The sequence below is a fragment of the Dromiciops gliroides genome, chromosome 6 (genome assembly GCF_019393635.1).
Source record: "Dromiciops gliroides isolate mDroGli1 chromosome 6, mDroGli1.pri, whole genome shotgun sequence".
Classification (NCBI taxonomy): domain Eukaryota; kingdom Metazoa; phylum Chordata; class Mammalia; order Microbiotheria; family Microbiotheriidae; genus Dromiciops; species Dromiciops gliroides.
In genome coordinates, this window is record NC_057866.1 from 105,219,925 (window position 1) to 105,337,328 (window position 117,404).

General features: G+C 38.2%; 1 protein-coding gene and 1 pseudogene across 1 annotated transcript; one reads left to right on the forward strand and one right to left on the reverse strand.

Annotated features, from left to right (window-relative positions):
- The first annotated feature begins 8,696 nt into the window (after positions 1-8,696).
- On the forward strand, positions 8,697-108,228 carry TSG101 (tumor susceptibility 101). The gene is made up of 10 exons (XM_043970586.1): positions 8,697-8,856; positions 15,507-15,591; positions 18,570-18,635; positions 20,848-21,011; positions 29,347-29,473; positions 63,410-63,476; positions 70,797-70,888; positions 92,381-92,583; positions 106,533-106,772; positions 107,986-108,228. The coding sequence occupies exons 1-10, from the start codon at positions 8,815-8,817 to the stop codon at positions 108,073-108,075; spliced, it is 1,176 nt and encodes a 391-aa protein (XP_043826521.1). The 5' UTR covers positions 8,697-8,814; the 3' UTR covers positions 108,076-108,228.
- On the reverse strand, positions 60,711-61,028 carry LOC122730953 (annotated as a pseudogene).
- Positions 108,229-117,404: the final 9,176 nt, after the last annotated feature.

The following is a 117,404-nucleotide window of genomic DNA, read 5'->3' on the forward strand; positions in this document are numbered from 1 at the left end:
AAAATGTTTTTGCACCTTAAGGGGTAAGCTAGAAAATTGACTTACATGATACCCCCTACACACATACACACATGGTATTTGGGTTTGTTTTTTTTAAAGCCTTTGCCCTCAAGTAGCTCACAATGTAATGAAGCAGCTATATCAATAACTAGGTTCATAAAAATTATAGAGAGTAGATGGGAGGTAATCTCAGAAAGGAAGGCCCTAGCTGCTTGCGGGGACCAGGAAAGTCCTCTTATAGAAGGTGAGCTTTGAGCTGAGGTTTGCAGGCAGGCAGGGAAACCAAAAGGCTGAGGTTAGGACGGAGGACATTATTTCAGGTATGGGAAACAGCAAATGCAAAAGCACAGGAGGTGGATGGAGGACTATGTGCTAGAAACGGCAAATGGGCCAGTGCGGTTTGATCATAGAGTGTGCAGGGAGAAACATGTAAGAAGGCTAGAAATAGAAGAGGGCCCAGGTTACATCAAGAGCTTTAAATGCTCCTTGTTCAGTCATTTATGACTATGTCCACATTTTGGGGTTTTCTTGGCAAAGATAATGAGAGAAATGATTATTCAATAAAAATTATTGGGGAGATTCAGGGTTTTTTTTCCCTTTCTATATGCTCAGTCTCTACTAGGTCAAGCCATGAACATCTGAAGGATAATGAGATTGGATTAACTTTCTCAATCTTATTCAAACCCTTGTTTGTCCTTCTCGAAGCAGACTAGCATAGGGGTGATGTCAAGACTTACAGTGAATTGGATTTAAGTAAGGGAGGGCTGTGCACCAAACTCACTCTCTCCAGAGCCATCTGGGTCCAGTGGCAAGGTACAACTGGAGATGACCCCTGGGGTTGGGGGTTGTGACTTGCCCAGGGTCACACAGCTAGTAAGTGTGTGAGGTGAGATTTGAACTCAGGTCCTCTCAACTTAAGGGCTAGTGCTTTATCCAATGCACCAGCTAACTGTCCCTATTCATTCAGACCCTACCCAAAAGGGGAAACCTATTGTTTTCTACTCAGGCTTGGGTGGGGAGTAGATCTTTGTCTAGATTGACCAAGGCTAGGGGTAGTCTGGAAACAAGAGTGATCAAAGCCCCAGCCCCTCACTAGAATAGGTCCTTCTCTCATAATATTGTTAACCAATTAGAATTGATTGCCACCTTCTGGAACACCTCTTCCAAGGGCATATAAGCCTCTGGATACATGAGGGGTCTTTGGCTAGCATAATCTATCTGCTAGCATAATTAATAAAAGGATCAATTACCCAGAAACTATGTCTCCAACTTTTTGTGAGTCACAGTGCTAGAATAGTTTGCCATTTCCTTCTCGAGCTCGTTTTACAGATGAGGAAACTGAGGAAAACAGGGCTAAGTAACTTGCCCAGAGTCACAAAGCTAGTAAACATCTAAAAGTAGATTTGAACTCAGGTCTTCTTGACTCCAGGATGGGTGATCTATCTACTGCACCATCTAGCTGCCCTTTAATGGTAGAAAATCTTATTTCTGGTCTTGGAGGAAATTGGAAGCCACTGGTGTTTATTGAGGCACTGGAGGGGGTGACATTGACATGGTCAGATGTCCTTTTGGAAAATCACTTCTGTGGCTGAGTATAGGATTATTTGGTATAGGAAGGTTCTTTAGGCAGAGAGACCAAATAGGAGGCTATTGTAATCGTGTGGGGTGGGGGGAGGCAGTCAGTAATGAAGGCTTGAACTAGGTTGGTGGCTATATGAATGGAAAGAAAACAATGATGTAAGAGATATGAAGGTAGAAATGACAAGATTTGGTAATGTATTGGATATGTGAGGCGGAAATAGTTTAAGATGACACCAACATTGCAAACCTGGGTTACCAAGAGGATGATGGTGCCCTCAACAGTAACAGTTTAAGTTAAAGTTCATGAGACCAATTCATCTTCCCTCTTGAGGCATCACATGTAGGCAATTTGAGAGTATTGTCCTCATCTGAGTTTGTGTTTTCCTCTTCCCTGTCAATACAGAAGCTCTCAATGGTGAGAGCTCTTTTTTGTTTCTTACTCATACTGCAGCTTTTTTTTTTTAAGTTCAGGTCTGCTCTAGGGGCACCAGGGTCCCTGTTTCAAGCTTCTTGTGCTGGTGTCTAGGGGCTGTGTTACTGACTTTCTACACTGAGGCCTCTATGGCTTGTGGATTTCTCACCGCCCTGGGCTTGCTGACTGTGCACTGGGATCAGTAGGCCTGGTTGCTCCTGTCCTGTGGTTGGCCCTCCAGCTGGTAACCTGCCCTCTCTGCTGGTACAGGTGGGTTTCGCCACTGTCCAGGGGTCTCAGTTGCTCGACTGTGGCCCACAGCTTCCTGCTGACTTGCCCTGACCCTCTCTGCGCTGTGCCTCCCTTTTGCCAGAGTGAGACCGACCTTTCCTGAAGTCTTCTAAATTATCTCTGGTTGGAAGACTGTCTCTCTCTGTCTCTTTGCAGGTTCTGTAGTTTCAGAATCTGTCCAGAGGCTTGATTTAATGTTCTTTTTTGAGGGAACAGAAGGAGAGCTCAAGCAACTCGATGGCTTCTCTCTGCCATCTTGGCTCCGCCCCACTAAGTTAAAGTTCAGAAGAAGATATAGTTTTGTTTTGTTTTGTGTGTGTGTTGGAGGGAGGATAACAAATTCTGTTTTGGACTTGTCGGATAAATGATGTATTGCTTGAAAAAGAAATTTATATTTTATGTAGTTTTAGATAGGATAAAAAGAAAAAAATCCATCCTAATACTTTTTGTTGCTCTTAAATATATATATAGGGGCAGCTAGGTGGCGCAGTGGATAGAGCACCGGCCCTGGAATCAGGAGTACCTGAGTTCAAATCCGGCCTCAGACACTTAACATACACTTACTAGCTGTGTGACCCTGGGCAAGTCACTTAACCCCAATTGCCTCACTAAAATATATATATATATATATATATATATATATTTCAAGATGGCTGTTAGTCACATCACAGGTTTATAAACATTACTGTTGTTTTAGAAATGACTTACTTGATATGAAAAACATTTTTTTCACATGTAGATGTTTTCAAGTTCCACCTATAAAAGGATATTATAGTATGGTAGAAAGAGTGCTACATTTTGAGCCTAGAGACTCTGGTTTTGAATCCCAGCTCTACTATTTAGGACTTGTAAAACCTTGGACAAATCACTTATGCTCTCTGGGCCTCCATTTCCTCACCATGAAAATGAAGGATTTAGACTAGATGAGTTCTAAGGTCTCTTAGAAATCTTAATCATAGGAAACAGTTGTCACCCCTACTCTGTGAATTTGCCATTTGTAAAACAACCCATTATTTTCACTCCATTTTCCCCAAATATATGTAATGAATTTATAGTTATTTTTTAAAATGTTGATTAGATTAAACATTGATTTTTACTATAGAAGCAAAAATGAATTATTTTCCTAATTGCAATGTGCTTTTTTCTTGAATGTGAGAAATACAGAATAAAATTATCTGGTCTTTAAATTTGCCAGGTAGTGATGCTTAATGAAAAACAGTGTTACATGAGAGACATTAATTTTGGTCACCTGTGATGCTGAACAAATAGCAGACTTTATGATTGTGTTATTGTGTTCAATATTTTGCTCAAAAGCCTAATTTTCACATAAGTAAAAGAAAACGGCTTCAGTCCTTGTCCTTTTTTTGATAGCATGGAAAGGGACTTACCTATGACAAGCTTGGCTTTAGGACTATATTCAAACTCTGCTTGTACATATAAGCAGCAATGTATACTATTCAACAATGGGTACTCAATCTGGATCTGGCTTATTTCAGCATCACCTTGGGTAAATCATAGCCTCTCTAAGGCTCAGTTTCCTCAGGTGCAAAACAAAAAGGTTGAGAGATGGAGTGGTTGCTACTACAAAAATAATGCTATAAATACAAAACAAAACAAAACAAAAGGTTGAACTAGATGGTTTCTTTCAGATCTACATACTGGGATCCTATGTAACTTTATGCTGGGGTCCCTGTGACAAGAAGGACCTTTGTAATATTTTGGAAGGTATCATCCCACTCAGAAATTCTACTGTCAGCTCAGAAGGCTGGGACCAATTAGCCATTTACAAAGCAGTTCCCATCTGACATTTGACAGTATAGCCAAATGAAGTGTGAGCATAGCAAACTGTCATTTATCAGCTAGTTTTGGTGCCTTGGCTTTCCTGATCTTCTTTGGATCATCTCTCTACTACATTTCTTCCTAGTCCTTTAGTGCACAGGAATTGAAGAGCAGAACAAAACTGTAAGCACTGCATATAGTAGGCAACTTAATGTTTGAATTATTTCATTCCTAGTGTAACAATTGGAGTGACGCCACCTGCTGGAGAGTTACTGTAGGAAAGCTCCACCATGAGGAGAAGGCATCTGAGGGCAAGCCATGTGGTTTGGAAGGTCAGTTCCCTGGCATCAGGAAGTGACATTTGCTCGTGGGTACTGTCTATCAAAGCTACCAGCCAATTAGCTTGGAGCTGTGTGTGGGAATGTTCTGCGTTTCACAGGAGACTTGTGGGATGAAGAAGGGGGAGACTCATTCTTTCTCTTTCTTGAGGATCTCAGTGGGGAGCGGAGCAGGAGACGCTGACTCCCTGAGATAGATAGCTGAATCTAGGCCTCTTTCTCTCTCTTCACCAAATTCTTACTCTCCTTAATAAATGCTTTAAAGTCTAAACTCTTGCTAAAGCTTATAATTTATTGGTGACCACTCATTAGATTTTTAGACAGTATAGCTAGATAGCAACTATTTTTAGACAGTATAGCTAGATAGCAACTTTACACTAGCTTCCAGTTTTGTATGTCCCTTGCCATAACTCTACTCCAGATCTGGTTTGAACCTTGGCTAAGATATCAACTACTGGGTTCCAAGTACCTTCTTTAGTTCCTTATGACAAAAAAAAAAAATGCTCTTTTTCCTCATCTTTCTACTAATAGAATGCAGTCATTGTTTTTTTTAAAACTATATAACATGTCTGAAAATATTCATTTTCAATAGATTTTTGAGGGTAATTGTGAGGTACAGTTTGGCCTGAATTTATTTAACAGTTAATAAAACTGAATGCTGAACTAATCTGTGTCCATATTTGAGCATTTGACATTCAGAGATCATTCATTATGAAATATGATGTGTGAAGATGTCCTCTACTCAAGGTTGTTATACATTAAACCATAATAAATTTCTCTCAGTAATCCAAATACAGTATTTTAATTGAAAAGAAACATGGTTTAGGTCATGTAAGACTACTAAGTAGTCTTTTCCCATTATTTAATACATTCATTATGATACTAGAATAATTTTTTTTTAAGTTCCAGAATATTGAGAGAAGATGGCCTACCTTTGTTTTCTTTGTTTCTTTTGTTTTTTAGTGAGGCAATGGGAGTTAAGTGACTTGCCTAGGGTCGAACAGCTAGTGTCAAGTTGTCTGTGGCCAAATTTAAACTCAGGTTCTCCTGACTCCACTCAGTGTTTTATTCACTTCACCACCTACCTGCCCCACTACCTTTGTTAAAAAAAAAAAGTTGTACTTGACAAACAATCTAATAAGAAGTCCAATCAGTCTTTTAAAAGAAAAAAAAAAGTAACTTAGTTGTGGCTGGCATGATGTCCCAGACATAGAAAACATAAACATCCATTTAAACACAAGCTTGTCTAATTTACATAATTCCTCAGTTTAGAACTGCTGAACAAAATTAAGAAGCTATTCATGACCAGAGGTCAATGATCAGTAAAACCAGTTAAATTGAGTAGATTCCTGGTACAAGATTAAGAAAATCTAATCATAAGAGAAATCTTTTGGTAACAAATAAGGTAGCAGACAACTATTATTCTTTGTACTTTGCTTTGGCTAGCATCTGTGTAAGAGAATCCTGGAACTTGACGAGTCTTTCATCCAAAGAATCCACTCATATTTACTTTCTGTGAGTGGGGCACTCTGCACACTTCTGAAAAAATATTTTCTTACCCTCTCACTAAGTTAAATGATTATATATTTGGGTCCTGTACTTAACCACTAATCATTTACTCTCTTCCTGTTTTGTTGGACCAAATCATATCAGCAGACTCAATTTTAAACACACTAAGTGGCCAGACCCACCAAAGAATCATCCTTAATGGTCAATGTATGTTGAAAGGTGGTGTCCAGTGAAATATCCCAGGCATTGGTCATTGGATCTGACTCCTTTAACATCCTTGTCACTGACTTGAAAAAAACATACATGAAAACCAATTTAAATAGAGTAACTATGTAAAATCAAAGAAAAGAAATATCTCATGATAAAGCCGGGAGGTATGGCTAATTCTTTGGATGACTGTCAGGATTCAAAAATACCTTGGCAGGCTAAAACAGATGCTTTTAAGCTTGGAAGCCTAAAAAATTAAGCTAAATCTAAATAAGGTCCAAATATAATAGAGATAAATGTAAAGGCTTATTCAGGTTAAAAAATCAACTTAACTACAAAATAGGGGAGACCTAGCTAAATTGTAATTTGTCTGAAAAAGATCTGGGAGTTTTAGAGGACTGGAAGTATGATATGAGTTGACAGTATGATATAGCAGCCAAGAACGTTGTTTAGTTAACTGTTTCCAACTCCTCGTGACCCCATTTGGGGTTTTCTTGGCAGAGACACTGAAGTGGTTTGCCATTTCCTTCTCCAGATCATTTTACAGATGAGGAAACTGAGGCAAACAGGGCTAAGTGACTTTCCCAAGGTTACACAGTTAAGAATTCGAGGCCTCATTTGAACTCAGGTCCTTCCTACCCCAGGTCTGGCACTCTATCCACTGAACCACCTAGTTGCCCAATGCAGTTGTAGGCTTTATTAAAAGGCATAATGTCTTGCAATGACTGCTAAGGAGGTTAATAGCTCCACCCTACTCTGCCCTGCAAAGAACAAATCTGGGGTATTGTGTTTAGTTCTAGAACTTGAAAAAAATTAATACTTTTTCCCAATTTTATGTAAAAACAATTTAAATATTTTTCTTTACAAATGTTGAGTTCCAAATTCTCTCCCTTGCCCCAACTCCCCTTCTCCCCCTTTCTTGAGGAAGTAAGCAATTTGACCTAAGCTATAGATGTGTAGTCATGCAAAACACATTTCCATTTAAGTCATGCTGTGAAGAAACACACACACACACACACACACACGAACAAAAACAAAGAAAGTAAAGAAAAAGTATCTTCAATCTGCATTCAGGCTCCACCAGTTTTCTCTGGAATGGACAGCACCTTTCAACATAAGTTCTAGGAACATTTTAGGAATGATATTGATAAGCTAGAGCCTCCAGAGGAGAACAAACCAATATGACACAGTATTGAAATCCTGTTTTAACACAAGGAAGTGGGAAGTTAGCATGGAAAATTGAAGACAGTGAAGCCACAAAAGCTCTTTAACTATTTGAAGGGATGTTATATAGAAGAAAGACTTGTTCTGCTTGGTTGCAGAAAGCAAAAGTAAGAGCAATAGGTGGCAGGTGCAAAAAGTTAAATTTAGGCTTGCTGTAAGGAAAGCCTTTCTGACAGTTTGAACTGTGCCGAGCAGAATTGTCCCCTTGCCTTAGGAAATAGTGGTTTCCTCTTCTTGGGAGATTTTTCTTGTTTTTTTTTTTTTTAAGTGAGGCAATTGGGGTTAAGTGACTTGCCCACGGTCACACAGCTAGTAAGTGTCAAGTGTCTGAGGTCGGATTTGAACTCTGGTCCTCCTGAATCCAGGGCCGGTGCTTTAACCACTGCGCCATCTAGCTGCCCCTCTTGGGAGATTTTTCTAAAGCAAAGGGCAACACATCTAGTAAGTAGTCTTCTGGCATTTGCTTACTTTTTATAATCCCAGGTGTATTTCTCAGGCTAATAGTCCTAACATGAAGATACTTACTAGCTACAGGGGCCACTGGTGGCCTCAAATGGTACCTTAATGCCTGTGTTCTCTTGTACCCTTCGGGGTACTTAGGCACTGACTTAGTACCGCCCTCAGGAATGACTTTCCCAGGTTAGGTCGGGAATTCTACTTATAAAACGGTTTGCTTGGGTGACTCCAGTAACAGACTTCAAGGATCTCTAATTTCAAAGGTGGAGATGCTCATTTCACCAAAAGGAGTTGAAAAAACATCTACGTGGGGTCACTGATACTAAGTCTTCCAAGACTTGGGTACAGTCTTTCCCCAAGTCCACACTTCAATCGAGTCTTTTTAATTGGGTAAAACACGGCAGAGCGGCGACGCGATTCGCCCAAAGGGAGAATAAGAGGAACGCACAACGGGGCTTTCCAGAACGTGCAGGCAATGGAGTACCAGGGTCATTCGGGCCTCCTCAGGCCCGAACCCGGAGTCAGAAGAGTCCGGGCTTCGCCTATGACTTCTCGAGTCTTGGAAGGCCGGCCTCCGTGTTGTGGTTTCCTCATCGGGAAAATAAGGTTAACGATGCCCGCACCACCCGCCTCCTGGGGCAGTAGCAAAGGTTTCTAAACCTCCGGTTCCCCGGGCCCCCGCCGCTGTCCCCCAGAACCGCTTTTCCGGCGGCCGGGCTTATGGCGGCGGGTCCGTGGCGCTGGGAAGAGGGAGCTCCTGGAGGGGGAAAAGCGATACCTCACCCCACGGCCTCTAACCTCCCAACCCTCGTGGCCCCGGAAGTGACGTGACAGAAACGGAAGGGCCCGCCCTGTTCGCCTACTTCCTGTTGATCAAAGGGGAGGCGGAGGCGGAGGAAGCCGAAGGGGGGTGAGGAGGGCGGGGTGGCTGAGGCTGGGTGAGTCGATTGTGTTGGGCGGCCTGGCGCAGCGCCCGAGCGGCTGAGCTTGTGGGCCGGGGGGCGCGAGGTGGCCGTCATGGCGGTGCCGGAGAGCCAGCTGAAGAAAATGCTGAGCAAGGTGAGCCCTCGGACCGCCTCCCCCGGCCATCTCCACCTACCTCTGGATACCGGGACAACGGCTCCTGACGCGCGCGCGCCCTCCCAGGGCCTCTCGGGGTGGGTGCGGGGCCTCGGGCTGCCGCCGCCGCCTCCGTGGGGTTCTGCGGGTGGCCTAGACACCGGGCCCCGGATCCCGGGCCCCAGGCCCCAGCGCCTGCTTCCTGGGCCGCGCTTGCCGCCTTTGCTTTTTCTGGGGCCGGGTTTCTCACAGACCTCCGGGCCCGGGGTCCTTGGGTCGCCAGGAGGCTTCCGGGCTCTTGCCCCTGCCCCCGGGGCACGGAAGACGCGCGGGTCCGGGCGGGGGCGCTCTCCTGGCTCTTCCCGAGGGCCCCTTGCCCGGAGCCTCCTGGGGTAAATCACCCCTAAAGTCGTAGGGCCGAGCCAGGGCCGATTAACCTTTCAGTTAAGCCGAGGTAAACCCCTGGTCGGGAACACTTGCTCGAAATTTGATTTTTCTACGGAAAGTACCTTCGTTTATAAATTCTTAATTTATCCCCCTTCGTTCCTTAATTCTTGTTCAGGTTTTCCTTTTAGATACACAGACAATTTAAAGTAGTTCTTTAGATTTTTTTCTCCCCTCAAATCAACTTCATAACTACTGTCAGAACACTGCAGATACACTTATTTTACTTACCAAACTGAGCGAAAATTTGTGAGGAGGCAATGAGAAGTGAATAATTTCCAATTTAACCTATTAACCATGGCTGTTTGGGAATTGGGGCAAGGGATGCCATGTACTGGAACCAAGGTCATTATCAAAACCATATCTCGATTTTTTTTTAATTTAAAAGACTCCGGTATTCTGGGTAGTTTTCCCCTCACCAACAGCCATTTTTATGAAGCACTTAAAAAAACCCTCTTAAACTATTTTGGGATTAAATGGGAAGTAGCTTGTAAAATTAAGTGATAGTTTAATCAAATTTTACCTCCAAATGAGGTTACTAAGCAGGTAAGTTATCTTATATACAGTTTAGGAAATGAAACCTAGTGCCTTTTTTCAGCTTTGAAGAACTTTGGAGACCCATCAGCTCCCACGGGATATAATAGTTGGCTCAACTTTATAAATCTGTAGAGAAGTCTTTAGGGGCTCTATTAGATTTGGGACTATTTGTGAACCTCCTGTGACTTGCCATAACTTATTTTTAAAGTTAGATGCTTTGTTGTTGTTCAGTTGTGTCCGACTCTTCACAACTCCATTCTTTGTAAAGATAGTGGAGTAGTTTGCCATTTCCTTCCACAGTTCATTTTACAGATGAGGAAACTGAGGCAAACGTGGTTTAGTGACTAGCCCAGGGTCTGACTGCTAGTAAATGTCGGAGATTTGAACTCAAGAAGGTGTCTTTCTGACTCCAGGGCTGGCCCCTCTCTATCCACTGCACCACTTAGCTGCTCTAGATGTTTCTAACATGGTTTGAATGCTGTGCAATTAGAATGCTTTATTCCATGATGTTATATATTAATTTTAATATGCTTTCAGTTTTCTGTTTTATGTAGTTTGCTAAAAACCATTTCCCCCACAAAATCTGCTTTATATTTTGAAAGCCTATATTTTTTCCAAAATAATCATTTATTTTTATCCTTTATTTTTCTATTTATTCTATTAATCTAATGTCTGTAAATACAACATAAGTATGAGTTGTTATTTGAAGTTCTATTGCAAGGACTATACTTTTCTTGGTTTGATTCTGTTCACTTAATATGAAACAAGTAATCTCTGTTTTGAATTTAGGACCTAGATGTGAGTACTATTCTCACCTTCTAAGGAAGGGGGAAACAGGAAGAGAGCATCACCTAGTGCCATTTAATAGAATATGGAACAAACTGACATTTAAAAAGTACTTTTCAAGCTCAGTTACAGAGTAATTTACTTTTACAGTAAGTACTTCCTAGCTTCAAGTTATGCATACACTTTAGCAACTACAAAATTCTGAGTAATAAGTCATAGCATAGCTCTAGGGCTGAAAGAGACCTCAGGCCATCTAAGTCAACCTCATTTTACAGATGAGAAAAGTCAGGTCAGCAAGAATTTATAATTACTAAATGCTTACTATGTGCAAGGCACTGAGGATACAGAGAAAAGCAAAAGACAGTCTCTACTCTTAAGGAATTCACAGTCTAATGGAGGAGATGACTTGTAAACCACTAAGTACAAACAAGTGATGGATTGGATCAATTGGAGATAATCTTAGAGAAGCCTATAGGTTTAAGGAGAACTGGGGAGAGCTTCTTTCAGGAAGGGGGACTTGAGCTGAGACTTGAAGGAAGTAGAAGGCTGGAAGCCGAAATGAGGAAGAGAATTCCAAGCATGGGAGAGAGCAAGTAAAAAAGCCCAGAGTCAGAAGATGGAGTATCTTCTTTGAGAAACAGCAAGGAGGCCAGTGTTACAACCTTAGATCAAAGAATACATGGGAAAAGCTTAAAGGTAAGACTGGAAAGATAGGAGGGGGCCAGGGCATGAAAAACTTTAAAAGCCAAAGGATTTTCTATTTGATCCTGGATGATTAGGGGGGCCCACTCATGGTTAGATTGAAGCATTTGACTGTCAGCTGAATGTAGCATAGACTGCAGTGGGAAGAGGCAGTGATGCAGGGGTACCAACCAGCATGCTGTTGAGGTAGTCAAGACTTGAGGTGATGAGGGCTTGGACCAGAGTGGTGATAGTGTTAGAGAAGAAAAGAGAGTTTTAAAAGGGAGGTTGTAAAGGTAGAGAAAACAGACACAGCACCTGATTGGAGGGGTGGGGCTGAGAGAGTGAGATGTAGAGGAGAATTTCTAGGTTGTGGGCCTAGGTTACTGGATGAAGGTGCAATTGTTTATTTTTCAATAAGAAAACTGAGGCCCAAGGAAGGTAAATGAATTGCCCGAGTCTGTACAGCCAATGTCATATTTGTACCTAGGTCTCATATTCCAGAGCCTGTTTTATGTGGTAGGGAATGGTAGAGTTATTTTTATTAGCTTTGTTGCAGCAACAAAAGAAAAAAATTGTTGATTGAATTAGGTTGGCAGAGAATTTCCACTATATGGTGTTTACATAACAATTGGACTGGGATGTAGGTTGTTTGAAATGATGAACTTTGGTACTATCTGCCAGTACTTCAGTCTCCTTGAATAAAATCCCAGGATATGTAGCTTGCTGCAACTCTGTTTTAGGCCTAAAAGGTACCCAACTGAAGCCCCTTTGTTTAGGTCAGGAGTCCCCAGTGGTTGATTTTCAAAGATGACCTAGGTCAGTAGCTATTGCCAACATAGCCTTCCTCCACATCAGGTTCTCTTGGACTTGAGGGTAAATTTACTTAGCATTCTTAACCATTTTAGGCTCTTTTCACTTGGAGAGTTGAAAAGTATAGAAGGACCCATAGTTTTAAGATGCTGTCTGTACCATAGGTGTCAAACAGAAATGCCACATACCAGAGAGCCATTAAATGCCCTTCCAGGGGCAGCTAGGTAGTGCAGTGGATAAAGCACCGGCCCTGGAGTGGGGAGGAGACCTCAGACACTTGACACTTACTGACTGTGTGACCCTGGGCAAGTCACTTAACCCCAGTTGCCTCACCAAACCAAAAAAACCAAAACAAAACAAATATAAATGCCCTTCCAGATAGGTTGGGCTTTACTATTGACTTTTGTTGTTCAGTTTTTCAATCATACCAACTTTTTGTGAATGCATCTGGGGTTTTCTTGGCAGAGATTCTGAAATGGTTTGCCATTTCCTTTTCCAGCTCAATTTACAGATGAGGAAACTGAAGCAAATAGGGTTAAGTATTTGCCTGGAGGTTACACATCTAGGAAGTGTCTGGAGTCAGATTTGAACTGGGGAGATGCTGCCTCCAGGGATAGTGCTTTATCCACTTGGCCACTTAGCTGTCCTATTATATTATATTATATTATATTATATTATATTATATTATATTATATTATGTTATGTTATGTTATGTTATGTTATGTTATGTTATGTTATGTTATATTGACTCGGGAAACCACAAATTAACCTTATATTGTATTTTTATTTCGTTTTAAAGCATTTCCCATTCTCATTTTAATCTGATTCTTGCTATGAATTTGACCTCTGGTTATACTACCCAGAAACTATAGAAATAAAAGTACATGCTGGTAATATTCCTAAACATTTCATAGTATTTTAAAATTTTTATAAACTTCACATTACATATATCAAACAATAAAATAACCAAGGGAATGCTTCCAGTAAAGTGGAAGATGGAAAGGCATGAATGACCTTTTTTTTTTTAAACAGTTGAGAGTACTGACAATGATGAGATCATAGATCTTAAAGTACAGAAACATAAAGTATTCAGGGCAGCTAGGTGGTGCAGTGGATAGAGCACTGGCCCCGGATTCAGGAGGACCTGAGTTCAAATATGGCCTCAGACACTTGATACTTATTAGCTGTGTGACCCTGGGCAAGTCACTTAACCCTCATTGCCCCACTAAAAAAAAAATGAAAATGAAAATAAAGTATTCATAGCTAGCTCATTTTAATTTTTGAAGCACCCTGGTGACATAGGGAGTTGTCACATGACAGGTGAAGTTCCTGGGGTACAGATTTAGCTAAGGTGATGCATTGAACCAGATGCAAAATCCATTTCCAGTATTTAGTGTTGTGCTTGGCACTTATTAGATGCTTAATAAATACTTGATTACATGACTTTCTGATCTGTATAGTCTATGCTGCTTCTGTCACTTTTCCTTGTTTCCTTGTTGAGATTACATTCAAATCAACAAAAAAGCATTTTAAACCAAAGCAGAATACAGGCAGAAGGTTGTAGGTGTACACAAAGAAAGCATTCAAAAGAGCTAGACCAGACACGTGAAAAGTTAATATTTAAATGAACCATATAAAAATAATTATGTCCAAGGTAATACACGATTAATTGTTAATTAAATGGCATGGATAAATGTTGTGAGCTCCAGGTGAACTCATTTTAGGCTGTGGAGTCTGATCTGGGAAGGCTTCATGGAAGAGGTAGGATTTGAGTTGGGCCTTGAAGGGTAATTTAATTGGAAGAGAGGAGTAGGACCTAGTGTTGTAAGTGGAGCAAGAGCAAAGCTCAGGAGAGTACAGTGAAAATTAGTAAATTAGTTTAATTGGAATGAATGGTTCCTGCAGGAAAGTAGGAGTTAAGGCTGGAAAGATAATGTTTGCTGAGAAATTGGGAAAGTCATAGGATTATATATTTAGAGTTGAAGGGGGCCTTGCAGCTCATCTAGTCCAACCTCCTTTTACAGGTGAGAAAACGGGGGCTCAGAGAGGTTGTGACAACATTAACCCAGATTTACCAATTACTGTACTTATTTTCCAAATGGCTGCACTTCTCTGGACTTGCCCATCATGTTCCAGGAACCTTTATCTGACAAGGTGACATTAGTGCTAGAATTCATACCTAGATTTCATAGCTCCCCCTCCCCACTTTTCAGCTTCATTTTGTGTGTTGTCTTCCCAGATTAGATTATAAACTCTTTAAAGGAGGGGGTTGTTTTTTTGCCTTTCTTTGTATCCCCAAAGTTAGCATAGGCCCTGGCACATATATGTAGCTCAATTGATTTTACTCCTTTTTGACCCTTCATCATCAGTCAGTTGCTAAGATTTGATTGTATCTCTACTTTGCTTCTCATGTCAATCCTGTTTCCTTTCACTTACATGAAACTAACTAAACTTGTACCCCCATTCAAACTCTCTTCTCATGTCATCCTGTTTCCTTTCACTTATATGAAACTAACTAAACTTGCACCCCCATTCAAACTCTCTTTACCACTTGCCCTTCAATATAATTGGTTTCCTTTGTAATCTTGTGCATTTTATTTTACGAATTTAAAAGCATTATTCTTAGAAAGGGTCCAGAGGCTTCACTGGGCTTACTGAAGGAAGCTGACTCTTCAAAAGGTTGAGAACTCTTGCTTTAGGATAAAACACAAATTCCTCTGTCTTCTAAAGCCATTCCCTGTCTGACTCTACCCTACCTTTCCAAGTTAATTGCATGTTATTCTCTTTAATGCATTGTACCTTTCAGATGAATTGATTTGTTTGCTGTTCCCAAACTCTTCGATTTCTCTCTTCTCTGTGCATTTACACAATTTATTCCTAAGTGTGAAACACACTCCCTTTTTACTTCTGCTTGTGAATACCTTGATTTCTTCAGACCTCTCTTCAATGCTATCTCCTGGGGTATTCTATCTGGACTTCTCCCTCATCTCCACCCCCACCTTCCCCACCCTGCTAGTGCTCTCTCCTTGATAGTTCATCTGTGTATGTATGTATATATTTTTAAAAATAATTTTCTTTGTGCCTGTTGTTCTCCCTTTTTGTCAGTTTTTTCATCATGTTCCCCACACAATAACTAACATAGCAGGCAAGCACTTAATAAATATTTGTGGAACTGAATTGTTGAACTACTTAGGGTCACCCAGGCTGAGCCCCAGCCCTCTGATTCCAAATGCAGAGTTCTTTCTCCTGAATGCTACCCTTGGAGGCAGTTCTAAGGAATTGAATTTTATCAACATTTTTGATAGAAAAGAGTGTTTTAGGGAAAACCTACAAGAGGTATAAGTGGGCTACATTTTCACATTAAACTCATATTATTTTTTGTCTTTTAGTATAAGTACCGAGACCTAACTGTACGGGAAACTGTCAGCGTTATTACACTGTACAAAGATCTCAAACCTGTATTGGATTCTTATGGTGAGTTGTTTGTTTTTTTAATTAAAAAAACTTTAGTGTTACTGATTGTTTATATGATTTCCTGTTTTCCATTTGTTTGTCAAGTTCAATCTAAAATTTAATTTTCCTCCCTTGTATGAGTAAAGGATGATGAGACAAAACATGCAGTTCTTCTACATTCTTGGGCTTATGGTTAAGGTTTAAAAGAGCTAATAATTTCACCTTTTAATTTTAAAAGTGTTTTCACATGCAACATAATATTTTAGAGCTGGGAATGCACTTAACGACATGTTCAGTCTGATTAATTTTACAGGTTAGAAAATTTACTTCATTGATCCTTGGGTGGATAGAATCTCAGATGAACATACTTTGACTTTTATTTAGTGAAACTAACAAGCTAGATATATGTTCTATAGAAAGCCAATCCTAAAGAGGGTTTGACCCCCAATAATTGTTTGAATTGATGGGGTATAAGTATCACCAAACACAAGCATACATGCACATAGAATGTTGGATTTGGAGGTAGCCAAGCTCCCTCCAGACTGTAATTCTTGGTACCTTTGTGAGCTTAAGCAAATCATTTAACCTCTCCCAGTTTTCACTTGTATCTATAAAATGTGGGAGTTGGATTGGTTAGCTTGTAAGGTCCTTTTAGCTCTGAGTATGTGGTTTGACTGCCTATCTCTGTCCTTTTATACTTTAAGTGCTGTCTCTTTTTGCCTGCTCTAGATCTATGCTTTGGGACTTTTTAGTGTCCTAATTGGTTGAGATGGAGAGCAACCTTGCCCATGGTTTCTTGGTCTTTTTTATACATTTTTCCTACATTGACTTTATAGAACACCTTATCTTTCCATCTCTCACTCAGAATGAACTGCTTTTCTTTCATACACATGTAATGTTGCAGGTTGGTGATATCCCTCACAAAATTTTAAAATATAATAAATATCTTAAATTTTGCTTTATAATTCATTTAATGATGTACATATATTTTGCCTAGTGTTCTCCAAAATGGAGCTTGCATTTGGAGTCACATCTAAAAGTTTTCCAGTGTCTTGACATCAACCTAACAATCTTTCCATTAGGTCTTAATTTGGCCATCTTACTACTTGGCTTTCTCAGCATCTTTTGTCTGGTTCATCATTTTCTTCCTACAAGAGCATTGGGGAACACCATACTTGGTTCTTGGTTTCTCTTCATTCTCTACACTCAGCTTAAATTCCACCTTATGCAGGAGGCTTTTCCTGATCTATCCATGTGTTATCCCTGAGTGTATCCCCTCCTCCCATCCTGTTCCTTCCTGCTGAGATTACCTTCCATTTACAAGGTGTATATCTTGTACGTAATAGTTTTTTGCATGTTCTTCCTCCACTTTCCCCCCATTAGAATGTTAATTCCTTAAGGGTAGGGTATTCGTGTTTTTTTCTATCTGTCCCCATTGCTCTTTACTAGATTATTACAATAGCTTCCTAATTGATCTACATCCCTCAAGTCTCTTGCTTTGCTACTGTCAAAGACATTTTCCATAAGTTCAAATCTCAACATGTTATTTCCCTACTCAATGACTTTCAGTTCCTTGCACCTAGGATGTGTAAAATACAAACTGATGTTTAGTTGTTAAAGCCCTTCACAACCCAGTCCCAAACTATCTTTCCTTTCTCATTGGTTATTATCCCCTTTCCTACACTCTTCAATCCAGCCAAATTGGCCTCTCTTGTCTCACTCATACCCCATCTCCAGTCTTTGTACCTTTGCACTGGTCACCCATCCCACACCCTACCCATGCCTAGGATGCTTGTCTTCCTTATCGCCACTTCATAGAATTAATCTCTTCCTTTAAGATTCAGGTCACACACCATATTCTGTATGAGACTTCCTGACACAACCCTTCTCCCCTATCTTTCAAAAAAACCCAATCTTTTGCTTAACTACTCTATATAGTCATTTGATATGTATGTATGTATATCTATTCTTCAGTTAGCAATAACTATTTCCCTCATTGCTTAAATAGTATTTTGTTTTGTAACTCTCTAATACCTTATCTCCCTGCTAGACTTTAAATTACCCCCTGCTTGGGATATATTTCTTCCTCATTTCTACCTTTTAAATTCCTTTTCTTCCTTTAATATTCAGTTCAGGTACTACTGCCTTGATCTTCCTACCCTAAGTTTTAAGTGTTCTCTTCCCCCTCAGATTTTCCTAATATACTCTTTGTCTAGTTCTTTTTTTGCCCTGTTGCAGGTATTTTAAAGTTGAAGATACTAAGGATTTGTGGGTAGATTTTTAAGGGGTTGGTGGTTGGGAGAATCTTTATTTCAATATAATTCCTTTCTAATCCTTTTTGTTTGTTCATTTCAAAATATTCCAAGGAGTCTAGGTGCCTCCCCTTCCCAATAGAATGTAACTTCCTCAAAGACAATTACTGTTTAAAATTTTTCTTTTCCTGGGTTTAGCATACACGGTGTTTTACTAATTCTTAACTGAAAGACAGTGAATTAATTAAATCAGAGTTAAAAGGACTTGTGTTTCATAGCAAAAACAAGAAACATTTTTGTGGTTTTCAAATACTTCATTTAGGGGCATGTTAACAGCTCATTTTTAAAAAATGAAATGTGTATTGAAAGTGAAGTTTACAGTAACAGTTCTTAGAATAAGCTTGTTGAAATATTATGGTAAGTTCAATGTGGCATTATTTTATTGTGATTATGTACAGTATTTTGGGGACTATATCTTAACCTTGTGTAACTGATAGATAAGTGTTCAGCATGCTTCCCATTCATTTTTTTTCAGGGAATTCAAAAGCAGTTTTTTTCTAATGTGTATTTTCACAAGCCGATCCTATTATGTGATTCAGCAAGTTATACTTTGTTAATATGTCATGCTTTGGGGATAGCATATTGTACATTAGAAAGTTTTTCAAAAATAGTATTAGTTTTAACTACATTATCTGAAAGCACCTGTCAAAAGTGTACATGATTAAAACCTTGTTTAATTTCTTTTAGTCTTTAATGATGGCAATTCTAGGGAGCTAATGAGCCTTACTGGAACAATTCCTGTGCCTTACAGAGGTGAGTATCGCAATTTGTGTTTCAAAATGTACTTTGTCTTATAACATAAGACATTTTGCTAAAAAAAAAATTGTATGTAAATATAATTATACTTTACCATTAACTGATTGACAGTTAATGATTTATCTTCATTTAGTAATGAGATCTCATGGATTTGCTGGTTTCTCAGCCTTCCTCAAATAGTGATCTGTAAATTTGAATTTCAGTGGATTTGGGGGTCTGATTCCTCTAGTCCTGTAATGTGAAAATGTTGGAAGGAACCTCCTAGCCAATGGAAGAACCCCATGATTGAGTGGTGCCCAGTGACAGAGGGCTTGCTAAGTGTCAACTTACCTCCAAATGCAGTAAACATTTATTTTTTTAAATTGTCAACAACGAGGCAGCTAGGTGGCACAGTGGCTAAAGCACCTGCCCTGGATTCAGGAGGACCTGAGTTTAAATCCGGCCTCAGACACTTGACACTTACTAGCTGTGTGACCCTGAGCAAGTCACTTAACCCTCATTGCCCCACAGAAAAAAACCAAACACACACACACACACACACACACACACACACACACACACACACACAATTGTCAACAACAAGCATTTATTAAGCATTTGCTATTTTGGAGGCACTTTGCTAGTGTGATAGGAATACAAAAGCAAGCAAAGAGAAAGAGTCCCTGCCCTCATGGAACTTACATTCCTTTGTTTTTGGCATTCTTTTTTTAAAATGTTCATTCCAAATTTTCTCCCAAACTTTAGCCCCTCCCCCACCCATTCATGTCAATGATATATGTGAAATCATGCAAAGCATTTCCAAACTTAGCACAGTATTTTGGACAAAGAAAGTGCTTGATAAATGCTTGACAGACTGACCGGCATGACACTGTAGCACCACCAATTTATTTTGTATATTTCATTTTCTTAGAGTACAGCTTACCTATACTTTTTTGGAAGAGGGGGGCGGGGCAATGAGGGTTAAGTGACTTGCCCAGGGTCACACAGCTAGTAAGTATCAAGTGTCTGAGGCCAGATTTGAACTCGGGTCCTTTTGAATCCACTTCACCACCTAGCTGCCCTCTTATCTATACTTCTTAATGGATTGTGATTTCCTGTCTGGAAGAGAAACAGGAATTATATAGCCCTTAACCTATGAGTGGTTTTAATAGTGATAGGATATTTAATTCTGCATTTATGCAACTGCACTTGGGATTGAATTTACTTCTTCGTAGAATGATGTGGCTTGTGTTCAACAAATTAATGCCATCACCTGTTTTAAAACATTTCTTTACGATTCGCTAGGAAAATACGACTAATGATATGTCAAGTCAGGAAAGCTTTAGCTCTTAATTCCAAATAACTTTACTGCTAGAAATGTCAGCTGCATTAGAGATAGTATTACATGTCTTTGTAAGCAAGTAATAATATCTAATAGAAAATTTGATTTAGATCCCATCATCTAGTTGTAGATTAGGTTTTAGAATTTACTAGTCAGTTGACTCAGTCTTTTGAATTGCCTTTTTTTTTGGTCTTTTCTTTGTTTTAGGAGGCAACATTGCCTAGTGGGAAGAGTGCTGCCTCTGAAGTCAGAGGAGCTGGGTCCAAATCCTGCTTCTTATACTAGCTTTGTGACCTTAAGCAAGTCACTTTAACTTCTTTAGGCTTCCGATTCTTCATCTGTAAAATGAGAGGTTGGACTGGATGGCTTCTGAGTTCCCTTTCAGCACTAGAGCTGTCATCCCATATTCTGTTCCCTTGTATGTTCCCTAACCTCTGTCCCATTTTTAAAAATGAAATGACAAGAGTTGCATAACCAAGAATGAATCGTATGAAAATGCAGTCATCTCCCTTTTATCCTGCTGAAGTGCTTTGCAAACTAAAAACTTGAGAAACACTTTTTAAATATAACTCTGAAACCCAGGAAGTATAGCGAGAAGAGGTAATATGAAATAGTGGAAAGTACTCTAGGTTTGGACTTCTTTAAGTTCAAATCTTAGCTCTCCTAATTATTACACCTCTATTACCTTTTACAAATTGTGAGGTCTTTAAGCCTCAGTTTTCTCTTTTAGTTGAAGGATTTGGAGTAGATGATCTGTAAAGATTCTCCAGCCTAACAAAATTCCACTATCTTCATATATTTGTTATAGTATGGCTTAGTGGTATTTTGTTGTAGTTACTTATATACCTCTAAAAATAGAGTAATTAAAGTCTTACCTTCTCTTTTTAGGTAACACATACAATATCCCAATATGCCTGTGGCTGCTGGACACATATCCGTATAATCCCCCTATCTGTTTTGTTAAGCCTACTAGTTCAATGACCATTAAAACAGGGAAGCATGTTGATGCAAATGGAAAGATCTATCTTCCTTATTTACATGAATGGAAGCATGTAAGTATATGATCTTTGGCCTATGTACTGATTCTAATTTTTAGTTGGGTTCTAATTTTTTTCTCTTCAGTAAACAACAGATTTTTAATGAGTGTCTGCTATGTTGAGGACACTTCAGAATGGAGAAAGAGGTATAAGACAATCTTTGACCTCAAGTAGTTTGTAATCTACATTAAAGGATAACCTACAGTAAAAGATCATATATAATAAATGCCAATGATAAGTGGTATATATAGACCTTTTTTCTGAAACATTGGGGGAGGGGCGAGGCAATGAGGGTTAAGTGACTTGCCCAGGGTCACACAGCTAGTAAGTGTCAATTGTCTGAGGCCAGATTTGAATTCAGGTCCTCCTGAATCCAGGGCCAGTGCTTTAGCCACTGTGCTACCTAGCTGCCCCTATGTTCATTGTAATTTGAGTAGGAACTTTAAAGTCTTTGATCTCATAGATCTGGGAATTCCCTTCAGGATTACCGTATCTCAACACATGAGTGGTTTTTTTTTTCAGCTTGTGCTACTCTTTCCCCTGAACTCTCATAATCACTAGGGGATCCACTCAAGATGCTAGGGGCCATCTTCCCTGTTATATTAATATTAATTTCATATGAAATATTTACATGACAAAAATTATGTGCAAAATATTTTAGAGCATGAAAATAGAATATTTTCCTCCAAATTTTTTCAAACTTTTTTTATCCCAGGAATATTCCATATTCCTTAGCTCATACACCACCACCTCCTCCCCCCCAAAGCATATTTTATACTTGAGTATAGAGAATTCACTATGGGTTCAGGTGAATAGGGAAAAGCTTCCTAGAGGAAGTCTAATTTGTTCTAGACTTTTAGAGATGGGTAGTTTTCAGATAGTATAAAAGGCATTTTAAACAGATTTAGAGAGACAAAGGCAAGAATGCATAAAATGTGGTTAGGGAATAGTTTTGGTCAGAGCAGTGAGATTGTATAGGGAAATGGTAGAAGCTAAGAATGATAAAACAGATTGAGGGCCAGATTAGCAATGAGCTTGGATGTCCAGTTAAGTAACTTAGACTTTGTCCTATGGGCATTGAGAAGGCATTAAAATTTTTTTTTTTAATTTTTTTTGTGAGGCAATTGGGGTTAAGTGACTTGCCCAGGGTCACACAGCTAATAAGTGTTAAGTGTCTGAGGCTGGATTTGAACTCAGGTACTCCTGACTCCAGGGCCGGTGCTCTATCCACTGTGCCATCTAGCTGCCCAAAAATTTTTAAGCAAAGGAATGGCATAATGAAAGTGGGAGGTTGTATACAGAAATGGATTGGAGAGGTCAGTGGAAACAAGAAAGTGGTTTTTTTTTTTACTATGCTCATTTTGAGCATATAGGTTCTAAAATTAGAAAGTTATGCTAAGTAACTTGATCTTTTGTTTTGTCCTTGAAATATTTTGTCTGATTAGAATCAAACTATTTGGGGCAGCTAGATGGTGCAGTGGATAGAGCACCGGCCCTGGAGTCAGGAGTACCTGAGTTCAAATCCGGCCTCAGACACTTAACACTTACTAGCTGTGTGACCCTGGGCAAGTCACTTAACCCCAATTGCCTCACTAAAAAAAATAAAATAAAATAGAATAGAATAGAATAGAATCAAACTATTGTAGTATCGTACATCTGGCTATATTTGTATTGCAAAATTTTCACTTCAGTAGTCCTTTACTTTCTCTTTTTTCTGGTAGTGTTTTATTTTATTTTCCAAATTACATGTAAATATTGTTTTCAACTTTGATTTTTGTAAGATTTTGAGTTCCAAATTTTTCTTCCTTCCTCCTTTCCCTCCCACCTCCCCAAGATAGCAAGAATCAGATATAGGTTTTTTATATTTTTTATATATATACATATACACACACACAATTGTGTTATACATATTTTCATATTAGTCATGTTGAAAAAGAAGAATCAACAAAAGGGGAAAATCACAAGAAAAAATAACAAAGTGAAAATGGTATACTTTGATCTTCACTCAGACTCCATTAATTCTTTTTCTGGTTGTGGAGAGCACTTTCCAGCATAAGTCTTTTGGAAGTGCCTTGGATCATTGTATCTATTGCAGTAAGACAGATGTGGTCACTATCAAGAGCTACCATCTTGTCACAGCAAAACCAATGTGTGGAGAGCTAAAGGTGCAGAAAGGAGCAAGAGCTACGCAGGAGTGAGGAGAAACCAAAGGCTTACAAACGGTTTTCTTTGGCCAATTTTCCATGTACTACACTTGGAACTTGGGGAGTGTATGTATAACTTCTTCAAGGGTCTCTTGATGGGGAAAAAAACAAAAACAAAAAAGTGAGGATACTACTGGTCTAGGTGCTGTTGGGAAAAACAATTATTTTGTTCAGATTAAAACTGTGTGAAATGATAAGTAACTACCATCATCACTATAATTAATTTTCATTGTAAAAGCTGTATAGAATGCAGAGAAAAAAATTAACCTGCCTGTTTGGGCAGTGGGTGGCCCAGATAAGAGCTAACCCCATACACTAAGGTTAATTTTTGTGGTTGAGAGTAATGACAGAACAAATGAATGAAAACTGAGAACTAAGGAGAGAGTTGTCCAAGCCCTCCCCCCCTCCCCCCACTTTGATAGTCCTTTACTTTCTCTTTTTTCCCCCTTGGTATTATTTTATTTTCCAATTACATGTAAAGATTGTTTTCAACATTCATTTTTGTAAGATTTTGAGTTCCAAATTTTCCTCCCTGCCTTTTTTCCCCTCCCCAAGATGGTGTAGCGAGTAAAACTCTATGTGGTTGCCTTATTTCTGTCCCAAGTTTGGGGGAAATTAGCCGGGGTTTCTAATATATTTGTTACTTATAAATTAGAAGCTTTAGCATCAGTTTGGGTCATTAAGCATTTATTAAAGCATACCAAGTATTAGTAAAAAGATAACAACTGACTCAGAAAGTTAAGGAGCCTATCTAACCACCACCTTGGAGTCTCAGGCCAAAAAAGAGGAAGTTCCCCTGTCTGTGAAAACAGAAGTTACCTCTGGGTCTAGACGAGAGGTGGCCCCTACACACCACTCCAAGCTAATTGGCCAGTATCACCCAAATCCATTGGTTCACTGGATTTGAGGGTGGCCCGGAGCAGTATGTGCCAAAGTTAGAGGTTCAGAGAACACACCCCCTGAGGACCAGGCTCTCAGGTAGGTGTGGTTTCAATCAACAAAGTCAATCCAGTCAATCCCATTATTATCCTCTAGTGTCCCAAAATCCATTATTTTCTAACAAAGGCAAGCAATCAGATACAGATTGTGTGTGTGTGTGTGTGTGTGTGAGTGAGTGAGTGAGTACACACATACAGACAGTCGTGTTATACATATTTCCATATTAGTCATGTTGCAAAAGAAGAATCAGAACAAAAGGGAAGAACCACAAGAAAGAAAAAATAACAATAAAGTGAAAATAATATACTTTGATCTTCATTTAGACTCCATCTCTTGAAGTTTGTCTAGCTTCATGTTCATTGTTTCCATGATACTATCTTTCCATCTCATCCTCTATTATCCCCCTTTCCTTCCAATCTTTCCCAACATCAGACTTTTCCAATGAGTCCCATTTTCTCATTATGTGGCTTCAGCATTTGACTTTCCATTGAATAGCCTGAATTATAAGTATTGACTGATTTGACCCTTTTGCTGTCCAAGGGACTCTCAGAAGTCTCTAGCACCATAATTTAAAAGCATTGATTCTGGAATGCTCAGCTTTCCTTATGGTTCAGCTGTGGGAAAAAACCATAGCTTTGACTATATGGGACCTTCATTAGTAAGGTGACATCGCTTCTTTTCAGTATGCTGTCCAGATTTGTCATCTTTCTTTCCAAGGAGCAAGTGTCTTAATTTCAACGTTGCAGTTGCTGTCTACAGTGATCTTTTAACCCAAGAATATAAAATCTCAGCTTCCATTTCTTAGTGTTTACTAACAAACAGGATCTTAATGCCATGAATGCAGTTGAAATCATTAATCATTCTCTTTGTCACCTTTGTACTTTTTTTTTTAGAGTTCTCAAAGTATTTTTTTTTAATTTTTAAAATTTTTAAATTTTTTTACATATAAGGTATTTTATTTTTTCCGTTACATGTAAAGATAGTTCTCAACTTTTGTTTATACAAGTTTTACAATTTCAGATTTTTCTCCCTCCCTCCCCCCTTCCCTAGACAGCAGGTAATCTGATATAGGTTATCTCTCTCTCTCTCTCTCTCTCTCTCTCTCTCTCTCTCTCTCTCTCTCTCTCTCTATATATATATATATATATATATATATATATATATATATATATATACCTATACATAGGGATATAGATATATCTATACACACACACACATATATATATATACACATAATAAAATTAATCCTATTTCTGCATTAGTCCTGTTATAAGAGAAAAAATCAGAGCAATGATGAGAAACCTCAAAATAGAAAAAAAAACCAACAGCACCAAAAACAAAAGAAATAGTATGGTTCAATCAGCATCTACTCCACAGTTCTTTTTTTTTTTTTTCTGGACTTGGAGATCCTCTTCCATCACTAGTCCCCTGGAACTCTTCTGTACCTAGTCCATAACAGTAGATCAACACACAGCGTTGATGATACTGTGTACAATGTTCTTCTGGTTCTGCTCATCTCACTCATTATCAGCCCACTCAAGACCCTCCAGGTTCCTCTGAACTCCTCCTGTTCATCATTTCTTACAGCACAACAGTATTCCATTGTATTCATATACCACAACTTGTTCAGCCATTCCCCAATTGATGGGCATCCCCTCAGCTTCCAATTCCTTGCCACCACATAAAGAGCAGCTATAAATATTTTTGTATATGTGGTTCCTTTTTTATGATCTCTTTGGGAAAAAGACCCAAAAGTGGTATTGCTGGGTCAAAGGGTATGCACAGCTTTATCTCCCAGTAATGAACTCTTAGCTGCATATATATCCGAAAGGTAATTTCTTCATCATTCCTTTAATTTGTTTATGATGTTCCCTTTTACATCATTGACACAAATCCATCGGAAGCCTATTTTTCCATATGATGTGAAATTTTGGAGGAGTGGAACAGGGTGTCAAACAGTGAGTTCTTATATTCCAGTAGATAGGATCTAACCCTAGGCTACCAGATTCATTTGCTTCTATGTGTTGTGTAATTAAATCTGTTCTGATAAAGCTTTCTATTTTTAAACCTAATACCAAATTGTTTTGCTAATTACTGCAATGTAGTGTAGTTTTAGATACAGTACTTTTGGGCCCCCTTAATTCCTTGAGATCCTTGATTTTTATTTTTGCCTCTAGATAAATTTTGAATTTTTTTCAAGTTCTATAAAGTAATCTTTTGATACTTTAATAGGTATGACACTAAATAAGTAAATTAATTTAGATATTATGATCATTTTTTGTTTTTTTGCGGGGCAATGAGGGTTAAGTGACTTGACCAGGATCACACAGCTAGTAAGTGTCAAGTGTCTGAGGCCTGATTTGAACTCAGGTCCTCCTGAATCCAGGACCGGTGCTTTAGCCACTGCATCACCTAGCTGCCCCTTATTATGGTCATTTTTATTATGTCAGCTTGGCCTACCCATGAACAATTAACATTCTCCAGTTATTTAGGTCTGTATTATCTTTAAATAGTGTTTTGTAGTTGTGTTCATATAGTGCCTGTTTGTATCTTGGGAGATAGATATCTCAGTATTTTGTACATTCTATATTAATTTTAAATGGATTTTTTTCTGTCTTTAAATAAGAATTTAAATACTTCTCCATTTTAAATAATGTGCAGTTTCTCTTTTGAAACTTGAGAAATAACAGTACAAATCAAAAAAGTGGTTGGTTTTGTGCATTTAAAAAGAGTTCTGTGTAATTCTATTTTGGGATATTTATGTATTTCATAGAGCTTGTGCACACCTGAATATTTATTTTGGGGAAAAAGCTTTGAGGTTTTTCTTCAAAACTAGCTGCGCATTGAAAGTGATAGCTTTAGTCATAAACCATTTATAAATCTTAATGTTTTCCCTTTTACAGTTCAGTCCAAGCCATGATCAGTTTTCTGTCATACTTGAGTAACTCTTAGGAAAAACATAATGATGACTGGCTATAAACATGAAGAAGAATTTTTAGTTTGGGAAATAAAAATCTTAAATTTTGGTCAAGTTATGTGGTACTACTGTTTGAAACCATTCTAGAAATTTTTCTGCAGAGTAATACAGCTTTCATTAGCTACAAAGCTTGATTACAGATATTTCAAAGATATAGACAGGAACATTAGACATTTCTCTTTAGTATCTTAAGGTTTGAGAGAAAATAATTTGGTATAAAAGGATCAAAAATCGTTCCGTTCCACAGGTATTCAGCAGTCTCATTTTAGAACAGTGCCTCATCAGTAGCTGTGTAAAATGTCCTTTAAATACCTTTAAGTGCTTTAAATGCTAGGAAAGAGAAAACTGGGGGGAAGTTTTTTACAGCAAGTTTCTCTGCTAGTGTCCTCATTTCTCAAATATATAGAGAACTTAGTCAAATATATAAGAATATAAGTCATTCTCCAGCTGATAGTCAAAGTATACGAAAAGGTAGTTTTCAAAGAAATCAAACTATCTGTACTCGTGTGAAAAAATGCTCTAAATCAAAATTGATTAAAGAAATGCAAATTAAAACAACTTTAAAGTACCATCTCACTTACCAGATTGGCTGATATGGCTGAAAAGGAAAATGACAAATAGTGACGGAGATGTGGGAAAATTGGGACGCTAATTTACACTGTTGGTGGAGTTGTTAACTGATCTACCCGTTCTGCAGAGCAGTTTGAAACTATGGCCAAAAGGCTATAAAACTGTTTGACCCATCCATCACACTGCTAGGTCTATATCCCAAAGAGATTTTTTTTTTAAAGAACCTAAATGTACAAAAATACTTACAGTAGCTCTTTTTGTGGTGGCAAAGAATTGGAAATTGAAGGGCTGCCCATCAACTGGGGAATGGCTAAATAAGTTGTGGTATATGATTGTGATGGAATACTATTGTGCTATAAGAAATGAGAAGCAGGATGCTTTTAGAAAAACTTGGAAAGACTTATGTGAACTGATGAAATGTGAAGTGAGCAAAACCAGTAGAACACTGTACGCAATAACAGCAATATTGTACAAGGATAAGCTATAAAGAATGTAGCTATTCTCAGCAGTATAATAATCTAAGACAATTCCAAAGGACTCATGTTTTGGGTGTTTTTTTTGGTCTTTTTTTTTAACAACTGGAAATATGTTTTATGTAACTGCAGATATACAACCTATATCAAATTGCTTGTTTTCTTAATGAAGGGGAAAGGAAAGGAGGGAGTGAGTTTGGAACTCAAAATTTTAAAAAATGAATGTTAAAAATTACATGTAACTGGGAAAAGATAAAATATTTGAAAAAAATACCTCTAATACTACAGAAACCAATTTTGCCATTTGAAAAAACTCCATACTTTTTTTCTTTTGTATTGCGACAAAAGGTGAAAAAGTTAAAACTGTTTAACTTTATCTCAGTACTGGTTTGTTTGGTGTTATACATACTGCATTCAGTATACTATTAGTTATTAAATAAAGTCAAGTAAATATACTTGAAAACCCAGGTGAATTCCAAATAGGGCTTGAAATATTTATCAATACATTGATTTTCTACCCTCAGTGAACTTAAAGTCTTAAAAGGAACCCACGGTTAAGAAACAGCATAAACATATACAAATAAATAAAACAAATACAAGAATGAATGGAGTTATAGTCCAAAATCATATTAGTGAATTAGATAGTTACTTGAGGAGTATTTGCTAAATGAGGTAGAAATTATCATTTAAAGGAGGGATAGCCTTCAATTTTATATGAGAAAGAAGAGATTATTTCTGAAAATTTTGGATAACCTCAATAAAGATTTAAAAGGGAGGGAATTAGGATGGTTATGCAGACCCATAAGAACAGTAGTATTTCTCTATTGAACTTTTAAATTTAATTTTTTTTCTTTTCTATTGGTACATTGAAGTGGCATATTAAAAAGAATGGAATTTACAAGATTGGGGTCATGTAAATAAAACTGGCCAGGAGAGAGGCAATATGGTAAAAAGGGCACCATAGTTAGTTTTGATAGATTTTTGCTTTGTGACCATGGGTAAAATCTTATCTTCAGTTCCTTCATAGGGTTAACAGTTCTTGTCCTGATTGCTTTCTCTGGCTATCATAAGGCAGACACTTGCTTGAACTTTTAAAAACTTTATAAATGTGAGCTATTTTTATTGTCATTGATGAAAAGCTGTTGAATATTTTGTATTTAATAAAATTTACTCGTTTTTTTCTTTAGCCACACTCTGACTTATTGGGTCTGATTCAAGTAATGATTGTGGTGTTTGGAGAGGAGCCTCCAGTGTTTTCACGTCCTACTGTTTCAGCATCCTATCCACCATACCAAGCAACAGGACCACCAAATAGTAAGTTGAATCTGGATTTAATTTTTTAAATATATATCAATATTATAAAAACAAATATTGTGTTTTAATCTCTTTCTGACCTTGCATTTGCATTAAAGCTTATTAAGTTAGTCTGTTGAAACATTCTGAAGCTTCATTCCTTCCCCATTCTAACCCAGAGGCTGTCATTTGCACTTCTGTTTGTGGGTAAAAATCTAAACATTAGTGTGTTAGCTTCTAAAAGGGAGGAAGCTGGAGTAGATAGAATTTCTCTAATTATACTTATCTGGAATAAGAGTTTGTAGGATGCTCTTGCCATCTAGATTGCTAGAGTCATAAAGTAATTAATTTTACAACATCAGATAAATTATCCACATAGTAAAACATATAAATTAAGAAAGCTAAATACCTTTAGATAATATCAATAGATGGAGAAAAAGCTATCTAGAAAAGCCAGCTGCTTCAACCAAAAAACTAATGGAATTTAGTAAAGTCCTGAATACAAGATTCACCTACCAAAAAAATCACATGCATTCTTATAGTAAAGACAAAAAAAATTTTTTAAAGAAGCTTCCTTTACAATAGTGACCAAATCCAGCAGATATTGAGAAATTAAGAATAAATAGAACCTGTATAAAGGACAACTCTAAACAGGTAATGGTTAAAATAATTGTATGGATGTTTTAGTGATTATGGATCACATTAACATAGCAAAAAATGACAATACTCTGCCAAGTTAATTTATGTATCTCATATGATGTCAATTAAAATATTATGTGGTTTCTTTATAGAACTAAACATTGGACTTTCCCCCTTTAAATATACCGTTTTGAAAATTCCATTCTAGATTTTGTACTAAGCTGCCATATTGAAAATATAGCATTGCAGGGACAGCTAGGTGGTGCAGTAGATAGAGCACTGGCCCCTGGATTCAGGAGGACCTGAGTTCAAATATGGCCTCAGACATTTAACACTTACTAGCTGTCTGACCCTGGGCAAGTCACTTAACCCCAATTGCCTCACCAAAAAAAAAGAAAAAAAGAAAAGAAAATATAGCATTGCAAATAGTATACTTTTGTGTTTAAATTTTCTTGTGTGTTTTTGTACTCTGAATACTCCCAAAAGGGCTTTGATAGGTTAGGATGATGGGCTGAATCTAATTAGATGAAATTTTCAATAAAGTGAATTTTCAGTTCAATTTTAAAAATCATTTAAAGTGTATGTGTGTGGGGGGGCAACTGGGGTTAAGTGACTTGCCTAGGGTCACACATCTAGTGAGCGTCAGTGTCTGAGGTCAGATTTGGACTCAGAACCTCCTGAATCCAGGGCTGGTGCTCTATCCACTGCACCACCTATCTGCCCCAAAAATCATTTAAATTTAAAAATTAACTGGGATTACATTAAGATTCAGAAAATTAATAGTATGGATCCAGAGTAAGGAGAAAAGTAGCTAGCCCTCATTTGATATGAAAAAGATGTAATGTTAGTGGTCAAGAAATTCTAAGTGAGTTAGCATTGTGATATGACAGATTAAAAAGATAGCATTCTTAGATTGCATGAATAGAAATATAATGTCCAAAACAAGGGCGGTTATGATCCAAATGTACTTCACAGTGGTTAGACTCACATCTGGAGTTTTGTGTTCAAATATATGTACATACATATCACGCTTTAGGAACCACAATGAATGACAGGCATGGAATACATTCAGAGGATGGTGATGTTTGGTGTTAGGAATGGAAACTGCTGTGTTAAGATGAGTTGAAGGAACTAGGAATTTATCCTGTAGAAGAGAGGACCTGAGGGTGGAAGTGAAAGAGGCAGGGATTATTATCCCCACTTCTGGTTGAGAATTACAAAGGTAAATTTTTATTTTCATATGAGAGAAATATATTTTAATACTTTAGTATTAAAGACAGCACTCAGACTCTCTGTTGTTTCATGTTGTCAGCAAATATACTTTTCTGGGTAATAACTTTTAGGTTACCTTTGACACTTGTCCTCATTAATAACATGCTATAACTTATATTTGTCATACATTTCTATTACCTTTTGTTTCATCTGCAAGGAGATTGAGTTGCATGTCTCATGATTTGTAGTTGTAGAACAACACCCAAAGAACAGATGGATTTTTAAAAATTTAAATAGAATTTTATTTTCCAAAATATATATAAAAACAAATTTTAACATCAATTTTTTAAAACTTTGTGTTCCAACTTCTCTTCCTCTCTCCATTCCCACCCCCCACCCACAAGAACTCAAGCAATTCAAAATAAGTTATACATGAGTAGTCATGGAAAACATTCCCATATTATCTAGGTTGTGAGAGAAAATAGTCAAAAAAAACCCAAAACTTCAGATAAAGGAATTGTCAAAGAAGAAAAAAAATTTTTTTTAATGTGTTCCCATCTGTTTTCAGATACTATCAGTTCTTTCTCTGTAGATGGGTTGCAATTTTCATAAATCCTTCAGGGTTATATGGGATCATTGCCTTGCTGAAAATAACTACTTGCTTCCCAGCAGATCATCTTACACCATTGCTGTTATTTTGTATATGGTACATTTCACTCTGCTTCAGTTCATGTAGGTCTTTTGTTCATCATAACCTGTATATAGTACCTTAAGCTTGACAGAGAATTTTCTTCACAATAGCCTAGCAAAGTAGGTACCATATGTTTTGCCATTACAATCAATCATCATAACTATTTCCCTCCATCCTATTCCCTTCCCATGATGTTTACTCTATTTTCTATCTTCTTTGTACCTATTCCTCCTCAAAAGTGTTTTACTTCTGACTATCCTCTCCCCCACTCTGTACTCTTTTTTTTTTTTTTTTTTTGCGGGGCAATGGGGGTTAAGTGACTTGCCCAGGGTCACACAGCTAGTAAGTGTCAAGTGTCTGAGGCCGGATTTGAACTCAGGAACTCCTGAATCCAGGGCCGGTGCTTTATCCACTGCGCCACCTAACTGCCCCTGTACTCTCTTTTTTTACCCTTCCTTCCTTCCTTATCCTCTTCCCCTCCTACTTTCCTGTAGGGTTAAATAGATTGCTCCTCCCAACTGGGTATGAATGTTATTTTCTCCATGAGCCCACTCTGATGAGATTAAGGTTTTTGAGCTAATTCTGTGTTCTAAATTTTTCTTCTTCCCTCCCTCTTCAGTCTATGAGATCAAGCAATTCAATATGTCATACTTGTGCAGTAATGCAGAACATCTTTACCTTCCTCAAAAGTGTTTTGCTTTTTACTGCTCTCTTCCCCAATCTGCCCTTCCCTTCTCCCCCCACCCCCCATCTCCCTCCCCTCCCTCAGGGCAAAAATATACTACCATACCTACTTGAGTAGGTATGTTAGTCCTTCTTTGAGCCAATTTGAACAGATGCATTTTTATGTAAGGGAGCAATACCCCCCCCTTTTTTTTTTGCAGGGCACAGAGGGTTAAGTGACTTGTCCAGGATCACACAGCTAGTGTCAAATGTCTGAGGCTGGATTTGAACTCAGGTCCTCTTGAATCCAGGGCCGGTGCTTTATCCACTACACCACCTAGCTGCCCCCAACGGCACCCCTTTTTAAAAAGCTTTGTAATTTTCCAAGTGATCTTGTCTACTCTTGGTTTCCTGGTTACTTCTGGGCCCAGGTCATCATACCTCGATTATGTGTCCAAGATAGTTGTTGGCCTAATTAAATGAATTTAAAGAAATGGTTTAGACAATGACCAAATTATTAGAATGAATGCATATTACCTCCCAGTTGGACTATTTTAAAAGGTGCAAATACTCTGCATTTATAAGTTTTATTGTCTTTATTGTAATCAGTCATTTCTTTGTATTGTTTCTCTTTAGAGCAAATTTAATTTTTTGATGCTTATCTCTTTGATTTCTTTTAGTCTGTTATGTGAAGTGTTCTCCTAACCCCATAGTGGGCATATGGCAATTTGTTGGTAGCATTCTCTGTACATCCTTACTATGTTAATCCAAATGACTTCTCTCTCTCTCTCACACACACACACACACACACACACACACACACACACACACACACTTCATAATAGTCCGTATAACATTATATACAAAGGAGATTTTAGTTTCACTTGAGAGTGACAGAAGAAAAAATATGTTTCCAGTTGTTGATAAGAAATCCTTTATAATATTTCATTGTGAAAGACAGTAAAAAGGAATTACTATGCTCAATGACCATTTTAAAGCTTTGACAGCTTGGGGGCCTGGTCTTCTGTTAGGGAGGCACCATGATAAAATGGAAAGAACAGGCCTGGAATTTGAATCCCCCAAGTTCCTTTCTAAAATTCAATGATGCAGTAATTCCAGATTCACCAAGAATAGTCAGAAGATGAGTGGTAATGGGGATGAACTGCTAATTTGGCATGCTCTGCAACCTTGTGCTAAATTCTTATTCTCTTGTCCTCATTCCTTTGGAGTCAAGATTGGTCATTGAATTGTTGGTCTAATTTCTTATGTCTTTTAGTTATTGTAGATATTGGTTTTACCCGGATCAAATGAGTTATCATATTTATATAAAGTGTTTTCCAATGTTTACTAGCATTGTAAATATTAGTTGTTGTTATTATTGTTTTAGCAAACCATTTTGCTTTCCCTTTCGTGTTAGTCTTGTGGAAAAGATGGAGTGACATGTACTAGATAATTGAATAGCTAGATTTTTTTTTCAGAATGGGTAGAATGGCTGGATCTGATATCTGCCTGAAAGGAAGTCTATTGTGGAATGCCATAGTTCTCTGTTCTTGGCCCTTTGCTATTTAACATTTTTATGGTTGACTTGGATAAAGACATAGAGGGCATTTGTATCAAATTTGCAGATAAGCTGGGAGAGATAATAGTTAATGCATTAAATGACAGAATCAAGATTCATAAAACCTCAACAGACCAGAACATTAGACTGAATTTAACAAAGTGTAATTTAATGGGAATAAATGTAAAACTCTATAGTTGGGTTCTTGAAATTAACTTCAAAAATACAAGCCAGGGAAGCCCTGATTAGAAGGCAGTTTGTCTGCAAATAAAATGAATATTTTAGTGGACTTAAAGATCCTATCAATTAGCAGTGTGACATAGCAGCCCAAAAAATGACTTTTGTGGCCTGCACTGGTGCTATTTATGTTTTTTTGTCATGGTCAGATTACATCTAGAATATTCTATTCAGTTCTAGGCACCCCATTTTACTAAGTTGGAAAGTATCCAAAAGTATGGTGACCAGTACAGGAAAGATAATGCCATATGAAGACTGGTAGAAGGAACTAGGAATGTTTACCTTGGCTCAGTCAGTCAACAAGTATTTTTAAGTACCTACTATGTATTAGAATTAAATAGATCATATGAATAAGAATGAGGTAATCTTTACTGTCAAGGAGCTTATACTCTATGGGGGAAACTTCAAACATATAGAGGCATATACTGGAACAACATACAGAGTAAATTAAAGAGCAGTGAGGGAGGGAAGGCACCAGCTGAAAGTGGGACCATGAAAGGCTTTGTGTAGAAGGTGGTACTTGAACTGCATCTTTAGAAGAGAAGTGTTTCAGCATTTGAATGGCTATCCTATGGGAGAGAGGGCCCTTGGACTTACTCTCCTTGGCCTTAGAAGAATGAGGTTCAGTGGGTAGCATTTTGCAAAGAAGCAAATTTGGGCTTGAAGTAAGGGGAAATTTGCTGGCAATTAGAGCTATTTAAAAGTAGAATGAGCTGTTTAGAAGGTAATAGGTCGGGGCAGCTAGATGGCGCAGTGGTTAAAGCACCAACCCTGAATTCGGGAGTACCTGAGTTCAAATCCGGCCTCAGACACTTGACATTTACTAGCTGTGTGACCCTGGGCAAGTCACTTAACCCCCATTGCCTACAAAAAGAAAAAACAAACCAACCAACCAAAAAAAAAAAGGAAGGTAATGGGTCCTGAGGTCACAGCCAAAATAGTAGAATATCAGGAAGAGGCATAATGAGCTATACCCCAAGCCACTCCCCCAAAACAAAGAAACAAAAACTCCAAACAAATTTAGAAATGCACCCAACCAAATACTGACAGGGAAATCAAAAGAAAAGTAAGTTGTTTCACCCTAGCTTGACATAGGAAGTCAGAAAAGTCTGGGGAGACAGTCTGGCCATGAGTGGGTGAAATGAAGGTTCCAGCACAGGGAGAAGCTGTTTACTGGAGCGAGAGTAGATCCCACACTCATACTGGGACACAGAGACCCCATGCAAAGAAGATTGCAGGCCTTAGGCAGAAGCAAATTCGGAAGTAAACATCAAGAATATGGTTCCCACCTTAGGAGCAGAGTGTGGAGTCTCAGTTTGAGCTTTTTACTCCCACAGAATTCCCAAACCACCACAGCCCTTGTGCCTTGTCTTGTTTTTGTGTGACCCTAGCTAAGAATGTTTTTTACATTTTTTTTAGTGAAATTTTATTGTGTTTTAAAATGTACAAAAAATTCTTTGGTCCATGGATTTGGCCCTTGGGCTATGCTTTCCTATCCTTGTTCTAACCCACTCTGAACCATGCAGAAAAATAACAAGGAGGCAAATTCCAGACCAGAGAATAGCCTACAGCTTTGTCACCTAAACCAATAGAGCTTCACTGTTTTCCGATAATGGATGAGTCCAGCCATAGTAGTGTGCTGTTGTTCACACCCAAACCCAAATCAGGAGTTTTCAGAGCTCAGATTGGGGGAGCGGGGGGGGGGGGGTGTTGGGGCAGCAGTCAGACTTTGTCCTACATCCTACCTCTTTGGAAGCGCTAACAACTTGCAAGTCCCTAGCCTGAACTGTCCATTAGGTCCTGAAGTAACACAGCACTCAATATTCCAAAAAAGCAACAGGATAAGCCCAGAAATTTCCTCCAGAAGCATACAGAGGCTGACCTTAACATCAATTCTGAAGTCAGAATGTAGGCTGAAAGAACAACCAGACAAAAAAAGAATCCTACACAAAAAACAATTATGACGGGGCAGCTAGGTGGCGCAGTGGATAGAGCACTGGCCCTGGAGTCAGGAGTACCTGAGTTCAAATCCGGCCTCAGACACTTAACACTTACTAGCTGTGTGACCCTGGGCAAGTTACTTAACCCCAATTGCCTCACTAAAAAAAAAACAAAAAACAAAAAAAACCAATTATGACAACAGGGATGCTCAAGACAAAAACTCAAAAGATAATGATTCCAAAACATCTATAAGCAAAGTCTCAGGGAAAAAAAATATAGCTTAGGCACAAATTCAAATAGAATTACTGGAAGATATCAAGCAAGAGTTTTTAAATGTTTTAGTAAAGGAAAGGAAATTAAAGCTATGAAAGGGAGAATTGGAAAGGCAATTAATAGCTTGGCAGAAGAGATTAAAAAACCTTCACCTGAGCAACAAATTCCCTGAAAATTAGAATGAACAAATTAGAAGCTAATGACACGAGGGCGGAGCCAAGATGGCGGAGGAAAGACATTAAGCTCACAGGGCTCCTGATACAATAACCCCCAAAATAACGATAAAAGAACCCTTGGGGTAGAAAAACACACAAAAATACAGACTGAGAGTTTTCTCCAGCTATAGATAGATTTCAGGGGGCTGTGCTGGGCTACGAATAAAGCCTAACCCCGTAATCAGACCGACACACCAGACACCAGCCAGAGGAATTTGCCCCAGTGCCTCTAAATCGGCTGCAGCACCGGCATCTTCTGGAACCGAGCACGCGGTTGGACTGAATGGGTGGGGGGGGGTGGGGGGGGGTAAGTGCAGGGGTACCAGTGGATTGGGGGGAAGGATCTGACTGTCCCACCCCAGCGGGCAACCAGAAAGAAACCCTGAGTGGCAGGAGACCCAGGTGGGGGAGGGGAGTAGGGGAGCAGTCTCATCGGAAGCTGAGAACCACACCACAGAAAGCTTTGCTGGTTGGTTTCTTAGTAAATAGGCATAGGGTTATCTCCAGACCTGAGAACAGGCCAGGTGAGATTAAAACCTGCCCCACCCCCACACCCCAAACCAAAACACCTGGGACCCTCTGAAGCTGAGAACAGGAGCGGAGCCGAGAAGCAGCCCCACCCCCCTACCCCCCAGTGGAGAGTTTAAAATCAAATAAAAGCGAGGCCAGGCAGGCTGAGAAGAAGCCCAACCATCCCCCAGGCCACACTGGAGCTTGAACAGTGTGTCCTAGAAGCAGCGCCACACTTTAAGGAGTTAAAAGACAAGAAATAGTAAGCCAGGATAAGTAGACAGAGAAAGCAGAAGACCACTGAAAACTTCTTTGGGGGTAAGGTAGACCACAATACAACCTCAGAAGAAGAAGATAATAACAGGGTCAAAGCTCCAACATCCAAAGCTTCCAAGAAAAATATGAACTGGTCTCAGGCCATGGAAGCTCTCAAAAGGGACTTTGAAGATAAAGTAGGAGAAATAGAAGGAAGATGTAGAGAAAGGGAGGAAAGAATGGAAAGGGAAATGAGAGCAATACAGGAGACTCATGAGAAAAAAGTCAACAGTTTGAAAAGCCAAATGGAAAAGGAGATTAAAAAACTGTCTGGTGAAAATAACTGCCTAAGAATTAGGATTGAACAAATGGAAGCCTAGTGACTTTATGAGAAACCAAGACACAGTAAAGCAAATCCAATTGAATGAAAAAATAGAGGGCAGTGTGAAATATCTCCTTGGAAAAATAGCTGACCTAGAAAATAAATCTAGGAGAGATAATTTGAAAATCATTGGACTACCTGAAAACCATGACCAAAACAAGAGCTTAGACACCATCCTCTAAGAGATTGTGAGGGAAAATTGCCCTGATATTCTAGAAGCAGAAGCTAAAATAGAAATTGAAAGAATCCACTGATCACCTCCTGAAAGAGATCCCAAAAGGAAAACCTCCAGGAATATTATAGCCAAATTTCAGAACTCCCAGGTCAAGGAGAAAATACTGCAAGCAGCTAGAAAAAAGGAATTCAAATACTCCAATAAGGATAAAGCAAGATCTAGCAGCTTCTACATTAAAGGACCAAAGGGCATGGAATATGATATTCCAGAGGGCAAAGGAACTGGGACTTCAGCCAAAAATCACGTACCCAGCCAAACTCAGTATAATTTTTCAGAGGCAAAAATGGGATTTCAATGAGAAAGAGGTCTTTCAAGCATTTGTGATGAAAAGACCTGAACTGAATAGAAAATTCGACTTTCAAATACAAGATCCTGGAGAAGCATAAAACGGTAAACAGGAAAAAGACTTTATGAGGGATATTAAAAGATCAAACTGTTTACATTCCTACATGGGAAGATAATACTTTGAAATCATAAGAACTATCTCAGTAAGAAATTCAGGGGCAGCCGGGTGGTGCAGTGGATGGAGCACTGGCCCTGGACTCAGGAGAACCTGGGTTCAGGTGTGACCTCGGACACTTGACAATTGATGGTTGTGTGACCCTGGGCAAGTTGCTTGGCCCCAGTTGCCTCACCAAAAAACAAAACAAAATTTCACAAGAAATTCACAGAAGACAGGGCTGAACTGAATATGAAGGGATGATATCTGGAAAGCATTTATGTTTTGTTATTTGTAGGGCAGACGGGGAGGTGTGTCTTATGTATGGGGCTGGATTTGGGCTTGGGGGGCATCCTGGGTCAAGGGCTGGTGCTTTTTCCACTGTGCCACCATGCTAATCCATGATGACATCATTAAAATAGGGTTGAGGTGTAGGAGGAACAACCTGGGGGAGGGAGAAGGGGAGAGAGGATCTGGGGAGAGGTATTTCACATGAAAGAAACAAGAAAGCTTATGGAGGAGAGTAGAAGAGGGGGAAGGAGTTGGGGAGTGAGTGAACCTTAATATCATCAGAATTAGCTCAAAGAAAGACTAACATACATACTCAAGTAGGTATAGTTATATAATTTTGCCCGGGGGGGGGGGGGGAGGGAGAAAACGGAGGGGGGGAGCAGAAGGGAAGGAGGAAAGGGCAGATTGAGGGAGAGAGCAGTAAAAAGCAAAACACTTTCAAGGAAGATGAAGATGTTCTGCATTACTGCACCAGTATGACATATTGAAATGCTTGATCTCATAGGGAGGGTTGAGGAGGGAGGGAGGAAGAAAAATTTAGAACACAGAATTAGCTCAGGGACCCTGATCTCATTGGAGTGGGCTCATGGAGGGAATAGCTTTCATTCCCAATTGGGAAGAGCAATCTATTTAACCCTGCAGGAAAATAGGAGGGGAAGAGGAGAAGGAAGGAAGGGTGAAAAAAGGGAGTGCAGAGCTAGGGAGAGGATAGTCAGAAGTAAGGCACCTCTGAGGAGGAATAGGTAAAAAGAAGATAGAGTAAATGTCATGGGAAGGGAGTGGGATGGAGGGAAATAGTTATGATGATTGATTATAATGGCAAAAATGTATGGTACCTACTTTGCTGGGCTTCTGTGAAGAAGATTCTCTGTCAAGCATAAGGTACTATATAGAGGTTGTGATGAACAGGATGCTATTGGGAAAACCTGGAGAGACCTACATGAGCTGAAGCAGAGTGAAATGTACTGTATACAAAATAACAGCAATAGTGGGGGATGATCTGCTGGGAAGCATGTGGTTGTTTTCATCAAGGCAATGATCCAATATAACCCTGAGGGACTTATGAAGATTGCAGCCCATCTGCAGAGAAAGAACTGATAGTATCTGAAAACAAATGGAAACACATTAAAAAAATTTTTTTTTTCATTTCCTCTTTGACAATTTCTTAATCCAAAGTTTTGGGTTTTTTGACTGTTTTCTCTCACAACTAGCTAATATGGGAATTTTTCCATGACTACTCATGTATAACTTATTTTGAATTGATTGAGTTCTTGTGGGTGGGGGGTGGGAATGGAGGGGGGAAGAGAAGTTGGAACACAAAGTTTTTTAAAAATTGATGTTAAAATTTTGTTTTTACGTATATTTTGGACAATAAAATTCTATTCAGAATTTTTTTTAAAAGCTAATGACTCTACAAGACAATGAAAAAGATTAAAACAAAATCAAAATGCTGGTAAAAAAAATAGAAGGAAATGTAAGTATATCATAGCTAAAATAACTGACCTGGAAAAAAATCGAGGAGGAAAATAATGAAGAATCATTGAATTTTGAATGCCATGACAAAAAGAAGAGCCTAGGGGAAACAGTTTTTACACCCAGTGTTTCTGATAAAGACCTCATTTCTAAAATATATAGGAAACAAAATCAAATTTATTTATTTCCCAAGTTTAGAAAACAGTATATTTCACAGACTTATTGCTAATATAATTGAATGCATGTAATCAATCAACAAATATTTATTCAACATGTACTGTTCCTACTGAATCTACATGTATTGCTCTGTCTAGCAGAAGTCCTGGCCCAGCTTTTCCAGGTACTATGGAAAATATAAAGAAATGTCTCTTAGAAGCTTCAATGGCTAAATCAAATTTATAAAAATACAAGTCATCCCTCAATTGAGAAATGGTCAAAGGATATGAACTTCTAGGAACATCATAGCCAAAATCTAAAAGCTTTCAGGTCAAAGAATTTTGCAAGTGGTCAGAAGGAAAAAAAATTCAAGTTTGGAAGAGCCGTAATCAGGATGACACAAGATTTAGCAGCCATCATCTTGAGGGAGCAGAGAGCTTGGAATACCATATATTTAGAAGGCACATGATATATATTATATGCTTATAGTTTGCTGATGGGGAAAAAAAATAAGTGGATTCTGGGAAAATGGCAGAATAAGTCAGGAAATTACCTGGCTCTCCCAAATTCCTTCCCAAAATAATTTAAAATAAGGTCTCAAATGAATGTTAGAATGGCAGAGATGCTTAAAAGTGGGGGTAAAGCATTGTTTAGCCTAAGACAACTTGATATGATTTCCTGTGGTGGTGGTAGTCTAGCCTGATTAAAGTACAGATACTGGAGAATCAATAAACAAGAAGTCCAGGGAGCAACAGCAATTGTTTTGGCAACAGACTCAGCTTCAGGAACTTTTACCTCATGAACAGTGTGGGTGTCAGATGCTTGATATGGGGAAGATTGCAGGGTCTTTCTCTGGCACTGAATACTAAACAGACATGGTCCCAGACTATGTCTGTGGGTGGGGAGGAGTGAGTATATGCTGGTGAGTGTGGTTGCAGAGGGGTAGTCAGGGACTCTGCTGGTTTCCCTCCCTATTTCCTGGTGTACTCCCTTCCTACCTCTTTCCATTCTTCTCATAAAGACATAATAGAACCACTACCAGGATATGTCTAATTAGACTCCCTCTGTTGCTACCACTGATAATGATGATGGGGTTCAGTGGAGATAAACATATTACTCATGAGAGAGTAGAGTCCCTTGTTTTGGTACCTGGGTGAGTTGAAGCTTGCAGCCTTAGGAGGGAATGCAGGAAGTAAGAGCATTTGGAGTGACAACTTGGTCGGGGGCCCTGGTCAAGGCCCAGGGACAGAGAGGAGTAAAATAGAAATTGAAAAAATCCACTAAAAGAGATCGTGAGATGAAAACTCACAGGAACATATTGTGAAAGAAAACAGACAGAAAAAAAACCTCAACAAAAATAAAGTTTAAAAAAAAGTATGCTTCAATCTGTATTCAGACACCATCAGTTCTTTCTCTGAGGATGGATAGCATTTTTCATCATAAGTCCTTCAGAGGTGTTGTGGATCATTGTATTGCTGAGAATAACTTAATTCATTCACAGCTGATCATCTTACAATATTACTGTTACCTTATACATAGTACATTTCACTTTACATCAGCTCATGTAAGTTTTTCCAGGTTTTTCTGAGAGAATCTTGCTCATCATTTCGTATAGCACAGTAGTATCCCATCATGATCACATACCACATTTTGTTCATTCCTTCCCCAATTCATAGGCATTCCCTCAATTTCCAATTCTTTGCCACCAGAAAAGAGCTGCTATAAATATTTTTGTACATGTAGGTCCTTTTTCTTTTTGTTTTTTATCTCTTTTTGGATACAGATGTGGTCATGGTTTTGTTAGGTCAAAGAGTATGCATGGTTTTATAGCCCTTTGGGCATAGTTCCAAATTACTCTACAGAATGGTTGAATCAGTTTGCAACTCCACCAACAGTGCATTAATGTCTCATTTTTCCCACATCCCCTCCAATATTTGTAATTTTCCTCTAATGTTTTATTAGCCAAGCTAATAAGTATGAGATAGTACCCTAGAATTATTTTGACTTGCACCTCTTCAGTCAATAGTGAATTAGAGCATTTTTTCATATAGCTATATTTATACTTCATCTGAAAACTTCATATCTTGATCATTTATCAATTGGGGAATGGCTCTTATTTTTATAAATTTGCCTCAGTTCTCTCTATATATAGTTTGAGAAATGAGCACAGGAACATTATTGCCCAAGTTTCAAAGCTCCCAGGTCAAGGAGAAAATGCTACAAGCAACTAAGAAGTTATTTAAATATTGTGGAGGATGACACAAAGTGTAGCAGCTTCTACATTAAAAGAACAAAGAGCAATGAATATAGTATTCTGAAGAGCTGGGTTTGCAACCAAAAATAACTTAACTAGCAAAGCTGACTGTAATTCTTAAAAATATATATATATATTTTATGAATTAAAGGACTTTCAGGTAAAGGAAGGAGGTTTAGCAGTACTGGATCTTAAACTGTTATAAGTGTGAATGCATAAGAGTACTATGTAGTATTGTCTAAGAAATAGAACACTATGTGGTTAAAATTTCTGGGAAAACTGGAAAGTAGATGGGCATAAATTGCATATAGACTGTAACGATTGTAATGATGCCACATGCTGGAGACTTACTGTAGGAAAGCTCTGCCATGAGGAGGAAGCCACGCAGCTTTTTGGCATCAGGAAGTGATGTTTGCTTGTGGGAGGAAGAAGGGGCAAAGCTGCTTCTCTCGCTCTTTTTTGTCAGGATTCTGGTGGAGAGTGGAGCTAGAAATGTGCTCTCCCTTTAATAGATAGATGAATCTGGGCCTTTTTTGCTCTCTCTTCACCAAATTCTTATTCTCCTTAATAAATGCTTAAAAGTCTAAACTCTTGCTAAAGCTTATAATTTATTTTGGCGACCACTCATTAGATATTTTAGACAGACTAGCTAGAATTTTAGCCCCTTACAAGACCAATCTTACACTGTTTACCAAAATAAGGTCAACATGACCTAGACATAAAGGGAGATAAAAGAAAATTAGAACATGGAACATATTACCTATTAGATTTATGGATAGAAGAATTTATGAATAAACGAGATAGAAGGCATTGTGAGATGTAAAATGGATAGTTTTAATTTCATTAAATTAAAAAGGTTTTGGTAGCCAAGATTAGAAGGAAAGCGGAAAATTGGGGGAGGAGGATTTATAGACAGTTTCTCAGATAAAGGTCCTATACCTCAAATATACAAAGAATTTTGTCAACTTTATAAGAATGAGTCATTCCCCAGTTGATAAATGGACAAAGGATATAAACAGGCAGTTTTTGGATGAAGAAATCAAAGTTATGTATGGAGGAGTTGCTCTAAATCAGCATTAATTAGAAAAATGCAAATTTAGACAACTTTGAGATGTCATCTCACACCTTTCTCATTGACTAAAATGATAGAAGAGGAAAATGGCAGATGTTGGTGGGGATGTGGGAAAATTGGGAAACTAATACACTATTGGTGGAACTGTGGACTGCTCCAATCATTTTGGAGAACAATCTGGAATTATGCCCAAAGAGTTACAAAACTATTTGTATGGGGCAGCTAGATGGCGCAGTGGATAGAGCACCGGCCCTGGATTCAGGAGTGCCTGAGTTCAAATCCGGCCTCAGACACTTAACACTTACTAGCTGTGTGACCCTGGGCAAGTCACTTAACCCCAATTGCCCCTCAAAAAAACAAAAAAAACCTATTTGTACTCTTTGACTCAGCAATACCCCTTTTAGGTCTGTTTCCCAAGGTGATCAGAGGAAAAGAAGAATCAGTATGTTCATAATATTTATAGTCCCTCTCTTTGTGATGAAAAAACATGGAAATTGAGATGATACCCATCAGCTGGGGAATGGTTGAAAAAATTGTGGTATATAATTATGATGGAATACTATTGTGCCATAAGAAATGATGAGCAGGTCGACATGCATGAAATAATGAAGAGTGAAATGAGCAAAGCCAAGAGAACATCATTTATAGTAACAACAATATCATTGGAAGAATAACTGAATGACTAAGTTAATTTTAAGTATTATAAAACTCAATTCAACTACAAAAGAACTATGAAGAAAGATGATATCTACTTCTAAACAAAGAACTGATAAATAGAAGTACATATAGTATTGTTTTATGTGAGTATCATGTCAAATGATGGACTTCTCTAGTGTGGGGTCAGGAAGGAAGGAGAGAGGGAAACTAAAATGAAATCTAAAATAAAATTTTGAGAGAAGGAAATATATATATATAATTTAGAAAGGAAATGAAGTAAGTTTCCTCTTACTTGGGGTTCATCAAGCAAAGTATTATAACTCCTTGTAGAATGAGTTGGAGAGGTGATGCTTCTTGAGATATACTTTGTGCCAAATGGTCTCTGAGCTTCCTTCCAACTCGTGATTCTAAATATGTAATGTTTTGTTATGTCACAGACTCTTAAGACCAGACTTTTATTAAGAAGGAAATGGTATATTATACCTACTTGTATTTTTATTAAATTTTCAGGAAAACCTGAATAACTGCCTTATGTATAATTAATGTAATAGTTCATGATTTATTTATTTATTTTTATTTATTTAGAATAAGGTGGTAGTTTATTTAGGGGCAAGGGAAGGGAAGGGTGGGGGGAGGGAAACCATGAAATGACACTTACTATAAAACTTTTTTTTTTTGGCGTGGCAATGAGAGTTGTGACTTGCCCAGGGTCAGACAGTTAGTAAGTGTCAAGTGTCTGAGGCCGCATTTGAACTCAGGTCTTCCTGAATCCAGGGCCAATGCTTTATCCACTGCGCCACCTAGCTGCCCCCCTACTATAAAACTTTTAATCATGAACTATTGGAGATTGATACTTCTGAGCCATGTGCTTTGTGTCTGTCTCCCCATGAGAAGTCCAAGGATTTCTTTCATGGTTTCCCTCCCCCCACCCTTCCCTTCCCTTGCTGCTTGAACTAGATTAAAATGTAACTGGCAGATGTTTAACAAAATAACTAAAAATAAAATAGAGTAAACCTACAATGTTAATTTGATGTTTTCTAAGTCAATATGTGTTCCACAAGGATCCCTTTCTATATGTTATAGGATCACACTCTAGAAATCATACTAGCATGAATTTTTTTTTTTTTTAGTGAGGCAGTTGGGGCCAAGTGACTTGCCCAGGGTCACACAGCTAGTAAGTGTCAAGTGTCTGAGGCCGGATCCGAACTCAGGTCCTCCTGACTCCAGGGCCGGTGCTCTATCCACTGTGCCACCTAGCTGCCCCACTAGCATGAAATATTAATAATTGATTTGTAATCATCTATTTAGCTATATTAGTTGAAAATTCAGTAACATTTAATTGGCATCTCTTATGATACTCATAGTCATGGTATTTATTCTGTTATCTACATTAGTTTGTATATCTGGCAGCCAATAATGTTTTTTCACATTTTAAAATAGTTTTGTATTTAAAAATGTGAAAAACCATTCTTAGCAGCAAAATTTGATTCTCTTCTCTTGCCTATTCCTGATCTGTGCCATTTTTTTCAACCTCCACACAGCTTTCTTTTTTTTTTTTTATAATAAGTTATGGGCAGGCAGTGAAATTTATTCAAATACATTTTGGGGGGGGTAGGGCAATGGGGGTTAAATGACTTGCCCAGGGTCACACAGCTAGTAAGTGTCAAGTGTCGGAGGCCGGATTTGAACTCGGGTCCTCCTGAATCCAAGGCCTGTGCTTTATCCACTGTGCCACCTTAGCTGCCCAACATAACCACTTTTTAGTTTTCATTAAATTGTTGTTTTCATTTATTTAAAAGATATAGGCTTGTCTTATTCCAATGTCCAATCATGTCATGACATTTACTGTGGGTTATTAAAGGTGGTACCAGTAGGATTTGTGCTCTGATAGGTCCTAAAGATGCTACACTTGGTATACAAGACTTAGTTGCCCAAAGGGTTGTGGGTCATGGAGGTCATGCTAAGTTAACACTTGTTAGGGCTCAGGGAATATTGGATTTCTCTACTACTGGTTTGTTGTATGTTTACCTTTTTTTTTTTTTTTTTGTATTCTTGTCCTAGGCCATAGATAAAGCTGAAATTGCTTTATCTTTGGCACATAATCCCTCCTTTGGGGAGATTTGAGAGGTCATGAGGAGTGTAGAAAATTCCTAGTAGTCCATATTGTTGGTCACATAACCTGTAACCCTGCCTGTAGATGTTCTAAATTCAACATCCAAAATGAAATTCCTTATTTGCCCCTTTTCCCTAACTTCCATATTACTGTTGAGGTCACCACCATCCTCCTAGTCACCTAGGCTCACAACCACTTTGTTATCTTTAACTCCTTACTATCTCTCCCCCATATCTAATGTTACCAAGCACTTTTTTTTTTTTTAGTGAGGCAATTAGGGTTAAGTGACTTGCTCAGGGTCACACAGCTAGTAAGTGTTATGTCTGAGGCTGGATTTGAACTCAGGTACTCCTGACTCCAGGGCCAGTGATCTATCCACTGCACCCCCTAGCTGCCCCTACCAAGCACTTTTGATTCTGTCTTCATATCTCGAATATATGCCCCTTTTCCTGACAGTGCCACCACCCTGATGCAATCTTCATCATCTCATCCTTTTATTATTGCAATAATGGTTATCAGTCTTCTTGCTACAACTCTTTCTACTCAGTTGTCAAGTATTTTATGACACTGTTCTCTTTACATTCTACTACGTGTCTGACCATTCCTTCTCCTGTCTGTGGTGGGTCCTTACAGTTGTCCCTTTGTGTAAGTAGCCTGGAACTCTCTTTATCTCTACCTCTTGACTTCCTTCAAGTTCTAGCTAAAATCCTACCTCCTTCAAGAAGCCTTTCTAGATCCCTTATTGCTAGCGCCTTCCCTTGAGTGATTTTTTCCAGTTTATCTTGTCTTGTAGACAGTTCTTTTCATTTTTATCTCCCATTAGACTGAGTTCCTGGAGAGTAGGGACTGTCTTTTGCCTTTCTTTGTATTCTCAATGCTTAGCACAGTGCCTGGCACATCGTTATTTAAGAAATACTTGTTGACTTAATAATTGTAGTACAAAAGAGCATAAGAGTAATGATTGATGTGTTATCAGATTAGATGAGGGAGTGCTTATTTTTCATTGTGGTGAATGACAAGGTGGCATTTAGCTGAGTATGGAAGGATGGATTAGCTATTTCTGAGTCATATTGTAAAAAGTGTTAAAAGTACCTTTTTATTGGAATCACTTGGCTTAGATCCTTAGTCACAGTATCATAGTATATATCAAGTACAGTAAACCAATTAAAAGACCATATTAAGCTTTCATTCCTAACTGGCAAGAGAAAATTGAGTCTTTTGTGGAAAAATCCATAAAAGTTAAAAGTTTAATAACATCACACTGTCCATGACTAAGTAGAGACTCTACATTGTAGGAAATGGCAAATCTTAAAGGAGAAACTGAGGGACACAAAGAAACTTATTGGAGAATATTTCCTGCCAGATAACGTGTCAGACCAATCCAAACTATCATAAAGTTGGTAGTGTTGTCCAGATTTTGAAATGGAAGAAACTATTACAAATAGAATGGAGGATGAGAACAATTGGTAATTATGTGAATTAAAAACTGGAGTACATAAAGCTTGAAACTTACAGTACTGACACATTGAGTAGCAAAATGAGGGAGTGTATTAGGTGCAGCGTATCCCCTGGAGGTCTCTTGTGAAGTACTAGAGAGCAGTGTTGGCTCAAAAAGCAAAACTACTCTCAAAGTATTGGGAGAGGAAAATGAGGTTCATCAAATAGCTTGAGTTAACATCATTAAAAACACTATCCAGTTCCCCCTTTTCCCCCTCTTCATCATCAGACTTTTAACTGGAGGAAGGAATCTTGGTATTTACCTTTATACTTGTGTCTGGTTTTTGATAGAAAGCAGAATAGTCGAGTAATGAATGAACAGTGCTTCTTATCTCAAAAGTTATGCTTTCTAGGGTAAATGGACCCTGTTAAAGAGGATGTTAAAGTACTATCAGACTACCTAGAAACTATGATGTGAATAATATTACATAAAACTAATATTTCTGTTATAAAAAGATATTTTCAAATGGCATATTTCTTTTTCTGAGACTTAGTTACAAATGGTTAAAAAATACACAAGCAAAGGAATATATTCTGGGCCAGTCAGTGCATCAAGAATTTATTGACTCCCTACTATGTGCCAAACAATGGAATAGAGAGAGACAAAAATGAAACAGTCCTGTGTGACCCTGGGCAAGTCCCTTAACCCCAATTGCCTCACTAAAAAAAAAAATGAAACAGCCCTTGTTTTCAGGAAACTTACATTTTCTATGGGGAGGTGTAATTTGGTGGTGTGCAGTTTCATTGGCACAAAATAAAATTAAATTTGTTGATTTATATAATATTCAAAATTTTTTTCCTCTTTAAAAAAATATTTTATATGTCCTTTTTGCTGCTGTAAAAAATCAGTATTTTTTTTTTACATTTTAGCATTGCGTTAACAAGATTTTGCACATTTAATTATTTATGAAAACATTCTTATCACATTGGATATTAAGTATTTCTTTGAGCTGCCCATTTTCTCATTCTTTCCTTGACTGTTGCTTTATATTGGTTTTTAGTGGCATTTAGGTCTGTCTGGTTCCCAGACCATTGAAGCATATTTATCTTCATATCTTTGATAAATACTTACCTTTCATGACATGTGCCATGGTGCAAGTTCATGTAGAAGTACTGGGCAATTTCTGTAATTCTGGGACAGTTGTAAGCCTACTTTTCGATTACTACTTTTTCGATAACTGAAATTGATATATTAGTGAGAAGAATTTTTAAAGTATAAATGCCTATTTGAAGTAAGATTTCATTATGAGTTTTAGTTAAAGAATAATCATTGAATTGGTAAACTAGTATAGATAGCTGGTTATTAAATAGCTTCCCTATTTTTATGTGGTTAAGTCTTTTGATATGGAAGGGGAATGAAGAGACCAGGAAGGTTTTAGACTGATCTTAGAAGAGTTATTTCTGAGCTTACTTTCCTCATCTCTAGTGATAAGTATGCCTACCCAAATAAGACTGTTGTACGTTAGTGTATCTCAAGAATATATATAATAAACCTACAAAGAGGTAACTTAAATATATAAACCTAGTAAACCTAAGGAGAGTCAGTATGACTTAAGGACAGAAAAATGGCCTAAAAATCAGGAAGACCTAAGCTGAATGTTTATTTTGCCCTTTATTATGGTCCCGTACAAGTCATTTTATCTCTTAGTGTCCTGGGCAATTCTCTGAGACTATATATAAGTTGTAGGGAATGTTGCTTCTTCATTGGGAGAGGAAGTTTTCCTACATAAAGGAAATTACTTACCCAGTCAGGAAAAAAGGGGTAGTTATACATCCGCAAAGGTGTCAGTGATAATAGTGTTTCAGGGCAGCAGTATTCTCACCAGTGTGAGGATTGTCCTCCCCGTAGGATCTTTTGCCCATAAGTTCACCATTGGGAAGCTTTCTGGCTTTTCTCCTGACGTTGTGACTACAACAATACAACACATAGTTCACCAATTTTCCTTTCAGGTTATTTTGTATTCAGCTAGTCTTTTTGATCATACATGTCTTTGATGACATCGTTTGCACTCTTGCATATCCAGTAATCTTCTGATAATTTAGTTCAACAAACTATTTCTTAACGAAGGAATGAAAAAGCACTTGTTAAGCATTTACTATGTGCAAATATTGTGCTTGAGGGGTAGTGATACAAATAGAAAAGCAAGACCATCTGTTTTAGAGGCGACAAGACTTGCAGGAGATCTCATTTGTAGATCAGATGGAAAGACCTTGGTCATTAGGGTACAGTATCAAAGCAGAACGTGGTGATGTGTTTATTTAATGTTATTTGTACTTGTTATTCAGTCATTTTCTGTCATGTCTGACTTCACGCCCCATTGGGGTTTTCTTGGCAGACATACTGAAGTGCTTTGCCATTTCCTTCTCCAGCTTGTTTTACAGATGAGGAAGCTGAGGCAGAGTTAAATGACTTGCCCAGGGTCAGACGGCTAGTCAGTGTGTGAGGCCAGATTGGAACTCAGGAAGATTAATTTTCCTGACTCCAAGCCTAGCGATCTATCCACTGTGCCACACCTGACTATCGCATTATTTGCACTATTCAAACTTTATCCATTTTTTATATTGAGGCAATTGACAGTTCTTAGGGTTTTTGGTGGCAGGACTTATCTGGATCTTCAGTTGCTGAGGTGACAGGGGCTATGATCCCTACAAAAGAAATTGTCATGTCAGAGCTACTCAAGGATTGATTCCCTGGATGATGTCTTCAGATGCTGGGCTAAAAATAGGGCCAGTGGATGGAAGGGGAGGGTGATGATAACACTATTCCCTGAAGAGAGGTGATTTTGACCCAGACAGTGGCAGGCGGTCTTACTTGCTTAGCACGTGCTGCCTCTTATCTCTCCTTCACGATGCCTTGTTTCTTCAGCCAGCTGCTTTAACTTTTGCCTTGTTTGTGGCAGTTGGTGAACAATTGAAGTTGATGTCTTATAGATACTCCCCTAGCTGATGATTACAGGGGCTTGGCTAGAAACGGGGCCAACTGTCTGGGGGTGATGCTAATAACTATGCTAGACGCTGGGGATATAAATTTAAAAACAAAACTACTTGCCTTAAAGAAGCTTACATTCTGGATTTGATGGGCAGGGCAATGTGTATATAGATAAGAAATTTATATTATATGCAGATTATTTGGGGGCACTGCTTATAACTAGGAGAATCAGGAGAGGCTCTTAAAGAATTAAAGGAGGTAGCAGAGGAAAGGCAGTAACCTCTGAAACTCAAAACATAATTGCTCCAAAAAATATCCAAATAATGCCATAGGACAATTCCTGGAGCAGCAAAACCCACAAAAGAACATGCAGAGATCATTTTCCAACCAAAGACAGGTTGGAAGGAGGGAGCTGCTGTGCTAAGGCAGGAGTGGATCCCAACTCCATAGTCACACTGACAGATCCAGTCCCAGGAAGGCCTCGCCAGAGAAAGAGACCCCAAGAGCCTCTGAATCAGCTGCAGCGCCAGTGTCATCTGGGACTAAGCTCATAGTCTGGTGAGAGGACTGAGCAGTTGTCAGGGGGGAGATTACAGGGGTCTATGCTGGTGCTGAGGGGGAACTTTGGTTTTTCACCCCTGCTGGGAACCAGGAAGTGGGCTCGAGTAGCAGTGGTCCAAGTGGAAGAGGGGCATAGGCTCATTGAAGCTAACAACCACAGCACACAAAGTTTTGCTGTCTGGTTAATTAGCAATTTGGCCTGGGGTTATCTACGGACCAGGGAACAGACGAGGCTAGTGAAGAGCCTGCCCCTCCTTAAATCATACCACCCGGGGCCCCCTGAAGCTTGGGACAGTGCAGCCTGGAAACAGTGCCCCACTTTAAGGAGTTAAAAGTCAAGTAAAAGACAGGCAAGATGAACAGACAGAGAAAGGTAAGGACCATAGAAAGTTTCTTTAGTGACAAGGAAGATCGAGGTGTACCCTTAGAAGAGTTTAGCAACATCAGGACTCCTCCTATATCCAAAGCTTCCAAGAAAAATATGAATAGGTCTTAGGCCATAGAGGTGTTCAGAAAGCACTGAAGATAAAGAGAGGTAGAGGGGGGAAAATGGAAGGAGAAATGAGAGTGATGCAGGAGGGTCATGGAAAAAAAGGCAGCAGCCTGAAAAGCCAAATTGGCCAAATGGAAAAGGGGGTACAAAAGCTCTCTGAAGAAAATCATGGCTTAAAAATTAGGATTGAGCAAATAGAAGCTAATGACTTTATAAGAAATCAAGACACAATAAAACAAATCCAAATGAATAAAAAAAAAGGGCAAAAACAGATAGATCCAGGAGAGACAATTTGAAAATTATTGGAATACCTGAAAACCATGATCAGGGAAAGAGCTTAGACATCATCTTTCCAAAGAATTAAAGTACTGTGGAGCCCCAGTCAGGATAGCACAAGATCTAGCAGCTTCTACATTAAAGGACCGGAGGACATGGAATATGATATTCCAGAGGGCAAAGGAATTGGAATTACAACCAAGAATTACCTATCTAGCAAAACTGATTATAATCTTTCAGAGGAAAAAATGGGACTTCAATGAAAAAGAGGACTTTCAGGTATTTGTGATGAAAAGTCCTGAACTGAATGGGAAAATTTGACTTTCAAATACAAGTCCCTAGAAAAACATAAAAAGGTAAACAGGAAAAAGAAATTAAGAGGGATGTTAAAAGGTTAAACTATTTACATTTCTACATGGGAAGATGATACTTCTAACTCATAAGAACTTTCTCAGTATTAGGGCAGATGCTAGATCTTGCTTTATCCTTATTGGAGCTCCACAGTATTTGAATTCCTTTTTTCTAGCTGCTTGCAGTATTTTCTCCTTGACCTGGGAGTTCTGGAATTTGGCTATAATATTCCTGGAGGTTTTCCTTTTGGGATCTCTTTCAGGAGGTGATCAGTGGATTCTTTCAATTTCTATTTTAGCTTCTGCTTCTAGAATATCAGGGCAATTTTTCCTCACAATCTCTTAGAGGATGGTGTCTAAGCTTTTGTTTTGGTCATGGTTTTCAGGTAGTCCAATGATTTTCAAATTATCTCTCCTAGATTTATTTTCTAGGTCAGCTATTTTTCCAAGGAGATATTTCACACTGCCCTCTATTTTTTCATTCAATTGGATTTGCTTTACTGTGTCTTGGTTTCTCATAAGGTTACTAGCTTCCTTTTGTTCAATCCTAATTCTTAGGCAGTTATTTTCATCAGACAGTTTTTTAATCTCCTTTTCCATTTAGCTTTTCAAACTGTTGACTTTTTTCTCATGAGTCTCCTGTATTGCTCTCATTTCCCTTTCCATTCTTTCCTCCCTTTCTCTACATCTTCATTCTATTTCTCCTACTTTATCTTCAAAGTCCCTCTTGAGAGCTTCCATGGCCTGAAACCAGTTTATATTTTTCTTGGAAGCTTTGGATGTTGGAGCTTTGACCCTGTTATTATCTTCTTCTTCTGAGGTTGTATTGTGGTCTACCTTACCCCCAAAGAAGTTTTCAGTGGTCTTCTGCTTTCTCTGTCTACTCATCCTGGCTTACTATTTCTTGTCTTTTAACTCCTTAAAGTGTGGTGCTGCTTCCAGGACACATTGTTCAAGCTCCAGTGTGGCCTGGGGGATGGTTGGGCTTCTTCTCAGCCTGCCTGGCCTCGCTTTTATTTGATTTTAAACTCTCCACTGGGGGGTAGGGGGGTGGGGCTGCTTCTCGGCTCCGCTCCTGTTCTCAGCTTCAGAGGGTCCCAGGTGTTTTGGTTTGGGGTGTGGGGGTGGGGCAGGTTTTAATCTCACCTGGCCTGTTCTCAGGTCTGGAGATAACCCTATGCCTATTTACTAAGAAACCAACCAGCAAAGCTTTCTGTGGTGTGGTTCTCAGCTTCCGATGAGACTGCTCCCCTACTCCCCTCCCCCACCTGGGTCTCCTGCCACTCAGGGTTTCTTTCTGGTTGCCTGCTGGGGTGGGACAGTCAGATCCTTCCCCCCAATCCACCGGTACCCCTGCACTTACCACCCCCCCACCCCCCCAGCCAGCTGCTCAGCCTGACCACGTGCTCAGTTCCAGAAGACACCGGTGCTGTAGCCAATTCAGAGGCACTAGGGCAAATTCCTTCAGAGGGTGTCTGGTGTGTCTGCCTGATTGCAGGGGTAGGCTTCATTCGTGGCCCAGCACGGCCCCCAAAATCTATCTATAGCTGGAGAAAACTCTCAGCCTGTATTCTTGTGTGTTTTTCTGCCCCAAGGGTTCTTTTATTGCTATTTTTGGAGCGATTGTATCAGGAGCCCTTTGCGTTTAATGTCTTTCCTCCGCTGTCTTGGCCAAGAGCGGAGGTCCAGGACAGATGATAGAAATAAATTTAGACAGAGGGCACAGGTGGGAATTGATTATGAAGGGATGATATCTGCAAAGTATTTATTTTTTGTTTATCTCTTTTTGGGGGTAGTTGGAGTTGGGTTAGATGCCTGTGGTTGTATATTGGATGACTGTCTTGTGTCTGAGGCCAGATTTGGGCTCGGGTCCTCCAGGTCCAGGGTGGGTGCTTTGTAGGGTAAAATTAAGGGGTGAGAGGAATGCACTGGGGGAAGGGGAAGGGAAGAGGTAGAATGGGGATGAAATCCCACATGAAAGAAACAGGACAGGGTTTATGTAGTGGGGGGATTGATGGGGGAGGAACAGGGCAGTAAATGAACTTCACATTTATCAGAATGGGCTCTGAGACCTTAATCTCATCAAAGTTGACTCAAGGAGGGATTAACATACACATTCAATCTGGTGGAGTAATCTATTTAGCCCTGCAGGAAAATAGATGGGGAAGGGGATAAGGAGGGAGGGCAGATTGGGGGAGGGGGCAGTCAGAAGCATATCCCTTTTGAGGAGGGATAAGGTGAAAGAAGATAGATAATAGAGTAAATATCATGGGGAAGGGAATAGGATAGAGGGAAACAGTTAACAATAGTAATTGTGAAAAAGAGAAAAGGGGAAAAAATTGTACAAAAAATATTTATAGCAACTCTTTGCGGTGGCTAAGAATTGGAAATCAAAGGAATGTCCATTAATTGGGGAATGACTGAACAAGCTGTAGTATATGATTGTAATGGAATATTATTGTGATATAAGAAATGACAAGCAGAATGATTTCAGAAAAACCTGGACTCGTGAACTGATTTATAGTGAAGTGAGCAGAACCAGGAGGACATTGTGCACAGTGACAGCACAATGATCTAAGACAATCCCAAAAGGCTAATGATGAAGCATACTATCCACCTCCAGGGAAAGAACTATGTTCATTAACTTCTGTATATTGTGTATGCAATGTATAATAGTGACTCTTACTCAATCTCAAATGGTTTTGACAGTTACTATTTTATTATATACTTTGAGATATGGTACTGCTACCTTTCCTTTCCACTTTTTTCTTTGATTTCCTTTTTGTTTTTCTACATTAGGTTTTTTTTGTTGTTGTTATTTTCTAGCTCTGTAAAGTAATCCTTTGGTGGTTTGATTCGTTTGACACTGAATAAATAAATTAATTTAGTTTTGTCATTTTGTTATATTAGCTTGGCCTACCCATCAGCAGTTAATATTTCTCTAGTTATTCATGTAAAGAGTGTTTTGTAATTGTGTTCATTTGGGTTGTTGGCAGGTAGACTCTCAAGTATTTTATACTGTATGGAGTTGTTTTAAATACAATTTCTCTTTCTACCCTTCTGCGCCCCCCCCCCCCATTTTGTGGGGTGCAGTGAGGATTAAGTGACTTGCCCAGAGTCACACATCTAGTAAGTGTCAAGTGTCTGAGACTGGATTTGAACTCAGGACCTCCTGAATCCAGGGCCAGTGCTTTATCCACTGAACCACCCTTTCTGCCTCTTTCTGCTGGATTTTTTGGTAATAAATAAAAAGGCTGATGAGATGTATGGGTTTATTTTTGTACTGCAACTTTGTTGAAGTTAATAATTGTTGTTTTAGTTAGTTTTTTCATTGATTCCTTAGAGTTCTCTAAGTCATCATATCATCTACAAATAGTGATAATTTTGTTTCCCCTTTGCCTATGGGTATCCAGTTTATTTTTGTCTTATTGCTATAGCTAGCATTTCTAACACTATATTAAATAGTAATGGTAATAATAATGATAATCCTCAAATCTATATCATATCCCAACCTCTCCTCTGACCTCTAGTCTTGTATCTGTAACTTTCTTAAAGACATCTCAAACTCAACATGTCCAAAATTGAGCTCATCTTTCTCTTAAACATTCTCTCCACCTCCTAACTTCTGTATTCCTATCAAGGACACCACCATCCTCCTAGGCTCCCAGCCTAGGTGTCATCCTCTCCATCCAATCTGTTATCCTGGCCTGTGGGTTTTACTTTGCAACATCTCTTGAATCTTCTCTGACACTGCCACCACTTTGGTGCAGGTCCTCATCACTTCATGCATGAATTACTGCAACAGCCTGCTAGTGGGCCTGCCAGCCACCAAAATGATTTTTCTAAAGTGCATTCCAATAAACGACAGTGGCTCCATGTTTCCTCCAGAATCAAATAAAAAATCCTCAGTTATTTATTTTTTAGCTTTTTGTTTTCATTTCCAGAATTTCTCCTCTGTTCTGCCCTTCCTCCATCCATTGACAAAGCAAGACATAATGATACATTTTATACATATTGTTAAGGGCTAAAATTCTAGCTAAACTGTCTAAAATATCTAATGAGTGGTCGCCAATAAATTATAAGCTTTAGCAAGAGTCAGACTTTTAAGCATTTATTAAGGAGAATAAGAATTTGGTAAAGAGAGAGAAAGGCCTAGATTCCTATCTATTAAAGGGAGAGCACATTTCTAGCTCCGCTCTCCACCAGAGTCCAAAGGAAAGAGCCCCAGAGTCAGTGCCAGTCTCTTCCTTCCTCCTCCCACTAGTCCGCGTCACTTCCTCCCAAAGAAAAGACTCCTGGTCTTGCCCTCAAAGACCTTCGCTTCATGGGCAGAACTCTTCTACAGTAAGTCTCCAGCAGGTGGCGTCTTTCCAATCGTTACAATATGAAGGCACACAAAACATATATCTACATTGGCCATGGTATGAAGGGGGGGGTAAGAAAAATAAACAGTGAAATTTTCTTCAGTCGTTCAGAGTCCTTCATAATTAGCACCCCACCTCCAGTCTTCTTATACTTTACTCCACACAATGAACTATTCCATCCAGTATCACATGCCTCTCGGCTGTTCCATGAACAAGACATGTTGTCACTCAACTCCTTTTTCCTCTGGCCATCTACCATGACCGAAACACTCTTCCTCCTAATCTCCTACAGGCTTCCTTTAAGTCCCAACTAAAATTTCTCCTTCTACAGAAAATCCTGTCCTCCTTAATTCTAGTGCCTTCCTTTTAATTATTTCCGTTTTAACGTGTATATAACTTGCTTATACATATTTGCTTGTTGTCTCCTCCATGAAATTGTATGTTCCTTAAGGGCAGAAACAGTTTTATATCTCCAGATCATAATACATTGCCTGCCACATAGTAAATGTTTAATGACTGATAATGAACATCTTTGCTTTACTCTTTTTTTTTTTTTAATTTTATTTATTTATTTGCAGGCAATGAGGGTTAAGTGACTTACCCAGGGTCACACAGCTAGGAAGTATTAAGTGTCTGGGGTCAGATTTGAACTCAGGTCCTCCTGAATCCAGGGCCAGTGCTTTGTCCACTGTGCCACCTAGCTGCCCCCCTTTGCTTTATTCTTGATCTTACTGTAAAAACTGCTAGCCTATCCCAATTACAAATAATGCTGGCTCTTGGGTTTTATTAAAGGTAGATTGAATGTAGTGTGACAAGGAAAGCTCTATTTATTCCTGTGCTTTCTAGTGGTTTTGGTTTTTAGCAAGAATGGGTTACGTATCTTGCCAAAATCTTTTTCTGCACCTATTGATATAGTCGTATGAATTTTTGTTTTGTTGTGAATATGATGCTTTATCGTTTTCATAATATTAAACCAACCCTGCATTCCTGGTATAAATCCAGCCTGGTCTTGTATAATCTTTATGATATATTGTTCTCTGTCTCCTTGCTGATAATTTACTTAAATTTCTATCTCTGTTTTGACTTCACCAGGTTTAGGTACTAAGGCTTATATTTGTGTTATAGGAATTTGATAGGACTTTTTCTTTTCCTATTTTTAAAATGTCTTGTATTAGAATTGGTTTTTTTTTTTTTTTAATATTTGGTAACATTTGCTGGTAGAGTTATCTGGTGCTGTGATTTTTATCTTTAGGAGTTCAGTTTCTTTTTCTTAAATCGGGTTAGTTAAGTACTCTTTCTTGTTCTCTAAATCTGGGCAATTTATATTTTTGTAAATATCCATCCATTTAATTTACCCTGTCAGTTTTATTGTCATATAATTGGGCAAAATAACTCCTAATAATTTTTTTTATTTGTTCATTAGTTGGGAATTCATTGTTTTTATTTATCTAGCTTATTGCTTTGTTCTTGTTGATTTTTTAACAGCGCCTAATTCTTATTCCCTAATCCAGTAGGGGTTGTGGTTTTTGCTGTTCTTGTTGTTGTTGTGTTTTGTTTTGTTGGTTTTTGATTTTTCAGGGTTTCTTTTTTTTGTTATTTAATTAAGAGTTTTTAATTTGTTGACTTTGTGTGTTATGTGTGTGTGTGACATGTCCAATTTGTTAATCTGCTCTTTTCTTTTTTATTCTCTTATTCTCCATGCCTCTTTATTCTAATCTTCTAGGTAAGAGAATAATGGGGTTCTTTAATCCATAGGAATATAGTATATATAATTTTCATACTTTTTTGATAACTCAGGAAAACGAAAATATTGCTTGTTTTGTTGACTAAAACCAGTAGCCTTTCAAACAAAAGAACTTAACAAAATTTTAAATTAAAAAAAAAATTACAAAGCCATCATCAGATAAAGAAATACTCTTAGGAATAAAAAATTATATTTCTTAGCAGCATGATATATTGGTGAGACAGTTAGATTCTGCTTCATGAGGCTTGGTTTAATTCTTACCTTTGACACTTTATGACCCTGGAGAAAGCCCCTAACCTTTCTGTGCCTCCATTTCCTTATCTGTAGAATAAGGATAATATCCCTTTGCTTAATTTACATGTCTTATGAAAAAAGCATGAAGGGACACATTTATATTTGTAAATCTTAAGATGCTTTGTAAATTTGAACTATAATCATTATTAAACAAAATTTTCTCTAAAGCAGCATGATAGACCTTTATTTTTCTTAAGTTAAATCCTCATTATAGTGTCTACTTCTCCAGAATGGCTGTGAAAACCTCACTCTTGGAGACAGCAAAGTATATTTACTCTAAAGTTTGTTTAAATGCTGTTCTGATGATAAATGATGTATGCCAGTTTACTCCTCTCAGTCACTAACAGGACAGCCATTAGGTGATGAATTATTTGGCCATGGCAACATAAAAGAATTCAAAGTGGCCCTCAATTCTATGCAACCCCTCTCTGATTCCTTAGAGACAGTGAGTGGTACTGAAGGAGAAAGGAGAGAACTGAGAATCAGTTTTTAGACTGCATAAAAAAAAGATTAGTTTCATATTAATTTCTATTTAGTATATACCCCAAACTATGAAATGTATGTCACATCTATATTTTTATAATTCTAAATAAAATTGCAGTTCATAAAGAAGTTACAGTTAAATGAAAGGATAGTGGATAGACAGTGAATACATACTCCTAGAAGTGAACAAGGAAGTTTATAGAGTTGGTTTCCCCTAAAAGCAGCAAAAAGCCTGTTTAAAGAAACTTGGCCATCTTACTTTGCAGGAGAGTATATTGCAGTACTTGTCTTGAACAGAAGGAAAAAGATTCATTAAAATAATGATAGTTTTTGTACCAGTATCTGTTATGGAAGAAGGAACAGGAATTTTTCAAAATACTGGATAGGTTCCTCTAGTCCAAGGCAAGGTTCTACTACCTGTCTGATTATTTCTGGTCATCACAGGACAGTGAATTTTCACATAGAAAAATATATTTCAAGATTAAGAAATGAAAGAGACCAAAAACTTGTATCTCACTCAGAAGATTCACACCTATATTTCATTCATACTGAATTCCAGAAGAGGATAGAAGATGCATGGTGGAAACAACAAATAGCATCACAAAAAAATTAAATTTGCTGTGTTTAAATAGTAAATGGCTAGTTACCAATGTAAAATTCCTTTCAGAATTAGTTTTGTACATTCATTGGTTAAAGCAAAGTTCAAAAATCAAATTAGAGAAAGAAGATCGTATTTATTTATAGTTCGAATCCAACTTATTTAAACAAATTGTTGGTGCAAAAAAGAAAAAATAAGAAATGGGTAAAAATTAAGATATTGTTTTCCTGTCACTATCACTTAGAGAGAAGTTCAGGCAGCATAAAACAGGAATGAAGAATGCTTAAAGAACCTGGAAATAATAACTAATGTTTCTGTTGCTTTTATTTTATTTTATTTCTGTTTGTCCAATCTTTATTGGGTAATTCATTGGGTGACTTGGGAAAGGCAGGCAGGGTCCAGTTTAGTCCTTCTTAGCAGCAGCCTTCCTCGTGGCCGCCAGAATGTTGCTGAGTTCCTCTCTCTTCCTCTTGGCTCGGATGTGAGTTCCCACCCTTTTTTAAATAAACTTTAGGGCTCCCTTATCCTTGGAGACCTTTAACAATTCCATGGCCCACCTCTCATAAGGGGCAAACCCACACACCTTCCCGATCATATCTCTCACAAACTCGGTGTATTTGGTCAGGCGTCTACAGCGGCGCCAGTGTCGCAGCTTCGAAATGGTCTTGGTAACTTTGGGGCCCTCGTTGAGGCCCACGGCCATGGGGTTGCAGATAGCCATGGCTGCAGCGGGATTGTAGCCTCAACCACAGTCACAGTTTCTGTTGCTTTTAAAGTTTATAATAGCTTTACATGCATTATCTCTTTTGATCCTTTAGTCTTCCAAAAGCTCCCTCTTCTTCCCACTCCTTTCCTCTCAGGATCTGTTCCCATACTCTCTCCTCCTTCATTCCACCATCAGAGAAAGAGATGGTCTTTCTTCTCAAGGCCATCTATGTCCCTGGACTTTTGATCCTATCTTTCTTTATAATCCTTATTATGCTCTACTACTTATAAACACAAAAAACAAAAACAAACACAAAAAGAGCCTCATTTGACCCTACCATTCATCCTCATCAAGCTATTATCCTCTACTTCCTTACATCCTACTCACTACTTAACCCGTAGCTGGTCTGACTTCTAGTCCCATTATAGTCAAAACTGTTCTCCTTTTAGTTATCAGTGATCTGTTAAATCTAGTGGCTTTTTCCCCTCAACCATTCTTGACCCCTCTGGCCTTTGACATTTACCTTACTTTCCTAAATAACCTTCTTTGATGGTTTTTGTGACTCTCTTTTCTTCCAGTTCTACTACCTGATTATTTCTTCTGTGGTGAATCACATCCTCATCCTATTCCCTTTTCAAAGGTGACTTGGGGGGCAGCTAGGTGGCACAATGGATAAGGTACTAGCCTTGGATTCAGGAGGACCTGAGTTCAAACCCAGCCTCAGACACTTACTAGCTGTGTGACCCTGGGCAAGTCACTTAAACCCCATTGCCCTGCAAAAAAAAAAAAAAGGTGACTTGGGATTTTCTCCCTGCTTATCTCTCTCTCCTGGCTTCTAACTAAAATCCTACCTTCTACTTTAATTTTTTCCCTGTCCCCCTTAATGCTGGTGCCTGTTTTTTTGTTCTTTATCTCCAATTCATCTTCTCTATTTTTTGTTAGCATGTGATTTTTTTTTTTCATATTTTCTCATCTATTAAAATTAGCACCTTATTGCCTGACTGACTGGTGTACCTCTTGTAAGATACTGATGGAAATTATGAGTAGTATCACCTCACCAAAATTAAAAAGAGTGGTTGAGAAATCAAATTGGGAAAATTCTGTGCAAGATGTACATCATTGTAGGACCCTTTATAGGTAAAACTGAGAGGAAGACAGCAAGTAAACACAAAATAGAATAGAATTTTCCAATAGCACTACATTTGAAATCTAATTAGCCTTAGAAAAACTATGCGTTTTATGAGGAAGGATAAATAGCATATAATTTAAAGTTCAGAAAAGCATCAAGTCCTAATCAAATTAGGTACAGAAAAAAAAAATCCATGAAAGGACAATATCGTTATTCCCAAAAGATAGCCAGGAAGATAGAATCCATGTGTGATCATTGCTGAGAAAATAACACAGATAAATAAGACATTTTCTACCACAATGACCTTACAGTCTAGTAAGGAGCATATTTGCTATTCATCTGTGAATGGTGTATATTTCCTGTATTTGACATCCTGTGAATTATGGTAAAGATATTGAGAGAAATCCCCAGGGCTATTGAAATTGAATTTTTAAAACCTGAAAATTGGACTCCCCAAAGCATAATTTCTAATCTACCTTGAGGCTGATCTGCCCCTTGCCTTTAGGTTTATCACTGTCCGGAATTTTGCCAATGCCAGTGGGTATATCTTTAGAGCTTCTAAAAATATACTTTCAACTTGTTTTGTAACTTTAATTATATGTAATAGCAGTAGACTATTTCTTTAGTTGAAATGATAGAAGTAAATGATGTATATCATTTCTTTGTAGCATGATACACAAATCATAGTAATAATGAAAAACTGCTGTTTTACCCATTCCATAATTGTATATAAAAGTATCTGGTAGTGTGTGTGTGTATAAAAGTATTTTGTAGCTTACACAGTTTTACAAAAATAAGAGGTATTATAAAATCAGGCCAATTTTAAAATATCTAACTGCTAACCAGAAGAGGGCAGTACAGCCTTTCTTTAAACTGAGCCAGCTTCAGTTTTGAGTAGTCTTCAGAAGGACAAGAGTCCTTTAGAGTAAAAGCTAACTATAAAGTTGTGTGGCTCAGGACTCTTCTCTTGCATGGCCTGGAAATGGTGATCTGTAGTAATACGAAAATTCATGCCATACTAGAAATCACTTTTTAAATGTTTTATGACTATCAGAACTGATTTTAATTTGTAAGTACTAATAGCTTGAATGAAAGGATTGATTTTTCTTTATTATTATGAGTTTTGTTTTGTGAGTTGGTGTGTGTGTGGTGGTGGTTTTTTTAATTGTGTATGCAATTTTGTTTTGGTTGGGGAGTAATATATATATGTGTTGTTCAGATACTATTCAATGTTCATTTTGATATTAAGTATTTAAATTGTGTTTAGCTTCCTATATGCCAGGTATGCCAAGTGGAATGACTCCATACCCGCCTGGACACCCTCCCAATCCCAGGTAATGAGAGATCAATATTTTTGATTGGTGCTATTTGAAATCCCACTGCCACTTAAATTTTGTCAAAGTAATAATGACTAGTAAATATATGCTAAGTCAGTAAAGGTTTGTTATGGACCTAAACCTAATTGTTGCATGTTACCTAGATTTAATTAAAATGGAGCCTTTTCTCTCCTTGGAGAAAAGGAAAGGAAAGATGGAGTCATAATGATTGTTGGGTTTTTTTAATACTTAGAAAAGATTCAGCCTGTTTTTCTTTTAATAATAAATTGGAATACTATACATTTAAAATGTTTTCTAAGAATGCAAGTCTGTAGTTTCTAAGAGTTATTTAATTTTTTAAAACTTGTAAATTCTTACAATCCTTGCTAATGGTTTACATGCAAAAATTTTAGGGACTTTCCTTTGATAATTATTTAGCATTCATTATATTATCTAAATATACAATGAAATTCAAGGCATAGATATTAAAATTTGTATCTGTTAGATCTATTGAATAAAAGAATCCTTAGTCTCAGCTTACTCTTTCTTCTTTTGTCTGAATTGCTGAGCCATTGGCCCATCCCATCAGGTTTTCTGACTTTTGAGTTTTAATCCCATGGATAATCCACCTTTTGTTCATTATCCTGCTTCCTGACCCATCTTGTTTTTTTCTCTCCACATTATAACTCCATTCCATAGAGGTCATAGGATTTAGAGCTGGAAGAGACCAAGATCATCTAGTCCAGCTCACTTTAAGGAGGAGAAAACTGAGGCCCAGAGAGGTTAAGCAAATTGCCTATGGTCATTCAGGTAGGAAGTAGCAGAGTAAGGATTTAAACCCAGATCCACTTATAAATCCAGTACTTTTTCTTCTATAGCATGCTACCTGTTCACTTCCTGTAACCTCCACTTTCTGTGGGATGTTTCATGTCATATGATCTTGCAGACAGGTTTTGTACATTGTCCTGTAGTACTATCAGTCACTTTTGATAAGGTGTCATGGATAAATAAAATCCACAAATAATGTCTAGAATGACGCTTGAGATTAGCTTCCTCTTGTATCAAATCTCTACCAAAGGTCAGTTTGGATCAGATTCTGACCTTTTCACACTAATAGACAGCAAAACCATAGTGTGGTAGTCCATAAACAGATAATCAACATTTTAAATTTGTGGTTAAAACATCTTGACCTATATTTCCTAGTTCCTCTTTTCAGTGGAAATATGCAAAGGTCTTTGAGGAGATTGTAGACCTCTGAAGAGAGTTTTCTCAATTCATTTATTTCTCAGCATCATTACTCATTCTTCCTTCCTTCCTTGCCTTGCTAAGGCAAATCCCTGTTAACTATGTCCTTGATCCTATTTCCTCCAAGACCTTGAACACAACTTTCAACCCCTTCAAAAAAAATCATGGTCTCCTCAACCCTAAAACATTTGGTGAATTAATCCATATTCTATTTGGGCAGTATGCCATCTCTCATTTCTTTTCTTTTTTTTTTTAAGTTTGTTTGTTTATTTTTGTGAGGCAACTGTGGTTAAGTGACTTGCCCAGGGTCACACAGCTAGTAAGTATCAAGTGTCTGAGGCCAGCTTTGAACTCAGGTCCTCCTGAATCCATGGCCAGTGCTCTATCCACTGCGCCACCTAGCTGCCCCTTCTCATTTCTTTTTAATGACCAAACTTCTTGAACAACTAGTTGTCCAAATGGTTCGATTGACTTTTTCTTTTTGACTTTGACTTTTATTTTCCTTTTATATAGTTTCCATCCCTACAACTATAACTGAAATTACCTCTTAAATTCACAGGCAATTTCTTAATCAGTGACCTAGTGTAGTTTATTGTCTCTCCTCATCTCCTTTAACCTCTTGAGTAGAAAGTGTGTGAAAGGGGCAGCTAGGTGACGGAGTGGATAAAGCACCGACCCTGGATTCAGGAGTTCCTGAGTTCAAATCCGGCCCCAGACACTTGACACTTAACACTTACTAGCTGTATGACCCTGGACAAGTTACTTAACCCCAATTGCCTCACTAAAAAAACAAAACAAAACAAAAAAAGAAAGTGTGTGAAAAACAGATTTTCCTTTAAGACCTGAATTTTGGATTTCTGTGACACCTTGTTTGATCTTGGGCAAATTGAGTAACTTTTCTGAGCCTTGGCTTTATCTATAAATCGAGAGGATTGTACTGAAGGATCTCTAAGGGTCTTTATAGCTCTTAACTCCTTTGCTTCTATGATCCTTCTTCTGACTTCACTATTTTGATCAGTGATACCACCATTCATTCAGTTTTTATTGCTTCTCATATGCATATATTATAAGTATTGATGATTTCCCCACAATATCTCTTGCATTTGCCTCCTCTTCTGTTCTCATTCCCATCACCTAATAGATTTACCTTCACCTGGACTATGACTGTACCATCTTTATATATACAGATATTCCCATCTCCATCTCTCTCCCTTTCCAATCCAGATTATCCTTCAGTATTTCTATTAGACCTATCTTCTTTATGTGCCAATTTGGTCGTGTCGTTCCTCTGTTTAAATCCCTCATTGACTCCCTGTGGCCTACCAGATGAAGTTCACACTTCTTTTTCTATTATTCAAGACCTTCCACAGTCTGGAACCACTCTACTTTTCTAGCCTTATGTCATATTCCTCCCTTCTGTATAAGCAAGATTAGACTTGTTTTGCTTGACCCTAGAAGGCAAAAGTAGTACTGTGGATAGAAGTTACAGAGAGGGGATTTTGGCAAGAAAATTTTAGTAACAGTGATCCAAAGAATAGTCTTGGCTGCCTTGAAGTAGTGAGTATCTATTTTTTGCAGGGGGGCGCTGTCCAGAAAGATGCTAAATGATCACTTGTAGGGAATGTAGTTGTAGAGGACATTTCTGGTTCAGATATGGGTCAGACTTAATAGCTATCTGGAAACCTTTGTTTCTGTGATTTTAAAGAGTTTTTTGTTGTTGATTTTAGTTCTTTATGGGCCAATTTATAATATGGCTAATTTCATCAGCCAAGCATTTTGTCCTGATTAAATGAAATAGTATACCTTTTGTGCTCTGTGATGGTCAATTCATATCTTAAATAATATAGAGATTGTCATTAGTAGCTAATATGGTAAAGAGTCTGTAAACTATCATTAAAAATGTATATAGAGAAATATATAAGTGTGTGTGTGTGTGTGTGTGTGTGTGTGTGTGTGTACGTGTGTATGTATACACAGAGACATACACTTTACTATGGGCCTAGTAAGAAAACTAAATTTTGTGTAAGTACAAACCTAAGTTCGTTAAAGGGTCTTCATCAGCCCCTATAGCCATCATCGAAAGGAAAAAGTCTTTTTTAAGAGGGGGTCCACCTTCTACATCACCACTAGCAGCTGCTGACCAACTGCTACCAACAATCAGATAGGCATAGGCATAGAAGCCTAAGACATGGCAGCACCCCCCCCCCCCCCCGACCACCCAAATTCAGTTATTATTCTAGAGAAGGGCCTAGGCATAACTATCAGCTGCCACACCTAGGGCAGGTCAGCCAATTTAGCTGAAGTAGCAAGGCAGCCAGAGAAAGGAGAGGGAGGGAATATGTGCCAGACCAAGTCAAGTCATTCCTACCACCTTGACCACTGTCTCCCATCGGATCCTGATGGAGACCAGGACTCTGAATCCAAGAGCCAGGATAATCCACAGCTACTAAAGACCAAGAAAATAAATTTTTTGCCTTCAAGAACTTAGCACTATCAAATGGTTCAGCATCAGAAACTCCTATCATTTTATCATTACTATGTCTGCTCGGCAACTGCACCCAAAGGACCATAGGACATTTCCATCCATATGTGTTATCTTTTCCTTTTGATCAGTGGAGAGCTCCTTGAGAGCAAGGACTGTATTAGTTTTCTATTTGTATCACTAGCATTTACCACAATCCATTGCCACATAGCAAACCCTTAATAAATGCTTTAGATTTATTTACTTAGTCACAGGTTTCTAAAGTTCAAAAGTGTGCAGTTAGATACTATTTATTAGATGTTGACTCTGTTAGGGGCATTGAGGGAGGTTAAAAGATAGCAAAGTCAGTCCATTCCTTTGTCTAGCTTACAGTTGAATAGAAAAATATCTGGACTGTTGTGTTCAAGAGAGGTGATAGACTTTTGTGCTGTTCAAAAGAACACAACAATAAAGAATTATTTTATCTCATTTATAAAAAAGGAATTTTTAACATTCCAGCAATGGGATGAGCTGCCCCATGATGTAGTAGTTTCCCTTTCATGGGAAGTATGCAAGTAGAGTTTGGAAAATAATCTCTTAGGGATTCTGGAGAAAGAGGATTCTTTGAAAAGTACATTGGTTTATATTAGTGTTGTCAAATATAAGGATCCCCACTTGCTGCATATTGACTTAGAAAAGCACCTATTAACATTATCTTTCTTTGGTTTTATTACTTATTTTTTAGAATATTTACCATTTACTTTGGGGGGGGGGCATTGAGGGTTAAGTGACTTGCCCAGGGTCATACAGCTAGTAAGTGTCAAGTGTCTGTAGCTGGATTTTAACTCAGGTCCTCCTGAATCCAGGGCTGGTGCTTTATCTATCTAGCCACCTAGCTGCCCCTTTCCATTTACATTTTTTTTAAGTAGGCATAGTTTAGTTTATTCACTGTTTATGAAAAAAACATCTTATGTGGTTGCCACAGCAGCTGCCTGGGTCTTCACAAGATGGTCGGTGAATTCCTAATAGGGAGACTTAGTAAACACAGTCTCCTTCCACAGGTCTGTATATTTTGGAGATGGTATTTAATCAAGTTCTGCCACACTGGAGAATATTGCCTTCTGTCCACAATTGAAACTTCTGTTTTAAGATTTTCTCTACCATCCTTTCCAACATTAAGAGTGAATATATCTATCCACAGGCTATCTATTAACTTTGTGCCGTGTGCTAAGCTAAATGCTGGGGATGCAAAGAAAAAGGAAACAGTCCCTGCCCTAAAGGAACAAAACTACATATGCAAAAAAGATTGGACCCCACCAGTATCTAGGGGAACTAGAAAGGCAACATATAGAAGGCAGAACCTTTAGGAATTTATTTATGTTCTCAAAGAACTTACGTTCTTTTAAGGGAGATAATTTTTATATATTATGATTATATAAAATAAAGTGCATAGTAATTTAGGGAGGCCAGTGGCATTTGAGGAGATTTGAAAAGATTTATTGTGGAATTTAGTGCTTGAACTGAGACTTGAAGGAAGAATGGGATTCTGTGCGTCAAGTATCAAGGGAATGCAAAAAAAAAAAAAGTGCAAAGCCTAGGGGCATGAGATAATAAGCCAAGTATGAGGAACAAAATAAAGCCAGTTTAATTGGAATTCAAGATGAGAAATAACACATAATGGGGTTGTAAAGGTAGGTTGGAATTAGGTTGTAAAGGACATTAAAGCCAAACAGGAATTTATTTTCATTCTAAAGACAATAAAGAGCCACTGCAATTTATTGAGTAGAGGAATGACATGGCAGCTATGAGGAAAATGGATCAGATTAGGGAGGAACTTGAGGCATTTTGATCTCAGGAGGCCTTTGCAAAATTCTTAGCAAGAGATGATTTGAGCCAGTCAGAACCAAGGTGTAGTGGCTATGTGTAAACAGTGAGAAGGGAGATAATGAATTTGAGGTGCATCATGGAAGTCGAATTGACAATTTTGGGCAATTGGATATGTGCAGTAAGGGAGGGTTACAAATTGATGCTAACTCAAGAGTGGAAAGGTAGGAAGGGGCCAGGTTATAAAGGGCTTTAAAAATCAAACATGATTTTATATTTGATCTTGCAGGCAATACACCATTTATATGCCATCAAGTCCTTGGAGGTTGATGATTGGGGTTGAGGGGGTGACATGGATTGGGGAGTGATTTGAGGCAGGAAAACCAACGAGCCTCCTGGTGTGAGGCTATGAGGGCCTGAACCACTACAGTGGTGGCAATGTTAGAGATAAAAAGGGCATCTGTGAGAGATGTTAAAAAGATGGAGATGATAGATTTGGCAACTGATTGGATTTGGAGAGTGAGAGACATTGAGCCTGTGTGTCTGAGAGGAATGGTGGTACTTTTAACAGTAATATGGAATTAGGGGAAAGATAATGAGTTCCATTTGAAAATGTTAAGTCTGAGGTGTCTTGTAGGCAGTTGGAAATTCAAGATTGAAGCCTGGAGGTCAGGAAAGAGTTTTAGAACAGATTAAAATTGAGCTTAAAACTTCTTCAGTGATTTTTTTTTTAAGGAGTTAAAAATAACTAGTAGAACTTATCCATAAGTGTGAGGGAAAAATCCATCCTCTTCTCAATAATTCGCAGGAACTCAGCAGCAGCAGCAGCGAGGCAACAAAGGCTCTTTATTTTCTCCTCATGAGAAGGAGGCACCCTAGTGTGCAGCTAGTGGGTGCCCAGAAAGGGGGCTCGAAGGCCCTGTTTTATACCCTAGTCTCTAACGCAAATGGACCCTCCCCTTTTTCATCACTGGTGGGGTTACAATCTATGGGCAAAAACTAGCTAAGCGGAAAGCAGTATTCCCACCCCTCTTCCTTGTATGGGCATAACTCAGGAATGGACCTTATATGGACACAACTCTGGAGGACCTTATTGAGACCAGGGCTCCTTGAACCATGTGACCTTACTAACTTGAGGGGGAGGAGGGGATCTGAGACCTTTGTCCTACAAATAGGTCAGGGGGAGTATGACTAACTGTTATATCCACATTGAGAGGAGACAACAACCCATTTCTCACAATAAGTCAGGAGACTTATGGTCAGTTTTCTTTAGAATTTTTTTTCGAAAGCTTATTTGCCATGTTTAGAAACCAGATTTTATGGATACATGGTTAAAGCATTTCATCTTTGCTATTGTGAAAGTGAACCCAAAGTAGCCAGGGGCTAAATCAAATTATTAAAGACCTAATTTAGGAATATAGCCAGCATGGAGCTTATTTTCCTTTTATTGATGGCTTTTGTTTTAACACTCATTTAAAAATATATCACTTTCCCTTCCCTAACCCAGTAGATCTATAGCAAAGTTTGAAAAAGAAGTTAAAAGGTAATTTTGCAAAATTAGCTAATGTATCTAATTATGTCTGTCAATATATGCAGCATTCCACAGCTATTGTACCCCATCTCTGTAATTAAAGGATTGAATATTAACATAGAATTTTTATAAGATGATACAAATGGTAAAATAGAGCTTTATAACTTTGTGAGTTTACTCATTACTAAATTCAAACTTATGGAAAATTGACCTATGTTTTTGTAAATTGCTAAAACTATGTTGTCATATTTACTCTTATACTTTTTTCCTTTTAAAGTGGTTTCCCAGGTTATCCTTACCCACCAGGCGGACAGTACCCTCCAACCACAAGTTCACAATACCCTTCCCAACCTCCTGTGACCACTGTTGGTGAGTAGCCTTGAAAATCTGTATTTTTGTTTTCTATTATAAATGGCAATTTCATGTGTGGGTGTGTCAAGAATATTTTAGGTTTTTAAACTAGCCTTTTTAGTAGAGAGTTTCAGTGGTAAATGATCTTTCTCCAAAGTAATTTATTCCCATGTGGATCAGCCCACTTTTAGTGCCTAAATGAAATGTTATAAATATAAATGTTATAAATATCCCCATTCTTTTTTGTGTTAGGTGTTTTGGGAACTCAAATACTGAGTTTGTTGGTAATGAGTACTACTAGTAAGGAAAGAGTATATTTAAAAATACAAAGGTGGCTTGGTTAATATGGGTGAGTCTGGTAAGAATTACTTAAACAATGAGAGATTTAACTTGTAGAGTTTTGTGTGGTATTTTTTTACAATCCATTTTATAGCCTGATATGATAAAAACTGCTTGCAACATAACTTTTCTTTCATTCAGAATATTAGTATAATGGGTTTTCATGCCTTTATAGCTTTTGACTATGTTAAAACTTGTAACTATATCCAGACCTATTCTTCTGTATTATTTGTAACACAAATGTGCCTTAGGCTTTAAAATTCTAATGACTTGGTGTCTTTTTCTCACCCCTTTTAAATGTAATCTTGGCCCTGCTTTACTTATTTGTTGTTTTGTAGTGAAATATAAAAGGGATTGAAAGGAATTACAAGGTAAATGTGAATTCCAATTGCATCTTCACCACTGATTCATTGACCTTAGCAATACTCTTGTTCCTTTTCTGGGTTTTTCAGTACATTAAGGGCCTGCAGTTTCTCAGTGTGAGTACTCCCTATCCCAACATAAGTCACAACCCTTCTCTAATTTTGTAGATGGTCTCTTGAGAGTTTTGGTGGACAGATAATTTATCGCCTTGCAGCTTACCTGAAGATGAGTCTCTCTGTACTTAGATGGACTGGTCCTCATACAGCAGACATACAGTCCATCACTAAGCACTTTCTGGTGTATATTCTGATAGATAAAATAGCCTTTGAGAACCCAAGGTCATCTGTGGCATGATAAGTCATTCAATTTAGGATATTGATCAAAGGAATTGATCTGTCTAATGAAATGGTAGTAATTAGTAAAATGTTGATCATTGCCATTCCTCTCTATTTTTCAAATATCATTACAATATTATATTATAGCACTCATCATTTGGGGAAGAAAAGTTCCATGTTAACCAAAGGGCTGGTGATTGGGAGGTAAATTTGATTTGAGCGAAGCAATGTTTCAGAAATGGATTAAAGCAATTGAAGCAGTAATTTTATTTTCTAAGGGTAGTAGGTGTTCAATATTTTTAAGGCTAAAACCAATTTAACCATTTCGTGAGACTTGGGCATGGTGGTGTGTATATCTGTAGTCCCTGCTACTAGGAAAACTAAGGTGAATTGCTTCCTTCAGGAGATGAAGTGGGGCTAAAGTTGATTGCTGTCTGTGCTAAGTGCAGCACTGGTCTGGCAAACCTGTGGGGCCTACCAGGCTGCCTAAGGAGGGAAGAACTGGCCCAGACCAAAAACATGCCAGTCGCGGTGGGGCCAGGTCTATAAGTTGCTGCTGCACTTTCACAATGGGCGAGATAGGGAAACCCAATTTCAAAAACAAACTAAAACCCCCCACCCTATTTTGAATGGAATTTAGGGTGTCTTATAATACATTTATTCTTTTTCCTTTTTTTCTGGTGTTTGTTTACTCGGGAATTTTGTTAGTGATATTTTTGTGATATGCCAAATAAAGAATAGCAGAACTCTGGAAGTATATTTTGAATACTAACATTCACATGTAGCTGATTCATTACTGTATGTGCTTGATGCCATGAGAATCATCTGTCCTTTTTAGTTGTTGAAGCTCCCCATAAGTCATGTTTGATGGTATATAGATAGATGATGTGGTTGAAGATATCAGAGGGCATATCTGCTTTTGAAGGACCTTGTTCTGAGGTGCCTGTGACTGCTGCTGAGACTAGTGGTAAACTTGTTGCACGAAAAGACCTCTTCTTTTTACTGTCTAAAATTGAGCTGTTAAGCCTACTGCAGGGAACGCAGTCTGTTATCTGAGACAATAATGAAAAGAGCTGGCCACGGAAGTAGGCTTTCAGAGTCAATTTATGGGTTCATTGTATGACCCAGTTCAAGTGAAGTTTTTAAAAAGCATTCATAGAAGACCAAGTGGTTATTTCTTCTCATTGCTTTTACATTGACTCAGCAATAATTTCCCACAAGTTGAATTCACCCATTTACAGTACCAGCTCTTGACTTTCTGGTACAGTAAAGAGTTGGCTTGGCCATGAATGCAGATGTCTGGTAAAGGAAAGAGTTATCACACTTGGTATGCTGAGCCTGACTGGGCAGTTGGAATAACACTTTAATAAATTTGTTTTGTTCTTTAGGGGATGGGGAAACTTATCATCTATGAATAATCTTTTCCCCCCAAAGCCATTGTAAGACCAAGTATGTTTTAGGACATCATCCTTGCAGGTGACTACCAAAAATGTATTCCACTGGAAGATCAACCATAAAGGATGTGGAACTTGGATTACTTTCCTTAGATTTTCTATCCAGTGCAGGCATTGTTTACCAGCAAAGGCATCTGAAGGAAGGTAAACTTTTCTTGATACCTGTGGATGAAACGTAAATAAAATTTAAGTTTATGCTTCTCCAGATTATGTAATCTATTTTTTTTTTAAACAAATGGGATTCTTAATAAATAAAAAGGATTGGGAATACAGCTTTGCCAAAATATAGAAGAAAATAAAATTATAAACTTAGCACTACTAGACCACGATCACATTAAAAAGATTTGAGTTCAGGAGAAAACATTAATACTTGTTTGTGTTCTCTTAATAGCAGATGCCAGAAGAAAGCAGAAGCAGGTATGGATTTGTGGTCATTCGTATGTTTTCTGGGCAGAAAAACGGGCACTCAAGAGAAGCTTTGGTCCACAGCTGGGCATTCGAGTGGAGGATGCCAAACTCCACTGGCTAGGAAAGAGTGGCATGATGTGGGATCAATTAATATCCACCTTGATTCATGCACGGCGGCATCTGCCAGATCCTGATGTGCTGGTGATACACCTGGGTGGCAATGATCTGGGAGCATTAAGATTGTTGGATATTATGATCCGAATTAAGAAAGATTTAGGATTTATCAAGCAAATGTTCAAGAACGTCATTATAGTGTGGTCCAACATTGTACCCCGGAAAGCATGGAACCAAGAAAAACCTCAGAAGGTTATGTATAAATGTATGAAGAGGGTCAATCTAGAAATGAGCAACTTTATGAAGACCATCGGAGGATGCATTATCAAGCATGACACCCTTGTACCATCGTCTCCAGGTTTATTCCATCTAGATGGTGTCCTTTTATCAGAGAGTGGTACCGATGTCTTCAACCTGGATTTGCTTAGTGTTTTGGAAACTCTGATTTAACTGAGGGGATTTTGGGGTGGGGGGTGGGAGGGGGAGGGAAGAAAGGCTAAAAGGAGTGTTTCTGGCCTGGGAACCTGACCCAAAGTAGGAAAATGTTTGGACACCTCAGGAGGAATTCTCACTAAAACAAGGGTAACTTTTGCCCTTGGAGAGACTAGTATGTCTACATCATATTTAAAGGGACAGTTTTTTGGACTGATTTAATTCCCTGAAGGGATAGTGGTGCTTCTGGCCAAAATGGCAGAAAGCCTTGATTTCTCCTTTGTTATAGTGGAATGCTGTACCCAAATGGAAAGTTGTGTTTTCTAACAGGACCTGTTTGATATGATTTTTAAAAAAAAATTTCATTTCATTTCTTTTCTTTTTGGTGTATGAAGTAATGCTTGTAATTTATTTAAAGAGATACTGTCAAATAGGTTAGGCCTCATATTTTTACATACAGATCTTTTTGGTATGTCCTGAGTTAACAAATAACTACCTGGTGTTGCAAGTCTGTTTTGAGTGTCCTGAAACATGGTGTCTCCTTTTTATAATTTCTCTTGGACACTAAAAAAAAGTTTGTTTCTCTACTATTTGTCCTCTATTCCAGTTGCATAATCCCCCTGCTTCTGACATAATCTTAGTGTACTTCGGGGCTGGGTTTTGTTTTGTTATTCACCAGTATGACAGTAATGGCATCATTTAAGCTCTGGCAATAGAGTATTGAGTAGGCCCATTTGTTTTTGGATCACCCCTATACCATTTGTGTCTCCCATAGTGATGTTTTTTCATGTGTGTCCCACCCATCACAGATGTGATTTCTCTAGTTAATAGGCCCACGTTTTTGGTTTATTTTTTGAAACCACATTACGCCACTGACGATTTCCTGCATAGTGATCTTGATACCCAGTATTTTGATTTTTGCTTTCCAAGGGAAATTTTTAGGGCCCAAATCAAATTTTACTTTCTGACTATTAAAATCATTTAATTTAGCCACAAGCGTTTAGTGCTGTGCTAACCAAAATCATACTTGTGAAATGAATTGTATATTTTTTAATGTACTAAAAGGTTTGAACAAAATAAAACTAATTTTAAAAAGAATTTAAAGTATAGCCCTTGAAAACTCTTTCTATCGTCTAGATTTTATTGTAAAATAATTTGCTGTATTTTATTTGTTAATTTGCCCACTGTTTATTGATTGGTGGAAAATGAACAAAAAACTACCTTCTTAGTTTAAGAAGGAGTAGCATTATGAACAGTGCTGCCCTAATACAGTTGTTGATATGTTCAGACTTTTATGAAAAATTCCTTCTGTTCCTTCTTACTAAGGGAGCAAAAGAGGAAATAATTTGAACATAGCTGTACATGTCTTTTATTTTTAACCACCTTCTCATCTCTAGAAAACGAGAGGCAACATGAGCTAATGGGAGAGCACTGGATTTGGAGTTCAAAGACCCGGCTTCCCAACTTGGCTCTGTCAAGTCCTGCTTGTGTGGCCTAGGGGGTGTCCCTCAGCCTCTCTGGGTTTCCATTTCCTTTTTTTGTCAAACAAGGAGCGTGGAATAAATGATCTTTAAAGACACTTCCAGCTCCAGCTGTACGTCCTGTGATCCTATGAAGGGAAAATTGGTCATGCAGGAAATCTGGCAAATAAGAGTGGAGGGCAGGTGTCAAAGAGATTGGGAATTCTGTGGTCCCATCTTCAGTTGAAAGAATAGAAGCATTCTACCCTTCATTCTGGTCCAATTTCAGAAGGTTGTATAGGTAACTACAATTTGGTATCTATTTCTACACTTCAGACTGTTGTAATAGCCGGCCTATAATATAGATACAGTGTGATTTTTGTGGTGATGCTGCTTGTTCGTAGTGAGAACATTGCAAGAGTGTTTGTTTCTGATTAGTTTTTTGTGTAGTGTTTTGGAGAATCCTAGCATTAAGTAGTCATCTGGAGAAATAAGTTTTTAGTAAGATGATACTCAATTGGTGGCACCTATGTTTAATACATGATAGGGTACTTTGGATACACTGTATTTAAAATGGTATTTCCAGACACAGCTGGGCCTTGGCAGAGTCCATACATCGTACCACATTTGGACATATTTATGTGAAGCAGTGTTTGGATATGATTTGTATAACTGTAATCTAAAATTAAGAGCTGTGGCCTTTACAGTTTGGTTATTGTGTGGTTTGTTGATATATACATGGCATGGAATGACATGGACTTCTGCAGTAAGATGTTGTAAATGGGAATTCTAGCCCATTGAAGTGGACACTTTCAAAACTCCATTTTGAAAATACTTTCTAAATATACCTAGATTTTGAAGTGTTGTAATGTAATTTTCAATTAGCTTTCTAAAATCACTTATAAAGGCAAGTAAACTAGTAAATGTAGATGGGTAATATTTACAAGAATTTGAGAAAGTGATTTTTTTCATTGTTAAAACCTTGTCAGGGTATGAAGGACTATAATGTTACAGTTGAATACTTACTGAAGAGAATACAAAGAAACTGAACATGTATAGAAATAATTGCCTGTTTTATTACCTTCTCTAGAGGATAACAGCTAGTAAACATTATAAGGTTTTCTTGTCTTTGTTTTGTCAAATGGCTGTTCTTCCTTCTCCAACATTCTTGGATATAATGAGTTTGGCTTACAGAAACTGTCCTTCCAGGATGTGCTACCCCACACATGCCGGGGGTAGACTAATACACACACTGTATGTGTGTGTGTGTGTATGTCTGTGAGCTTCTCTACAGTCTTTCAGACTTCCTTTGGGAATACCTGCCTCATCATCAGGGTAAGTAGCACTTTCCTGTAATCTGGGGGAGTCAATGATTCAAAAGGGAGTGGAGATACAGATGCTTATGAGTTGGCTTAATTGTTTAAGCTCTTTCTCTTTATTTTAACAAAGATGCTAGTTTTACAAAATGAAAGTGACTACTTCATAGTCAATGCTTAAAATGTCTTCCTTAAAATTTTATTTTTTTTTTTCATATTTTCAATAATGAAGGAAAATGGGTGACCCTCTGATAATGTTGGTTCTCTAATATTGAAATTAAGGTAGATGAGGTGCCAGTCTCTAAGTTAAGATCAATTTATTGGTAAGGCCAACAGTTATCAATAAAAGGGGTCTCTTAGCTCCCCAGCAAGCCAAAAGACCTCGAATGACATTTTGTAGACAAAAGAAGGAGCATTCAAAAATAAGAAGGCAGCCTCAAAGAGGAAGAAAACAATATGAATTGGTTACAAAGTCAGAAATACCAGACATGAAGGACAGACAAAATAATTAAATAAACATCAGGAATGCAGGGCTAACATTAAAACCCCTCCTTCCATCCTGTCACTAGGAAATTGCTGATTGATTGAGTCCACCTGTATCCTACAAGAATAATCAATGATGTGTACTGTGTAAACATATAATTTAATTGTACAAGGATAACTAGTGGTCTCAGAGAGGTAATAGATTTCCTCTAATCGGTCAAGGACAACTGGTTGTATAGAGATATTGGGTTTGTTTCCAGTAAAAGTGACTTATAGGTCAGCTGAACATTTAAACTTTACTGGCCATTGTAAAACTGGCCATTGTAGGAAAACTGAACTTTTAAACTTCTGAACTTAAGTTAAAAAGTAATGTGACTTTAAGTAGTTATACAAAATGATGGTGGTATTACAGAATAGATTTAATTACAAAATGAAGTCACAATCAGTTTGATTTTCTCAGTGTCCCATCATTATTTAAATAGAAACCCATTTGTTTCTGAATCATGAGGTAAATTATTGTCTCTTATTTCCTAGAAAAATTGATTTCTGTAAGGAGAATCATTCCTTAAGACTGGGACCATTTTTTTAGAGGACGATTATCTCAAGTTTTGTTTTTGTTTTTAACTTTTTTTCTTGTTAAGGCATCTAAAAGTTTTCATTGTTTTTTATATGTCTTTTTTACTTTGGTATCTAATAATTTTCTTCACTAGGGTATACATCTTCATTTTGCTACTTTGAGTGCTTTTAATGCCACACTTGCCCAATGTTTCTATATCTGTTGTGGATATGATCTGTTATTGATCCTTGTTTGCAGAGTGTTAACTTGTTGACCTTTTTTTTTTACTTAAATGCCTCAAATTTTGTCTGTTATATTTGTAGAGAAATACTTTTAATGCTTAAAGAATACGGACGGATCCAGGAGTATTCACTACTCACTCTAAAATCAGTACTTTGATTTCTTTGAGGGGATAGTCCATGTATATTCCTTGGGTCCAATAAATACTAGTTTTCTTCAATGAAGAATCTGAGAGAATCTACCACTCTTAAAGGTTTTTTGTTCTGGGCTCAAAGAGGTCCCTGGACAGCTGTCATCCTCTTGCCTTCTACTTCACTTCCTCCCCAATCCCCCCCAATAATGAATTAAAAGGTAACTGTAATCCTGTTTCTAAGCAGACAGTAATTGCTTGCTTATTTGGGGTTATCTTTGGCTCTTTAGATTGCTATTCAATTTTGATATCAGCTAACAGTTGAGTTTTAAATACTCAGTTGTTTTAAGGAAATAAGTAGGTTCGTTTCAGATCAAGCATTTTTATCAATGCCCCCGCTATGAGCCAGGCCCTGAGTTAGGAGTTGGGGATGCAAAAATGAAAATAGTTGCTGTCCTCCAATAGCTTGTACACAGATATGTATGTGTGTTTTTAATGTGTAAAAAATAATTTAGTCAGAGGGAACATTAACAACTATGAAAATAAGCTTTTGGTGGCAGATGGCAGGCACACTTGAAAAAAGTGTTGAAGGAATCTAGAGGTTCCAAGAAGAGAAAAGAGAGAAAATTCCTGGCTTAGGACATGGTCTGTGCAAAGACAGAGGCTGGAAGAGGGAAGAATCACACGTAGGGAGACCCTCAAATAGGCCGGTTTGGCAATCCATTGATGGATTAGGAGTGTAGGTGGTAAGCAGTCTGGAAAGATGGTTGTGAGCCAGGTCTTGAGAGACTTTAATACATTTTTTTGTTTTAGTGAGACAATTGGGGTTAAGTGACTTGCCCAAGGTCACACAGCTAGTGTCAAGTGTCTGAGGTCAAATTTGAACTCAGGTCCTCCTGACTGCAGGGCCAGTGCTCTATCCAGTGCACCACCTAGCTGCAAATAAAGAACAAATAGAGGAGTTTGTATTTTATGCTAAAGACCTTATAGAACCACTGAATCTTCTTGAGTAGAAATGTGACATAGTGACACTGGGGTTTTCAGAATGTCTATTTGGCAGCTGTATAAAAATGGGAATGGCAAGAGTAAAGGCTAAGGGCAAGGAGACCACAGCCTTAGTCCAAGTGAGACATGACCAGGGCTGTAACAGATGAGAGAAATGATAGATAGTACTTGCCCCATTTGAATAGGGGAGAAGCAAGTGGGGGGTTGAGAATCAGTCGACCAGCACTTGTTAAGCACCTGTTATGCCTGGCAGCATGCTAGGTATGAAAAACTCATGGTCACAAGGAGATTATGTTTTATTGGGGGAGACATATATGCCTCTATAGATAGAAGTTGAACATAAAGTTATTTGGTGGGGGAGGGGAGGATGCTGGCAGCTGGGAGGATCTGGTTGATGATTCACAATGTGGACCCTTGAGTTGCTGGGAGGAATGTATAGTAGTAGCCTTTTTACTTTTGTTAGGGAGAAGTGAGGGATTGGGAAATTGCTATTTAGTTATTTTGTATTTTTCTTTGGGGCAATCGTTTTGTGGATGCAGAGTTGTCTTTTTGATACAAAATCTGTTATTGTAGATAATTAGCGATTGTTGGTAAAAGTGATTCTGAAGTGCCTATATATGGCCACGTGGAGCAGATGTAGATATGGTTAGGTGTATACATTCAGCCAACAAATATTTATTAAGCACTGGGTGCTAGAGATACATGACAAGCATGAAATAGTCCCTGCCCTCCAGAAGTTTACATTTTATAGCAGAAATAACATGTACACATAAATATATGTGAAATAAATATATACAAGGACATTTGGGGATACTAAAAGTGGAGAGAGCAGGAAAGATTTTGTGTAGGAGAGGCACATTTGCGCTGAACTTTGAAGGAAGAAATAGATTCTAAGAGGCAGAGATGGGAAAGCAACATTCCAGCCTGCTGTGCAAAGGCAAAAAGATGGCAGATAATGGAGCATGATGGGTCAAGAACAAGAAGACCTCAGGTTGCAGGAAGCTTCCTGCATGATGAGACTGGAAAGGTAGATTGGAGCCAGGTTGTAAAGGGGGCTTGGAATACCCAACAGGAGTTTACATTTGGTGCTAGAGGTAGTAGGGATTTTTTTGACCAGGAAAGTGATGTGACCATATTTATCCCTAGGAATAAATAAACTGTGTAGGGGCAGCTAGGTGGCACAGTGGATAAAGCACAGGCCCTGGATTCAGGAGGACCTGAGTTCAAATCCAGCCTCAGACATTTGACATTTACTAGCTGTGTGACCCTGGGCAAGCCGCTTAATCCTCATTGCCCCACAAAAAAACAAGCAAAAAACAAACAAAAAAAAGAATATTGCCGTGTAGAGGATTGATGAGAACACAGGGCAAGGAGAGCAATTAAGAAACTATTGTAGGAAAAGGTGATTAGGATCTGAACTAGGGTGTTTGCCAGATGAATAGAAAAATAATAGGCAGGATGCCAAGAACGTTTTGTAGTTATAATCTACAGTGCTTGGCAACTAATTGAATGTATAGGCTGAGAGAACAAGAGGAATTGAAAATTCCTCTGAGGCTGTGTATCTGGTGCCTAGCAGGATTGTGAGCCCTCCACATTGCTAGACTTGTCTCTTCATTGATTGACATTATAAAAATTCCATGTGGCCTATCCTGTAGGAGTCAACAAATTTAGTGGTTGGATCCTAGCTTGACCTTTAAGTGAAGTTTTGATGCTAGGCAAGTTTCTCACAGTCTTCTGGTACAGTTTGTCTTTCTGCTGGTTACTAAGAAGGAATGGTAGAAGGTCACTCCTGAAACCTAACCCTGCAGGGGAAAAGGTCAGTCATTGGACTGCGGCACTGTGCCATCATTCTTCTTAAAGTCAAACTAACTATGTCCATAGTGGCACATTTTTAAGGGGCTTTTTCTTTTTCTTTTTTTTTCTTTTTCCCCTAAAGGGGCTTTTCTTAAAATGAAATGTTTTACTGAATTATTTTTCTTATCTGGAATAATCTTTTTAAATGGCAGGTTCTTTATTTTAAACTCTTTCTGAACTGTACTTTTTCTTTAGGTACATTAGAGAGCTTTTCACATACATTGTATGTGAATTTTTAATAATTTTTATATGCCATGTATAAAACTAACAAAATTTATCTAGTTTTTGGTTTATCCATCTTTCTCTAACGAACTCTGACCTTGATGGGCTAAATGGCTGCTACCTCAGCTTGATTTACTGTATTTCTTTTTAGTGGTATGATGACTCTGGTTTTGGATTGCTATGTTAGATAATAGTATGATGCTAATAAAGTAGGATTTTGTTTACAATAAAGGAAATGGGCAAATTTCAGGATTTGCATGTGGATTTTTAAAAATTAGCATAGACCATTTAGGAACAAACATTTTTGTTGGTCTAAACTAGGGGTTAGCCAACTGGTAGGGCCAGAACTGCCCTGCCACCTATTTCTGTACAGTTGCAAGCCAAGAATATTTACATTTTTCACAAATAATAAAAAATCATTTAAAACTCTAAAGACCATTCTTAGTTGCTTTACCCCCCTGGTCTGTAGCATAGACTAACAGTGCTGCACAGAGATTGGGTTAGAAACTAAACCTTTATTTCTTATTTATTAGTATAAGAATGCCAAGTGGCTTTGTGACCTGGGGAAGGGGAGAGACGTTCATCCTGATGTGAGGGCATGATGGGGAATTCAGAGAAATCCCAAAATAGTGCTAGTGAAGAGAAATGGAGAGATGTCTGAGCTGAGCTCTCCTTAAATGGAGGTCCTGCCCTCTAATCAGAAAGGCAGAGAGGAATGATGAGGTGGAATTCCAAGGCTGATGTAAGGCAGGATGGTGAAGTCAGCCCAATAATGAGCCTTATGGGAATCCAAGTAAGAAATGAGGCAACCTGGATCCAGTGTTAAATATCCTTGGAAAGTGGTCATGCAGCCTTTCCTTAAAAATTGCTAGTGAGGGGGGCTCTGCTCCTCCTTAAGGACGCTCAGGCCTTTTCCAATTAACTGTTGTCTAGACATGTCTTTCCCATCATGCAGTCAGTGTTTTTTAAAAAGTCTTAAATATAGGATTTTACGTCTATACATAATAAGTTACATCAGCTATATTTGGACCTTTGCTCCTGATTTTTAAAATCTTTTTCAATACTGCTTTTGTCCAAGATGTTAGCTATAAATGTCACCTGCAAATTTCATTTTCATGCCATGTGTCATCTTCATTCATGTCATTAATGAAAATTTCACTGATGTAAAACTAGAGGCAGTGTGATACAAAGAAAAGTGTGCTGGATTTGAAAATAGAATATTTACTACTTCACCTGAGTGACTTGGGGAAAATTATTTTTATCACTCTGAACCTGTGTTTCCTTAGCTATAAAAATGAGGGGGATTGCACTAGATGACCTCTGAGATCCCTTCCGGCTTAAAATCTAAGGTGCTGTCATTCTGTGGTTCTTTATTGAATAGAATGTGGCCAAGAACAAATTCCTGGAGCATTCTGCCCAAGGTTTCCCTCCAAGATGTCATCTATCCATTTATCTTCATTCTTTGTGTATGGTCTTTCAATTATTTCACAGTCCACCTAACTGTACCAGGTTCTCACCACATCCTTTCCAAAGAATCCACGCTATAGGTTATTGATAGTGTCTTAGATTTAAAGGTAGAAGGGGCCTCAGAGGTCATCTATTACAGTGGTGCCAAACTCAAGTAAATAGGATCCTGGCTTTGTACAAACTGGCTTAGAAAACCACACATTAACATTATGTATGTTGTACTCCATTTTTTTTCTTATTTTGTTAAACTTTTTCAAATTATATTTTGATCTGGTTGGGCAGTTTTGTTGGAAGAGAGTCAGAGTTTGGCACTTCTGGGCTAGCCCATCTACTTCATTTTATAGAGAAGAAAACTCAAGTTGAAATCGATTAAGGCACTTACCCAAGGTCACACAGGATACTAGAAACCCAGATGATCTGATTCTACTAAATCCAGCACTTTTTCTACAGTATGCAAAAGATCCCTTCTGCGTACATAAATTGATAAAGTATTTTTAGAGCATATATCTTTTCTGACAGACAGGAATCCTACTTTTAAGACTTCACAATAGTTGTCTAAATAAAATGCCTCTACTACATCAACAAAAGACTTCATGATACTTTATTGATTACTCCCCTTGAATACCATGATGAATACTATAATAATTATAGCTTACTTTTATATATCACTTCAGAGTTTATAAAGCACTTTTGAGTGGGAAAATCATTCATTAAGTCCTGCTAGTGTAATTTATGATGATAAACAGGTTTTGAGTTCCTTGGATTCAATTAAAACATTGTATTGAAATGATAATTATATATTTTAATGTGATAAATATTTACTTTTGAAGAATGGAGAAAGATTGTGATTTGATAATTGAAGCATTTTTCTTGCATGTATTCTGTGGTACAATTGAATGTGGATAAACCATTGACCAAGATAAAATGTTCCTTCAAGTGAATTCTGAAGAGTGTTATTATTTCACCCTAGACCCTAAAAATGAAATGATAATGAAAGTCAATAAGGAAATGACAATACAGAATGTTCACTTGAAGCTTTTTTCAAAGTTGTGTGTTAAGTGAGTCAAGGAATGATAAATAAAATATGGAGCTACTTTTGTTGTGTAGCTACTAGTAATAGAACAAGCTTTTTAGGAACAATTCCTTTTTCCCCCTCTTTGTTGGTCAAGATAACTTTCTCATTATTGGAAAACTTCCTTTGAGGAAGCTCTATATGGGATCTCTATAAATTACTAAATTACACCTATAGTACATAGATAAATATCTTCAATTAATGACCAAACAAAATTATTTTAAAAGAGAGATTAGAATCTTTAAAAGAGAAAGACTGTCTTAAAGACAGATTATGAATACAGATTATAGAGTCTCTAAATGTGTTGGCACGTTTATCCAACTCTATGATTAATATTTTATACAATTCCTTCTCATTTTGCATTTATTTTTAAGAACCTTTTGATCCTATGATGAAAAATTAATATAACTCCTAACCCTAATTTTAGCTTTTTAACAAAAATATATTTTGTGCCTGGTATGAAATTAAAACAGAATAAAAGTAGTCAGGCATAAGGTCCTTAAGGTCAAGGACATTGGCTTTTTTTGGGGTGTGGAGTGGGGCAATTGGGGTTAAGTAACTTGCCCAGAGTCACACAGCTAGTAAGTGTCAGGTCCTCCTGAATCCAGGGCTGGTGCTTTATCCACTGTGCCCCCAGCTGACTGGACATTGTCTTTTTTAAAGGCAATCAGCTAATAAATGTCTGAGGCTGGATTTGAATTCAGGTCCTCCTGACTCCAGGGTTAGAACTCTATTCACTCTGACACCTTGCTGCCCCAAGGATATGGTGGCCCCCATAATCTCTCAGTTGTGAGCCTTACATATGTTAGGGACTCAGTAAAAAAGTTTGTTAAATCCCAGTGGAAATCCTCTCTTCCCCCACCTTCAGCCCCCTTTCCCAAGGTCCCCTATAAGTTTATATTTTTAGATACTTTACAGCAGTTATTTTGAACCCATCCTACATTTGGTGAAAGTAGCACCCTATGATTTGTCTGGAAGTTATACACAAGGGAAGAAGCAGGTGTCATGAAAAGAAGAGTTGCTTTGGAAGTCAGATGAAACCTGACTTAAAATGCTGGAAGTGACAATAGTTTTATAACCTTAGGCAAGTTATTTAATCTTTGAACCATTAAAATGAATATAATAATATTTAAAATAGTTATCTCATAGAGTTACTGTTAAGAAAATGCTCTGAGATCTAAATGCTGGTAGATTTTAAGTATACAATTTTCACTCAAACTTATTTCAAAATGATGATCTTTCAGAGTATAACTTTCAGAAAGAACCAGCTTTCTGCTCATGTACCATAATTCATCTTTCAACTCGATCGAATTCATTTATTAAATAGGGCCTACAGCATGCAGAGCACTCTGTGAAGCACTGGGGAGAAGGAAAATAGAGTCCCTGCCCTTGAAGAGCTCTCAGCCTAATTAGGGGACTATCATATTTACAGATAACTATATTGCAAAATAATACATACTGCAAATATGAGAGGTTCAGACAAAGTTCTGTATGCTGTCAGGAGGTAAAGATCATTATTTTGGGGTAGCTAGATGGCGCAGTGGTTAAAGCACCGGCCCTGGATTCAGGAGTACCTGAGTTCAAATCCGGCCTCAGACACTTGACACTTACTAGCTGTGGGACCCTGGGCAAGTCACTTAACCCCCATTGCCTGCAAAAAAAAAAATCATTATTTTGTGGGGGAGGGGGACATAAGAAAATTGAAGTTCAATAAAGACTTACTAAGCACCTTCTATGTGCAAGTTGCTGGGAATGCAAAGACAAAAATGAAACTGCCTCAACTCTCAAGGAATTTACATTCTGCTTCAAGAATACAGCATGTACACAGATAGTAAAAACAAGGGAATTTGAGGAAGGAGCAGTAACAACTGTGGGGGAGAGATCAGGAAAGTCTACAAGTAGGAGATGGCACCTGAACTGAGTCTTTGAAGGCAGCTAAGGATTCTAAGAGGCAACGATGAGGAGAGAGGACATTCCAAGCATGGGGGCAGCCTGTTGTGCAAAGGCCCGGAGATGGGAAATGGCATGCTGAGTTTGAGGAACAGCTTATTGGAAATGAAAGGTGAGAGAGGAGTGATAGTAAAAGATAACACCAAGGTTCAAGGACCATGACAAGACCGGGTAAGTGGTGGTACTGCTGATGGAAATAGTAAAGTCAGGTAACAAGTATTTGTTAAGTGTTACTGTATGCCAGGCATTATGCTATGTGCTGGTGATACAACAAAAGGCAAAATCAAAAAGCGTTTTTTGTCAGGGATGGGGAGGGGTAAGGGAGAGAGAATAATGTTAATTTCACACATGCTGGATGTCAGGTATGAGATGGTCAGGTGATCACTGGAGTGAGGGGGATGGGGTCAGTTCGTGAAGTGAAACATTGGAAGTAGATCGCTTTTATTAAATTTAGTTCAGATAAAGTAGGCAGTAGCTAGGAGGTATAGAAACACCAAGGATAGATTAGGGAGACTTGTCTTGGAGTAGAGACTGAAACCATATTTTTCCATTTAGGACCATGGCCTCATTTTTAAAATTAAAGAGCAATGTGGAAGTGATAAAGAATGTGTGTGTTTGGTTTTTACACAGAGAAAGTAGAGAGTTGTTTTATTTTTCTTTTTAGTAGAGAGTAGAGAGGATTTGGGGGTAGAATAATAAATGAAAGGCTCAACTCAGTGGGATTTAAAAAATTAAAAACAGTAAAACTGTTAAAGTAAGATAATCATTTAAAATCTACTTCAGTTCTCTTCTGGTGGGAAAGGAGAACAGTAGAAACAGAATATAATGGGGTGGGACAGGAAGCACTAGAATGAAGTTCATTAAAGTACTTGTCGCACATAGCAAATCTGTTACCAAAGTGAGTGAAGGTACTATCACTCCTTTAACACATTCAGGCCTACTATGTAGTATCACTGTCTCTTGGAAAATTAATAGCTCTTCAATTAGAACTCCTTTTCCCTCAAACTTTCAGAGACTCCCAATCACAAATTGATTGGCTTAGTATTAAGGATATGAGAGGAGAGGTTATCATTCTCTAAGCTATTATATTGAGTAATTTTATTGAAGGCCATATCTCCTACCCTTTCTCCAGGTATAGTTAAGCCTTTTCCTCCCTATTCTTATACTGCCCTGTACTAGTATTATGTCATTCAGTGTCTCAAATGGTTGAACTAATGTATGGTAAAATATTATGTATTTATTTCCCTATCCTCTGTTCATAGATATTCCACATTTATGTGCTTTTTATGCTCGATATTCTGCATGTGTTTATATTTTATATATATACATATACATGTGTGTATACGTATATATGTTTTATTTGTATGTAATAAAAAACTCATTATGGTCTAGATGACAGGCATCTCTCAAAGATTATGGCTAACTGGACTGTTGGCCCTAGGGATACAAAAAAACAAAACATTCTCTTATTTCAAGGAGATAATTCTGCTAGGGAGAGAACAGTGGATATTACAAAGTATAATAAAAAGAAAGGAAGGAGAGAACATTTTGAAGAAAGATTGGGAATCTGAAAAATAGACTCTAAGGTGATAAAGGTGAGTGGCTACAAGAATGCTGCTGCCATCAACAAATTGGGAGTTTTAGAAGGTTAAGTTTAATGAGGAAGATGATGAGTTCTCTTTTGGACCTGTTGAGGTACATTCAGGAATGCATGTAGATGGAAATATTCAGCAGGCAGTTAAAGATGTAGGAGAGATGAGGACCAGATCTGTACATCTGGGAATCATTTTTATAGAAATAGTAATTGACTATCTAGGGTCTTGAGATACCTTAAGGTAACCATAACTGTACCTTCTTGACTTCCAGAATTCATCTAGTAACTAGCAGTTATAGATGAAATAGAAAAGTTGACTTCCAAAGCAGAAGGCTAGAGAATGAACGAAGTGAGATGATTCTGAGAAGAGGGGTTTTTTTGCTAGTGTATTAGAGAATTTTGAAGGTGGTTGTCATGTCTTTCTTTTCTATCTCCTGGTATTTTTCCGCCTGGAGAAAAGGAGATGGTGGGGGGGGGTATAGGGGGGAGCTGATGATATTTTCAAGTATTTGAAGGGGTTTCATTTTAAAATAGTTATTAGAGGGGCAGCTAGGTGGCGCAGTGGATAGAGCACCGGCCCTGAATTCAGGAGTACCTGAGTTCAAATCCGGCCTCAGACATTTAACACTTACTAGCTATGTGACCCTGGGCAAGTCACTTAACCCTAATTGCCTCACCAAAAAACAAAAAACCCAAAAAATAAATAAAATAGTTATTAGATTTGTTCTGATCATCACTTAGACACCAGAAGTAGGAACAGTGGATAGGAGTTTAAGGAAAGGCAGATTGATTTAATAAAAGAATAAAAAATTAGAGTGGATTAGACTGCCTTGGGAGATACTGGATTTCCCCTTGACTTGAAATCTTAACGCAAAGGCTGATTTGACCACTGTACATTGCTGAGAGAAGGATTCTTATTCTGGTTTGGGTTATACTAAGCCTTTGAGAGGCCTTCCAGCTATGAGATTTCTCTTTTTTGATCTATGGTTAATCAGAGAGTTTTCTGGACATAGTTAAAGTAAGGGTATTGAGATTTTCTAGACAGGTTGAATTGGTTTTGGTCAAAGACTTGCTGATAGAAAAGTGAATTGAATATAAGAAGAAGCAAATGGATGATAGTTTTTCAAGGTTGACTGGAGAGCCATTCAGGGCCCATAATCAGAAGAGTTGGATTTTAAAAGGACTGAGTTACATAGAGAATGTAAGAGATATAATATATTTGGAATAAAATTTTAGAAGAGAGATTTGAACAGTAAAGAGGTCCCCGAGAAGGCAAGGGCAATTACAACAGATTTTGTATTGGGAATAAAGAACCACCTGAGAATATTAAGTTGGAGATAGAAGCAGCCAGGATTGAAGTTGTGGGTGTGTGTCTTTATAATGAGTAGGGTACCAGATTTAGTGTCAGAACCACTCACAGGGTTTGAATTCTACCTATGATACTGATGGGCCTGTATGACCTACAACGAGTGACTTAACTTCTCTAGGCCTCAGTTTCTTTATCTGTAAAATGAGAGTATACTAGGTGACCTCTGAGGTCTCACAGCTTAGTATGATGCATATACTTTTAAAGAATGCCTTGAAATTTTGAGAGAGAAGTGGATCTCTTTACAACATCAAGAATGCCAAAAAAAAAAAATTAAAAAGCATATTCCAATAAGAAATTAGATCTGGAAGGGACTGAGCCTTAGTTATAACTGGGAGCAAACTAGAAAAGCCTGTGGGTTCTAGTGAAATAATTAAGACATCTGTGCTTATTGTACATGTATTTATGAGAAGGGTTTGGAGAATTGGGCCTGAGTGATGGAGGTCAGGCAAGCAGTTCAAGTATGTTCTGGAGGGAGTTGAGTAGCTCTTGATTTGAGAGGAGGAGAAGATAATTTCATGTTAGAAAGAACAGTAGTTCATGCTAATGGTCTTCTTGAAAGAAGTTTAAGGAAAAATGGATGAGTAGTTTGAAGAAATTTAGGGAAAGAATTGATGGTGCTAAAGAATATGTGAGTTGTGGACAAATTAACCAATTAGAAGTCTGATGACATTGATACTACTGTGAGGAATTCTTTTTCCTTCATAGCAAAAGAAGTACACATACTTGGGATAATTAAGTGGACATTCTTGGAATTAGGTGTTTGATGGTAAACAAGAGGGAATGTCAGAAAGGGCAGTGAAAGTGGGACATGAAGTGGGCATTCAGCAAGAGAAAATATATTAAGAATACAGTAGGATAACAGCAATATTTTTCAGAGAACAACTGAACGACTCTTGTTCTGAGTAGTATAAAATACTCAAATCAATGACAAAAGACCCATGAAAGAAGATACTATCCACCTCCAGAAAAAGAACTGATAAATTATGCATGGTATGGTTTTTCAAATATGTGTGTGTGAATATATCTGTGTCAAATAGTGGCCTTCTCTAGTGTGAGGTGGCAGGGGAGGGAGGGAAAATGCAACAGAAACAGACTTTTAAAGTCTTTGGCACAGTCACATGGTCCAGCATTAGAAATGGATGTGATTATCATGAAAAATGACATCAAAGGATGAATATATATTCATATGATATGTATGAATAAATATATGTGTGTGTTTATTTTAAAGAATGCCGTAGGTTCAGTAAAGTAAAGAGGAGTTTTAGGAGTGAGATGGTAGCTGAACTTGTGATCTAAAAGGGGAATATAAGACCTAGAAATTTAAGATAGAATTGTATCTGATGTGGACCAGTGACTAGTGATAAAATCAAATGCCTTTGGAAATTGGGATAAGAAGATCTATTAAACTAAGAACACCAAGGGTGTAGTACTTAAGCATAATTGTGGAGATTTAGGTGCCCTTTTTATTAATTTGGACTGGGGGTACTTCTAGGCACAAGGTGTCTAGCAAATTAAAAGTTGTAAAAAAAAAAATTAAGATACTTTGGAAATACCTAAAATGAATCTGCTTATATGTATGTGAAATTAGATGCTGTAAACCTTCATACAGGGCAATCATCAACAAAAGGTATTAACCAGCTGTGTGAACCTCACGAGATGGCTACAGTTCTGGCACTCCCCCAGAGCGGGAGAAAAGCAATGAACACTGACACTCCTAGTTTTGGCACTGTTGGCTTTACTATTTGCAAACGGGAATATGGTTGAAGTAAGAGCAAACCGCAGGAAAACTTGGACCACGTGTAAAACACTTTCTGCCCTTAGGGAGACTAGCAGCTAGAACAGGAAGGTGAAAACCCAGAGCTCAGATGCCAAGAACAAATGTATTTTAAGAAAAATAATTCTTATTGTGGAGAAAATGTGAAACAAGGAGACATCATCTACAGAGAATAAGCCAGGAGCAAGACTCTAAATGCTTCTTTCTGCCCATGGTACATGTGAACCAAAAAGCTTCCCATCACCATTTTTTACAAAGTACAGGAGAACTTGGCAGCCTGGTAAGAACCAGCTTCTATGTGACAGTGACTTGGTTGATCCACAGACCTGAGAGAATGATGACAAAACCAGAATCTTATGATCAAAGTGGGGGCAATAAGGAACATGGATGGAGTTGGCTGAAATTACTTTGGATGACTTTAATCTCTCCTTAGAGAAGATATAAATTGATCATTGGAAAGTATATACTTAATTGGGGCAGTGTATAGTGACAGCTTTGGTAAATTTTTGCAATTTGGACCAAGGTAGTCTGCCAACGAAGTAAAATTGAACCTTATAAGTGATAAGAATTTTTTAATCAAAGTGAACATGTTAAATATTAGTCTTCCAATGAGTAGTCATTTCATTGTATTCATGTGAGGGCAGTAGCCTTTTTTTCCATATGTAATCTACCAAATTTGATATATCAGAATGCCATTTAAAAGCCAAGTTTTATATTGCTGACTTGACTCAGTGAAGACAGTTGAAGAATATTGATGCTTATGAAAAGCTGTTGGTTCAGAGGAGGGACACTTTATTGGGGACATATTCTGGGAATGAAATTTTTTAAATGTATTATTGATTCAAAATATGTAAGGAAATCTCTATTAAAAATAACAATTTAAAAGAAGGGCTATATGGACAGAGAACTCTGAAGACTCAAATTGGAAATAAACATAAATTTACCAGCTTCTCTTGGATTCTTGGGTGTCATTTTCTTTTGTTCAGCTATTCATTCCTGTATTTATGTGACTTTTCAGCAAAGATCAAGATAGCCTTAGGGGGAAAAAAGTGGGGTACTTTGTAGCCACATAAACTAAACTAAGCATATTTAAAGGGCCCCTGGAAATTTTATGTATTTTTGGCATTCTGGCTTCTATATCAGGTAGATGTAACCTCCAGTTGAGAATTAAGCATACATATATGTCTAGCTTGGGTTATTTAGTTTTCAAGTTTCTTGGAATAAAATCTGCCCTTTTCCAAATACTGAAATGCATGAAATTAGTGAAACAACTGCATACCTTCTTAAAGAAATGGTAACTACTTATTTGGGGGTACTGGAGGGGTTCATATTAAATGTTAATATTATCATTGTCAATAATAAATCACTGTTTAGTGTAGGTATTTTGGAGCTACTGGTGTTCATCTATCATTTGAGATTTCTGCAGTTTCTGAAGAAATTGTAACATTTGCCTTTATTCTTTCCTTTCCTTTCTTCAGAATGCTGAGGTTCATATTCTGTCCTGAAAGGTTCCTAAGAAAGGAATAGCTGGTGTGAGGAAATAAGCCAATAGAGTTTTCATTTTATCCTACAGGTCCCAGCAGGGATGGCACAATCAGTGAGGATACCATCCGAGCATCTCTCATTTCAGCAGTTAGTGACAAGCTGAGATGGCGAATGAAAGAGGAAATAGATCGTGCCCATGCAGAGCTCAATGCCTTAAAGCGTACAGAGGAGGACCTGAAAAAAGGTCACCAGAAGCTGGAAGAGATGGTAACCCGCTTGGATCAGGAAGTGGTGAGTAGCTCAGAAAAATTTTGACTTCGGCAGTTAGTGTTCTCTAGAAACTATGACCTTGCATCCATGAAGACTGTCATTTCATACTATATTTATGTACAGGTGCTTATGGGAATATAGCCAGAAAGCAGGAAACAGAGCTTAAGTGACTTGCCCAAGGTCATGCACACAGTGTTTTGAATGAGACTGGATTTTTTTAAAGAACACAGAGGTTTTAAAGAATTGTTGCTTGGTTTCTTCCTCTTATGTTAATCTCAGCATGGTATGGTGAAAAAAGATACTCCCTTCAAATCAGTCGACTTAGTTTGTATGCTGCCACCTAATGGATTGAACAGACTCTTTAGCTCTGAAACTGAATACCCAAGGATGTTAGATGTTATTAATAACCTAGCTGAACTCATTCTTCAGTAATTACCAAACTCCTACTCCAGTGGTTCTGAAATCTGTTGTTGTTCTATCTTCCATTGCCTTCACCCTTACTCACATCTCCCTCAGCCCAGTCCCTGCCAAGGTTCCTTCCACTCATTGTGCTCTTTGGAAAACTTGCTCTGTGCATAATAAAATTTTCATTTTAAAACTTTTCCTTTCCCATTTCTTTGATCATCTCACACTTGTTGAGACCTCTTTCCCTATACTGATGGTGAAGGTTTCTTGGCCACCCATTGCAATACTGTGCTTTTATTCGTACCCTCTTTCTCACTGGTTGGAGTGGGGGGTGGGGTAAAAAATTCTTTCTCCTCATTGCTTTTTCCAGGCTTTTCCTCTACAATCATTCAGTAACTTCTTTGAGGTTCATTCAGTCCATATTTACAACTCAATCAAGTTTCTGGTAACTTATCTACTAACCTCCAGAACATTTCCTTCTTTGTTCAATGAGATCAGTTCTGGCTCACAGTCTTTCTTTCCTCCCCTACTCTCTAACCTCCCAAACACCCTAACCTCCAGTTTCTCAACTTATTCATTTCCTGTAACCTACTTTCCCACCCCACTTTAGCTACACACAGAGATTATTATCATTTTAATCTTGCCATCATCCTCAAGCATTCTCCTTCCATGTTCTCTGAAATTTCCTTATCGAATTACAATTTGTAGTAATTCCTCCAATCTTTCTCCTAGGACTTTCAACCATCACACCCTGCACAAACTTTCCTCCCTCCCCCATGTTGACCCCTTGGTTAACCAGCTCAACTCTACAATATGTTTTTCTCTCAAGTCCCTGTATCTTGTTGAAGGTCTTACCCTGCCAAGCCTCAGCTTTTTAGTATTCCCACCATATGCTACCTTCACTCCTGCTTGGGCTGAAGTGGAAAAAAATCACAAAACTCTGCTGCCTGGGTCCACTATAAATTTATGCTATATAATCTCAGCTGGCCCTTCAGTGTGGCAAGACTATCTTTTTACAGCTCCCTAATCTACTTGCTAGCTCATTCACCACAGTAGCTTTTCAGTCTCACATCTGTAGCTGCCTGTTGAACATCTGAAATTAGATATACTGTAGATATCTTAATATGTCTAAAGTGGAAATGATCCCCCACCTCCCCAAAAAGGCGCCTCTCTTCCTAATAGAATTTCCTCCTATGGTACCATCATTGTCCCAGTTACCCAGGCTCCCAAGCTGTGTGTCATCTTTTACTTCTTACCCCCTCTCTCCCCACCTCCATAATCATTTGCCAAGTCCTTTCATTTTGGAAGAGACATAGGGACACACTAAAGAATAAATTCAAACTGAGGCCCCTGGAACCTGGCTCAAAATTCTGGTGGCCAAGAAGGAGAGTGGAAAAACCTACCTGCACCGCCGGGAAGGCAGGCCTGCCTGTGGGGCCACAAGCAGGACAGGCGGGATCGGGTGCCTGGCCGGGTACACTCAGACAGGAAGTGGTTCAGGGGGGACGAACTACACACACTATAAAGGCCTCAGAGTAAAAAGCCGGTCACACAGCACCTATACCCCTGCACAAGAAGCCCAAAACAGGGACCCTGGTGCCCCCAGAGCAGACCTCAACTTAAAAAATAAAAAAAAGAATAAATTCAGTTAGAGGAGCATGGTAAGGATAGCAGAGTGAAAAACATCATGCACCCTGAGAAGAAAAGATGCACAATTGAGAAGTCCCTAAAAGAAGGGCAGGCAGGATTCCATGCCTTTAATGTCAGAAGTATTACAGATCACCCTCCAGTTTCTTGAACCAGTATAAAAGTGTAAATTCATGATGTAGTAAGAAGTATAAATTCAGTTGCAACTTCCTTTAAAGTACTGTTTTAGAATCTGTCAAATATGTCACATAAAGACTGTCAGTGTTTTATAAGCCTATTATATTGGCATAGATAATTTTCAATACAGTTTCACTTAGAACAGGGGTTCTATTTACAGATATGATGGGTGTACTGTAGTGTAACTTACTCTCTCTTTGTCTACTGACTCCTTCCCCTTTGCCTACAAACATACTCAGATACACCCAGTTATAAAAACACCTTTCCATAACTTTTCTAACCCATCCTGTTGCTACTCTCTATTCTCTTTTTTACAACCAAACTTACTGAAAGAAATTGCCTTTCTTTGAAATTTTCTCAAAGATCATTGAAACTACTGATTGCCAGATTCAATGTTTTTTTCTCCATCTTTTTCTTTGACCTCTCATTAGCATTTGATAGTTAACTATTAACTTTACTGAATATTTTCTTATCCCTTAATTTCAGAGGCACCATACTTGATCCTAATTCTTTTCTGTCACTTTTGATTCATCCTCTTCGTAGCCTCTTGAGGTCGAGTTGTCCTAGGTTCTGTCCTTGGCCCTCTTATCCCTTTCTATATTCTCTCTTTTGGCCAGATTTCATTTCTAAAAATTCAGTATTCATTGCTACGGAAATGACTCTTGAATTTCCAGCCATGCTCTTTCTTGCCCAAGTTCTGTTCCTTATAAGACTGCTCCACCTGGATGTATCACCAGCATCACAAATTAAAGTCCTAAAACAAAATTAATTCTTCTAAGCCAGTTCTTTAGTTATTCATATCACCACCACTAACTCAGTTGCCCATGTTTCTTGAACCTTGGTTTTAGATTTGTTTTCCTTCTTTTCCAGTTGTACCCAACTAGTTGTTAAATTCTGTTATTTCTATAACATATAGAACATGTTTCTACAATATATACCTTCCATAATTTTCTAAAAAGTCTTCTGGTTTATAAAATATTTTTTCTTTAATAACCCTTCCTCCTACCTTTTCTCACAGCCATCATTCTAATATAGGCTCCCCAGATCTACTCAGTGTAATATTGCAGTAATCTCCAAAAAGGCTCTCCTGCCTCCGTCTTCTCCAAGCATTTGCCACATTCTTGCCAGACTGGTATTTTTGTGTAAAACTAACTAGCCATGGGGGCAGCTAGGTGGTGCAGTAGGTAAAGCACCCGCCCTGGATTCAGGAGGACCTGAGTTCAAATCCAGCCTCGGGCACTTGACACTAGCTGTGTAACCTCGGGCAAGTCACTTAACCTTCATTGCCCTGCCCAACAAAAAAAAAAGAAAGAAATAACAGAGGGAAGGCACTCTAGGCAAAAAAAAAAAAAACCAAAAAACAACTAACTAGCCATGCTACTCCTCCTGCACAGAATCATTCTCTAGCTTCTTGTTGCAGTCCAAGTAAAGTTCCGTGTCTGTCACAGCATGTCCCCATCTAGCCTTGTCTTTTCTTGTTCCCTTCAGTAGTTCAAGTCATACAGAAGTACTACTGGCCATTGCCTCATCTGTCCTTGCCCTGGTCCATGCCTTTACCTGGTATGCCTGCCTTGTCTCTCTCCACAGCTTAGTATGACGCTTCCCTTGTCTTCCCTCACTCCCAACCCTCCACTCTCCCAGTACCACAGTTGGTACTTTCTTTGCATTTCTGGTGGGTTTTGTTTTTGTTTTTTGAAGCAATTGGGGTTAAGTGACTTGGCCAGGGTCACACAGCTAGTAAGTGTCAAGGGTCTGAGTATTTCTGGTGTTCTTATGCATTATTACATATTACAGTTATTTGTGTGATAATTCCCTAATAGATTGTAAACTCCACGAGTGAGGGATCTTGTTTTATTTAAACTTGGTATCTCCCTCATGCCCCATAATACTGTGTTTGCTCTCTATGCTTAATAAAAAGGGTGGTTGACATGGACGATTGGGGTGTCTAATACATATGTGCACCTACTTTTTAAAGTACTTACAATGTCATGCTTTGATCCATAACAAATATCTTGCTTCGTTACTTTAAGAACCTGTGATTTTGTTGTGAAATGATAAATTATCTCCAGCTGATTCTTCTGACATAAGTTGTTCAGAATACTTTAAGCATTGGCTTGCTCAGTGACTCAAATTTGACCCAGCTCAAATGTGACTCTTTGTTAAGCAGTCATAAACCACTGTTCTGTTACCTTACTTGATGACTCCCTAATTACACAACTAGGAAGAACCTTAGAATAACCAGTATATTTGCCCATTCTGTAGAGTGAATGAAGACCTGAATGAGACTGCAAAGGTCACATTTCTTGGTAGCCTATTTGACTGGGGGGGGGTGGGGGGGATTTGGGTCATATACTTTAAAAAAGCAGAATGCTCTTTACATGTATAGTAAAATTCTCAAATGTGTCTTTTCTCCTGATCAGACTGTTTTCAGTAAAAATCACATAGCTGTCGCTAGAGCACAGAATTTGGGTTCACGTTTTTCATATGCCTAAAAGCCCACAGTCTGCTGGATGAGAATAACATGCAAACAAATACAAGTTTTATGCTAGGGGTATAGAAAGTTGTTTCCAAAGGAAGGCACTTGGCTGGGGGAGGTGGTAGGAACAGACACTGAAGAAAGTGGGATTTTTGAATTGAGTCTTGAGGGAAGCCAGTAGACAGAAATGAGGAGAAGAAAGCAATCCAGTCATGGAGGAAAACCAGGGGAAAACGCTTAGATAAGGAACACAAGAAGGCCAGTGTTGTTGAAGCACTGGATACATAAAGATGAGTGAAATGTAAGACCAGAAAGCTGTTTTGAAGAAAAAATCATACCATAATATACATTTTAGACACAAGTCTGCTAGGAACATTTTTTTTTATTAACTTAGCATTACCTTCCCCAGCTACTCCCCAAATCATTGGATAGCTCTACTTTAAGACAATTTGAGGTAACAGGATTCTTGAACGAGAAAAAAGTGATGTTAAGATATCACTTGGGCTTAATTTTAATCTTCAAATGGAAATTACTCAGCTTCCTTCTTTTACTACTCCACTCAAAGTTTGAAATGGTAATGCTTTCCAACTTAAAAAGAAAACACATAACTTGGGTGCATCACAGGCCAGTTGCTTCCAAGTGATAGGGATGGCAAAGTTCTTAACAAAGTTAGTATTTTTTGTTCAAAGTGGACATATCAAACTCAGTATGTCCATAAGAGAACTCATTTATCTTTCCCCCCAAACCTTCCCTGCCTCCTTCCCTGTTAACTGTAATAGGTAACAACCCCCTCCCCAATCCCTTAAACCCACAAGCTAGGAATCATCCTGAACTCTTCACTATCTCTTACCCCCACATCCATTTATTTGCAACAACTCTCATATACACCCCCTTCTCTCCTGAAACTTTCCCCACCCTGGTTCAGGCCCTCATCATCTTACACCCCAATTATTGAATAGTCTGCTGGAAGATCAGCCTGCTTTTTCTCTCCCCACTCCAGCCCAGCCTCCATTCATCTCAATTATTTTCCTGAAATGCTGGACCAGATCATTACATGCGTGCACGTGCATGTACACACACATGTGTACACACACACACACACTCTCTCTCTCTCTCACTCTTTCTTTTCTTTCTCTCCTCCCCCCACCCCTTCCCCCCTACCTTTGCTGTCCTCTCACCTAATTCAACATAGAGTCTTCTATACAGTCACACTGGCCTCCTGGCTGTTGCACAAACAAGGCTTCAGGAATTTTTTCTGCCTGCGGCCCATATCTGGAATGCTCTTCCTCCTCCATTCCGATTACTGGCTTTTCTGGCTTCTTTTAAGTCTTGACTAAAATTCTACCTTCTACAGGAAGCCTTCCAACCCCTCTTAATTCTAGTAGCTCCCTCTGTGAATTACTTTCAATTTATTCTATATATAGTTTGCTATGTATATATTTATACATTATGGGTGATCCCCATTAGATTGTAAGCTCCTTGAGGGCAGGGACTGTCTTTTTTTTTTTTTTTTTAAGTGAGGCAATGGGGGTTAAGTGACTTGCCCAGGGTCACACAGCTAGTAAGTGTTAAGTGTCTGAGGCCGGATTTGAACTCAGGTCCTCCTGACTCCAGGGCCGGTGCTCTATCCACTGCGCCACCTAGCTGCCCCAGGGACTGTCTTTTGCCTCTTCTTTTTAACCCCAAAGTTTCATACAGTGCCTGGCATTAGCAGGCACATAATGTTTATTGATTGATAGATTGACTTTCTTAGGAAAGTTTTTTGTGCTATACCTGTTCTCCAACCTTCTTAAGAGAACAAGTTTTGAAAGGATTTTTTAGATTACAGAAATATTTATTTCTTCATGTTTCTAGATAAATGTTAAATTAAAAGTTGGTTTTTAATATGCTTCCACAGTTGTAAGGAGTAAAGTTGTAAAGTCTTTAAATGCAAGGGCATTTTATATTTGATCCTAGAAGTATTTAGGGAACCTCAAGAGTTTACTGGGGAAGGAAGTCTTGTTTAGACCTTTAAAAAATTTGGTTAGCTGATTGGAGAATGAAGTGGGGAGAGACTTAAGGTCATGGCAGTAGTCCTGCTAAGAGATAATGAGAGTCTGTACTACAGTTGCAGCTGTGTGACTGCAGAAAGGAGATATTGGAAAGATTAAAAAGACTTGGCAACAGATTGGATATGTAGAGAGTGTGAGAGAGTAGTGGAGAGAATGACACTAAGGTTGTAGGCCTGGGTGAATGGGAAGATGGTACCTGGGACATTAATGGACAAGTTAAGTCGACCCTGAAGGGTTTGGGGAGAAGGGTAAGGGGTACTGTTTTCAACTGTTTGAGATAACTACTGACCTCAAACTAGATGTCCTGTGTAGGTAACATGAGACTTCACAATTCCCCCCACCCCACCTAGTCAATCCAGGGGCACTGATTTCCCTACAGTTCATCAAATAAGATATTCTATCTCTGCATGAAATGACCCCCACCTCCTAACTTCACTGGCTTCCTTCAAGTCCCAGCTAAAATCTCAAGAAATCTTTGCCAACTCTTCCATTGATTATTTCGTGTTTATCCTGTATATACCTTATTTGTACACGGTTGCTTAAATAGTTGTCTCCCCTGTTTGATTATGAACTCTTGGTGGGTGGGAACTATCTTGCCTTTTTTTGTATTCCCAGCCTTACCTGAAATATAGTAGAAACTTAATAAATGTTTGACTGTGCCTGGAACTTGAGAAAGATTACAGTTGGATAAGTAGTTCATCATCAGCACAGAGATCCCTTGGAAGCACATTGGATAACCAAGTGAGATATATTAGTGGTACCCAAGGATTTAGGTTTTTGTTTCTTCCATGAACCCCTTCAACAAAAAAGAAGTGCAGCAAACCACTAGAGTAGTTTAATACGCTTACGTTACAATAACTATAGTTATAGTGATAACTCTTAAATCTTTATTCTACCCATATTATGAAATTGTGAAAACTCTAAATATAAAATTGTTTTAAAATTGGTTATTTTAAAATTGTGAATAATCTATCAAAACTTCATGCTTCAAATCCTGCCTCAGCCATGTACCAACCAGTTTTCTGATCTTGGATAAATCACTTAACTCCTCAGCTTCAATTTCTTATCTCTTAAAATGGACATTCCAATAGCACCTATGTCTTAGGATTCTTGTGAGGATCAAACATGATAACATGTAAAGTGCTTGGCAAACTGTAAGAAGCTATATAAGGACTTCTGGAGCCAAGATGACAGAATGAGGAAGGAACCTCTGAAACCCTCCCACAACCAGATAATGGTCTCTGAATTATTGTAGGAGCAAGGAAGCAGCTTCCCAGACCAGCCGGAAAGGTCTGTCTTGGTGGGGGAGGACAGGAGTGAGATCTAAAGCTGCAGTAACAGCAGCAGGGAGCTAAGCTTGGGGCAGTCCCCAGTGAGGCTGCAGCCTCTTACAGACTAGCAGCCCCATAGGCAAATGAGCAGTCTGGGCCAGTATAGCAAGACCCAACCCCAGCCCACCCTAGCAGCCACACCTCAGCACAGACCACCAGGGAGGCCTTGATCCCACCACTGACCAGTAGTGAAGCCCCAGCACAAAAATTTGGCATAGTGTAGTTCTGGAGTCCAACTCTCACATAAAAATACCGTCACAAAAAAAAAGGTCATGATAATAAGCAAAAAAGAAAGAAAGAAAAGGCTTGACTATAGAAAGTTACTATGATGATAGGGAGGATTAAGGTATGAATTTAGAGGAGGACAGTAGTACCAAAATGGCTACATGTGAAGCTTCAAAAAAATAAATAATAATTTGGTCTCAGGTCCAAAAAGAATTCTTAAAAGAGCTTAAAAAAGGATTTTTAAAAGCAAATTAGAGAGGGGCGGCTAGGTGGCGCAGTGGATAGAGCACCGGCCCTGGAGTCAGGAGTTCCTGAGTTCAAATCCAGCCTCAGACACTTGACACTTACTAGCTGTGTGACCCTGGGCAAGTCACTTAACCCCCATTGCCCCGCCCCCAAAAAAATATTTTTAAAAAAGAGCAAATTAGAGGGCAGCTAGGTGGTGCAGTGTATAGAGTACTAGCCCTGGATTCAAGAGGACCTGAGTTCAAGTCCAGCCTCAGACACTTGACACTTACTAGCTGTGTGACCCTGGGCAAGTCACTTAACCCCAATTTCCTCACCTTTAAAAAAAAAAGCAAATTAGACAAGTTGAAGAAAAAATTGGAAAAGAAACGAGAGTAATGCAAGAGAACCATGAAAAAAGAGTCGATAGCATGGGAAAAGAAATTTTAAAATTTACTTTAGAAAATTACTCCCGAAAAAACAAAATTAGCCAAATAGAAAAGGAAGTACAAAGGGTCACTAAAGGAATTCCTTAATACATTAGAAAAAGTGGAAACTAATGACTCTATGAGATATCAAGATGCAATAAAATAAAATCAAAAAAGTTTTAAAATGTGATTTAGAAGAGAGGTAATATAAGAATTACTGGACTACCTGAAAGGCATGATTCTTCTCTCCACCCCCCCAAAAAAAAAAAAACCAAAAAAGCCTGGACACTGTTTTGCAAGAAATTTTTTTTTTTTAATTCCCTGATACATTAGAACCAGAGGGCTTGGAATACAATATACCAGATGGCAAAGGAGTTATGTTTATAACCAAGAATCATCTACCCTGCAAAATTGAATAAAATCTTTCACTGGGGGAAATCGACATTTAACAAAATAGAGGACTTTCAAGCATTCCTAACTTAAAAGACCAGAGCTGAATAAAAAATTTGACCTCCAAATACAAGACTCAAGGGAAACATTATTATTTGTAATTCTTAACAACTTTATTAATATAAGATGACATTGATAGGATGGTACACCCCCAAAAAATAAAGGGGTGAGAAAGAAATTGTACTACAAGAAGGGGGGGTTGAATGGGGATTCACAAGGGAATTCTACCAAACATATAAAGAAAAATTAGTCCCAATACTGTATAAACTATTTGGGAAAATAGGTGAAAAAGGAGGCCCACCAAATTCCTTTTATGAGACAAATCTGGTGCTGATACCCAAACTAGGAAGAGCCAGAACAGAGAAAGAAAATTATAGACCAATTTCCCTAATGAATATTGACGCAAAAATTTTAAATAAAATACTAGCAGAGATTGTAGCAATATATCACAAGGATTGTATACTATGACCAGGTGGGATTTATACCAGGAATGCAGGGCTGGTTCAATATTAGGAAAACTATCAGCATAATTGACCATATCAATAACAAAACCAACAAATTATATGATCATCTCAATTGATGCAGAAAAAGCCTTTGACAAAATATAGCACCCATTCCTATCAAAAATACTAGAGTGCATAGGAATAGATAGAGCTTACCTTATTGTAATATTTAATCTAAAACCATCAGCAAGCATTATCTGTAATGGGTGATAAGCTAGAAGCCTTCCTAATACAGTTGGGTGAAACGAGGATACCCCTTTCACCTCTATTATTTAATATTGTTAAGTATAGCAGTAAGAGAAGAAAAAAATTAAAGGAATTAGAATAGGCAATTCGAAAACAAAACTATCACTGTTTGTACATATAGTGTTATGCTTAGAAAATCCTAGAGAATCGATTAAAAAACTACTTGAAATTATTAAAAACTTTAGCAGAGTTACCGGATATAAAATAAACCCACATAAATCATCAGCATTTCCATATATTACCAACAAAGTACAGCAGCAACAGATAGAAAGAGAAATCCCATTTAAAATAACTGTAGACGATATAAAATACTTGAGAGTTTACCTGCCAAGACAAACTCAGGAACTATATGAACACAACTATAAAACACTTTTCACACAAAGTCAGATCTAAAACAACTGAAAAAATTGCTCATAGGGAGGTCGAGGCAGTAGAATAAAAATAACAGTCCTACCTAAATTAATCTCTTTATTTAGTGCCATTCCAATCCAACTATCAAAAAAATATTTTATAGTGCTGGAAAAAATAACAAAATTCATCTGGGGAATCATTGAAAAAATTGTGAAAGAAGGTGATCTAAGCAGTATCATATCTCAAATTGTATTATAAATCAGCAGTTATTAAAACAATCTGGTACTGGATAAGAAATAGAGTGGTGGATCAGTGGAAGAGAATAGCCAAAAATTATGCTATAGTGAATGACTATAGTATCTAGTATATGAGTATTATTATTTGGGGGGGGGGTGAGGCAGTTGGGGTTGACTTGCCCAGGGTCACACAGCTAGTAAGTGTCAAGTGTCTGAAGCTGATGTGAACTCAGGTCCTCCTGAATCCAGGGCCAGTGCTCTATCCACTGCGCAACCTAGCTGCCCCAATCTAGTATATGATAAACCCAAAGATCCAAGCTTTTGGAACAAAACCTCATTATTTGACAAAAACTGCTGAGAGAACTGGAAAACAGTATGGCAGAAAATAGGTATACACCAACATCTCACACTGTATATGAAAATAAGTCAAAATAGGTACAATTTGCACATAAAGTGTGATACCATAAGCAAATCCAAAGAACATGGAATCATTTATCTGTCAGATTTATGGACAGGAGAAAATTTAAGATGAAAGAAGATATAGAGAACATTAAAAATGTAAAATAGATAATTTTGATTGGTTTTATGTAACCAAAATTATAAGTAGAAAATAATTTTTGCTACAAGTATCACTAATAAAGGCCTCATTTCTCAAATATATAGAGAACTGAATCAAATTTATCGAAATACAAGTCATTCCCCAATTGATAAATGGTCAAAGGATATGAACAGGCAGTTATCAGACAAAGAAATAAAAGCTATCCATAGTCATATAAAAAATGTTCTAGCTCACCATTGATCAGAGAAATGCAAATTAAAACAACTCTGAGGTACCACTTCAGACCTATCAGAGTGGCAAATGTAACAAAAAAGAAAAACGTTGGATGTTGGAGGGGCTGTGGTAAAACTGGTACACTAATCCACTGCTGGTGGAGTTATGGACTGATCTAACCATTCTGGAGAGCAAGTGGTACTATGCCCAAAGGGCTATAAAACTGTGCCTACCCTTTGATCTAGCAATATCACTGCTAAGTTTATTTACCAAAGACATTCCCCCAAAAGAGAAAAAGACCTATTTGTACAAAAATATTTATAGAAGCTTTTTTTGTGGTGGCTAAGAATTGGAAATCAAAGGAATGCCAATCAGTTAGGGGATGGCTAAGCAAGCTGTGGTATATGATAGTTATGGAATATTCATGTGCTATAAGAAATGACAAGCAGGATGATTTCAGAAAGGCCTGGAAAGACTTGTATGAAATGATGCATAGTGAAGTGAACAGAACCAGGAGAACATTGTGTACAGAGACAGCAATATTGTTTGATGAACTGTGAATGACTTAACTATAACAATCATCCAAGACAATCCCAAAGGACTAATGATGAAGCATACTATCTACCTCCAAAGAAAGAACTGATGTTGATTGAACAGAGACTGAAGCATGCTATTTTTTACTTTATTCCTTCGGTTTTTTAAATTTGAATTTTCTTATATAAAGGGACTAATATTGTAATGTTCTATATAATCACACATGTGTGACCTATATCTGATTGCTTACTGTTGGGGGGGATAGAATTTAGAACTCAAAACTTTAAATAAAAAATGTTTATGATCAAAAAATAAAATTTTAAAGAACAATATGCTATGGCAGCAAAAGGCAATGATTTAATCTTTTACTGCATCAAGGGGATGTGTCCAGCATTAAAGAAGTGACAGTATCTACTCTTTTTAGAACAGGGCTTTTACACGATCCCAGGGAATATAGGTATATAAAATAGGTATACATAACCTTTTACTGTTGTCAAATTTTTCATGACCTTGACATTCAGTTATATGTGATCCACAGTTTAAGACTGCATCTAGGATGTTGTGGTCTGTTCTGGTCATCACATTTTAGGATTTCATGGATAAGCTAGATACTTTGTAGAGGAGGACTGGTGAGACCTAAGAGAGCATGCCAAGAATACTGGCTGAAGATGCTTTGTCAGGAAAAGAGATGATGTACAGTGTGATTTGATAGGCATATTCAAGTATTTGAAGACATTATGGAAGAGGATTTTGTTCTTTTTGCCCCTTATAGTGGAATTGGGAGTAATTGGTAGAATTTTCAGAGATGAAGTTTAGGGTTAGGGTAAGAATTAGAGCTATCCAAAAGTGAAAAGGGCTGTTTGAGGAAGTAGTAGGCTCCCCCTTACTTGAGGTCTTGCATCAAAGATCATTTATCAGATGTATTGTAGAGTGAATTCTTGTTCAGGTTTAGGTTGAAATAAGAGGCCGTTGGAAATCTCTTCTAGCCAAGATTCTGTGAGCTCACCCTTTCTTGTTGCCACTGCAGCACTTTCCTGTGTATTCAGTGAATTTAAACAGCCTTTACCTATTTTATTGTGGGGTTTTGTTTTGGGGGTTTTTTTGCAGGCAATGGGGGTTAAGTGACGTGCCCAGGGTCACACAGCTAGTAAGTGTCGAGTGTCTGAGGCCGGATTCGAACTCAGGTACTCCTGAATCCAGGGCCGGTGCTTTAACCACTGCGCCATCTAGCTGCCCTGGCCTTTACCTATTTTAAAAGTTCTTGTAATTTGCAGGCCCAGAATTATTCTGGAATTGTAGTCAGAGCTAGAAAAAGTAAAAGAAAATAAACTTCATTAACCAAAGAGTTTACACAGCTGACTGTTAACTAGTACCTCCCACATTTGGGAACTCTAGGCATTTAATCTATTTAGGGTCAGAAAATTTGTTAATCTACATGGAAAATCTCGTTTTTTGTGAAAAATCTTCCCATTTGTCACTTCCTGATGTGAAAGTAGCTGCCAGTTATGTAATCTATGTTTATAGGTAGCTATTGTCTGTGCTGTGACATAGAGCTAATAATTCTCATAGTCAGCCTTCCCATGTGAGACTATAAACTATTGATTACTCAGTGAGGATTACTCAGTATACACCTTTGGCTTACTCCCCCTCCTTGGCCAAGTTTATTCAAATGTTCATTTACCTTGTTATATTTGTTGTGACACTACAGTACTTTTCTTTTTTTCTAATAAGATCCTATCATGTGTGAAGTAGTACTAATTATGTAATGAGAGAACCCCAGGCAAGATTTTCTTGGTCAGATTCTTTGTCTGAGGGAGAGGACTCTTTTAAGTTGTAGACACCTAATTCTTCATAAAATGCTAAATACATTGGTACATAAAAAATTTTCACATTTGGACTCATCTTGTTTACAGGCTGAAGTTGATAAAAACATTGAATTACTGAAAAAGAAGGATGAAGAGCTGAGTTCTGCTTTGGAGAAAATGGAAAATCAGTCTGAAAACAATGACATTGATGAAGTTATCATTCCCACAGCCCCACTCTACAGACAGATCCTGAACTTGTATGCAGAAGAAAATGCAATTGAGGATACCATCTTTTACCTGGGGGAAGCCTTAAGAAGGGGAGTGATCGACCTAGATGTCTTTCTGAAGGTAAGCCTTTGAATGTTATCAACCTACATCTTGAATTATTTATCTCAACTAACAAGTCCTGAAACCTCAGATTTTGATGTCTGGCAGTTTTAGGATTTAGTACTGAAAAGGGACTTTCAAAACCATCTGGCCCAGCCCCCATTTTACAGATGAATAAACTGAGGTTTAGAGGGTTGTCTAATAATAATAGTTGATAGCACTTTAAGGTTTGCAGGTGAACCCAATAGAGGGTTCAGGGCTCTATGCCCATGTCACATCCTTTATCCTTTATCCTTCAGGGTCCCAGTTCATAGACCAATGAAAAGGTCTGTGGTCCAAATAAAAATTTTTTTTTGCAAAGTACCCAGCACATATAAACATTATGAAGTGACTTTGGGATCATACACCTACTAAGTGTGTGAGGCAGTATTTGATTCCAGGTTTTTATGACTAAAGGCAACACTGTACCAACTAGCTCTGAGTAAGTGACTTGCTCTAGGTCAGGACTTCATGCCTCTCTTTTGAAGTTAGGAGGTCTCACTTCTGCTTCTGGTGACCATGGGAAAATATTTAATCTCCCTGGACCTCACTTCCCTCATCTGTAAAATGGTGGGTAGAACTAGATCCATCCCTTCCAGATCTAAATACCATGATATTCAGTAGATCAATTCAGAATTGTGTCTTCTGTCTTAGGTTCCAGGGCTGATGTAGAACACAAACTAACAATTCTCCCTCCCCTTTACCACCTAACCTTTTCTCTGCTCCCTGGTCTTCCCAAAATCACAGGCAGCCAGCTTCCCATTCCCTGCTGTGTAATAAGGACCCACCCCCAACCCCCACATACACCTTAAGGGTCAGTCGCATGACAGTGAAATCAGAGAGCTTCCACAAAAGTTCTGCTCTTGATTATGAAAAAATAGTTGTAGGGACCAGTGAAAAGCTGTTATGAAGCTTTCTATACAAATTTCCTCTGGGTCTTGGTTGTTTCAAATTTCACCTCAGAACCATCCGTGACATCTCCTGTGCCAGGCCATTGATGAAAAGAATGATGGATTCAGTAGAGCTGCCTTTAAGATAGTGGACTGTTTCTATGGCAACACTGTACTTGGAGTGGCTTTGACAGCATTTCAGTGCCCTCAAGCAGGAAGCCTCTTCACTTGGTGCTTGATGACTGTTACTCACCATGTATTGTTCTTGGATCTCACTGCAGAAACTTTTTTTTCCATCCCAACAGCATGTTCGACTTCTATCCCGGAAACAGTTTCAGCTAAGGGCATTAATGCAGAAAGCAAGAAAGACTGCAGGTCTCAGTGATCTCTACTGAATTCACAGATATCAGCTGGGGAATGAATGAGTTTTCCCTGTGACAACAGTCTTGTCTCCTCTTCTCTTCCTGTCAGTAGGTGCCCAGAATAAGTTATTGCAGTATCACTCAAGTGTAAGATATTTTGAATCAATAATATATTTTCTCTTTTCTTTTAGTAAAAAGACTGGCTTTTATTAATAATGCACTTTCTATTCTCTGTAAACTTTTTGTGCTGAGTGTTGGGACTGATTATGCTGAATAAAATTTGTTGCATAATTTTTTTCTTCTTCTTGCTTCTTTGGTAAAAGTGTATTTTAATTCAGGAAACCTCATTAATAAGGTCAAACTTCTAGCCAGTAACACCACTACACCACCCACTCTGGGTTACTCTAAGTTACAGTTGCACACAGGAATTTCCTTTACAGCAGATGATATTTCATAGTGATAAAATACACAGAAATTAGAATTTAGCCAGTTGTACCTGATTGCTTGGAAAAGGGCTGCTTAAGCTACCTGTCTTTATACTGCTGAAAGCACCAGGTCAGTACTGGACCCCTGAGAGCTCTGCCCTTTGTACTCTAATGTTATCCCAGTGCAGCAGTGGGAATGGACCAGGTAGGGCCCCCTGTGATTATTTTATGCTGTGTAGGATCTCACAGATTGTATTACATGTTAGAGAAGTCTTGAAAACTCAGGCAACACATAGAATCACAAAGTTAAGTGTTGTAAGACTTAGATCTGCATCTCCCCATTTAGATGTGCATTTAGATCTGCCTCTCCCCATTCAAAAAGGCTAAATATCTCTTCAGAAAGCTGGTTTGGTTCCTCAGCCACAGTGCCACAGCATACTTGAAGACATTTGATGTGAGCATAAACTATGAAACAAGGATCAAAACTACAAACCTTTTTAGTTCTACAAAGGAAACATACCACAGTAGTCCTACTTTAATCCTCAGTAGTACCTGTTACCAAGCCTATTGCACTGTACCTTTTGGAAACGCTACTCTGTTTTCAGCAAGCTCCCTTATGCGATCAGTTTTCAATTCCTTTTCCTTCTTCATCCTCATTTTAATGGAAAATCAAGGAAAGGATATCCCTCGAAGCCCCCTCTACTGGTGACTCAAGTTTTCTTTTACCTTGCATTTAGGAGGAGGCACAAGTATATTCCTCATGCTCCAGCACTTCAGTTTCTATACCATTTAGTTATTCTTCACTGACCTTTTACTTTGAGGTCCTTGCAGTGCCCTTGTATGAGCCTCTCTCCAGTCTTGCTGCTGTGATCCACCTGCAATACCACTACTAGGCCTCTAAACCAAAGAAATCAAAGAAAGGGAAAAAAAGAACCTACATGTACAAAAATATTTATAGAAGCTCTTTTCATAGAAATAATTGGGGAAATGGCCCTCTTTTTGGAGAATGATTTAAACAAATCACCATATATGAATGTAATGGAACATCACTATGACAGAAAAATGTCAAACTGAAATGAGCTTTCTGAACTAATATGGAGAGGAATGAGCAGAACAAAGAGAAAAAAGTTTTCAATGTTGTAGAGTAAAATATCTTTTAAAGACATTAAAACTTTGGTCACTGAAATACTAAACCACAAGTTCAGAGGACTGAAGATGTAGCACTCCACATGTCTCTTGCCAGAGAGCAATAATGAATTTAAAATACACAGAGAAACCTTTTTGGGCATGACCATATTAAGCAGGTATAGTCCAGTAAAATGAATGAGTTTTGCTTTTTCGTTTTTTTGTTCAGTGATGAGGGAATAATGTAAGGAACAGATTATATAAACACATATGTATGTGTGTTGTGTGTGTGTGTGTGTGTGTGTGTGTAAAATTACACTACCTAATGAGAAGACCTTGCTCACTAGGCCCTGGGTCACACAGCTAGTTAAGTGTCAAGTGTCTGAGGCTGGATTTGAACTCAGGTACTCCTGAATCCAAGGCCAGTGCTTTATCCACTGCGCCACCTAGCTGCCCCCTCACTAGGCTTTTCTGCCATTCTCTAGCTGCTAATAATCCTCATTTCCAAGTAACCCCTCCCATTTGATTTCTCCATTCCTATTTCAGGGTTCCTGAGCACACTGAAAGAAGTCATTATATTAGCCATATTTTATGCGCTGAAGATCATGATTCATAATCTGAGTTCCCTCACTCATTTTCAACAATTCCATTCCATCCCCCTCAACTCTTATTGACTATTTAAGACCATCTTCTCTCTTTTACTAAACAACTACCCATTTTCCCATAATTAGAGCAGATGATTTATTTAGCCTCTTCACTGAGAAAACTCTTCCTCAAAATTTCACAACAACATGATAGTAGCATACCTAATTTGGGAATTAGAAGGGATTCCCATTATCATCTGTCATCTAGCCTGTGCTTGAAACCTCCAAGGTTGGGGAGCCCACCACCCTTAGAGGCAATCTGTTCGACTTGGCCCAATTCTACTAGGAAACTGTTGTGTATAGCTTAAATTTACCTCTTTGCAATCTTCATCCATTTTTCCTGGTTCTGCTCTCTGGAGCCTAATCAAGCAAGTTTAATGGGGGAAGTTTATGCCTCCCCTCAGTCTTGTCTAAGATAACCATCCCCAGTTGCTTAGGACATGAACTCAAGGCCCTTCACTCTCCTTCTTTCCTTCCTGGAACCAGGGATTCCCTCTACTTATCACTGTCTTTAAAAACTATTGTACTCATAATTACACAGTACTCCAGATGAGGTCTGGTAAGGACAGTATAAACAGATATACTGGTCAAATCCTTATCCCTAGAAGTTATATATTCACTTCTTAGCATCATGCATATTTTTGATACAGCCTATGCCCTTATCAAAATAACTGATAAAAATGTCAAACCACTGAAAGTCACAAGTAGATCCCTTGAGTAATCCACTGAAAGCTACTAGTTGAGCCTAGATGATTAACCGGTTCTAAATCTATTTGTGTTATCATCTAATCCCACAGCATTTGCTCCTGAATAGTATGAGCTACTTTTAAGATCAAAAGCTTTCGTGGCAGCTAGGTGGCTCAGTGGATAGAGTACCAGCCCTGGATTCAGAAGGACCAGAGTTCAAATCTGTCCTCACTTAACACTTATTAGCTGTGTGACCCTGGGCAAGTCACTTAACCCCAAATGCCTCACCAAAAAAAAAAGATCAAAAGCTTTCCTAAAATCCTGGAGAACTACCTGTGGATAGTATGGCATAGTGGATAGAAAACTCGCCTTAAAGCTAGGAAGATCTGACTTTTAGTCCTGTGTCTGATATTAGCACTGTGACCCTGGGCAAATCATTTACTCTCTCAATGTTATAAGCCAGTGGTAACAAACTCAAATCAAAAAGCTGTACATAAGGATCCCTATCTGCTGCATATTGACTTAAAAAACCAATATATTAGCCTTATCTATTGTATTTTTATTTATCTTGTTAAATTTTCTAACTAATTTTAATCTACTTAGGGTGCATGCAGCAAGTGTTGGTGTTTTTAAGCCTGTGTACCAAGCAATTCTCTGAGACTACTGAGTTACACTGATACTGACCTACTTTGGCAGTGGGAATTTTCTCAACTGGGAGTTTAATAATGAAATCACAAGTCCAATCCCTGTCCCCTTCATCTACCAGTTTAGTAACTATCAAAAATGGTTAGTCTGTCATGACCACCTCTTGATGAAGCAATATGAAACCATGTTGACTCTTGGTACTCACCACTTCTCTTCCTAGATGTACATTAAGTTTCTCTAATGATTCTTTCAAGAATTTTCCCAGGAATCAAAGTCCTATTGTTTGCATGCTGTGTCCTCTTCCTTTTGAAAATCAATAGTTGCCTTTTTGTAATCTTGTGATACCCTTCTGTTTATTTTCATTTATTTTCATTCATGCAACAAGCTTTTATCAGACACTTAGTATTTTCCAGGCACTATCCTAAGTACATGGGGATACAAAGATAAAAATTAAATTCTTTGCTCTGAAAGATTTTACATTTCGGAGGTAAGGAAGTAGCAGAAGTAGGAGTCTATGTTAATGAACAGAAATACCAAAAGTCTATGAACTCAGAGGCAGCTAGGTGGTGATAAAACACTGGCCCTGGATTCAGGAAGACTTGAGTTCAAATTCAGCCTCAGACACTGTGTGACTCTGGGCAAGTCACTTAACCCTCATTGCTCCACAAAAAAAAAAAAAGTCTATGAACTCAGTACTATGCTGCTGACTCAGACCTTGATTGACATCATCTCCCTTTGCCTCCTTTTCCTTTTTAAGTGGAGGGCTGGAAGGTGGAATACCAACCTCTTCCCAATGCCTTCCTCTGTTTATTTAAATTTTTTTATCACTATCTTGTTTTTGTTTTTATTTTTTTTTCACTATCTTGTTTTTAATACATTTTTCCATATGTTCCTCTCCCATTCACAGCCATCCCTTATAAAAACAGGATAAACCAGACATATTAATCAAATCTCACAGTGTATGTATTTTTCCACACCTATAGTCCCTCACCTCTGCAAATAAGAGAGTTTAGTGGGCAGCTAGGTGGTGCAGTGGATAAAGCACTATCCCTGGATTCAGAGGGACCTGAGTTCAAATTCAGCCTCAGACACTTGACACTAGCCTGTGTGACCCTGGGCAAGTCACTTAACCCTCATTGCCCTGCCCCCTCCCCCCCAAAAAAGGCAGAGCTTTTACTTAGTCATGACTAGTATAAGCCATACTTAAAAGCCATAAGTCATACTTAGTTTTTATATTTACAGAGGAGTCAGTATTTATTTTGTTGTTCTTTCCATGATATTGTTTAGTCATATATATTTTTCTGATTTTGCTCACTTCATTTTGTGACTTCATTAAAGGCTTTCTAAAGCCTCCCATTTGTATTAATTATTTATAGCATGATAATATTACATTATATTTATGTATCATAATTTGTGTAGTCATTCCACAGTTGATTTTTTTTATTGTAATTTGCCATAATGAACAAAATGTTTATGTCTTTGACCTCCTTGGCGTATCAGCCTAAAAGTTGGATATTTGTCAAAAACGACAGACATGGGGGCAGCTAGGTGGCCATCCCTGGTTTCAGGAGGACCTGAGTTCAAATCCAGCCTCAGACACTTGACACTTACTAGCTGTGTGACCTTGGGCAAGTCACTTAACCTTCATTGCCCCGCCAAAAAAAAACCCAAAACAACAACAAAAAATGATAGACATTTTATTTTAGTCAGCATAATCCCAAATTGCTTTCCAGAATAGACCCAACCAATCCATAGCTCCACCAACAAGCACTTTTCTCATTTTTGCCAATTTCCTGAGAATAAGGTGAAACTTTAATTATTGTGATTTGCTTTTCTTATTATTAGTGATTTGGAACAGTCTTTCATGTAGTTAATAGTTTGCAACGGGGGGGGGGGGGGTGGCAATGAGAGTTAAGTGACTTGCCCAGGGTCACACAGCTAGTAAGTGTCAAGTGTCTGAGGCCGGATTTGAACTCAGGTCCTCTTAGTCCAGGGCCGGTACTTTACCCACCGTGCCACCTAGCTGCCCCACAGTTTGCAATTTTTAAAGAACTGTTTATCCATTGGAGAATTGCTTTTGTTCTTCTAGAATGGTGTTACCTATATACATTGAATATCTGACCCTTATCAGATAATTTGACATGAAAATGGATTTCCCAGTTGTCCACTTCCCTCATCCCTAATAGTGTGTGTGTGCGTGTGTGTGTGTGTGTGTGTGTGTGTGTGTGTGTGTGTGTGTGTGTGTGTGTAAGAATTTTTTGTGACCTCATTCATGATTTTCTTGGCAAAGATACTGGAGAAGTTTGCCATTTCCTTTTCCAGATCATTTTATATATGAGGAAACTGAAGTAAACAGGGTTAACTGACTTGCCCAGGGTCTCACATAAATATATACACATCTTTAAATTCACATTTATTTTCTTTCTTATCCCCACCAAAAAGCTAAGGGGAAAAAAGATGACTCTTGTTACAAATATGCTTAGTAAAGCAAAACTAAGCATATTGGCCATGTCTAAAAGTGAGTGTATATTATACTTTTATGTTTTATGTGAGAGTATATTATACTTTTATGTTGTGTGTGTATACATATATACATATATATGTACAAATACATACTATTATATTGCATATTATACTTTGCTCATTATTCCTCTGACAGGAGATAAGTAACATTCTTTATCATAGCCCCTGGAATCATGGTTGCTCAGAGTTAAGTCTTTCAAAATTGTTTGCTTCTCTCATTCTGCATATCATTCTGTATATCTTCCAGATTTGTTAGAAACCATTTCTTTCTTATGGGCTATTGCCCATGTTCTGTTATATTTGTATTCCACAATTTGTTAAATCATTCCCTAACTTTTGGGCACTCCCTTAGTCTCTAGTTCTTCATCACTACAAAAGAGCTACTATAAATATTTTTGTACACATAAATGATCTCTTTAGGGTCCAGGACTTATAGTCATATTGCTGGGTCAAAGAGTGGTGTGCACAGGATTTGGACATATTCCAAATTGCTTTCCAAAATGGCTATAATAACATACAACTCCACCAATTAATGCTCAATATGCCTTGTATAATTTTTTTAAATTGAAGTTTGGGGACAGCTAGGTGGCGCAGTGGATAGAGCACCGGCCCTGGAGTCAGAAGGACCTGAGTTCAAATCCAGTCTCAGACACTTAACACTTACTAGCTGTGTGACCCTGGGCAAGTCACTTAACCCCAATTGCCTCACTAATTAAAAAAAAAAATTTGAAGTTTGTTAGTAATTTATTTGTAGACCCACATTGGTCTCTCTTCAAACAAATCTCATTTTTCTTGTTATAATTGTTTCCCTCTGTGTCTTCAGAATGTCATTCTTCAAGCATCTCCCATCCTCTGGAGCTGATTTTTCCAGTAGTATTTCAATTCATGGGGTCCAACCTTCTTCTGAACACCTTAAATCTGTTTTTTTCAAAATCTAGAGTTCATATCACCCTACACCTGGTTTTCCTCTGCTCTTTCTGTAGCAGTAAGTGGCTCCTCCTTCCTTAAGTTTCCATCATTTCCACCTGAGCAATCACTTCCTTCCTGCTAGTGACAGTCAGATCCAGAATAAAAAGTTCCACTTGTTGATTCCTCTACCTTTTGAAGGATGAAATTTCCATCAAGGCAAGTCATGAAATTATTTCCTGCTCTGCTTTTGCTAGGGAGAGCACATGGATAACAATAATTGAAGTCCTCCATTATAATAATGCCACTATGCCAAACTGGTGATCTTTTTCCCAAATTTGTCTTCATGGATTTCCTCACATTGTATATCTTAATAAACAGTCCCCCCTTTTAACCCAGCCTATTTCTTTCTAATAATGTTTACCCATTCAGGGGTATTCTAGTAATGGATTTCATCTCACCAAATTTGTGTTATCTATAAGGTCAAATTTTCATCCCTTAAGAAATGTAGTTCCTCTAACTTGTTGCTGGAACTTTGGGGAGATGTGTATAGACTTTTTTTTAACCCAGAGGTTTTATTTAGGGTTCCTTTTTGAGTTTTGTTTCCCATTAATTTCTGGGTTTTGTCATTTTGTAGTTCCTTCACTGATCTCTGGTATCTAGCTTAGAATAGATGGGGCAGCTAGTGGGTAGAGCACTGGCCCTAGAGTCAGCAGGACCTGACTTAAAATCTAGCCTTCAGACACTTGACACTTATCAGCTGTATGACCTTGGGCAAGTCACTTAATCCCAGTTGCCTCAAACATCCATGGCCATCTCTAGTCATCCTGATGACTTGCCACTGGACCCAGATGGCTCTTGAGGAAAGAGTAAGGCTGGTAACTTTGCATAACCCTTCCTCACTTAAATCCAATTCACTGCAAGTCATGACATCTGTCTTGGTCCTCTTCAAGAACGAAGGACAAACAACAAACAAAAGGATATATACATAGGGAGTCTTTACCCATTCTTTTTAGTTCAAAGCCCTTACTGAAAGAGCTTTGACACCCAGCAAATACATTCTTACCAGCTTTTGTTAAGTATATACCATCCCTGGCCAGGAAGCCATCATCCTTATATTTTAAACTGTGGTCCAAAGTCCATTCTTAGAATCAGTTTTTAGTTTCTGCATACCATGCCTTCTATGAGCAGCACTGAGGAAAACACACTGTGAACCTATATTCTTCCGTTTTAGTTTCCTTCTGGTAATATTATTTTTGTTTATGTGGATAAAATTTACCCTTTGGTAAGTTTTGGGGGGGGGGTTGGTGGTGGGTGGGAATAGGGGAAGTAGTCTCTACTATCTTGGATACATGCCCTGGGAAGACAGCAGAACTGTTGTAATCAAAAAACTGTACAGAAGGATAAATAACGGTTTCCTCCTTAAGAGTTTCTAGCTCTATCCTTTCAGGAAGAGCCTCAAATCTTTTTTAGCTACATTTGTACAGCTGTCCTTTTCCTTCTTTTTCTCCTCTGGAACACTTCCACCCTCCAACATCCTAACAAGGGCCAAATTTTCCCGTCTCCTCCTCCTCCTCAGATTCCTTTTCCTTTTCACTGAAGCCTAACTTCTTTATCCTTTAGGAATCCTTAATTTTCCTCATATTCTGGAGTTTGGAGACATGTCCCTAGAGTTTCTTTACCCTGTTTTGCAGGAAGATTAGGCTACATTTAGAACAAAGCACTGAGCTCTGGCAGAAATATAAATAACATGCACTATGTGCAAGTGGTTTCATAATTTCAACAATTTCCAGTATTGTTTGACCCTTTTAGCCTACTTTTAAAAAGACTACTGGCAGATAGTTATACCTCAAGTCTTAAGTACTTGACTAAAATGTTTATAACCAATGATTGCTTTGAGAACTAGGATGGACTATCCCACTGAATTTCCTTTCCTTAGTCCCAATATATATCTCAGATCCCTTGGCATTCTGCCAACTTCTAATCTGACCAATTTGCCCCACACACCCACTCTTTTCTATTAATTATTCTGCTTTTCTTATCTTGCTTGTCTTACCAACCACCTTCTTTTCCTTTAATCTTCCTCTTCAAGTTTTTTCCCTCTTTAACTTTGTCTCACACAGGAGCATAGATCTTGAGCTGGAAAAGACCTCAGGTCTCTTCTAGTCCAACTACCTCATATGTAAACTGAAGTACAATATTGACCACTATCTGGACTTGCAGATTGGATTCCTTAATTTCTCCTAAATGTCTTCATAATCTGCTTCTCCATATTCAATCTGACCTTCCTCACCAGTTAAACCCTCAATCACCAAACAGATCTTTCTGGTTTAACTCTTTTCTTCCCCCACCTCCCCACATGAAAGCTGAAAGTGCCATCACCATCTCTTTCCTCTAGATATTACTT

What these genes read in the sequence shown, in the direction of transcription:
- TSG101 (XM_043970586.1), top strand. Translation starts at nt 8,815, where the DNA reads ATGGCGGTGCCGGAGAGCCAGCTGAAGAAAATGCTGAGCAAG. An exon ending in ATTTACATGAATGGAAGCAT is followed by an intron (nt 21,012 to 29,346) that starts GTAAGTATATGA and finishes TTTTTTCTTTAG; the next exon opens with CCACACTCTGACTTATTGGG. An exon ending in AGCAACAGGACCACCAAATA is followed by an intron (nt 29,474 to 63,409) that starts GTAAGTTGAATC and finishes AATTGTGTTTAG; the next exon opens with CTTCCTATATGCCAGGTATG.